This window comes from Tachyglossus aculeatus, chromosome 21 (assembly GCF_015852505.1).
Source record: "Tachyglossus aculeatus isolate mTacAcu1 chromosome 21, mTacAcu1.pri, whole genome shotgun sequence".
NCBI lineage: Eukaryota > Metazoa > Chordata > Mammalia > Monotremata > Tachyglossidae > Tachyglossus > Tachyglossus aculeatus.
Genome location: NC_052086.1, coordinates 74,236,965 through 74,358,533, shown reverse-complemented (window position 1 = coordinate 74,358,533; position 121,569 = coordinate 74,236,965). Strand labels below are relative to the sequence as shown.

The following is a 121,569-nucleotide window of genomic DNA, read 5'->3' as shown; positions in this document are numbered from 1 at the left end:
CATCCCCTGCCCTTCCCCCTGTCCCAGCCCCATCCCCTTCCCCTAGCCCAGCCCGACTCCCTCCCTGGGGTTCCAAGAGTGCGGGTGTCAGTGTCAGCACTGGCCGCTAGGCGGCAGGGTGGGCCGTCCTGGGACCAGTGCTCCGGGATACCAGGGCTAAGTGCTCCTGGAGGGCCAGGACAGTGCTCCCCGTGGAGACCGGGAACAAGTGCTCCTGGAGGGCCAATGAAGTGCTCCCCGGGACACTGGGGACAAGTGCTCCTGGAGGGCCAGGACAGTGCTCCCCGGGACACTGGGGACAAATGCTCCTGGAGGGCCAGGACAGTAGTCCCTGGGAGACCAGGGACAAGTGCTCCTGGACGGCCAAGACAGTGCTCCCCGGGAGACTGGGGAGAAGTGCTCCTGGAGGGCCAGGACAGTGTTCCCCAGGACACTGGGGACAAGTGCTACTGGAGGGCCAGAAACGTGCTTCCCTGGGGAGACTGGGGACAAGTGATCCTGGAGGGCCAGGACAGTGCTCCCCAGGAGACCGGGGACAAGTGCTCCTGGAGGGCCAGGACAGTGCTCCCCGGGAGACTGGGGACAAGTGCTCCTGGAGGGCCAGGAACGTGCTCCCCGGGGAGACTGGGGACAAGTGATCCTGGAGGGCCAGGACAGTGCTCCCTAGGGAGACTGGGGACAAGTGCTCCTGGAGGGCCAGGACAGTGCTCCCCGGGAGACCGGGGACAAGTGCTCCTGGAAAGCCAGGAAAGTGCTCCCTGGGGAGACCAGGGACAAGTGCTCCCTAGAGAGACTGGGGACAAGTGCTCCTGGAGGGCCAGGACAGTGCTCTCCAGAAGACCGGGGATAAGTGCTCCTGGAAGGCCAGGAAAGTGCTCCCCAGGAGACTGGGAACAAGTGCTCCTGGAGGGCCAGGGCAGTGCTCCCCCGGAGACCGGGGACAAGTGCTCCTGGAGAGCTAGGAAAGTGCTCCCTGGGGAGACCAGGGACAAGTGCTCATGGAGGGCCAGGAAAGTGCTCCCTGGGGAGACCGGGGACAAGTGCTCCTGGAGGGCCATGACAGTGCTACCGGGGAGACTAGGGACAAGTGCTCCTAGAGGGCCAGGACAGTGCTCCCCGGAAGACTAGGGACAAGTGCTCCTGGAAGGCCAGGACAGTGCTCCCTAGAGAGACTGGGGACAAGTGCTCCTGGAGGGCCAGGACAGTGCTCCCTGGGAGACCGGGGACAAGTGCTCCTGGAGAGCTAGGAAAGTGCTCCCTGGGGAGACCGGGGACAAGTGCTCCTGGAGGGCCAGGAAAGTGCTCCCCGGGGAGACTGGGGACAAGTGCTCCTGGACGGCCAGGACAGTGCTCCCCGGGAGACTGGGGACAAGTGCTCCTGGAGGGTCAGGAATGTGCTCCCTGGGACACTGGGGACAAGTGCTCCTGGAGGGCCAGGACAGTGTTCCCTGGGACACTAGGGACAAGTGCTCCTGGAGGGCCAGGAACGTGCTCCCCAGGAGACTTGGAACAAGTGCTCCTGGAGGGCCAAGACAGTGCTCCCCGGGAGACCGGGGACAAGTGCTCCTGGAGAGCTAGGAAAGTGCTCCCTGGGGAGATCAGGGACAAGTGCTCCTGGAGAGCCAGGACAGTGCTCCCCGGGGAGACCGGGAATAAGTGCTCCTGGAGGGCCAGCGAAGTGCTCCCCGGGAGACTGGGGACAAGTGCTCCTGGAGAGCCAGGAAAGTGCTCCCCAGGGAGACCGGGGACAAGTGCTCCTGGAGGGCCAGGAAAATGCTCCCCGGGGAGACCGAGGAGAAGTGCTCCTGGAAGGCCAGGACAGTGCTCCCGGGGAGACTGGGGACAAGTGCTCCTGGAGGGCCAGGACAGTGCTCCCGGGGAGACTGGGGACAAGTGCTCCTGGAGGGTCAGGTCAGTGCTCCCCGGGAGACCAGGGACAAGTGCTCCTGGAGGGCCAGGACAGTGCTCCCCAGGAAACTGGGGACAAGTGCTCCTGGAAGGCCAGGACAGTGCTCCCGGGGAGACTGGGGACAAGTGCTCCTGGAGGGCCAGGACAGTGCTCCCCAGGAGAATGGGGACAAGTGCTCCTGGAGGGCCACGCCAGTGCTCCTGAGGGACTGTGCTCTGGGGAGAAGTGCCAAGTGTTCCTGGGGGGAGGAAATGCTCAGGGGCGAGAGAGGAGCATGCTGGGAGCAGTACTAGGGTCCATGTTCTGGGGGGCAAGTGTTCTGGGAGGGGATAACTATTCCTGAGGGGTTGTGGTCTTGGGGGCTCAGTGCTGGGAGGGAAGGGGAGAGTGCCGGGGGGGGGGGGGGGGGGGGGGGGGAGTGCTCCGGAGAGTGAGGAGCAAGTGCTCCTGAGGGGCTGTGCTCTGGGGGAAGGGTGGAGGGAGAGGGGGAAAGAGTGGTGTCCTGGGTTGCGGGTGGGGGGGGTGGGCTGAGCTCCCAGGGGGTGGGTAGCCCAAGGTGCAGTTCTGCTTGGGGTCAGCCGGCTCTTGTACATGTTAGAGAAGCAGCGTGGCTCAGCAGAAAGGGCCCGTGCTTTGGAGTCAGGGGGTCATGGGTTCAAATCCCAGATCTGTCAATTGTCAGCTGTGTGACTTTGGGCAAGTCACTTAACTTCTCTGTGCCTCAGTTACCTCATCTGTAAAATGGGGATTAAGATTGTGAGCCCCACATGGGACAACCTGATCACCTTGTATCCCCCCAGTGCTTAGAACAGTGCTTTGCAGATAGTAAACGCTTAACAAATACCATTATTATTGGAAGCAGGTGGACACAAGGTCAGGCAGGTGAAATGCACCAAGACCCTTAGTAAGCACTTAACAAATACCACTATCATCATTATAATTATTATTATTCTCTTCCTACACCTTTGCTCTCTCTCCCATGCCACAACCAGACTCAAAGCCACCTCTCCAAACCCAGAACAGTTTATCCAGGCACGAGGCAGGGGAGAAGCTAAGTCACCTCTGCACCTATTAATAAGCAGAAACACTCATGCCCATGAAAGAAAATTCCGGGTGGCTCCTGTATCAGTCACCATAGGTGGTATTTAGTGAGTGCGTAAGGGGTGTGAAGCAGTGGTTTAAGTAGTTAAGAGAGTACCAGAGAAGGAAGGCAGCCTGTCATGTCCCCCTCCCCTACCTGCTTACATTGACACTGTCCTCTCCTGGTTCTCTCTCTGGCCTTTCACGGGCTCCTCCTCTTCCTCCCACCCCCTAACTGTGGGTGTCCTTTAAATTTTGGGTCCCCTTCTATTCTCCATCTATACCCATTCCCAAAAGCTGGGCCGAGTCCCCACCCTGTGCCCCATTTCAGCCAGTCAGGCAGCGAGAGATGGAAATCCCAGAGAGATCAGAGGGCAGAGCCAGTCAGCCAGGTGGCCTCAGGCAGGTGTGTGGGAGGCACAGAGACGAGGAAGAGCTGTCTGGCCGGTCCAGGTGGGGCCCTGGGGATGGGTGAGGTCCCGGCGGGTCGTGGACACCCGGCTTAGCTCCACTAGGGATTCACCAGCAGACCGGCCAGCTCTCTGTCCTGCTGTCGGCCAGTCCCATGTTACTCCAACGCCAGGGCGACAGCACTGGAAGGGGCAGTAAGGAGCAGGGGGCTCCTATCAAATCTGACAATTACTCTCCCCACTCCTCGAAGCCTTATCGAAGGCGCACACAACTCCTCCAGGAGGCCTTCCCTGACTGAACCCCCACCTTTCCTCTTCTCCCATTGTCTCCTGAGTCATCCTGACTTGCTCCCTTTTTTCTTCCCCCTTCCCAGCCCCACTGCATTTAGTACAGATCTGTAATTTATTAATATTAATGTCTTCCCTCCCCCCTTCTAGACTATAAGCAAGACTATTAGAGAAGCAGTGTGGCTCAGTGGAAAGAGTGCGGGCTTGGGAGTCAGAGGTCATGGGTTCAAATCCCAGCTCCACCACTTATTAGCTGTGTGACTGGGCAAGTCACTTAACTTCTCTGTGCCTCAGTTACCTCATCTGAAAAATGGGGATTTAGACTGTGAGCCCCCCGTGGGACAACCTGATTACCTTGTATCTACCCCAGAGCTTAGAACAGTCCTTGGCACATAGTAAGCACTTAAATACCAAAATTATATGTTGCCAATTTGTACTTCCCAAGCGCTTAGTACAGTGCTCTGCACATGGTAGGCGCTCAATAAATACGATTGATGATGATGATTATTATTATTACTATTATAAGCTTGTTGTGGGCAGAGAATGTGTTTATTATTGTACTGTATTCCTCCAAGTGCTTAGTAAAGTGTGCTGCACACAGTAAGCGCTCAAGTAATGCGACTGAATGAATGAATGAATGATCTCTAGAGGGAGCCTGTCCTTTCCAACCTGGCTAGGAAGAGTAACAGTTTTTTTTTTGGGGGGGGGGGGGGTTAATGGTATTTGTTAAGTACTTACTATGTGCCAGGCACTGTTCTGAGTGCTGGGTTAGATACAAGTTAATTTGGTTGGACACAGTTCCTGCTTCACATGGGGCTCACGGTTTTAATCCCCATTTTACAGATGAGGTAACTGAGGCCCAGAGAAGTGAAGCGACTTACCCATGGTCAAACAGTAGACAAGTAGCAGGGGCAGGATTAGAACCCATGTCCTTCTGACTCCCAGGCCGGTGTGCTATCCACTAGGTCATGCTTTGGCCATTAGCATCTACGGACAGAGCAAGCAGCGTGGCAGTGGCTAGGAATCTAACACGGAACCTAGGGCCACCCCTAAGAGGACTGTCCAAGAGCCCAAAAGAAAACCAGGCCACCCATGGCAGGGGAGGGGGCATAGGCTGCTAGGAATTGTAGTCCCAGCGTTCCCAAGATGCCGATGCTCCGTGTCAGAGAGGCCACTTCTGGTTCAGCTGGGCATATTGCGAGGTCGGGGCCAACCAGCTTCCTCTATTTTTTCCTCCCAGAAAAAACTCCACTGAGAAGACCTCCCAAAGTATCCCAGCTGAGTCAGTTCTGGGCAGCCCAGACTGACCAAGGCCACAGCCCCCAGGGCCCTCCCTCCACTTCTAGACTGTAAGCCCCTCCTCTAGACTATAAACTCATTGTGAGCAGGGAATGTGTCTGTTCATTGTTATAGTGTACTCTCCCAAGTGTTTAGTACAGTGCTCCGCACACAGTAAGGGCTCAATAAATCTCCTCCAAGAAGCCTTCCCTAAGCCTTCCTCTCCTCCAACTCCCTTCTGTGCCGCTCTTACTTGTTCCTTCATTCCTCCTCCCTCCCATCCCCATAGCACCTATGCGTAGATCTGTGTATATCTGTAATTTATTTATATTAACTTCTGTCTCCCCCTCTAGACTGTGAGCTTGTTATGGGCAGGAACGTTTCTGCTGTTATAGTGTACTCTCCCAAGCACATAGTACAGTGTTTTGCACACAGTAAGCCCTTACTAAATACAATTGAATGAATTAAATGAAAGCGGTGGAGACAGACCCCACGGCCCTGCGGTGGCAGGGGGTTAGGAGGAGGTCAGAGCCAGAAGCGAGACGGGGACACAGACCTCAGTCTTCACATCTCTGGGTTTTACTCTATTGAAAAATATACACATCTGTAGCTCACCCCACCCCAAACCCTCGCCCTGGGCCTCCTCGGGTCCAGGCCGCTCACATCCGCTTGTAGCGGTAAATCAGGTGCTGGCAGTTGGGGCAGAAGTGATCCACATCCTGGCAGCTGTCCACGCAGAAGGGAATGAGGCAGCAGCCCAGCCAGCATCTGAAAACGGACATCCATGGGTCAGCTGCACCCTACCCATCTCATTGACTGCTCCTCCACCCTCTCTCCCTTCCGATGGGCCACTTCGAGGATGCTGAGCCACCCTCTCCCTTCTGCCTGTCCTGAGGGGCTCCGGGGGCCAGAAGACCCAGGTCCGGGGGTCGGGACTCACTCTAGGTAGCAAGGGGACAGAGGAGCCATCTTCCTGCTAGGTGGGGCCCCTGGAGGATGGAGATCGGGCCTAGCACCTCGATCACAACCTCCCCAAGTGCTCAGTACAATGTTCCACACACAGTTCGTTCATTCAATCATATTTATTGAGCACTTACTGTGTGCAGTGCACTGGACTAAGCGCTTGGGAAGTACAAGTTGGCAACATGTGGAGACAGTCCCTACCCAACAACGGGCTCACAGTCTAGAAGGGGGAGACAGACAACAAAATAAACATGTGGACAGGTGTCAAAGTCGTCAGAACAAATAGAATTAAAGCTGTATGCACAGTTGTACTCGCTGAGCCCTGCTGGTTTAGGGGGCCAGGCTGGAGGGGCCCTGGGACAGGCCAGAGCCTGATGACACCTTATAAAGGCAACCCTGAGCAAGTCTCTCAGCTTCTCTGCCTAAACTTTTCCCTCGGTAAGAGGAGACTGAGGATTCCGGCTTTTCTGATGTAAGTTGGGTGGCCCGAGGTGGAGATGTGGTAGTAGAGGAATCAGGGTCTTTCCTGAGGCGAGCCGCATGGGAGTCTCCAACCTAGCTGGAGGTTCATGGCAAGAGGAGAGGATCTATCTCCTCCACTACAACTCCCACCCCTGGCCATGGGGCAGCAGCCCCTAATAGACCCATGAGGGTTCCAAGGTAGCTGACACGATGCTAGCCTCCACTGAGGCAGACTTGAGGCTTGAAAGCATCATCAAGGGACAGTGGTTCTCCCTCTAGGCTCAGGGCTCCCTGCTCTAGACGAGCCGGGCTCTGGCGTGTTGACCGTTCCCCCCTCCTGCCCCTCCTCCCCCTATTCTGGAGACCCCAGCACACCACCAGGGAGCTGGCTGGGATAGGACATCACTCTAGGTTGCATCACTCACCCGACCAGGCAGAGGCCTCCACTGATGAGCCACGCCATGAGGCCTACGTGATGGACGATTCGGGTCACCACGGACTGGTGGCAGGAAGGGCACGTGACCCGGGCCGGGACATCCGAGAAAACCTGCCCCACAATCACAGCCGGTGCGGGATCGACCATCACCACTGTGGGCACAGACACGGAAAGGCAGGAAAGCACAGGTAAGTAGAGTGTAAGGGTGCGGGATTCTGGATCAGGATCTCTGCCTCTGGCCCCTCCCCAAGCCGTGGCGGGTGGGGGGAAAAGAAGAAGCAGCCAGGGGTTACTCCAAGCAATCCATTAATCAATGGCATTTGAACACTTACTGTATACAGAGCACCATTCTAAGGACTTGGAAGAGTATATTATAACAGAGTTGGTAGGTAACATTTGCTGTGGGCAGGTAATGTGTCTGTTGATTGTTATAATGTACTCACCCATGCGTCTCGTACAGCGCTTTGCATACAGTAAGCACTCAATAAGTATGATTGAATGAGTAAATGAATGAATATGTTCTGTACCCACAAGGCGTTTACAGTCTGGAGGACTGTAAGCATATCACGTTCAAATAATGATGGTATTGGTTAAGTGTTTACTATGTCTCAAATAATGATGGTATTGGTTAAGTGTTTACTATGTCTCAAGCAGTGTTCAAAGTGCTGAGATAGAAACAAGATAATCAGTTGGACCCAGTCCCTATCCCACACCGGGGCTCATTCTGACAATGGGAGAACAGGCATTTCTGTACAGGTTCTAATCCCAGTTCTGTGGCCTTGGGCAAAGCAAGTCACTTCTCTGTGCCTCAATTCCTCATCTGTCAAATGGGGACTAAGATTGTAAACTTCATGTGGGACATGGACTGTGTCCAGACCTGATTATCTTGAATCTACCCCAGCGTTTAATACAGTGCTTGGCACATAGTAAGCACTTAAACACCATTAAAAATTATCCCTATCTTATTAATGAGGAAACTGAATCAGAGACATCAAGAGATTTGCCAAAGGTTACTGGAACAGGTGTTTCCTTACTCAAAGTCCTGTGCCCTTTCCACTAGGGAACACTGCCTCCCAAGAGCCATCAGTTGTCCTTATGCCCAAACTGGGGAGAGTCACAGAGAGGCAGAAGGCTGATCTTTTTGGAAACATCACTGCTGGTAGTCACAAGTGCTGTAGACTCACTTTCCTAAGGGTCAAGGTGTTAATCCGTGTCTGTTCTGAACCTCAAATACCAACTTTCTCACTGTTCCTCGATCTCATCTATCTCACCACCAACCTCTCGCCTACATCCTGCCTCTGGCCTGGAATGCCCTCCCTCCTATCTGACAGACAATTACTCTCCCCAACTTCAAAGCCTTACTGAAGGCACTTCTCCTCCAAGAGGCCTTCCCTGACTGAACCCTCTATTCCTCTTCTCCCTCTCCCTTCTGCATCACCGTGACTTGCTCACTTTGTTCTCCCCCCCTCCTAGCCCCACGGTACTTATATCCATATCTGTAATTTATTTATTTCTATTAATGTCTGTCTCCCACTCTAGACTGTAAGCTTGTTATGGGCAGGGAATATGTCTGTTCTATTGTTATATTTCCTCTCCCAAGAGCTTCGTACAGTGCTCTGCACACAGTAAGCGCTCAGTAATAGAGAAGCAGCTTAGTGGAAAGAGCATGGACTTGGGAGTCAGAGATCATGGGTTCTAATCCCAGCTCCCCGCTTGTCAGCTGTGTGACCTTGGGCAAGTCACTTAACTTCTCTGTGCCTCTGTTACCTCATCTGTAAAATGGGGATGAAGACTGTGAGCCCCACGTGGGACAACCTGATTACCTTGTATCTACCCCAGCGCTTAGAACAGTACATGGCACATCGTAGGTGCTTAACAAATACCAACATTATTATTATTAATAAATGTGATTGACTGACTGAGCCTGCCCTCTTCAGTGGGCAGCCTCCTCACCCTGGTGATGCATGATTGTTGGAGGGAACCAATCTGTGTTTGCCCCAGCCACCCACCCTGCATTTCACCCCCTTCATGATCTGGTCCATTTCAACCCACTCCTCTCTAGCTCAGTCCCCAACCCCCAGAAGGAGAAGTCTCAGTCTTCCCCATCTATCCAGAACTCACCTGTCTGGGCAGGATTGAAGGCTGGTGCAGGCTGGCCAGGGTTTGCTTGGTATGGTGGTGGAGGTGGGTAGACACCCGGGGGGGCACTGGGGCCCTGCATCTGACCATCTTGAGGGAGGAGACAAGGAGGAGACATAAAGCCCATGACGCTGGCCAGACATGGATCAAACCCTGCCAGGGCCTGGCCATGCTACCAAAAGTCAGGTTTGGCGAGGTTGGAGCGAAGCGTACCCTATCCCACTCCCCACATCCCCCCAGGCCGCTGACCTGAAGTTGCCCCCATTTCCCATTCAGAGAAGACAACTTGGGCATGACTTCCCCTCACAAGCGTGGAGCCCCGAGGACCAGGGCCAGTGGAAGCTGAGGGAAATCAGACTGGGGATTCCAGGTCCCACCCCTCACAGTTCCACCCCTCTGGTCATTTGATAGAGGCAGATCTCTAGATAGGAACCCTCCCCACCACAGCAGAAATGTCCTTAGTGTTTAGATATCCAGTCCCCTCAACCACAGGGCTCCCCCAACCACCCCAGGCCTTGGCCCCTGGGCATTTGGCTTGCAGGGATTGGAACGGTGGTGGCTGGAAGGGAGGAGAAAGTCGAGGGCTGGTTGGGAGAGACAGGATGTGCTACCTGAGGTCACTAAGGCTGGGGGCTGTTGCTTGTTCATAGTCTCGGGTCCTGTGAGAGAGAGAGAGAGAGAGAGAGAAAGACAGAGACAGAGAGCAGTGTCAGACATGGACATTCTGAAGGAGCAGAGCTCTGAGGCAGGCTGGGCCTCCTGAGGCAGAACTCCACCTCAATTAACAAGGTCCTTAGAGAGGCTGCTCCTTGAGGGCAAAGAGCGTACTTTTTGCCACTACTCTCCCAAACGTGCAGTACAGGGCTCTGCACACCGTAGGCATTCGATCAATACTGCCGATTGATTTGGAGGAAAGGGAGCTGAGACTGTGGGGAGAACCTGGGATGGTTTCTGTGAGGCCTCTTCTCTGGGGGTTCATTCATTCATTCAATCATACTTATTCAGCACTTACTGTGTGCAGAGCACTGTACTAAGTGCTTGGGAAGTACAAATCGGGGATCGAGTTCAGATGCCCGGTCCCTCAGTTGGGACAGAGATAAGATTCCTTGCAAAAATCCTTGGCCTGTCCCTCTCCTCCTCTTCCTCTGCTTCCCACCCTGGTGGTCGGGGGGTGGGGTTGGGGGGGGGGGGGTCCCCAATAGCAAAGCCACCACAGATCATCCCTCAGAGGGGGATGGGTACCAGTGCCCCAAACCAGGCTCCTGGGCAGCAAGGGGCCCCGGAGGCTCACCGCCTGTACCCGAGGGACCAGCCCACCAACTGGGAAAGACTCGCGACCCACCCTTCCTTTTCCCCCACCAATTTCAAATTTTTGCTAACCTGCCTATCAGCGAGGCCTGCATTTAAAGGGGTGCCCCTCCTCCCCCAACTCCTGGCAGTGAGGAGCACCTATGGTCGGCTGACATCTTGTTGTGGCATCCTAATGGCAGCGGCAGAAAGACATGGGCCATCCGGGTAACAAAACCGGACCATAAAATGTAGCTAAGTGTGTGCTGAGCCGCTTCCTCCCTTCCACTTCACCCTGCGGGGGGCCCAGGCTGGGGATGGGGGGGGGGTTGTTCGGGCTGTGCCAGCCTGTCCCACCCTCCAGAACTGGGGTCCACGGGGTGCGTGATGATGATGTTAATTTGTTATGCGCTATGTGCCTGGCACTGCACTAAGCTCTAGGGTGGATACAAGCAAATTGAGTTGGACACAGGCTCAACACCCATTTTACAGAGGAGGAAACTGAGGTCCAGAGAAGTGAAGCGACTTGACAAAGGTCACACAGCAGATAAGTGGCAGAGTGGGGTTAGAACCATGACCCTGTGGCTCCCAGGCCCTTATTCTGTCTGCTATGCCATGCTTGCCTAAGGGCCAGTCCCTCTACCTTAGCCTGCTTGTTTCCCCTTACTCCCTCCCCAGTGACAGAGATTCATAATAGGAGCCTGAGTCTCCCTTTCCTCTTCTCCTGAGTCAATCATATTTATTGAATGCTTACTGTGTGCAGAGCACTGTACTAATCGCTTGGGAGAGTACGTTATAACAATATAGCAGACACATTCCCTGCCCACAACAAGCTTACAGTCTAGAAGGCGACTCTTCTCCTCCCCTCCACCCCCTGGGATGGTCCCTGTCTTGAGGGTTAAGTCATCAATCAATGGCATTTATTGAGTGCCCACTAAGTGCAGAGCACACTGCACTTAGGTAGATACGATCCCTGCCCACAAGGAGCTTACAGTCTGGGGGGGGGGTGGGGGGGGAGACGGACATTAAAGTAAATTACAGGTGGATATGTACATAATCACTGAGGGAGTGGGGTGAAAATCAAAGTGCTTAAGGGGCTCAAACCCAAGTGCATAGGCAGTGCAGAAGGGAGAGTGGATAGGGGAAGAGATGTGATTTTAGGAGGGTTGAGAAAGTGATGGTCTCCCAGAGTAATAATAATAATGATGGTATTTGTTAAGCACCAACTGTATGCCAAGCATGGTTCATTCATTCAGTCATAGTTATTGAGTGCTTACTGTGTGCAGAGCACGGTACTAAGCGCTTGGGACATACAAGTTGGCAACATATAGAGATGGTCCCTACCCACTGGGAGCCCCCCGTGGGACAACCTGATCACCTTGTAACCTCCCCAGTGCTTAGAACAGTGTTTTGTACATAGTAAGCGCTTAATAAATGCTATCATTAATTAGTTAATTCTAGATACATGGTTAGCAGGTTGTCCCACATGGGGCTCACAATCTTAATCCCCATTTTACAAATGAGGGAACTGAGGCACAGAGAAGTGAAGTGGCTTGCCCAAAGTCACACAGCTGACAAGTAGCAGAACTAGGATTAGAACCCATGACCTCTAACTCCCAAGCCCAAGCTTTTTCCACTAAGTCATGGAGGGAGCCTCAGTCCCAGAAGGACAGAGGAGAAGGGTCTGTGATGAAAACAATGAGATCCCTCTATACTGTGAGCACATTGTGGGTAAGAAACATGTCTACCAACTCCATTGTATGACACTCTCCCAAGTGCTCAGTATAGTGTTCTAAGCAAAGTATGTGCTCAATTACTACCATTGTTTGATCGATCGATTGATGCACATTGAGTAGGGCAAGAGAACTGAGCCTAGAAGGTGTCGCAGTTTTCTTAACTGTAAAATGAGGATTAAATACCTGTTCTCCCTCCTACTTAGACTGTGAGATAGGGTCTGCATCTGACTGGATCAATTTTCATCTGCCCAAGTGCTTAGTACAGTGCTTGGCCCATTGTAAGCGCTTAACAAGCCATTCGCCTGCTGGGTAACCTTGGGTAAGTCTCTTAACTGAGGCACAGAGAAGCTACTTCATCTGTAAAATGGGAATTAAGACTCTGAGCTCCATGTGGGAGGTGGCCTAGACTCAACCTGATTAGCTCGTATCTACCCCAGGGCTTACAAAAATGCCTGGTGCATAGCAAACACTTAATACCACAGTTCAAAAAAGCACCACAGTTGTTTCTCACCTGACCCTCACCTCCTAACCTATTTAGTAAGCCAAAAAAACCACATTCCGACATGGATGCGGTGAAGAAAGCCCAGGAACAGAAATGCAGCCAGGGTGGGACTGGTTTACATATCTGTAAGCTGGAATGGTCTGAGCCCCTCAGAGCTGCAGAACCTACCCACGAGCATGGGGGAGCCCCCTCCTCAGTCTGGGGCTCTCAAGAGGGTTGCTATTTGAATGACTCAGAAATAGAGGCCAGTGTAAAGGGATGGTGATGCAGGGGAATAATAATAATGATGATGATGGCATTTGTTAAGCGCTTACTATGCACAAAGCACTGTTCTAAGTGCTGCGGGGGTGGGGGGGGGGTTACAAGGTGATCAGGTTGTCCCACGTGGGGCTCAGTCGTAATCCCCATTTTCCAGATGAGGTAACTGAGGCTCAGAGAAGTTAAGTGACTTGCCCAAGGTCACACAGCAGACAAGTGGCAGAGTCAGGATTAGAACCCATGACCTCTGACTCCCAAGCCCGTGCTCTTTCCACTGAGCCATGCTGCTTCTCTGGGGAAGCCAGACACAGGACTTCCATAGGGTTAGGGGTGGGAGAAGAAGAGGTGGGGCGAAGGGGGAGAAAGGAGGGAAGGAAAGTGGGGGAGGAGAGGGGAAAGGGGAGGGGGGAGAGGGGGGAAAGGGAGTAAAGAGGGGGGAAAGGGAGTAAAGAGGGGGGAAAGGGCAGAAAGAGGGGGAAAAGGCGGAAAGGGGAGAAAAGGGAGGAGGAAAGGTGAAGACACCTTCAAGAGCAGAGGACAATCCAGTCAAGCACCCCCTTCCCTCTGCTAAAACCCTCCCCTAGACCCCTGGGAACAGCTCTTTCCTTTCCTTCCCATCCTCCTCCTCCTCACAGCCCACCATGCTTAAAGACCCCTGGGCTGCCTCATTAGCAATCAAGGCAGCAATTCCTGGAAGCCCAAGACAGACCTGGCTCTGGGTTCTCCGGGAGAGAAGATAGTGAGGCAGGAGGTTCAGCCTCCCAGCTCAGAATCAGGCCCGCTGAGCTGCCCCTCACACTCACCACTCAGAGCAGACAGTAAAGATCCACCACGGCCCAGCTCCAGAAGTGGATCTCGAAATCTCCCCAGAGAGAACTCCCCAAGGGGCAGGGGGGTTGTCTAGGGAAGACGCTCCCTCTGAGAAGGCAGGAATGGAAGTACAGTGGGAGGAAGTATAGTAAAATTCCCTTTGGAAAGGGAATTTCAACTGGAAAGGACTGCCTGGGGTCCTGGAAGAGGTCCCTTCAGGCCCTACTGCTCCCACCCAAATGCAGCTGCAGGGCCAGTATCCATAGTACTGTCACCTTGGAGATCCATGGGTCACAGTCAGTGGTCATGAAAGGGGGTGTGGCCTCTATTTGCTAAGCACTTGCTCTGAGCCAGGCACTTTACTAAGCACCCAGGTGGATACAGTACAATCAGCTCAGACCCGATCCCTGTCCCACATGGGGCTCACAGCCCAGGCAGGAGAAAGAACAGGAATTGAATCCCCATTTTACAGGTGATGAGAGTCAGAGGACCTAGATTCTAATCCCTGCTCCTCCACTTGTCTGCACTGTGGCCATGGGAAAGTCACTTCACTTCTTTGTGCCTCAATTACCCCACCTGTAAAATGGGGATTAAGATTGTGAGCCCCACGTGGGACAGGAACTGTGTCCAACCTGATCAGCTCGTATCTGCCCTAATGCTTTAGAAGCCTGGCACATAAGTGCTTAACAAATATCATAAAAAAAGATTACTTGCAGGACTCCACAACTGTATTAGTTGAAGGCAGAGCTGCTCTGGAGTGGTGCCTTGATGATGATGATGGCATTTGTTAAGCGCTTACTATGTGTCAAGCACTGTTCTAAGCGCTGGCACAGAGTCCACTGGGTAGTTGAGCTCTCTCAGGCCCAGTCCTAATTAGTGTGAGCACAGCCTCTCTTTCCTCAATCAATGGTATTTATTGAGCATTTACTATGTGCAGAGTGCTGTACTAAGCACCCTTGGGAGAGTATAATACAACAGAATTAGCTAATTTTAGCACATGTTCCCTGCCCATAACGACCTTAGGGTCTAGAGGACAAGCTTACAGTCTTTTTTTTTGTCTTACGCAGTCAAGTCTAGAGGTACCATATTCTAGGTTCTTCTATATTTCAATCCCCTGGCTTCCGCTTTGCCTCCTCTCTGGAAGGTCAGATACGCAGGTGGGCAGTCCACGATGGGTAACTAGAGGGATGGAGTGGGGAGTTGGGAATGTTAGACAATTGTTCCTCTGCATCGGGATAAACATCAAAAGTTTAAAGTGTGGAGGGAGAGAGAGAGACAGACCACCATCCCACAGGGCTTCCCCAGGCCTCCTTTGGCTGCTATTGGAGCCAGAGGACAACAATAATAATAATTATGGTATTTGTTAAGTGCCTACTATATGCCAGAAACTGTACTACGTGCTGGGGAAGATACAAGCAAATTGGGTTGGACTCTGTCTCTCTCAGTCTTAAGCCCCATTTGATAGATGAGGTAACTGAGGCCCAGAGAGGGTAAGTGACTGCCCAAGAGCGCACACAATGGACAAACATCGGAGCAGGGATTAGAACCCAGGTTCTACTGATTCCCAGGCTCATGCTCTATCCTTTGTTTCATTCATTCGTTCACTTGTATTTATTGAGCGCTTACTGTGTGCAGAGCACTGTACTAAGCAATTGGGAGAGTACAGTAGAACAATAAACAGACACATTTCAAATCTCCCCAAACAGGCAAGGTTCCCCCAGACAAAGAAGGGCATCCTCACTGGTACCTATCCATCAACTGCACAAAATGCAGAGGAGAAAAGGGTCTACATGGAAACTGTCATTCGCTGCCACAGAACACCGCACCCCAGACCATTCCACGGATGCAGGTAGAACAGTGCTTGGCACATAGTAAGCACTTAATAAATGCCATTATTATTATTATTATTATCCAGAGCGGTACAGAGAAGCATCCTGGCCTAGAGGATAGAGCACAGGCCTGAGAGTCAGAAGGACCTGGGTTCTAATCCCAGCTCTGCCACTTGTCTGCTGTGTGACCTTGGGCAAGCCACTTCGCTTCTCTGTGCCTCAGTTACTTCATCTGTAAAGTGAGGATTAAGACTGTGAGACCCATGTGGGGCAGGAACTGTGTCCAACACGATTAGCTTGTATCTACCCCAGCACTTAGAACAGCACTTGGAACATTGCTTAAATACCACTAACAAACAAAACAAAACTCAGAGAAGCCAAGCAGTGTCAGCACCTCATTGAACCTCAGCCTCTTGCTGCCCTGGTTGGATCTGAAGAAAGAGAAAGAAACAAAGAGAGCAGTGGTGACAAATTAAGTGGCTAGGAGGGAGCAGCAGTGGATGTAAACAAGATGATTTTCGACACTGGTTTAGAGGAATTTGCTCAAGTCTGAGGGCCAATGTTCTCAGTGGGATTTCTGAAGTCTCTTGAGTGCCCTGGGATGGATTTCCCAGGATTAAGCTCGAAGTAGAGCCCAAGAATCCGGAGAGACTCTTGTCCCCATGGCCCCAGCCTAGCCTGCTCCTGTCCCTCAACAGCAGTAGGATCCGGAGTGACAGGATGACTGACTCCCTTGGCAGATAAACTCGTTCTAGGCAGGAAATATGTCTCCTAATTCGTCTGCAGTATTGTACTCCCCCAAGCGCTCCGTACAGTGCTCTATACATAGTAAGTGCTCAATAAAGACCATTGATGGATTAATTGATTAAGCTCCCCTTCTCAAGACCAAGCCATGCTGGAGTTTGGGGGCCCAATAGAGCAGGCCTGCTCTAAGATCCTTACAGAGTCCATTTCTCTCTCTTTCTCTGTGCCTCTGAGAACAAGGCCAGATCGGTAGCACATTCATTCATTCAATCATATTTATTGAGCACTTACTGTGTGCAGAGCACTGTACTAAGCACTTGGGAAGTACAAGTTGTCAACATACAGAGATGGTCCCTAGCCAACAACGGGCTCACAGTCTAGAAGATGTTCATGAGGGTGACGCCAAATACTAAGGGTTCTTTGGAACAGAAAATGAACTGTGATCATCCCTTAGCCCTGCTTTCACAGACCCCAGGAAGAAAAATCAAGATTGTTTCTACAGAAGAGGGAAGAGAAGCAGCATGGCCTAGTAGATAAAGCACGGTCCTGGGAGTCAGAAGGTCCTGTGTTCTAATCCCGGCTCCACCGCTTGTCTGCTGTGTGACCTAGGACAAGTCACTTCACTTCTCTGTGCCTAAGTTACCTCGTCTGTGAAATGGGGATTAAGACTGTAAGCCCCACATGGGACAGGGACTGTGTCCAATTCCATTTGCTTGTAACCATCCAAGAGCTTAGTACAGTTCCTGGCACATAGTAAGCACTTAACAAGTACTATTAACAAATAAAACAAAACATAGAGAAGCCATGCAGGTGTCAGCCCCTCAGTGAAGCTCAGCCCCTTGCTGCCTTGGAAGGAAGGAAGGAAGGAAGGAAGGAAGGAAGGAAGGAAGGAAGGAAGGAAGGAAGGAAGGAGAGGGAGAGAGAGAGAGAGAGAGAGAGAGAGAGAGAGAGAGAGAGAGAGAGAGAGAGAGAGAGAAAGAAAGAAAGAAAGAAAGAAAGAAAGAAAGAGAGCAGCAGGGGTAGTTATGACACAAGTCAAGTGGCTAGAAAGGAGAAGCACTTGATGAATACCATCATCTTTATTATTATTATCATCATCATCATCATCACATGCCCACTGCCACCAGCACCCAGGATGCTTGGCTGAAGCTGGTAGGAATAAACATTTTCTCAACTCTCTGAGAAGAGTAACTACAAAACAAAATACGCAACCACACTGTGGCCTCTCCCAACCCAACTCAGTACTGACCCACACCAGTCTGAGACCTCTTTAACTGGAATTATCATCATGATGGTATTTGCTAAGGGATTACTCTGTATCACGCGCTGTTCTAAGGGCTGGGGTAGATACAAGCCTAATCAGGTTGGACACATTCCCTATCCCAAAAAGGCCTCACGATCTTAATCCCCACTTTACCTGTGAGGTAACCCAGGCCCAGAGAAGTTAAGTGATTTGCCCAAGGACACAGACAAGTGGCGGAGGCAGGATTAGAACCCAGGTCCTTCTGAATCCCAGACCCATGCTCTATCCAAGAGGCCTTCCCTGACAGCCCTCCTTTCCTCTTCTCCCACTCCCTTTTGCTTCACCCTGACTAGCTCCCTCTATTCTTTGGGGCCATGCTGCTTCCCCAAAGAAAATGCAGCTCATTTCTGCTGACTCCCCTCAGATCATGGATGAGGTGGAACCACTCCCCTTAAGGTTCTCAACCCCATTGATCACCCCAGCTAGGAAGGACCCGATCCCAAAGGCTGTCTGCTTTCACCTCTCCCCACACTCCCCCTCCCCCATAGTTCTGGGCAGAGTCCCTGTGGCCCCCCGCAGTTCCAGCCCATCCCTTCTGCTTCCCCCCTCAGAAGGGACTGACCACTGATGGATCACTTCCCCTTCTCAATGATGCTCAGGCCTCCTCAGAGGCATTTGCCTAACAGAGTCCCTGAGCCTCCAGAGAGCTCAAATTTCTTCCTCCTCCACCAGCCTCGACACCCAACTTCCTCACACGCAGCCCTTTTAACTTCTCTGTGGCCCATCATATGTTTTTATTGAAGAAGCTCTATCCTTGACCTCTGGCTTTCATTTGTGTGGATCAAAAACTACCACGGAAATGGGTGATAGTCCCAAGCCCAGCCCAGCTGACCCAAACCCAAAACTCACAGTAATTCCAGTCAGTCAATTTACTGAGCACTAACTGTGTGCAGAGCACTGTTTTAAGAGCTTGGGAGAGTACAATATAAAATACAACAGATATTTCCTGACTACGACAAGCTTACAGACCAGAGGAGACAGACATCAATATAAATGACAGATAAGTACGTAAGTGCTGTGGGGCTGGGAGGGGGAATGAATAAAAGAAGCAAGTCAGGGTGACACGGAAGTAGGAGGAGAGGAAAGGAGGGCTCAATCAGGGAAGGCCTCTTGGAGGAAATGTGCCTTCAGTTGGATGTCGAAGCAGGGGTGGAGTGGGGAAGAGTAATTGTCTGTCAGATATGGGACGGGGTTGGACAGAGGGTGGGGAGCTTTCCAAGACAGAGGCAGGACATGGGCAAGAGGTTGGAGAAAGATAAGCTTGAGGTACAGTGAGAAGGTTGACATTAGAGGAGCACACGGTTGCCTCTGAAATATGGGTCAGTTTTTTAGCAACCACATGCCAATAGGCCCAGGTTTGTCTGTGTCTCCAAGGAGCTCAACAGCAGACATCCTGGAAGGACGGTAGAGTGGAGGACCTTGGGGGCTTCAGCATGGATAGGGCTCGGGCCTGGGAGTCATTAGATCACGGGTTCTAATCCCAGCTCCGCCACTGGTCTGTGTGGCCTTGGGAAAGTCACTTCACTGGGCCTCAGTCACCTCATCTGTCAAATGGGGATTAAGAGTCTGAGCCCAATGAAGAACAGGGATTGTGTCCAACCCAATTTGCTTGTATCAACCCCAGCGGTTAGTACAGTGCTTAGCTCATAGTAAGCACTTAACCAAGGCCACAGTTATTATTATTTTCCATGAGGAACATCGGGCAGATTAGGGTGGGGAAGCGGAATGGCCTTTGGTGAGTAGCTACCAGCCAGAGGGGGCAGGGTGGGAGGAACTTTAGCCCACCCAGTTACTGGCCTCCTCGGCCGGGGCCCCCTTTCGTCATCTGGATCGTTCTTTGAGTGTGGGAATACGCACTCAGATACCTGGGGTTCCCCTAAGTGCGGTAACCTCCAGACCCCTCAGTCGGGACTCGGGGTCCCCCACCGGTCAGAACCTGTGCTCCTGCAGAAGACTCCCGAGGCACAGCAGGAGTCACCCCCTCAGGTTTGAGGGGTCCCGGCCCTCCGAAGCCCTGGGCAGGCCCTGCTAGGGTTAAAGGAGAGCAGCGGTTGACCTTGGCACTGGTGTCCCATACCCGGATGAGCAGGGCCGGGGTGGGCGAGATCCTGAGCCTCCCTGGAGATGCTGCGTCGGTAGTGGGGAGCGGGGGGTACGGACCACTACAGATCCCTTGTCTCCTTCTCTGGCATCTGTTCCCAGCTTAGCCCTTCTTTGAACAGGGTGGACGGGTGGCAAAGGGATGGGGAGAGAAGAGAGGGAGCCCCACAGCACTTATATACATATCTGTAATTTATTTATATTAGTATCTGCCCCCACCCCCCCCAGACTGTTGGCACCTTGTGGGCAGGGAATGTATCTATTCATTGTTCTATTGTACTCCCCCAAGCGCTTAGTACAGTGGCTCAGTGGGAAGAGCACGGGCTTTGGAGTCAGAGGTCATGGGTTCGAATCCCGGCTCCGCCAGATGTCTGCTGTGTGACCTTGGGCAAGGCACTTCACTTCTCTGAGCCTCAGTGACCTCATCTGTAAAATGGGGATGAATACTGTGAGCCCCACGTGGGACAACCTGATTACCTTGTATCTCTCCCAGCGCTTAGAACATAAGCGCTTAACAAATACCACTATTATTATTATTACTCTAGGAGAAGCAGCGTGGCTCAATGGAAAGAGCCCGGGCTTGGGAGTCCGAGGTCATGGGTTCAAATCCCGCCTCCACCACTTGTCAGCTGTGTGACTGTGGGCAAGTCACTTAACTTCTCCGTGCCTCAGTTCCCTCATCTGTAAAATGGGGAGGGGGAAGAGAGGGAGGGGGGGGAAGAGAGGGAGGGGGGGAAGAGGGGGGAAGGGGGGGGAAGGGGGGGGAAGGGGGGGAAGAGGGGGGAAAGAGGGGGGGAAGAGGGGGGAGAGAAGGGGAGAGAGGGGGGGAAGAGAGGGAGAGGGGGGGAAGAGAGGGAGAGGGGGGGAAGAGAGGGAGAGGGGGGGAGAGGAAGAGAGGGAGAGGGGGGAAGAGAGGGAGAGGGGGAAGAGAGGGAGAGGGGGGGAAGAGAGGGAGAGGGGGGAAGAGAGGGAGAGGGGGGAAGAGAGAGGAGAGGGGGAAGGAGGGGAGGAGGGGGGAAGAGAGGGAGAGGGGGGAAGAGAGGGAGAGGGGGAAAAGGGGGAGGGGGAAGAGGGGGAGAGGGAGGGAAAAGGGGGAGGGGGAAGAGGGGGAGAGGGGGGGAAGAGGGGGAGAGGAAGGGAAGAGGGGAAGAGGGAGGGAAAAGGGGGAGGGAGGGGGGGAAGAGGGGGAGAGGGGGGAAGAGAGGGAGAGGGGGGGAAGAGAGGGAGAGGGGGGGGGAAGAGAGGGAGGGGGGGGAAGAGAGGGAGAGGGGGGGAAGAGAGGGAGAGGGGGGGAAGAGGGGGAGAGGGGGGGAAGAGAGGGAGAGGGGGGGGAAGAGAGGGAGAGGGGGGGAAGAGAGGGAGAGGGGGGGAAGAGAGGGAGAGGGGGGAGAGAGAGGGAGAGGGGGGGAAGGAGGGAGAGGGGGGGAAGAGAGGGAGAGGGGGGGAAGAGAGGGAGAGGGGGGGAAGAGAGGGAGAGGGGGGGAAGAGAGGAGAGGGGGGGAAGAGAGGGAGAGGGGGGGAAGAGAGGGAGAGGGGGGGAAGAGAGGGAGAGGGGGGGAAGAGGAAGGGAAGAGGGAGAGGGGGGGAAGAGAGGGAGAGGGGGGGAAGAGAGGGAGAGGGGGGGAAGAGAGGGAGAGGGGGGGAGAGAGAGGGAGAGGGGGGCAGAGAGGGAGAGGGGGGGCAGAGAGGGAGAGGGGGGCAGAGAGGGAGAGGGGGGGAAGAGAGGAGGAGGGGGGGAAGAGAGGGAGAGGGGGGAAGAGAGGGAGAGGGGGGAAGAGAGGGAGAGGGGGGGAAGAGAGGGAGAGGGGGGGAAGAGAGGGAGAGACGGGGGGGAGAGAAGGGAGAGAAGGGGGGAGGAGTCTGGGGAGGAGAAGACGAGGGTGGGGGCGGGAAGGAGGAGGAGAGCGGGAACTGGGGGGAGACTGGGGGGAAGTTGGGGAGAGCGGGAACTGGGGGGAGACTAGGGGGAAGTTGGGGAGGAGACAAAGCCGGGCGGGGTCTGCTCGGAACAACTTGTTCCCTTCCCGTCCCGTCCCTTCTGGGGGAGGGGGTCTGACGGCCCAAACCGAGCCCACCCCCTCCGTCCCTCCGCCCCGAGGGGGCTCGGCCCAAGACCCCCGGGATCCCCCCGACCCCCCCCCCCCCGATCCCCGGCCAGCCCGACCCGGGGGGCGCCCCAGGGGACTCACCCTCCCGGCCCCTTCCCCCGGACAGAGCTCGCCCTGCCGGCGCTCAGTCCAGTGCCCGGCACATAGTAAGCGCGAAACAAATGCCAACAGCGTTATTATAATAATGGCATTTAGTAAGCGCTTACTATGTGCAAAGCACTGCGGTGGGTCTGCTGGGGGGGGGGGGGACGGGAGATGCCCCCCCTGAGGCCGGGACCCTCCCCCTGGGCCGCCCCCCCGACGCCCCTCACCAGGCCCTGAGCGTCCGGAGCCTCCCGGGGGGTCCAGGAGAGGCGACGACCCAGGAGAGTTAAAAAGCCAAGCCAGCCCTTCAAACCCCACCCACCTCCTGAAGGACGGACTTCTCCTTTCGGCCCGCCCCCAAATCACTTTCTGCAGCCTGCTCATAATAATAATAATGATGGCATTTATTAAGCGCTTACTATGTGCAAAGCACTGTTCTAAGCGCCGGGGTAGACACACCGCTATCAAGTTGTCCCACGTGGGCCTTCCAGACTTAATCCCCATTTTACCGATGAGGTAACTGAGGCCCAGAGAAGTGAAGTGACTTGCCCCAAGTCACGCAGCTGACAAGTGGCGGAGCCGGGATTTGAACCCATGACCTCGGACTCCAAAGCCCGGGCTCTTTCCACTGAGCCATGCTGCTTCATTAAGCGCTTAGTAGTTGCCAGCCACTGTACTCAACACCGGGTCGGGACAAAAGCACAGCAGGTGACACGGTCCCTGTCCTCTTTGGAGCTCACAGCCTTAATCCCCAATATTGCCTCCTTAATAATAATAATAATAATGGTATTAAGCGCTTACTATGTACCATGCACTGTTCTAAGTGCTGGGATAGATACAAGGCGATCAGGTTGTCCCGCTTGGGGCTCACAGTCTTAATCCCCAATATTGCCTCAATAATAAGAAGAAGAATGGTATTAAGATCTTACTATGTGCCATGCACTATTCTAAGCACTGGGATAGACACAAGGCAATCAGGTTGCCCCACGTAGGGCTCACAGTCTTAATCCCCAATATTGCCTCAATAATAATAATAAGAATGGTATTAAGCGCTTACTATGTGCCATGCACTATTCTAAGCACTGGGATAGACACAAGGTAATCAGGTTGTCCCACGTGGGGCTCACAGTCTTAATCCCCAAGTAATGGTATTTTTTTAAGCACTTACCCTGTGTCAAGCACTCTTCTAAGCACTGGGGGAGATACAAGGTAATCTAATAATGGTATTAAGCGCTTACTATGTGTCAAGCAATGGGGGGGATACAAGGTAATCTGGGTGTCCCACGTGAGGCTCACAGTCTTAATCCCCATTTTACGGAGAAGGTAACTGAGGCACAGAGAAGTTAAGTGACCTGCCCAAGGTCACACAGCTGACAAGTGGCAGAGGCAGGATTAGAACCCACAACCTCTGACTCCCCTGCCCGCACTCTTACCACTGATCCATGCTGCTTCTCTGCAGTCTCCTTGGACTGAGAGCCCGTGGTGGGCAGGGATTGTCTCTATTGCTGTGTTGTCCTTTCCGAGCGCTTAGTACGGTGCTCTGCACACATTAAGCACTCAATAGATGCGAATGAATATTGCTTTGTCGGCTCAAGGATGGGAGGGGCAGGGGGTGGTTGGGAGAGGGCTCTGGGAGGGAAGGGTTAAGGAAAAGTTCAGAGAGGTCACTTGCTGCAGAAGTGGGCAGGAAAGGAGTTTGCAGTTAATAATAATAATGATGATAGTATTTGTTAAGTGTTTACTATGTGCCAAGCACTGTTCTAAACGCTGGGGGGGTTACGAGGTAATCAGGTTGTCCCACGTGGGGCTCACAGTCTTCATCCCCATTTTACAGATGAAGGAACCGGGGCCCAGAGAAGTTATGTGACTTGCCCAAAGTCACACAGCTGACAAGTGGCGGAGGTGGGATTAGAACCCGTGACCTCTGCCTCCCAAGCCCGGGCTCTAGGGTCAGCATGGCTCCGCCCAAATCTCCCAGGGCTGAACTCTCCCTTGCACTCTTTCCCTAGGGTAAAGTGATGACGTGGCCTTGCCGGGTTCTAGCAAGCAGTGACAGTGGAACCCTTACTTAGTGCTGAGCACTGTTTTAAACGCTGAGAGGACATGGTAGTGGGTGGACACCATCCCTGCCCTGCTGGAGCTTGTCTGACTTGGGACTTGGTCAAGTTACTTGACCTTTCTGGGGCTCAGGTTCCTCATCGGGAATAATGGGATTCCGTTTCTTGCCCTTTTTTTAAGGGTTTTTGTTAAGCGCTTACAGTGATGAATTGTACTTTCCAAGTGCTTAGTACAGTACTCTGTGCACAGTGAGTGCTCAATAAATAGGAGTGAGTGGAGAAGCAGCGTGGCTCAGTGGAAAGAACATGGGCTTTGGAGTCAGAGGTCATGGGTTCAAATCCCTGCTCTGCCAACTGTCAGCTGTGTGACTTTGGGCAAGTCACTTAATTTCTCTGTGCCTCAGTTACCTCATCTGTAAAATGGGGATTAAAATTGCAAGCCCCCACCCCACCCCCCGGACAACTTGATCACCTTGTAACTTCCCCAGCACTTAGAACAGTGCTTTGCACATAGTAAGCACTTAGCAAATACCATCATAATTATTATTTTCCCCACTCCTCAGTAACCTCCATTTGTTGCCCATCACTACCACTGATATCAAACTGAAGCACCTGACTAACAGTTTTAAAGCACTCAATCACCTTGCCCCTAACCTACCTCACCTCCCTACTCTCCTACTACAACCCAGCCTGCACACTGGGCTCCTTTAATCACTTACTCACTGTTCCTTGATCTTGTCTAACTCAATCAATCAATCAATCGTATTTATTGAGCACTTACTGTGTGCAGAGCACTGTACTAAGTGCTTGGGAAGTACAAGTCAGCAACACATAGAGACAGTCCCTACCCAACAGCGGGCTCACAGTCTAGAAGGGGGAGACAGAGAACAAAACCAAACATACTAACAAAATAAAATAAATAGAATAGATATGTACAAGTAAGATAAATAAATAAATAGAGTAATAAATATGTACAAACATATATACAGGTGCTGTGGGGAAGGGAATGAGGTAAGATGGGGGGGATGGAGAGGGGGACGAGGGGGAGAGGAAGGAAGGGGCTCAGTCTGGGAAGGCCTCCTGGAGGAGGTGAGCTCTCAGTAGGGCCACCGACCTCTCGCCCATGTCCTGCCCTGGGTCTGGAATGCCCTCCCTCTCCGTATCTGACAGACAGTTACTCTCCTCGCCTTCAAATCTTTAGCCAAGGCACACCTCCTCCAAGAGGACTTCCCTGATTAGGTCCTCATTTCTTCTTCTCTCTCTCCCTTTTGTGTCACCCTGACTTTCTCCTTTTATCCAAGTACCCCTTCCAGCCCCACAGCACTTACGTATGTGTCTGTAATTTACTTATCTATAATAATGTCTGTCTCCCCCTCTAGACTGTAAACTCACTGTGGGCAGGAAATATATCTGTTATTGTGCTTTTCCAAGCACTTAGTACAGTGCTCCGCATATAGTAAGTGCTGAATAAATATGATTGAGTAGGTACCAGACACCAAATTAGGCACTGAGGAAGATAAAAGCTAATCAGGTTGGACATAGTCTACATCCCACTTGGGGCTCACAGTTTTAATCCCCAATTTACAGATGTGGGAACTGAGGCACCGTAATGAGAAGTGACTTGCCCAAGTTCACACAGAAGACAAGTGGCAGAGTCTGGATTAGAACCCAGGTCATTTCGACTCCCATGCCTGTGCTCTATCCACTAGGCCATGCTGCTTTTCCTCCATCTTAGACTGAGAAACCCATGGAGGGTAAGGGCTATGCCCGATATGATTATTTTGGGTCTGGAACAGAACGAGTGCTTTAATAAGTACCATAGTTGTTATTAAGGCAGTGATGGAAAGGGCACGGAGATGGGACCAGGACACCTAGATTCTAGTCGCATTATTCCCACTAGGAGGCTTTGGGCAAGTCAGTTGCCATCTCTATGCCTGATTCTACCAGTATTAAAAGGTGAGAGTAGTCCCTGTCCTTTCTAACCTACAGAGGATGCAAGGACACAGATGAAGGTTCTGGAAAGCAAGCAGCTAATGCTCCGGGTGGTGATGATGGGGTCTCTGTGAAGGGGGCAGGGGGAGATACAATGGCCGATCCCCTCCGGGTCCTGAACATCAAGAAGGAAGAAGGAATTGAATGTAGTGCTGGTGGTTTTCACAGAGCCTCTAGCCCTCTCTGATCCTTGCCAACAGTGCTGCCACTGGGGCATGGAGTGGACTGAGTGACTAGGTGGTGGGCAGTGTTGCAGCCCAATACAGTCTGTCAGTCAACCTTATTTATTAAGCACTTATTGTGTGCAAAGCACTGTACTAAGATCTTCGGAACGTACAATATAACAGACACATTCCCTGACCACAAAGAGCTTACAGTCTAGAGGGGGATACAGACACTAATATAAATAAATAAATGAATTACAGTTATGTGCATAAGTGCTGTGGGGCTGGGAGGGGGAATGAATAAAGAGAGCAAGTCAGGGTGACGCAGGAGGAAGTGGGAGAGAAGGAAAGGAGGGCTAAGTCAGGTAAGGCCTCTTGAGGAGATTGCTTTCAATAAGACTTTGAATGGGGGAGAGTAATTGTCAGTTATGAGGGGGGAGGGCATTACAGGCCAGAGGCAGGACATGGGCAAGAGGTCTGCGGTGAGATAAATTAGATCGATGTACAGTGAGGTTAGCATTAGAGGAGTGAAATGAGCAGGGTGGGTTGTAGTCGGAGAGTAGAGAGGTGAGGGAAGGGGGGCAAGGTGATTGAGTGCTTTAAAGCCAATGGTGAGGAGTTTTTGTTTGATGCAGAGATGGATGGGCAACTGCTGGAGGTTCTTGAGGAATGGAGAAAAATGGATTAAATGTTTTTGTAGAAAAATGATCTGGGCAGCAGAGTGAAGCATGAACTGGAGTGGGGAGAGACAGGAGGCTGGGAGGTCAGCAAGGAGGCTGATAAAGTAATCTGGGAGGGATAAGCTAAGTGATAGGATTAATGTGGTAGATGTTGGGATGGAGTGGAAAAGGTAGATTTTAACAATGTTGTGAAGGTGGAACAGGCGAGATTTAGTGATGTATTGAATATGTGGGTTGAATGAGAGAGAGGAGTCAAGGATAATGCCAAGGTTACAGGCTTGTGAGACAGGAAGGATGGTGGTGCCATCTACAGTGATGGGAAAGTCAGGAGGAGGACAGGGTTTGGGTGGAAAGATAAGAAGCTCTGTTCAGATATGGAAAGGTTGAGGTGATGGGACGACATCCAAGTTAAATATCTTGAAGGCAGGAGAAAATACAAGACCTCAGACAGGGAGAGAGATCAGGGCTAGGTAGATTTGGGTATCTTAACAATAATGGTAACTGTGGTATTTGTTTAGTGCTTGCTATGTGCCAGACACTGTACTAAGTGCTGGGATAGTTACAAAATAGTAGAGCTGGACACGGTCCCTGTCCCACATAGGGCTCTCAGTCGTAATCCCCATTTTACATCTGAGGCAACTGAGGCACAGAGAAGTTAAGTGACTTGCCCAAGGTCACAAAGCAGACAACTGGCAGAGAAGGGATTAGAACCCAGGTCTGTCTTCTTACTCCTTATGACACCCGCCACAGTTAGGGGGAGGCAGAGGAGGAGCCCACAAAAGAGCCTGAGAATGAGCAGCCAGAGAGATGAGGAGAATCAGGAGAGGATAGTGTCAGTGAAGCCGAGGTTGGATAACGTTTCCAGGAGAAGGGGGTGGTCGACGATGTCAAAGGCAGCTGAGAAGTCATGAAGGATTAGTTAGGGTGGAATAGAGGTAGTAGGATTTGGCAAGAAGGAGGTCATTGGTGACATTTGAGAGGGCAGTTTCTATGGAGTGAAGGGGATAGAAGCCAGATTGGAGGGGGTAAAGGACAGAATTGGAGGAGAGACATTTGAGACAGCGGGTGTAGGCAACTCCCTCAAGGACTTTAGAGAAGAATGATAGGAGGGAAGTGGGAGGTAACTGGAGGAAGCCGTGGGGTCAAGGGAGGGTTTTTTTAGGTTAGGAGAAACATGGGCATGTTTGAAAGCAGTGGGGACGAAGCCAGGAAGATTGGACGTCTCCCTGGAGGAACAGCATAGATTTGTGGGGAGGAGGTGTGTGGGAGAGAAGGTGGGTGAGGAGGTTGTGGTCAGGGAGAGGGATTGGTGAGGGTAGAGATTGTTCAGGGACTAGAGATGATGAGATCGAGTGTGCATTCACCTCATCATCCTGGGATAGGGCTTCTCTAAACTCTCTCCTCTCTCTTCTTTCCCCATAATCCCCCTGAGGCAGTCAGAGAGAAGGACAAGGCCTCTCCCCAGAAGGAGGTTCTTGTTCAGGACGAGGAAACTGCAGAGCCCTGAAGTGGCCCTGCTCCCCACCCCCCTTCACGCGTGGTCAAAACAGGCTCTATCTATGGGGGAGGAGAGAAGAAACAAGACGAGGGGCCCATTGGCCAGTGGCTTTATGGGCTCCAGCATCGGATGCTAGGCCACAAAATGATACTCTGTGACCATGTTGCTGCTTCTGCTTCCTCTTCTCAGAAGAGTTCCCACGTCTATCATCTGAACGGTGTCCTTGCAGCATTCCTGGGAAGGCAGTGGGGCAGAGATTACTAGTCCCATTTTAAAGATTTAGAAACAATGGGACAGAGATTACTAGTCCCATTTTAAAGATTTAGAAACCAAGGCCAGAGGGGTGAATCACTATGTCTCGCAGGAGGACTTCTCCAGTGTATTTTTCTTCCCCTAAATCACACACTCCCAAACTCAGCACTTTTGCACGACCTCCTATTGTGGCAACACTTCTGTCTTAGTTCTATTGTGCTCTCCCAAACACTGTGTACAGTGTTCTGCATGCATTTGGAGCCCCCAACATACTTCTGATTGACTGAGTGATTGATTGATCACTGTCACCCTGTAAATCTGGATCAAAACCAGCAGGGAAACATAAGGAGAGAAGGATTGTGGTGGTTTTTTTACAGTATTTATTAAGTACTTACCATGTGCCAGGCACTGTACTAAGCGCTGGGGTAGATGCAAGCTAATCCCACATGGGGCTCACAGTCCCAATCCCCATTCTACAGATGAGGTAACTGAAGCACAGAGAGGTTAAGTGACTTGCCCAAGGTCACTTGGCCTACAAGTGGCAGATCTTAGATTAGAACCCAGGTCTTTCTGATTCCCAGGCCCGTATTCAACCCATCAGGCCATGCTGCCTTAAGGAAAGGAGGCAGGATTGGAGACAATGGATTTCACATTAATTGAAGCCCAAATTAGCAAGCTTTACAGTGTCTCCTCTCCACACCCTTCCTAATGGTCAGTAGACCTTCATTTGGAGGGCACAGTTGCATATTTTCTCTGCCAGTTTTTCTTCCTGTCCACCTCATTAGCCTCTATTAAATCAGGGTCTGCTCTGGAGAAAAGCACATCTTTCTTTCTCTAGTTGTTGTAGATGACAAATCATCTCTGTTTCTCTTTGGGAGGGGAGGATGCTGTTGAGAGAGAGAGGATGACAGATTCTCTGGTTCCCCCATGCCAGCCGCAGCCCCCTGACTCCACTATGAGGGTCCCTGCTGGAAAAGAAAGAAAGCCAACCAGCTTCCTCTGCCCACTTTCTAGAAAAAGAAGAGTAGAGCTTAAAGGGGATGGTGGGGGTGTCCCCTCCCTCTCAGTCCTCTTTCCCTTTTTCTCCTTCCTTCCCTCCCCCAGCCCTCCCCTGGCCTGCTGGGTTAGCGGAGGATTTGTGTGGGAAAGTTGCATTCATTCATTCAGTCGTATTTACTGAGTGATTATTGTGTGCAGAACACTGCACTAAGCGCTTGGGTGAGTACAGCTGCATGACGTAGTGGAGAGAGCATCGGGGCTGGGAATCAGAAGGTCGTGGGTCCGAATCCCGGCTCTGCCCCTTTTCTGTTGTGTGAACTTGGGCAAGTCACTTCACTTTTCTGTACCTCAGTTACCTCATCTGTAAAATGGGGATAGAGACTGTGAACCCGATGTGGGACAGGGACTGTGTTCAACCCGATTTGCCTGTATGCACTCCTGAGCTTACTACAGTGCCTGGCACACAGTAAGTGCTTAACAAAGACCACAATTATTATTATTATTATTTTTATTCTCTTGGCCTCGGTTACCTCATCTGCAAACTGTGGATTGAGATTGTGAGCCCCATATGGAATAGGGACTGTGTCCAACCCGATTTGCTTGTATCCACCCCAGCGCTTAGTAGACTGCCTAGCACATAGAAAGCACTTCACCAAGACCAAGACCACATTTCTTATTACAATATGAGTAAACAGACATGTTCCCTGTCCACACTGGACTTACAGCCTACAGGAGGAGACAGACATTAGTAGAAATAAAGAAATCACACCACCCACACTCCCTTCTGTTCCTACAGCCACTCTTGACATGGAAGGTCCTTCTCCAACCCTGCCAACCTCAGCCCCAGCCACCCACAAACTTTGCCCCAGCACAGGCAGAGGGGCCAGAGAGGCCAATGCTGGGTTTGTGGCCCCCAGGTGCCCCCCATCCTTGGGCACTTCCCTCACCACTGCTCACGTACCTCCCAACAAACAGCGTCCTGCTCCAGGGGAGAAGGTCCAGAGAGCCACCTGGGCTATCCCTTCTTCAAGTTCCAGATGAGAAACAGGGCTAGTAATTGCCTCTGTGTCTTCCTCCACAACAGGCGATGTTGCCAGCCACACGCATCTCTCTCGGATGGGCGCTGGACCCATGCATTTCCCTGGACGACCCCCTGACTTGAACTTCAGCGTGGCTTGGTGGATAGAGCATGGGCTTGGGAGTCAGAAGGACCTGGATTCTAATCCCAGCTATGCCACATGTCTGCTGCATAACCTTGGGCAAGACACTTCACTTCTCTGGGCCTCAGTTACCTCATCTGGAAAATGGCAATTAAAGTCTGAGCCCGGCGTGGAACAGGGACGGTGTCCAACCTCATTAACTGGTATCTACTCCAGGGCATAGAACAGTGGTTGACATATAGTAAGCATTTAACAAGTACTGCAGTCATCATCATCCTCAACTTTACTGTGTGGGACTGGAAGAGGGCAAAGTTCCTGGTTCACTTGGGCTCTTTCCTCTCTTCCCTATGACCGGGACATGAAAGCGTCAGCTAGCCTCAAGACCTGTAGTCTCCTGGCCTGACACCTTTCTCCACCAGGAAAAGGGTAAAGCCCCTTCCCAGGTCCTGCCATCCCACCTCCATAATAATAACAATAATAATTAGTGGTATTTGATAAGCACTTAACGTGGCTCACTGGAAAGAGTACGGGCTTTGGAGTTAGCGTTCATGGGTTCAAATCCCGGCTCTGCCAATTGTCAGCTATGTGCCTTTGGGCAAGTCACTTAACTTCTCTGTGCCTCAATTACCTCCTCTGTAAAATGGGGGTTAAGACTGTGAGCCCCACGTGGGACAACCTGATCACCTTGTAACCTCCCCAGCGCTTAGAACAGTGCTTTTGCACATAGTGCTTAATAAATGCCATCATTATTATTACTATGGGCTAGGCACTGTACTAAGCGCTGGGGTGGATACAAGCAAATCGGCTTGGACATGGCCCCATCCCACCGACTCATAGTCTTAATTTCCATTTTACAGATGAGAGAACTGAGGCACAGAGAAGCTTTGGTCACACAGCAGACAAGTGGCGGAGCCAGGATAAGAACCCAGGTCTTTCTGATTCCCAGGCCTGTGCTCTGTCCACTAGGCCATGCAGCATCTGGTCTAGGCTTGGAAAGGAAAGGAGGAGGATGTTTTAATGTTTAACGGAGGTCTGGGATGTTTAGGGGCATTTCAGGAGCGGGGCTCATCCTGCCTTCATTTTCCCTGTGGGTAAGGAATTTTCACCACTGACTCCGTTTTGGATCCCCACAGTTCAGTTCCTGGAAGAATGAGTCAGGAAGTTGAACCTGCCTGTCTTCGCTGGGCTATTCTTACTGAGTTCAGGCCTGAGCACGGGGTGATCCTGGGACTGGAACCAGATTTTGGCTGCGTCTCCCTGGGGGAGGAGGAGGAGGAGGTGGGTGCGTTCCAGGAAATGAGATTCAGCTTCCTTGTGGCTCATCTCCTGGAGACGGTGGGGCTAATCAGATTTCTCCCAGGCCAGAACTGGCTGCGTCAGAGACGGGGACTGTGGGTCCAGACAAACCTGCAGACCCCAGAGAGGGGTTTGCTGACTCCTCCCTCTCTCTCTCCCTCCCAGCCGTGGCAGACCCGATCCGATCCACATCTTTTTTGTTTGTTTGTTTTTTAAGGTATTTGTTCATTTATTCATTCATTCACTCATATTTATTGCTCGCTTACTATGTGCAGAGCACTGTACTAAGCACTTGGGAGAGTACAAGAGAACAATAAACAGACATTACCTGCCCACTACAAATTTACAGTCTAGAGGGGGAGACAGGCATTAATATAAATAAATTACAGATCTTCATTCAGTCGTATTTATTGAGTGCTTACTGTGTGCAGAGCCCTATACTAAGTATTTAGGAGAGTACAATACAACAATAAACAGACACATATGGACGTAAGTGCTGTGGGTCTGGGAGGAGGGATGAATAAAGGGAGCAAGTCAGGGCGATGCAGAAGGGCATGGGAGAAGAGGAAAAGGGGGCTTAATCAGGGAAGACCTCTTGGAGGAGATGTGCCTTCATTAAGGCTTTGAAGTGGGGGAGAGTTATCGTCTGTTGGATTTAAGGAGGAAGGGCGTTCAGACCAGAGGGAGGACATGGACAAGGAGTCGGCAGCGAGACAGGCGAGATCAAAGTAAAGTGAGAAGGTTAGCATTAGAGAGGTGTGCGGGCTGGGTTGTAGTAGGAGAGTAGCAAGGTGAGGTAAGAGGGGCAAGGTGATTGCCTGCTTTAAAGTCAATGGTGGGGAGCTTCTGTTTGATGTGGAGGTGGATGGGCAACCAGTGGAGGTTCTTGAGGAATGGGGAAATGTGGCCTGAATGCTTTCGTAGAAAAACGATTTGTCAAGCATTTACTATGGGTCAGGCACAATTCCAAGTGCTGGCGTAGATACAGGTAATCAGATTGGACATGGTCCCTGTTCCATGTGGGGCTCACAGTCTTAATCCCCATTTTACAGCTAACTGAGGCACAGAGGTGTGAAGTGACTTGCCCAAAGTCATACAGCAGACAAGTGACAGAGCTGGGCCTAAAACCCAAGTCCTTCTAACTCCCAGGCCTGTGCTCTATCCACTAGGCCACACCGCACCTCTCCATCTGGCAGGACGCTCCACCCTTGAGCCAAACCTGAATCTCCCGCTCCCGTAAGGGACCTGGCGGCCTCTCCGTTTTCCGCTCAATGTGACTTCACATGAGTGCGAGCAGGAACAGAGAGAGTCCTGGTGCAGAGGAGAAGGCTAAAGCCTACAACCAGCAGCAGCTTCGGCAAGCAGAGGATGGAGTAGCCTGATCCTCCTCAGCTGTAGAAGCAGTGTGGCCTACTGGATTGAGGATGGGTCTGGGAGACAGAAAGAGCTGGGTTCTAATCCCACTTCCACCACTTGCATGCTGCGTGATCTCAGCCAAGTCACTTCTCTGTGCCTCGGTTACCTCATCTGTGCAATGGTGATTAAGACTGGGAACCCCTTGTGGAACATTGACTCTATCCAATATAATAATAATAATAATGATGATGATGGTATTTGTTAAGTGCTTACTATGTGCCAAGCACTGTTCTAAGCGCTGGGGGGATACATGGTAAACAGGTTGTCCCACATGGGGCTCCCAGTCTTAATCCCCGTTTTCCAGATGAGGGAACTGAGGCACAGAGAAGTTAAGTGACTCGCCCAAAGTCACACAGCTGACAAGTGGCAGAGCTGGGATTGGAACCCATGACCTCTGACTCCCAAGCCCGGGCTCTTTCCTCTGAGCCACACTGCTTCTCTTATGATTATCTTGTCTACCCCAGTGCTTAGTACAGTACTTGACACATAGAAAGTACTTAAATGCCACAGTTAATATTATCTCAGTTATATTGTACTCTCCCAAGAGCTTAGTACCGGGCTCTGCACACAGTAAGCTCTCAGTAAATATGCTTGATCAAGGAACTGACCAGAGGACCAGCTGATGTTAGTGGACCAGTGAACCAATCCAAGGGCCAGCTGAAGCCAAAGGACCAATAAACTGACCCATGGACCAGCTGGGGAGGTTTCTGTGCTACTGCTTTGGGACCAAATTAGCCCCCACCCAGTAAGGGTGATGGATTAGGGTAGAAGGAGTTGACCTTTCCCAAGCTGAGAACAAAGCAAGGAGTATCTCTCCATAATAATAATTATGGTATTTGTTAAGTGCTTACTATGTGTCAAACACTGTTCTAAGCACTGGAGTAGATACAAGCTTGAACACAGTCCCTGTCCCACATGGGGCTCACAGTCCTAATCTCCGTTTTCCAGCTGAGGTAACTGAGGCACCGAGAAGTGAAGTGACTTGCCCAAGTTCACACAGCAGACAACTGGCCTGTGACTGACTGCTCTCTGCCTCCAATTTCAGTGGGGTTCAGCTATGAGTCAGTCAATCATGTTTATTGAGTTCTTACTGTGTGCGGAGCACTGTACTAAGCACTAGGGAGAGTAAAATATAACAATAAACGGACACATTCCCTGCCCATAATGATCTTACAATCTACAGGGAGTCCCTCAGGAAATCTGAATCTTGCAGTCTCTCAGAGAAGTTCCAGCCCTGAGCAACCTGCTGAGCACATATTACCAGCTGCCCTCTTATTAATCAATCAATCAATCATTTATTGAGTGCTTACTGTGTGAAGAACACTCTACTAAGTGTTTGGGAGAGTACAGTATAACAGAGTTGGTAGACATGTTCCCTGCCCACAGTGAGCTTACAATCTAGAGTGGGGGAGACAGACATTAATATAATGTCTATTAGTACAGAGAAGTAGCATGGCCTTGTGGTCGTGGGTCATGGGTTCTAATCCCGTCTCTGCCACTTGTCAGCAGTGTGACGTTGGACAAGTCACTTAACTTCTCTGTGCCTCAGTTACCTCATCTGTAAAATGGGGATTGAGACTGTGAGCCCCACTTGGGTCATCCTGATCACTTTGTATCCACCCCAGTGCTTGGCGCATAGTAAGCACTTAACAAATACCATCATCATCATTATTATTATTATAAATAAATAATAATGGATTTGAAGGTGGAGAGAGTGGTAGTCTGTTGGACATGAAGGAGAAGAGAATCCTTCAGGCCAGAGGAGTTACGGGAGACAGATTAAATCACTAAGGACATTGAGGGTCCATACACTGCTGAAGCTTCCCAATGATGGCTAACCTGCAGCCTGCTGCTTCTGTCCACCTCCCCCAAGATGCCAACTGGAGGTAGCAGGGGCTCCTTTTGGTCTTGCCCAGCAGTGTGGTGAGTAGTGAGGCCAAAGGAAATATTGCTACAGCTTAGAGGAACAGCATGGCCTAGTGGAAAGAGTACGGGCCTCGGCATTAGAGAAGCTGGGTTCTCATCCTGGCTCTGCCACTTTATCTGCTGTGCGACCTTGGGTAAGTCACTTCACTTCTCTGGGCCTCGGTCCCTCATCTGCACAATGGGGATTCAATACTTCTTTTGTTTTGTTTTTTAAATGGTATTTGTTAAGTGCTTACTATGTGCTAATCAGGTTGGACACAGCCACTGACCCACATGGGATTCAGAGTCTTCATCCTCATTTTACAAGAGGTAACAGAGGCCCAGAGGAATTGACTTGCCCAAGGTCATTCAGAACACGAGTGACAGAGCAGGGATTAGAACACAGTTCCTCCTGATTCCCAGGCCCATGTTCTACCCACTAAACCACGTTATTCTCCCTCCTACTTAGACTGTAAGCCCCATGTGAGATCAGATTATTTTGACTCTAGCCCAGCGCTTTGCACAGTGCTTGACACACGGTAAGTGGTCAACAAATAAGTGAATCAGCATGGCTTAGTGGATCAAGCAGCACAAGCTTGGTAACCAGAGGACCTAGATTCGAATCCTAGCTCCATCCCTTGCCTAATGTTTGACCTTGATCAAGTCACTTCACTTCTCTGTGCCTCAGTTTCCTCAACTGCAAAATGGGGAATTCAATACCTGGTCCCCCTCCTACTTAGTCTGTGAGCCCCATGTCTGACTTAACTTGCATCTACCCCATCGCTTAGAACAGTGCTTGGTGCATCATAAGCATTTAAAAAATACCATTAAAAAACAAATACCACTATTTTAATTTTTATTATTTTAGTATGATTCTTGTATGATCATCATCATTCTGTTATGATGATAATAATAATGATGGTATTTGTTAAGCACTTACTATGTGCCAAGCACTACTTCTAAGCGCTGGGGGAGATACAAGGTAATCAGGTTGTCCCACATGGGGCTCACAGTCTTAATCCCCATTTTACAGATGAGGTAATGAGGTGCAGAGAAGTCAAGTGACTTGCCCAAAGTCACACAGCTGACAGGTGGCGTAGCCGGGATTAGAACCCATGACCTCTGACTCTCAAGCCCAGGCTCTTTCCACTGAGCCACGCTGCTTCTCATTATTATTAATAATCATAATAAATCCCCTGCAGCTCCACCGACGGACGGCAGACTGGAGTAAGGACCCTTGGTTTAAGGGTTGTCAGTAACCCCACCCTTACTCCCGACCCCAATCCCAGAGGACTTTCTTTGCCTGAGTAGATGTTGCCTAACTAGACTGAACGGCAAATGTCCCAAGAGCGAGAGCAACTTGCCCGTGAGTTTCTTTCCAGAGGTCTCCCAAACCCCACTCAGAGACTTCCTGGCCCTTCTAGAAGGGCTAGAGAAGGCATCTGAGCCCCGGCTCTCTGTCACTTGCCTGCTGTGTGACCTTGGACAAGTCATTTCACTCCTCTGGGCCTCTATTTGCCTCATCTGTACAATGGGGATTTAATACCTCTTCTCCCTCCCTGTTAGACTGTGAGCCCCATTTGGGACAGGGACAGAGCATGTGCCTGGGAGTTGGAAGGACCTAGGTTCTAATCCCAGCTTCACCACTTGGTTGTTGGGTGACCCTGGGCAAGTGACTTCACTTCTCTGTGCCTGTTATCTGTAAAATGGGGATATGGACATGTCCAACCTAATTAGCTTGTAACCTATCCCAGCGCTTAGTAGTGCCTGACATATAGTAATAATAATAATGGCATTTATTAAGCGCTTACTATGTGCAAGGCACTGTTCTAAGCACTGGGGAGGTTAGAAGGTGATCAGGTTGTCCCACAGGGGGCTCACAGTCTTAATCCCCATTTTACAGATGAGGGAACTGAGGCACAGAGAAGTGAAGTGACTTGCCCAAAGTCACACAGCTGACAAGTGGCATAGCTGGGATTAGAACCCATGACCTCTGACTCCAAAGCCCGGGCTCTTTCCACTGAGCCATGCTGGCACTTAATACACACCATTAAAAAAATGGGAGGGGGGGGGTTGTGTCTAACCTGATTATGTTGCATCTACCCCAGTGCTTAGCACATAGTAAGTGCCTAACAAAACTGTACTTCAAAAAATTCATTTATATTATCCCCAATTGCCCCATTTCCGGTAGAGCTGAGGAGATGGATCCCACTAAAAACAGCAAGGCTTTCATAGGCCACACTTTCCAGCTCCAGCAACAAACATGAAGTTTTTTAGTGCTTTTGCCTTGGGTTCATGACCACCAAGCAGGAAATGAATCATACTCGCTCTAAAATCTCTTTTGTTTTTACTTTAGAAAAGATCTAAATCTGCCTAAGATGTTTATTAATGAGAAATGGCAAGGGGACAGAGTGACCTCAAGGTCCTGAAACTTCCCAGAAGAAAAGTTGCAAAACTGGCCCAGGCCGGGGGCAGTGGACAGTGACCACACTAAATACGAAACCTGCTTTATCCCTCCTGAAAGCAACAGACCTTCCTAATATAGGCTATGTAATGGATGCCACTGCGTCATGATGATAATAATGACATTTGTTAAGTGCTTACTCTGTGCCAGGCACTATACTAAGCGCTGGGGTAGATACAAGGTAATTCATTCAATCATATTTATTAAGCGCTTACTTTGTGCAATAAAGAGTGACAATCCCTGCCCCCAACAAGCTCACATTCTACATGGGGGAATACAGACATCAGTACAAATAAATCAAATTACAGATGTATACATAAGTGCTGTGGGGCTGGGGGAGAAGGGAAGAGCAAAGGGAGCAAGTACCTTCTGGGTCACCCTGACTTGCTCCCACTCTTTATTGTAATTGTTGCATTGTACTTTACCAAGTGCTTAGTACAGTGCTCTGCACAAAGTAAGCGCTTAATAAATATGATTGAATGAATTACGTTGTATCTACCCCAGCGCTTAGTATAGTGTCTGGCACAGAGTAAGCACTTAAATACCATTATTATTATCATGACACAGTGACATCCATAAAGAAGGGAGGTGAGGAAAAGTGGGGCTTAGTCCGGGAAGGCCTCTTAGAGGAAATGTGTCTTCGGTAAGGCTTTGAAGTGGGGGAGAGTAATTGGTGTGTTTGAGAAGGGAGGGTGTCCCAGTCCAGAGGCAGGATGTGGGCCAGGGGTTGGTGGCGAGATGGAGGAACAGTGAGAAGATTAGCAGCACTAGAGGAGTGAAATATGTGGGCTGGGTTGTAGCAGAGAAGCAAGGTGAGGTAGGAGGGGGCAAGGTGATGGAGTGCTTTAAAACCAATGGTGAGGAGTTTTTGTTTGATATGGTGGTCAACAGGAAACCACTGGAGATTTTTGAGGAAGGGGGTGATGCTGAACGTTTCTGTGGAAAGATGACCCAGACAGCAGAGTGAAGTATGGACTGGAGAGAGGCCTTCCCTGATTAAGCACTTATGTCCCCAACTGTGCTTAGAACAGTGCTTGGCTCATAGTAAGCGCTTAACAAATACCATCAAAAAAAATAAAAAAAACTATATACCCTTTTCTCTGCATCACCTATGCTGTTGAATCATTTTCCCTTAAGCACTGGGATACTCAACCCACCCACAGCCCCACAGCACTTACGTATATATCCTTATACTCTGCTATTTCCCCTATCTGTTGTTATTGTTGTTATTATTATTATTTTATGGCATCCTATTACTCTATTTTACTTGCACATATTTACTATTCTATTTATTTTGTTAATGATGTGCATTTAGCTTTAATTCTATTTGTTCTGACGACTTGACACCTGTCCATGTGTTTTGTTGTCTGTCTCCCCCTTGTAGACTGGGTAGGGACCATCTCTATGTTGCCAACTTGTACTTCCCAAGCGCTTAGTACAGTACTCTGCACATAGCGCTCAATATATACAATTGAATGAATGAATGAATCCCGTTCAGTGTTTACTATATATCAAGCACTGTTCTAAGCCCTGGGGTAGAACCAATTAATCAGGTTGGACACAGGCCCTGTACCACATGGGGCTTGCAGTTCTAAGTGGGTTGGAGAACAGGTATTGAATTCCCATTTTATAGCTGGGGAAATTGAGGCCCAGAGAAGTTAGGTGACTTCCCCAATGTCACGCAGCATATAAGTGGCAAAACTGAGATTAGAACCCAGATCCTCAGACTCCCAGGCTCTTTCCATTAGGCATGCTACTTCCCTGTATTTTAATATCTGTCTCCTCTATTAGATTGTAAAATCTCCATGAGGCCAGGAATCTGTCCTACCAACTCTATTGTACTGTACATTCCCAAGCGCTCAGTACAGTGTTCTGCACGGAATAAGTGCTCAATCAGTGCAAGCTGAGGCCCCATTAATCCGAGACGAGTTGGACTGAGTTCTGTTTTTATATTGTTTTATATTTATTTATATTATTTCATCTTTCCTATTGAATTTGTCACCAAGCTCTTCCCCATCTTATTTTTAGATTGTGAATACCTGCATCTTATCTAACTCTTACCTGTGTATTTTTCCTCCCAGGGTTTAGTACAGTACTCTGCACACAAAAAGTGCTAAATAAATACCAAAAAAAAAATGCCAGTCACCTCTTTGCCAACCTGAAAGCAACAGACCTACGTTATGTTACAGAAGTTACCGGTGTTATGTAATTCAGAGGTGTTGTGTATTGGCATTGCACAAAGACACTTGAAAAAGTTCTTGACTGAAATCCACAAGGCCTGTAGTGCATTGGTGGGGAGACCCCTTTATCACCCCTTCTTTCTCCAGAATCATTGTGTCCCCTCTCAGATCGTGGTAAAAGGGGGGACCATTTCTGAGCCACAGAATTCATTGGCAGGAGCTGGGGGAGATGTTTTAAAATAAAAATGCCTACCGAAAGATGACCAGTGTAATAGCCCTATGAAGCAGAAGCCACATGGCTCAGTGGAAGGAGCACGGGATTTGGAGTCCGAGGTCATGGGTTCAAATCCTGGCTCCGCCAACTGTCAGCTGTATGACTTTGGGCAAGTCACTTAACTTCTCTGGACCTCAGTTACCTCATCTGTAAAATGGGGATTAAGACCGTGAGCCCCCCCGTGGGACAACCTGATCACCCTGTAACCTCCCCAGGACTTAGAACAGTGCTTTGCACATAGTAAGTGCTTAATAAATGCCATTTAAAAAAAAGCAATGAACAGACCAACTGAGAAATCAGACTGTGTGGTGTAAAACTGGATAGGAAGCCAACCGAGGCAGAGGGCCGTACAAACTTATTTTGAAACAGGAGAAGAGCGGAGATTTTGCAAGGAAACACTCTGAAATCGGAGGCTCCATCCTCTAGCACTGAAGCTTTGCTCACAACTCCCTCGAGCAGCAAAAAGAAAAACATTTCAGCCACAGTCAATCGAACTCAACGCTTTCTCCGGAAATGATTTCTGGTCAAATGAACATTTTTGATGCTGGAAAGAAATATCCTGCTGCCTTTGGACCTTAGATGTCCTAATAAAAATCTGGTCTCCCAGAGTTAATGTTTTCTGGAGAATGCAGGCTGTTGTCTCAGGGGCCCAGGCCCTGGAGGCGGTGACCTAGTGGATAGAGTACTGGATTGGGCGTCAGTAGTGTCTGGATTCTAATCCCGGCTCTGCTACGCGTCTGCTGTGTGACCTTGGCCAAGACACTTAACTTCTCAGTGTCTCACTTACCTCATCTGAAAATGGGAACTGACACTGCGAACCTTATGTGGGACACGGACTGTGTCTGACCAGATTAGCTTGTATCTACCCCAGCACTTAGTACAGTGCCCGGAACATAGTAAGTGCTTACCGTAAACTTGCTATGGGCAGGGAATATGTTGGATTGTTATATTGTCCTCTCCCATGTGCTTAATAGAGTGCTCTGCACAAAGTAAGTGCTCAATAAATATGATTGATTGATTGAAATACCAAAAAAAGAAATCCAGTTTTGTTTGTTTTAATGGTATTTGTTATTATTAATAATAATAATTGTGGCATTTGTTATGCACTTATTATGTGTCAGGCACTGTACTAAGCGCTGGGGTGAATACAAGCTAATCATATTGGACACAGTCCCTGTAGCATGTGGGGCTCACAGTCTCAATCCCCATTTTTCAGATGAGTTAACTGAGGCCCAGAGAAGTGAAGTGATTTACTCCAGGTAACAGACAAGTGGCAGAGCCGGGATTAGAGACGCAGCATGGCTTAGTGGAAAGAGCACGGGTTTGGGAGTCAGAGGTCGTAGGTTCTAATCCCGGATCTGCCACTTACTTGTCAGCTGTGTGACTTTGGGCAAGTCACTTAACTTCTCTGTGCCGCAGTTACCTCTTCTGTAAAATGGGGATTAAGACTGTAAGCCCCACGTGGGACAACCTGATTACCTTGTATCTACCCCAGCGCTTAGAACAGTGCTTGGTACATAGTAAGCGATTAACAAATACCATCATCATTATTATTATTATTAGGTCCCATGACCTTCTGACTCCTAGGCCTGTGCTCTAACCGTTAAGCTATTGAGAAGCAGCGTGGCTCAGTGGAAAGAGCCCGGGCTTGGGAGTCAGGGGTCGTGGGTTCTAATCCCGACTCTGCCACTTGCCTGCTGTGTGACTTTAGGCAAGTCACTTCACTTCTCTGGGTCTCAGTTACCTCATCTGTAAAATGGAGATTAAGACCGTGGGCCCCATGTGGGACAACCTGATTACCTTCTATCCCCCCTCCCAGTGCTTAGAAGGGTGCTTGGCACATAGTAAGCGTTTAATAAATGCCTTCATAATTATTATAATTATATGTGTCGGGCACTGTTCTAAGCTCTGGGGTAGAGACAAGCTAATTAGGTGGGACGCAGTCCATGTCCCACGTGGAGCTCGCAGTTTTAATCTCCATTTTGTGTTTCCGCTTGACCCCTGAGGCTGCGACAGGTAGAAATCTTGTTTATAGTTTGCAGTTGTCTGGTTATTTTATTTCGTTAGTATGTTTGGTTTTGTTCTCTGTCTCCCCCTTCTAGACTGTGAGCCCACTGTTGGGTAGGGACTGTCTCTATGTGTTGCCAGCTTGTACTTCCTAAGCGCTTAGTACAGTGCTCTGCACACAGTAAGCGCTCAATAAATATGACTGATTGATTGATTGATTGATTGATTGGTGAACATCAATCACGTCCCCTCTCTCACGGTTGCGGTTGGCTGGGTCTGTTGACAGGATCCGCTGTCCTCCACCGTCCTACTCAGATGTGAGCCCGTTGTTGGGTGGGGACCGTCTCTATATGTTGCCGACTTGTACTTCCCAAGTGCATAGTACAGTGCTTTGCACACAGTAAGCGCTCAATAAATACGATTGAATGAATGTGGACTGGACTGAACTGGATTTGGCTGGGCTGACCTGTTCCTAAACCAGGAGAGGGAGCCAGAGGAGAAGAGGAGCCCCAGAGCCCAGAGACCTCATGGCTCTGCCAGAAAACCGCCCAGCCACACTGACCACAGTCTTTTAGACTGTGAGCCCACTGTTGGGTAGGGACTGTCTCTATATGTTGCCAACTTGTACTTCCCAAGCGCTTAGTACAGTGCTCTGCACACAGTAAGCGCTCAATAAATACGACTGCTTGATTGATTGATTGACCATGGCCTTTCTGAGACAGGGGAGGAGCCCGCGTCCCTGGGCGCAGGTGGAGATGCTGAAACGACAGAAGCCTACGGGACCAGGCCCATGTTTGCTCTTCTTTTTATTTTATTTGTTAAGCGTTTATGATGTGCTCGGCTTACATTCTCATTTCCTCTTCTCCCACTCACTTCCGCGTCACCCTGGCACTTGGATTTTCACCCTTTCTTCACCTCAGCCCCGGAAGACAACGTGGCTTAGTGAATAGAACACAAGGCTTGGGAGTCAGAAGGTCATGGGTTCTAATCTTGCCTCTGCCACCTGTCCGCTGTGTGACCTTGGGTAAGTCACTTCATTTCTCTGGGCCTCAGTCAACTCAACTGTAAAATGGGGATTGAGACTGTGAGCCCCATGTGGGACAGGGACTGTGACCAGTTCAATTACTTTATATCCACTCCAGTGCTTAGTACAGTGCCTGGCACATAGTAAGTGCTTAACAAATGCCACAATTATTATTATATTAATGACTGTCCCCCCTCTAGCTCATTATGGGTGGGGATCATGTCTCCCAACTCTGTTCCAGTGTACTCTCCCAAGTGCTTAGTACAGTGCTGTCTGCACAGAAAGTGCTCAGTAGATAGGATTGATTGATTGATTGGTCTAATGTCATTCTTGCTCAGCATCCAGACATAGCCCTGGGCTTGTGGGCATAAGTGCTTAGTACAGTGCTCTGCATACAGTAAGCACTCAGTAAATACGATTGAATGAACAGCCCATGCTCAAATCTGGAACGGGTCGGGGGAGGAGAGGGAGGCTCGCACGCGTGCAGCTGGGGCAGGTGTCTGGGTGTCACTGGCCCCCTCTCCCCCCTCCACAGCACTTATGCATATGCCTGTAAATTCATTTATTTATTTATTTATTTATTTATTTATTTATTTTATTTATTTAATTTATTTAGAAACAGCTTGGCTTAGTGGCAGGAACACGGGCTTGGGAGTCAGAGGTCATGGATTCTAACCCACCCACTTAGATCTAATCTAAGTGGCTTTGCCACTTGTCAGAAGTGTGACTGGGCAAGTCACTTAACTTCTCTTTGCCTCAGTTCCCTCATCTGTAAAATGGGGATTAAGACTGTGAGCCCCACGTGGGACAACCTGATAACCTCGTATCTACTGTAGCGCTCAGAACAGTGTTTGGCATATAGTAAGTGCTTAACAAATACCATCATTATTATTATTATTTATTTATATTGATGTCTATCCCCCCCTCGCCCCAAATTATGAGCTTGTTGTGGGCAAGGATTGTCTCTCTTTACTGTGTATTCTATTTGCCCAAGCGCTTAGTACAGTGCTTCGTACACAGTAAGTGCTCAATAAATGCGATTGAATGAATGAATGAATGGAGAGTTTATTGTTCCTCAAGCACTGAGCTTCATTCCTGCTCTCTGGGAATTGACTTACCAATGACCAAGCCCTTATTCATTCGCTTACATTTACTGAACGCTTACTGCGTGCAGCGCACTGTACTAAGCTCTTGGGAGAGTGCAATATAACAATAAATAGACACAATCCTTGCCCAGAACGAGCTTACAGTCTAGAGGGAGAAGCTCACCACCTAGAGGGGGAGACATTCATTCGTTCATTCAATCGTATTTATTGAGCGATTACTGTGTGCAGAGCACTGTACTAAGCGCTTGGGAAGTACAAGTTGGCAACATATAGAGACGGTCCCTACCCAACAGCAGGCTCACAGTCTAGAAGGGGGAGACAGACAACAAAACAAAACATATTAACAAAATAAAATAAATATGTACAAATAAAATAGAGGAATAAATATGTACAAACATATATACATATATATAGGTGCTGTGGGGAGGGGAAGGAGGTAAGGCAGGAGGGATGCGGAGGGGGAGGAGGGGGAGAGGAAGGGGGGCTCAGTCTGGGAAGGCCTCCTGGAGGAGGTGAGCTCTCAGTAGGGACAGGCATTAAAATCAATTCTAGATGTGTACATAAGGGACATGGGGCTGAGGATGAGGAGAATAAAGGGTAATAATAATAATGATGATGGTATTTGTTGAGTGCTTATTATGTGCAAAGCACTGTTCTAAGTACTGGGGGGGATAAAAGGTGATCAGGTTGTCCCATGTAGGGCTCACAGTCTTCATCCCCATTTTACAGTTGAGGGAACTGAGGCACAGAGAAGTTAAGTGGCTGAGCTGGGCTTCGATACAGATCCAAGGACTGATATGGAGACTCCACCGGGCCGGGGAGAGGCCGAGTCCTCAAGGGCAGTCCCCAGCCCCTAACCCACGCTGGGAACTGCGTGGAAAGCTGTTGCTGTGATGGTGAGAACGAGGCCCATCATGGGAAACAGGATGCAGCTAGATGTCAGAGAGATTCTTAGAAGAAAAACATGAAAGGGAAATTCAGTTTAAGAGCTAGAGGTTTATGTTGAAACTGCCGGGCGGACTGACACTTGAGAAACCAAGGGACTAAGCTGAGAACTGGGGGAAAGGCTTTTTGGAGAGGTTATTCCATCCAGCCCCCTGTCTCCGGGCTCGGGTAGTGGGGCACAGGAAAGTGTCCTTGGGGCCCCTAGCAGGGCTTGTCTCAGGAAGTCCTGACCCTACCGGTCAATGACTACCGCTGGTATTAGGGGAAATCGAGGAAAGAAACAAACCAGGAGAGAACTTCTTGGCTATTGAATTGAGAAGCAGCATGACCTAGTGGGAAGAGCACAGGCCTGGGAGTCAGAAGAGCTGGGTTCTAATCTCATCTCTGCCAATTCCTTGCTGGGTGATGTGGGGCAAGTTACTTCACTTCTCGGTGCCTCAGTTTCCAAACTGTAAAAGGGGATTAAATACCTGTTCTACTTGATTGTGAGCCCCATGTAGGACAGGAGACTGTGTCCAACCTGATAAACTCGAATGTACCCCAGTGTTTACAGCAGCGCTTGACATATAGTAACTGCTTAACAAATACCATTTTTAAAAAAAGTGGGGAGGGGAGTATTGGGGCTTTTGGGGAGGGCAGAGGGAAATTATTTGCACCTTCTCTGAGATGGAGGAGTGTTTCTTCTGAACTTCAGCCAGCTCTTCTTCAGCCCGATCTCTTTCAGGCCTGCAAGGTGATCTGTCTACATTGGTGGGGACTGTGTAGACATTTTTTCCCCCAAAAATTTGTCTTGTGGAGGCCTGGCTGCAAGTGGAAGGCAGAGTAGCCTAGTGGGAAGAACATGAGACTGGCCATCGGGATACCCGGATTCCAATCCTGACTCAGTCACTGACCTCATTCTCCCTCCTGTTGGACTACCATGAGGGGCTGATTATTTGATGATATATCCACCCCAGGATTAAACCCAGTTCCTGGCCCATAGTAAACACTTAATACACACCATTATTACTATTTTTATGGTACTTGCTAATCAATCAATGGTATTTATTGAGCACTTACTATATGCAGAGCACCTTCCTAAGCACTGGGGTGGATATGAGCTAATTAGGTTGGACACAGTCCATATCCCACATACGGCTCCATGGTCTTAATCCCCATTTTACAGATGAGATAATTGAGGCCCAGAGAAGTTAAGTGACTTGCCCCGTCACACAGCAGACAACGGCAGAGCTGGGATTAGAACCCACATCCTCCGACTCTCAGGCCTATGCTCCTTCCGCTAGACCATGCTGCTTCCCAATATTATTAATCATTAATATCATTAATAAATTAATACCATTAAGTGGGGGGGTTATCAGCCAATTGTTTTAATCAACAGCTGGTTGGAGGACATGTTTTTAAAAATTGCTGAGATTGTTTCAATGGCTCCCAAATCAGCATTTTCTTGGGAACAATTGAAACCTTTACTCTTTAGAAACGCTGGCAGTGGAGACCAGCCCTTTTAAAACATTAACAAACTGAGCTGCTCTGACCCACCCAAACAGAACACTAGCCAGCTGAAATTTGTTGCTGAATCGTACTGCCCAAGCACTTAGTACAGTGCTCTGCACACAGTAAGCACTCAATAAATATGACTGAGTGAATGAAATACATTTTATTTGGGGCGTATTCTGACCCTCCTATTCAAGCCCAAACAGCTGTCAGAGAAGCCCCCTCTCCTGACATCTGGCTCTTGGAGAAATTCATAATTGTAGTGTAACTGTTGAAACAGGGAAGAGAGAGAGAGAGAGCACACTCAGGGGGCTTTACCTCAGTGAGGTGCAACCAAGTAATTTTCTTCATTTGCCACTGGAATTTTCCTCTCTGTATTTCCCTTTTTTTTCCTCACTGACTTACCTGCCTTCTGCCCTGTCCCTCTTGGGTCCAGATAGTTTTATGGAGACTCTTCTCTTTCCCACATTACAGTTCCACCCCCACTTCTATCTCAGCATTTCTGTGCCATCCTCTAGGTCTGTAATCTCATTGTGGGCAGGAACTGTGTCTGTTGTTATACTGTACCCTCCCAAGTGCTTAATACAGTACACAGTAAGTGCTCAATAAATGTGATTGATCCATTCACAGACTACTTCTACTAATAATAATAATGCTTGTGGTATTTAAGTGCATATTATTTGATCATCCAATCATATTTATTGAGCACTTACTGTGTCCAAAGCAGTGTACTAAGTGCTTGGGAGAGTACAATAGAACAAAAAACAGACACATTCCCTGTCCACAATGAGCTCACACTAGGTACCAAGCACTGTACTAAGCACTGGGTTAGATACAAGATAATCAAGTCCCACATGGGGCTCACAGTCTTAAGTAGGAGGGAGCACAGGCATGGAGTCCCCATTTTGCTGATGAGGGAATTGAGGTCCAGATAAGTGCCTTGCCCAAGGTCACACCGCAGGCAAGTGGAGGAGCCAGGATTAGAACCCAGGTCCTCTGACCTCCAGGCCCTTGCTCTTTCCACTGAGCCACACTGCTCCTCTTCCCATTATCTTCTGTACCCTAGTACTTGAGCATTCATTCATGTACATGTCCCCTTTTCTTTTTGATCCTATTGGTAAATGATTTCAATATCTCCCCCACTAGATTGTAAGTTCCTTGAAAATGGTGAGAATGGTATTTGTTAAGCACTTACTACAGCCAGGCACTGGATTTGAGGAAATGGATCAGATCCATTAACTGTACTGCACTCCCCCACGCACTTAGTTGTGTGCTCTGTACATGGTAGACCTTCCAGAAATACGATTGATTAGTAGAGAAGCAGTGTGGCTTAGTGGATAGAGCACAGGCTTGGGAGTCAGAAGGACCTGGGTTCTAATTCCGACTCTGCCACATGCCTGCTGTGTGACCTTGGGCAAGTCACTTCACAGTGCCTCAGTTTAAAATGGGGATTAAGAGTGTGAGCCCCATGTGGGACAGGGTCTGAGTCCAACCTGATTAACCTGTATCTCCCAACTCACCCATGCAGGGCAGCAGCAGCATGGTAGACAGTCGGAGACTCAAATTTACTCCGCGGAAGGAGGCAAAGGTAAAACACTTCCATATTTTTACCAAGAAAACTCTATGGATCCAGTACCAGAATGATTGCAGATGGAGAGTGGGACATTCTGGGAGAGATGTGCCCGTGTTGTCGCTATGGGTCGGAAACGACTCGACGGCATAAGACAAGACCCCCAGCTCTTAAAGCAGTGCTTGGTATATAATAAGTGCTTAATAAATACCATTAATAGTATTATTAATAACTGACTGCTTGCTTATTTGGGCGTTAATTAGAACAGGAAGGAAGAGGAGAGTCAGATGCGGTCAGATGTGAAGGGTGGGGCTGTCTGGTCCTCTGTGTCCCCATGACCACGGTGCTTTTTCTGGGCTGCCCGGTCAGTGAGTGAGGGTTGAGACCCTGACGATGAGATGCAAATGGGATGGAACACTCTGCTGGGAAGATTTTGGAGCGAGGAGGGCTGTGGGAGAAAGGGCTTCGTTCCCCAGGATCCAGACTGGTTTTCAGGTAGGGCTTGGGTGCCTGAGCGGAGCAGACAGGCTGGCTTTCCTGTTTATTTTGTTCTTTCATCACTGCGGATTTGGGGAGGAAGTGGTGATGCTTCCACCCCTTCCTGCTGACCAGTAAGAGAGAGTGTGTGTGCGTGTGTGTACTTGTGTCAGTGTGTGCAAGGGGGTGAGTGTTGAAAGTCTATTTGCACGTAAGTGCATGGCCTAGTGGATAGAGCACGAACCTGGGAGTCAGGAGGACCGGGGTTCTAATCCTGACTCTGTCATTTGCCTGCTGTGTGACCTTAGGCAAGTCACTTCACTTCTCTGAGACTGTTACCTCATCTGTAAAATGGGGATTAAGACTGTGAGGCCCATGTAAGACATGGACTGTATCCAACCTGATTTACTTGGTTCTACCCTAGTTTGTACCAAGAGTTTACTACGGTGCCTGGCATATAGTAGGCATTTATAGTAAGCATCTCCTGTCTACATGTGTTGTTTTGTTGTCTGTCTCCCCCTTCTAGACTATGAGCCCGTTATTGGGCAGGGACCATCTCTATATGTTGCTGACTTGTACTTCCCAAGTGCTTAGTACAGTGCTCTGCACACAGTCAGCGCTCAATAAATATGATTGAATGAATGAATGAATTAAACAAATACCATAAAAAAAGTGTGGAGATGGTTTCTTTTAGCCAAGAGAAATCAATCAATCAATCCTATTTATTGAGTACTTACTAGATGCAGAACACTGTACTAAGTGCTTTGGAGCATACAACAGAATTATTCATTCATTCATTCAGTTGTATTTATTGAATGCTTACTGTGTGCAGAGCACTGTACTAAGTGCTTGGAAAGTACCTTGCACAAGGATGACACACAAATTCATGAAGTGTTCCATATTTTTCCACCAAGCTAGCTCTCTTCCTCCCTTCAAAGCCCTACTGAGAGCTCACCTCCTCCAGGAGGCCTTCCCAGACTGAGCCCCCTCCTTACTCTCCCCCTCCCCACCCACCCGCCCTACCTCCTTCCCCTCCCCACAGCACCTGTATATATGTTTGTACAGATTTATTACTCTATTTTACTTGTATATATTTACTATTCTATTTATTTTATTTTGTTAACATGTTTTGTTTTGTTGTCTGTCTCCCTATTCCAGACTGTGAGCCATTGTTGGGTAGGGACCGTCTCTATATGTTGCCAACTTGTACTTCCCAAGCGCTTAGTGCAGTGCTCTGCACACAGTAAGCACTCAATAAATACGATTGCATGAATGAGTGAATACAAGTTGGCAACATATAGAGACGGTCCCTACCCAACAACTGGCTCACAGTCTAGAAGGGGAGCACGTTCCCCATTTTATCATTATATTGTGCTCTCCCAAGAGCTAAATACTGTGGATGAGTGACCCTAACGATCTTAAAGACCCCACCGATTCCCAGAATTAGAAGGATCAAAAGAGGAGTTTAAAGATGGCCAGGTTTCTTGGATTGGCTAGGAAGCAGCAGGGCGTAATGGTTAGAGCATGGGCCTGGAGGTCAGAAGGTCGTGGGTTCTAATCCTGCCCCTGCCCCCGCCTGGAGCCTCGTGCTCCACGCCCTGCCCCTCTCCAGAGAAGCAGCGTGGCTCAGTGGAAAGAGCCCGGGCTTTGGAGTCAGAGGTCATGGGTTCAAATCCCAGCTCCGCCGCTTGTCAGCTGTGTGACTTTGGGCAAGTCACTTCACTTCTCTGTGCCTCAGTTCCCTCATCTGTAAAATGGGGATGAAGATTGGGAGCCCCACGTGGGACAGAGACTGTGTCATTCATTCGTTCACTCAATCGTATGTATTGAGCGCTTACTGTGTGCAGAGCACTGTACTAAGCGCTTGGGAAGTACACGTCGGCAACACATAGAGACGGTCCCTACCCAACAGCGGGCTCACAGTCTGATTAGCTCGTATCTACCCCAGCGCTTAGCACAGTGCCTGGCACAAGTGCTTGAAAAAATCTTTTAAAAAAAGGAAAACTCAGCCGAGGGGTTCCAGCCTCCAAAATGGGGATGAAGACTGTGAGAAGCAGCGTGGCTCAGTGGAAAGAGCGCGGGCTTTGGAGTCAGAGGTCATGAGTTCGAATCCCGACTCCGCCACATGTCTGCTGTGTGATCTTGGGCAAGTCACTTCACTTCTCTGGGCCTCAGTTCCCTCATCTGTAAAATGGGGATTAAGGCTGTGAGCCCCACGTGGGACAACCTGATCACCCTGTATCCTCCCCAGCGCTTAGAACAGTGCTTTGCACATAGTAAGCGCTTAACAAATGCCAATTATTATTATTATTAACCTGATCACCTTGTAAGCTCCCCAGCGCTTAGAACAGCGCTTTGCGCGTTGTAAGCGCTTAATAAGTAGGGCCCGTCTCTATATGTCGCCGACTTGTCCTTCCCAAGCGCTCAGTCCGGTGGTCTGCGCACAGAGTAAGCGCTCAATAAATAGGGTTGAGTGACTGATGAGTAAACGGCGTGCTTCTGATTGTTGTTCTTCCCTCCCCCGGGTGTCCCCGCCCGTTTCCCCGGCTGTCCCCGCCCCCTGGCCCGGGCTGGCCGAGTCGGAGCGGCTGTTGAGCGGAGAGTGGAGCCGAGTGGAGCGGTTGTTCGGAGCGGAGCGGTTGGCGGAGGATCCCCGGGCGCAGGTGAGCGGGTCCGCCCAGCCGGCAGCGCCTCCTTCCCCGGTCCTCGGAGGTCCGGGGACTCGGGGGTCGCGGTGGCTCCTGCAGGGGCTTCGGGTCCGGGCCGCCATGTGTCCGCCCCACTTCCCCCCACAGCCCTGCGCGTCCCAGCCGGGACCCCCCGCCCCCGCTGTCCCCATCCTCCACGCTCCAGGACCTGCCCCCATCTTCCTCCCCCCCTCTAGGACCCTCCCCCGTCCTCTCCGACCGAGAACCCCCCCCCCCACACCCGGAACCCCCCCCCCGTCCTCCCCCTTCCGGGACCCTCCCCATCTCCCCATCTCCCCCCCCCCCCATCTTCCCCCCACCTCACCTTCTCCTACCCGTATATATATGTACTTCCTACCTGGATATATGTAGATATGTTTGTACATATTTATTACTCTATTTTACTTGTACCTATCTATTCTATTTATTTTATTTTGTTAGTATGTTTGGTTTTGTCTCCCCCTTTTAGACTGTGAGCCCACTGTTGGGTAGGGACTCTGCCCCCATCTTCCTCCCCCCCTCTAGGACCCTCCCCCATCCTCTCCGACCGAGGACCCCCTCCCCACCCGGGACCCTCCCCTGTCCTTCCCCCTCCGGGACCCTCCCCATCTCCCCCCTCCCCCATCTTCCCCCCATCTTCCCTCCCCATCTCCCCCCACCACCTTCTCCTACCCGTATATATATGTACCTCCTACCTGTATATATGTATATATGTTTGTACATATTTATTACTCTATTTATTTACTTATTTTACTTGTACCTATCTATTCTATTTATTTTATTTTGTTAGTATGTTCGGTTCTGTCCTCTGTCTCCCCCTTTCTAGACTGTGAGCCCACCGTTGGGCAGGGACCGTCTCTAGATGTTGCCAGCTTGGACTTCCCAAGCGCTGAGTACAGTGCTCTGCACACAGTAAGCGCTCAATAAATACAATTGATTGATTGATTGATGGGGCACGGGCCTGGGAGTCACAAGGTTTGCTGCCATTTGTCTGCTGCATGGGGCTGTGTATATATATATATATGTTTGTACATATTTATTACTCTATTTTACTTGTACCTATCTATTCTATTTATTTTATTTTGTTAGTATGTTTGGTTTTGTTCTCTGTCTCCCCCTTCTAGACTGTGAGCCCACCGTTGTGCAGGGACTGTCTCTATATGTTGCCAGCTTGGACTTCCCAAGCGCTTAGTACAGTGCTCTGCACATAGTAAGCGCTCAATAAATACGATTGATGATGATGATGATGACTGTCTCTATATGTTGCCAGCTTGGACTTCCCAAGCGCTTAGTACAGTGCTCTGCACACAGTAAGCGCTCAATAAATACAATTGATTGATTGATTGATGGGGCATGGGCCTGGGAGTCACAAGGTTTGCTGCCATTTGTCTGCTGCATGGGGCTGTGTATATATATATATATATACACATATGTATATATGTTTGTACATATTTATTACTCTATTTATTTTACTTGTACCTATCTATTCTATTTATTTTATTTTGTTAGTATGTTTGGTTCTGTTCTCTGTCTCCCCCTTATAGACTGTGAGCCCACTGTTGGGCAGGGACCGTATCTATATGTTGCCAGCTTGGACTTCCCAAGCGCTTAGTACAGTGCTCTGCACACAGTAAGCGCTCAATACAATTGATTGATTGATTGATGGGGCACGGGCCTGGGAGTCACAAGGTTTGCTGCCATTTGTCTGCTGCATGGGAATGTGTATATATATACACATATATACATATGTATATATGTTTGTACATATTTATTACTCTATTTTACTTGTACCTATCTATTCTATTTATTTTATTTTGTTAGTATGTTTGGTTTTGTCTCCCCCTTTTAGACTGTGAGCCCACTGTTGGGTAGGGACTGACTCTATATGTTGCCAATTTGTACTTCCCAAGCGCTTAGTACAGTGCTCTGCACACAGTAAGCGCTCAATAAATACAATTGATTGATTGATGGGGCACGGGCCTGGGAGTCACAAGGTTTGCTGCCATTTGCTGCATGGGGCTGTGTATATATATATATATATATATGTTTGTACATATTTATTACTCTATTTTACTTGTACCTATCTATTCTATTTATTTTATTTTGTTAGTATGTTTGGTTTTGTTCTCTGTCTCCCCCTTCTAGACTGTGAGCCCACCATTGGGCAGGGACTGTCTCTATATGTTGCCAGCTTGGACTTCCCAAGCGCTTAGTACAGTGCTCTGCACATAGTAAGCGCTCAATAAATACGATTGATGATGATGATGATGACTGTCTCTATATGTTGCCAGCTTGGACTTCCCAAGCGCTTAGTACAGTGCTCTGCACACAGTAAGCGCTCAATAAATACAATTGATTGATTGATTGATGGGGCACGGGCCTGGGAGTCACAAGGTTTGCTGCCATTTGTCTGCTGCATGGGGCTGTGTATATATATATATACACATATATATGTATATATGTTTGTACATATTTATTACTCTATTTATTTTACTTGTACCTATCTATTCTATTTATTTTATTTTGTTAGTATGTTTGGTTCTGTTCTCTGTCTCCCCCTTATAGACTGTGAGCCCACTGTTGGGCAGGGACCGTATCTATATGTTGCCAGCTTGGACTTCCCAAGCGCTTAGTACAGTGCTCTGCACACAGTAAGCGCTCAATACAATTGATTGATTGATTGATGGGGCACGGGCCTGGGAGTCACAAGGTTTGCTGCCATTTGTCTGCTGCGTGGGGATGTATGTGTGTGTGTATATATATATATATACATATATATATACACATATATATGTATATATATATATATACACATACACATATATATGTATATATGTTTGTACATATTTATTACTCTATTTATTTTACTTGTACCTATCTATTCTATTTATTTTATTTTGTTAGTATGCTTGGTTTTGTCTCCCCCTTTTAGACTGTGAGCCCACTGTTGGGTAGGGACTGACTCTATATGTTGCCAATTTGTACTTCCCAAGCGCTTAGTACAGTGCTCTGCACACAGTAAGCGCTCAATAAATACGATTGATGATGATGATGATACCCGGGACCCTCCCCCCATCTTCCCCCCCCATCCTCTCCGACCCGGGACCCTCCCCCCATCTTCCCCCACCCGGGACCCTCCCCCCATCCTCCCCACCCGGGACCCTCCCCCATCTTCCCCCTCTTCCCATGCTTTCCCACCCGGGACCCTCCCCCATCTTCTTCCACCCGGGACCCTCCCCCATCTTCCCCCCTTCCCCATCCTTTCCCACCCGGGACCCTACCACATCCTCTCCCACCCGGGACCCTCCCCCAGCCCCCCATTCTCGCCGGCCCCGCGGTGGGGTCCCGGGGGGCTTCATCTACCTCTCCCGGCTGTGAGTGTCAGCTCGCTGTGGACAGGGAATGTCACTGTCTATTGTATTGGACGTTCCCAAGCGCTTAGTCCAGTGTTCTGCAGACAGCAAGCGCTCAATAAATACGATTGAACGAATGAATGAAATCCGGGACCCTCCAGGGCTTAGGAAGACCCCACACAAATAAATAGCAGCCTCACTTGAGACTTAACCCCTCCTCCAGGCCAAACCTGGCTGTGCTAGGGGGAGAATAATAATAATTACGGTATTTAAGCGCTTACTGTGTGCCAGACACTCTACTAAGTGCCTGGGGGGAATACAAGCAAATCGGGTTGGACACAGTCCCTGTCCCACATGGGGCTCACAGTCTTAATCCCCATTTTACAGATGAGGGAACTGAGGCCTAGAGAAGTTAACTGACTTGCCCAAGGCCACGCAGCAGACATGTGGTTGACCTGGGATTAGAACCCAGGTCCTTCTGACTCCCAGCCCATGCTCTATCCACTAGGCCATGCTGATTCTCTTGAATCCAAGTGGATTATTCAGAGAAGGAAGAGGCAGGGGAGCTGGCTGGGAAAAACCCCAGAAAACAGGCTGACATGGTAGTCATAATAATACTAATTATAATGGTATTTACTTGCTGTGTGCCAGGTACTGTACTAACTGTTGGGGTGGGTACAAAATAATCAGGTCAGACACAGTCTCTGTCCCACCTGGGGTTCATGGTCTAGAGGGGAGTTGGGGTTAAGGGAGTTAGAGAAGCAGCATGGCTCAGTGGAAGGAGCCCAGGTTTTGGAGTCAGGGGTCATGGGTTCGAATGCCGGCTCTGCCAATTGTCAACTGTGTGACTTTGGGCAAGTCACTTAACTTCTCTGTGCCTCAGTTCCTTCATCTGTAAAATGGGGATTGAGATTGTGAGCCCCCCGTGGGACAAACTGATCTCCTTATAACCTCCCCAGCGCTTAGAACAGTGCTTTGCACATATTAAGCACTTAATAAATGCCATTATTATTATTATTATTATTTGCACATAGTAAGTGCTTAATAAATGCCATTATTATCATTATTATTATTTGCACATAGTAAGTGCTCAATGAATGCCATTATTATTATTATTAAGGGAGAACTTCCTGTAGGTCAGGAGAATGAGACATTGGAATTCATCACCAAGGGGTGACACACAGCTCCTCCATGGGAGATTAGAGAAGCAGCATGGCTCAGTGGAAAGAGCACGGGCTTGGGAATCAGAGGTCATGGGTTCGAATGCCGGCTTCGCCACTTGTCAGCTGTGTGACCTTGGGCAAGCCACTTAACTTCTCTGTGCCTCAGTTACCTCATCTGGAAAATGGGGATGAAGACTGTGAGCCCCACGTGGGACAACCTGATCACCTTATATCCCCCAAGCGCTTAGAACAGTGCTTTGCACATAGTAAGCGCTTAACAAATACCATTGTTATTATTATTAGAAGCCCAGAGTTGGGTTCTAGTAGTCTGGGCTGGGTTAGGAGCGGCCTTGCCCAGAAGACGAAGGGGGAAATGGCAGGGTCACTCTGGGGTTTGTTAAGCGCTCACCATGTGCTAAGCATTGAGGTAGACGTAATACCATCAGATCAGAAAGACACTGAGAACTCCTGGATACCAGGCAGTGAGGCCATGCTTGCTGAGAAGCAGCTTGACCTAGTGGATAGAGCACAGGCCTGGGGGTCCAAAGGACCTGAGTTCTAATCCTGGCTCTGCCACGTGTCAGCTGTGTGACCTTGGGCAAGTCACTTCACTTTCCTGGGCCTTGGTTACCTCATTTCTAAACTGGGGACTAAGATTGTGAGCCCTTATGGGAACTGTGTCCAACCTGATTATCCTGTATCTACCCCAGTTAATAATAATAATGGCATTTATTAAGTGCTTACTATGTGCAAAGCACTGTTCTAAGCGCTGGAGAGCTTACAAGGTGACCAGGTTGTCCCACAGGGGGCTCATAGTCTTAATCCCCATTTTACAGATGAGGGAGCTGAGGCACAGAGAAGTTAAGTGACTTGCCCAAAGTCACACAGCTGACAATTGGCGGAGCTGGGATTTGAACCCGTGACCTCTGACTCCAAAGCCCGGGCTCTTTCCATTGAGCCACGCTGCTTCTCTAGTTCTTAGTAGTCAGGCAGTCAATCAATCATATTGCGGCTCAACAGAAAGAGCACGGGCTTGGGAGTCAGAGATCATGCCAGTGGACCCTCAGTCCAGGGGAGTAGCTGAGCAGCCCGAGATACTTTAGGCAAACAAGGCCGGCCTGGGCACGGGCGGGCAACGGTTGTCCCAAAAATGAGAGTTTGGGGGCCACACCAAGTCTTGGAGCTGTGCCGATGAAGGGGGCAGGGCGACCAGAGAATCCTGGACATGCCAAGAAGGGAACTTGGTGGTTTTTCAGTGATTACCCGGGAAACCCTGTTGACTTCATTTCCTCTGGCTGTGAGGTCGTGTCTGTTGGGTTTTTCTCTCTCTTGTCCCATTCGAGGGCGGTTGGGAACTGAGGTGGAGGATAGGGTGGGGAGAGAGAAGATGTTGCTCTCTCGGTTGTGTATTCCAGCCCTTGGGGCCCTCTGCCTCCCGGTTCGGGAGCCCTTACCGTCTTTCCTGTTTGTTTCCTCCATGGACAGGGCTGCTGGGGAGGTGTCGCTTGTCTGAGCAGACCCTGCTACATCCTCCCCAAGGGGGGCTCCCGCTCCCGGGCTCCACATCCGGCATCCTGCCTGGCTCAGCCCAGCCTGGGGAATGCAGGGCCCAGGACCCGGCCACCCCTGCCCTGTGGCGGGGGGATTTAGCCTTAACCCAGGGTGGATCAGGCACATTTGGCTGGGCTGGAAGGAACCCATTAGGCCCTCCTCCCTCCCACCCCCATCCCTCATGGCTTCTTTCTGGCCCCTCTCTCTGCAGGGTCGCTTTCCAGAGGCTCCCTGGATGCCCCTTCCCCCGACGACCCCAGGCAGACCAGGAGGGGTGGTCGAGGTGGTTCTCCTGCAATCTGCTCCCTTGTTTTCTGAGGGCTTGTTTTCTTTGCCTTTCCCCCACTGCCCTTCGGCCCTTGAGCTAGGAGACCTGTTTTCCCACTTCGGAACCACGTTCTTCCAAGTCCTCTGAGAATTGCTGTTTAGCCTAACACAGGCCTGGCACGTGAACACACAAATGCACAATGTGCACGCGGCCAACCATTCAGGCAGGCTGACCTCAGGCCCCAGGGGCAAGAGCCCACTCCCCTCCCCTCACTACCTCCTACCCTGGCTCTGCCGGGCCTTTCTTCTCTCTGTTTCACCAGGACAATTGGGCCGGGGCAGAGGTAGGAATGGCCTAAACTTGGCTGTGTTTTCCAGGATGGCACAGACTATAAACCACTGGTTCCTCCCGTCCTAGCAGAGAGGGCTGGTCAGCCAGGGAGGTGGGGGCTGGGAGGTGCTAGTGCCTCAGAGAGCCTGAGAATGGGGCGGGGGGCCACCCAGGTGCAGCTTTCCCTGTGCAGTGAGCCTGCCCACGCCTAATCCTCCCCCTTCTCTCCCCTTTTGTTTCTTCCCCCCTCCTCCACTTCTTCCTCCCCACCTTCCTTCGCCTCCTCATCCTGCCAGTCCCCAGTCGCAGCCCCGAGTGGGTAGCGATTTCCCGATTTCTCTGATCTCAGCAGGGTCTCCTCCCTGCCCAGCCAGGGCTTCCCTCGGCAAACCAGCTGGATGAGATTTGCTCTCTGGCTCTGCCCTGGCAGTTTTTGGCAGCCTCCCGTGGCGGCCCTGAAAGGCGGCTGCGGGGAGGGGCTGCTGGGAATGGGGAGCAGAGCAGAAGACTTACTGTTCAAAACCGAGGGGACCCCCAGGGCCACTGGGCAGACCTAAGCTATGGGAGGACCGCCCTCTTGCCTACTGTCCCCATCTCTGGTCACAGAAGGCCCCTGGAGGCAGCACTGATCTCAGGTCCTACTGGCCAGCTGCCCTGCCTTTGTAGGTAAGCACGAGGAAGAGCGCCTGAGAGATTTGGGGGTTTGAATCATCATCATCATCAATCGTATTGACTGGTATTTGGTTGGTATTGGTTGGTATTTGTGAAACACCTGTGCTAGGTGCTGGAGTCAACTAAGATAGTGGGGTTGGCCGCTGTCCCTGTCGCAAATGGGGCTCTCGGGCTGAGGGAAAATGGGTATTTTGGCAGATGAGGAAACCGAGGCCCAGAGAGGTGAAGTGATTTATGCCAGGTCATCCCGCAGGCAAGTGACGGAGTGGAGACTAGAACCGGGATATCTTGATTGCCGGTTCCGAGGCCACACTGCTTCCCTTTGGCTCCGTTGGGGCAGGTCAGGTTCTGCAGTACCGGGCGGCCACTTCTCTACATTCAGTAAGTGTTCAGTAAATACTACCGAGTAACAGTTTAAACTCTCTGTGGGTAGAGAATATAACTCGTGCTTAGTATGTGCATTGCACTCAGGGGTGCTCAGTGACTCCCATTACTGCTGCCTGATCCATGGAGGCTCTGAGGGGCCAAGAGGAAACAGAAATCCCTCAGGGATATGATTGATTGATTGACATTGCCTCTGAGGTCCAGCTCTGGTCACAGAGGTCCAGGCTGAAAGTGCACACAATCAGTGACATTTTTTGAGCACTAACTTCTCTGTCTTTCTGTCTCTATATATACCTACAGTCCTTTGCATGTGAAAAAGACCCCACTGTTGGTGAGCACATGTATAGCTGTAAAGACCAGTGTGGGAACCACAGTCTAGGACACATTGAGTGCACAAAAAGGCTATACATTGGTGTGTTTTCATGTTTAATGTTTGCAGTGCCTGGTGTGGTTTTCTTTTTTGCCTCCTTGTTTGTCTTTCGTTAGGAAACTTTCACTTGAAATGAATGGTTCCGTTTTTAGTAAGAGTACCCCAAGCTGGCCTATCTCACCAACTTGACTTAATTTTCAGCTGGGACTTTTTTTTTTTTTTAATGGGTCCCTAAAAAGTTTCTTCTACTCTACTGACTGGTAGGCCCTGTACTAAGTGCTTTGGAGAGTGCAACAGTAACATAACATAAATTCCCTGCCCACAATCTCATGGGAGAGATGGACCAAAATGTATTTACCGGTAGTGAAAGCTAGGAGAACAAATATAAAGCAAGAAGCAATACAAACCCATTAGGACAGAACAACTGAACAAATAATTGGCTGTACATATAAATACAGTTAATGAAAAATACTTTATTCCACCATTACTGAGAAGGGGTTTTAGGAAGGCTTTAAAGAGGGGAAGAACTGTGGTCTGGAGGTTTTGGAGTGTGGGAAATTTCCAGATTGGAAGAACAGTAGAAATGAGGGGACAGAGGTGGAAGATTTGAGAGCGAGCTGCAGCTAGAAGGTGAATTTCGGAGGAGCAAAGAGGGTGTTAACTGAGGAGGCTTAACCTGGTTAAGTCTTCTTTTCCCCTTGCTCTCTCTCTCCTTTCTGTTTACCTATGCACTTAGATCTGTACCATGTAAGCACTTGATTTTCACCCCTTCAGCCATGCAGCACTTGTGTTCTAATCTGCAACTTGTATATTTATAGTAATGTCTGTCTCACCCTCCAGACTGTCTCTGTGAACTCTGTTAAAGTCTCCCAAGTGCTTAGGAGACTGCTCTGCACACAAAAGGTGTTCAATAAATACCTCTGAATGATGAAGGATTGGGTGGAGATGGCTCTCGAGCATGGTGGAGAGATTTGAAAGTAGTGGTGAGAAGGAAGTCTCAGAGCAGTTGAGCAGTTTGCTCAAATTGACTCAAAGGGAACCCAGCTGGAGTTGGAGTTCCATCACCTCCCTGCAGAATGTCACAGGATTCCTGGGCTGTAGGAGCCCATTTGGCAGGGGATCATCCTGTCCAAAAGGAGGGAGAGGACCTCTGGAGTCGGCCCTCGAGTCAGGGATCGGGGTGGGAGGATCCTGGATTCAGGAATGTCAGGATTCTTAGTCTTGGAGTCAGGGTTGGGAGGATTTTGGGTCCTGGAGTCAGGAATAGGGGCAAACTGGACCCTGGAGTTAGAGATGGAGAATTCTGGGTTCTGGAGTCAAGGTTGGGGGATCCCAGGCCCTGGATTCAGGGATGGGGGGATTTCAGGTCCTGGAGTCAAGGATATGGGGGGATCGCATACCCCGGAGTCAGCCAAGTGGGGCGGGGACCCTGGGGCAGAGTGGACCTGATCTGGGAGATGTTTCCCCTTGGCTTATCTCAGTGAAGAGAACTGAGGGGGTGGGAGTGGTGGTGGTGGGGGGGGGGGGGACAAGGGAGGGCCCTGAGCTTTGGGAGAGGCTGCTGAGAGGGCACAGAAGAAGGGTATGGTTGTGAGGTTTGTCCTGGAGAAGAGGATTTCAGTAAGCACTTACTAGGTTTCAAGCACTGAGCTAGGTGCAAGATAATTTTATCAGATAAGTAAGTCCTTTGTCCCACATAAGCCTTACAGTTTAACAGGGAGGGAGCACAGGGGTTTAATCCCCATTTTACAGATGAGGGCTCTGAAGCACAAAGAAGTTATGGGATTTTCTCCAGGCCACACAGCAGGCAGGTAGCAGAGCCCCAGTCTCCTATTCCAGGTTCTGGGTTCTTTCCCCCAGACCCTGCAACCTCCACACTGCTAAATCAGGAGCCCCTGGCGGGAGAGGAGCCAGGCCTGGAGAGAAAAGTGTTGATGTCCAGGGAAGTGGTGGCTTCCAGCATGTCCAAGAGGTCAGAGGTGGCCCCTGATAAATTCCCCGGGAGGGTGGACTGTTTCGACTCTCCTCTGATCCCAGTTCCAGGAATTTTCTCTAAGAGTCCACCCTCCCCAGGGGAGCAAAGGTGGGCGTGGAGGGTGAAGTGGGGTGCTCCTTTCCAGAGCCTCAGGAAGGAGACCCTACCCCCACCCCCCATCCTGCCCCTCCCCTTTGCCCTGTGTCACCCCTCTTCCTTCCCCTGCTCAGGGATGTCATGTCAGCACTGGAGAGTGGAGCCAGCCATAGTACTTTGGTGCTAACTGGAGCATTGGTAATCCCACAGCGGTGCATTGTGAGTGGGGACAATGAGGCTTTAAGGCAGATTAGCATGGGCCCAAAAGAAATCAGGCACCGGGGAAAGGAAGAATTGAATTTGACGGGAGCATGGCACATCAGGCCTGCAACTGACCCACCCCCTTACTCTGGAGAGACCCTGAGGCCAAAGGAGCGGCCTGTGGAGGGGTGGGCAAGGGTATTGGTTCAAGGGCAAGGTGGACGTTCTGATGCCCAGGTTACCAAGAGGGTGCTGTGTCCCTGGCGCCTAATTGGCCTGGCTTAGGGCCTGCCCTGGACCCATGCGGGACAAAAGTGGAACCAGTGGCCCCGAGTTCCCTGATGCGCCTTGGGAAAGCAGTGAAGCCAGGGGACTCGCCAAACTGGAAGCTCCTTGAGGGCAGGACTAACTCTTTACTAACTCTCCTGTGCTCCGCCAAGCGCTAAGTACAGCACTCAGTAAATACTGCCGACTGATCGATTCCTCGGGAAAGGGAAGCAGGGGATGAGGGGGTGTGAGCTGGAAGACTGGAGTGGTAAAGGACGAAGCCTCCCCTGGAGGAGGGGGGTGGGCAGCGAGACCCAGGGACAGGGAGTTCGGCCTCACCCTGACATCCCTGACCTGGCTTTGCCCTGTTGGATTGGGCCCACAGAAATGCCCCCTTACTGCCCCAGGCCCAGGCTTTCAGGCTCTGATTTGCCGGATGGGGGTGAGCTGCCTCTCGGGGGGCCTGGAGGGGTTGACAGCATCTGCTGGAGGTGGAGGAGGATGAGAAGGGGGCAGGTAGCTCCGGGGAGGGGGAGCAGCTCACCTAGGGGCTCTGGACCGGCGCTGCTCGGGCAGGGGAGCTCCCCTCTTTTTGCAGCAGGAGAGTGGCCTGGCAGTCAGTGAGTCATGTGTTCTAACCCCAGCTCCGCCACATATCTGCTGTGTGACCTTGGGCAAGTCACTTCACTTCCCTGTGCCTCAGCTACCTCGTCTGTAAAATGGGGAGTGAGACTGAGCCCCATGTGGTGCGGGGACTGTGTCCAACCTGATTTGCGTATATCCACCCCAGCGCTCAGGACAGTGCTTGGCACATAGTAGGCGCTTAACAAATACCATTATTATTTGCACTCCTTTGGCCCAAGTACAGTTCTGCTCTCCCCCCCTGCTGGCAAGGCACCATCTCTGTTCCGGGGTCTGTGGTTGTTAGAGGGGTAGAATCCTGCTTCCTCCTTCTTCCCTTCCCCCTTGCTTTCTGGGCCCTCCCTTCTGGGTCAGGTGAGGTGTGGGGGGAGCAGAAGCCTGCTGCGGGCCAGGCCCGGGAGGCCTCATGGCTACTGGGAGTGTAAATGTGGCTGTGCCCACCGTCCCTGGAGAGCTGGAAGGTCCACCCTTGCCAGGCTAATAATAACGATGGCATTTGTTAAGCACTTACTGTGTGCCAAACACTGTTCTAAGAGCTGAGGAGGATACAGGGTAATCAGGTTGTCCCACATGGGGCTCACCGTCTTCACCCCCATTTTACAGATGAGGAAACTGAGGCACAGAGAAGTGAGCCCCCTCCTTCCTCTCCCCCTCGTCCCCCTCTCCATCCCCCCCATCTTACCTCCTTCCCTTCCCCACACCACCTGTTTATATGTATATATGTTTGTACATATTTATTACTCTATTTATTTTACTTGTACATATCTATTCTATTTATTTTATTTTGTTAGTATGTTTGGTTTTGTTCTCTGTCTCCCCCTTTTAGACTGTTAGCCCACTGTTGGGTAGGGACTATATATGTTGCCAACTTGTACTTCCCAAGCACTTAGTACAGTGCTCTGCACACAGTAAGCGCTCAATAAATAAGATTGATTGATTGATTGAAGTGACTTACCCAAAGTCACACAGCTGAGAAGTGGCGGAGGTGGGATTAGAACCCATGACCTCTGACTCCCAAACCCGCGCTCTTTCCACTGAGCCACGATATGCGGTGCTCAGTCTCAATCCCCATTTTACAGATGAGGTACCTGAGGCCCAGTGAAGTGACTTCCCCAAGGACACACAGCAGACAAGTGGCGGAGCCAGGATTAGAACCCATGACCTTCTGACTCCCAGGCCTGTTCTTTATCCACTAGGCCATGCTGCTTCAACACTCCCATTACACTCCCATTCAATGCTCACTACACTCCCACTACATCCCCATCGCCCTGCACAGGGCTCTATGAGGGACGGATGGTGGGTATCTTGTTCCCATTTTACAGATGAGGAAGCTGACACCCAGAGAGGTTGTGACCCACCCAAGGTCACCAAGTAGCCAGGAGCAGAGCTGGGAAGAGAACCTGGGTCTCCTGACTCCTAGCAAAACCTCTTTTCACTAAGAAGGAGGTGCCCCCCGTGGGGATTTGTTAAGTGCTTTCACCGTTTCCCAAGTGCTTTCTTGTTGATGGGTGCATTAGGCCCTCAACGCGTGAAGCAGTGCGGTCTAGTGGAAAGAGCACGGATCTGAGAGAGGAGGTGGGTTCTAATCCCAGCTCTGCCACCTGTCTGCTGTGTGCCCTTGGGCAAGTCGCTTCACTTCTGTGCCCCAGTTACCTCATCTGTAAAATGGGGATCAAGAATGTGAGCCCCGTGTGGGACAGGGATTGTGTCCAACCTGATGACCTTTGTATCTACCCCAGTGCTTACAACAGTGCTTGGCACATAGTAAGCACTTAATAAATACCATCATTATTATGGTACCAACAGTTGTGGACTGGTGGGCGGGGCTGGGCAAAGGCCGGCTATTCATTCATTCATGGTCGCATTTATTGAGCGCTTATTTTGTGCAGAGCATTGTATTAAGCGTTTGGGAGAGTACAAGAGAACAATAAACAGACGCATTCCCTGCCCATAATGAGCTTCCAATTTAAGAGGGTCTTCCTGAGTGGGGGGCTCCTTGAGCCTGTGACCCCCATGTTTTAGGAAAATCAAGCATACGTACTCCCTCCTCCTACTTTCCAGAGATCCTCATCATAATAGTAATGATAATAATAATAACTGTGGTACTTGTTAAGTGCTTAGCATATAAAGAGAAGCAGTGTGGCTCAGTGGAAAGAGCACGGGCTCTGGAGTCAGAGGCCATGGGTTCGGATCCCAGATCCGCCACATGTCTGCTGTATGACATTGGGCAAGTCACTTCTCTGAGCCTCAGTTACCTCATCTGTAAAATGGGGATTAAGACTAATTGTGGCATTGGTTAAGTGCTTACTATGTGTTAAGCACTGTTCTAAGCGCTGGGGTAGATACAAGGTCATCAGGTTGGACCCTGTCCCACACGGGGCTCACATTCTTGATCCCCATTTTACAGATGAGGTAACTGAGGCACAGAAGTGAAGTGACTTGCCCAAGGGCACACAGCAGACAGGTGGCAGAGCTGGGCAGGTTGGACCCAGTCCAAGTCCCACATGGGGCTCACAGTCTTAATCCCCATTTTACAGATGAGGTAACTGAGGCACGAGAAGTGAAGTGACTCACCCAAGGAGACAAGTGGCCGAGCCAGGATTGGCACCCGTGATCTTCTGACTCTTAGGCCCGTGATCTATCCACTTGGCCGCACTGTGTCACATTGTTTTCCTTTTGGATAGGGGTGGTATATGGAGTGGGGCCTGTGATGTGTAATTTAATTTCCCTGGGTGGACAGGCTGTGAGGACCTGGTCAAAGAAACCTCTTCAGAATAATTCCTTCCGATAACCACCTTTTCCCCCACCGGACCATCCGTTGCACAGTGCTGTTCAGTACATGGGAGTTACTTGGAGGGAGGGTTTATAACAGCTCTTCCCTTGCCTGTCCCCGTCCCCCTTCCTCCCCCTGCGTTGGTCCCTCAGTTTCATTTCATCATCATCATCAATCGTATTTATTGAGCGCTTACTATGTGCAGAGCACTGTACTAAGCGCTTGGGAAGTACAAATTGGCAACATAATTTCTGATGGAATTTACCGGCCTCTGTCTGAGGGTGGCTTAGCTCAGGCACCGTCTCAGTGCCCGGTGGGCTGAAGCCGCCCGGAGCCACCCGGACGGCAGTAGGGGAAGGGGGTGAAGGTGGGGACCAGATTTTAAAGTGCCTTTTGAGGTCATAGGCGTCGTATCGACTGGTTTCGTCGGTCAATTTGTAAATCCCCGCTGGAAGGCAAAACGGAAGGTGGTTTTTGTTTGAAGGCAACCGTGAGGAATGGCTGTGGAAGCCGGGCTGGTGCCTGATATCCCCCATCCCCTCTGTCAGGGGGGCCTGGGTTGAGGCGGGAGAGGGATGACAGGGCTTGAGCAGCCGGAGCAGGCCTTGGGGCCTGGGATTTGACTTAGTAGTAATAATAATTACGGTATTTAAGCACTTACTACGTGGCAGGCACTGTACTAAGTGCTGGCATGGGTACAAGCAAATCAGGTTGGACACAGTCCCTGTCCCGCACAGGGCTCCAAGTCTTCATCCCCATTTTGCAGATGAGGTAACTGAGACACAGAGAAGTGAAGTGGTTTGCCCAAGGCCACCCAACAGACAAGTGGGGGAGTGTGGATTAGAGCCCATGACCTTCTGACTCTGACTTCCAGAGAGCTGGCTCCAAGGGGTGCTGGGGCTTGGGTTGTGGCCACTCGTGGGTTCAGCCTCTTGGCCCTCCTCTTCCTCCTCCCACTGAAGCCTCAGGGCGCTTGACCCCTTCTCCTGTCCCCACAGGTCTGCCAAGCCATGTCGTCGTCATCGTCTGAGGCCGCTGCGATGCCCTCTGAGGCCCCCACGACACCTCCGCCCCCCACCTGCCTGGCCTCCCTCCGCCTGCCGGATGCCCATCGTAGCAGGGAGCGGTCCCCGTCCCCGTCCTCGTTGCGAGGCTACCTCATCCCGAGCCCCCTGCCAACCAGGCGCACCAGGACCTTCTCAGCGTGAGCCGGGTTTCTGGGGGGTAGTGGGGGGCTGGGATGGCCGTGTGACCTTGCGGCAAGCCACTTCATTTCTCTGTGCCTCAGTGATCTCACCTGTATAATGGCGATTGAGACTGAACCCTACACGAGACAGGGACTGTGTCCAACTCGATTTGCTTTTATCCATCCCAGCGCTCAGCGCAGCACCGGGCACACAGTAAGCACTTAACAAATACCATCATTATTCATTCAATCGTTCATTCAAATCATATTTATTGAGCGTTTACTGCATGCACAGCACCGTGAGAGTGTTATTACAGTCGGCCCCCTCCCGAAGTGTTAAAGTGCTTATTACCCCTCCATTAGAGAAGCAGCGTGGCTCAGTGGAAAGAGCACAGGCTTTGGAGTCAGAGTTCATGGGTTCAGATCCCGGCTCTGCCAATTGTCAGCTGTGTGATTTTGGGCAAGTCACTTAACTTCTCTGTGCCTCAGTTACCTCATCTGTAAAATGGGGATTAAGACTGTGAGCCCCCCGTGGGACAACCTGATCACCTTGTAACCTCCCCAGCACTTAGAACAGTGATTTATACATAGTAAGCGCTTAATAAATGCCATCATTATTATTATTATCATTAGCACTGCACTCCAGGCAGGTGGAGGAAATTGGGGGTGTCCGGATCTCGTGGCCCATAGCTAGTAGACCCATTTCCTATTTGAAGAATGCGGGACGGTGAGATGGCCCCATTCCCTTGTCCAGGCCACATGCCAAGGCTGCTCCTAATCTGCCTGACCGAGAACAATTTGTCACGTGTTGGAGCTTTTGGGGAATGCTGGCTGGGACAAAATCCGGCTTCTGTCCGTGTCCTGGGAGCGGAAGCAGCCTGGCAGGCGGCTGCAGTATGTGGGGGTGGGAGGGGCCCCGTAGGAAAGAATGTGGACTCCTTGACTAAGGCCACTGCCCTTGGGCTGGGCCCCGGATAATCCACAACCCCCTTTACACCAAAACTCCTGTCTTCTCCCAGCTCCCGAGCAGGGAAGGGGAGTCTGCTGGGCCTGAGCTGCCCAGCATTCTCTGTCAGCCGCCCTCTGCCTTATTGAACCCTAGGACCCTTATTACTCTATTTAACTTGTACATATCTATTCTATTTATTTTATTTTGTTAGTATGTTTGGTTTTGTTCTCTGTCTCCCCCTTTTAGAGTGTGAGCCCACTGTTGGGTAGGAAATGTCTCTATATGTTGCCAACTTGTACTTCCCAAGCGCTTAGTACAGTGCTCTGCACACAGTAAGCACTCAATAAATACGATTGATTGATAGGAGCCCAAGGTCACAGAGGGTGAGCAGGTGGGGAAGGGAGGGGCCTCAAACTGGGTAATGGAGCTTGGGTAAGCAGGGATGCTGCCCTTCACTGTGGGCACAGAGCAGTTTTCTCTATCCCTCACCCCACAGGTGGGCAGAACCAAGTTGGTGGGGCTCAGAGGAGAGAGATTCCTTGGCTCTGTGGCAGGGCTGGTTGAGCTTCCACCTCCCGGTTGTTGCCTTCCTCTGGCCCTGGCCTTATCCTGGTGGGGAGGAAGCCGCTGGCCCTCTTTGATGATGACTGATGATTGTGGCATTTTTTAAGCACGTACTATGTGCCAGGCAGTGGGGTAGATAGAAGCGAATCAGGTCGGACACAACCCCGGCCCATATGGGGCTCACAGTCTTAATCTCCGTTTTACAGATGAGGTAACTGAGGCCCAGTGAAGTGACTGGCCCAAAGTCACACGGCAGACACATGGCACAGCTGGGATTAGAACCCACGTCCTTCTGAATCCCAGGCCCGGACTCTATCCATTAGGCCACTCTGCTTCTCTTGCCCGGGGCCTTCAGCTCACCGTGGGTCTGAGTGTGCCCGGCCTCTGCCCTTCGCTCCGGCCGCACTCGGGGGCTGCACTGGCTGGGCTAATGCTGAGCTGAAAAGCCAGGCGACATCCCCCTGACACCTCTCCGGTCTGCTGCTTCCCCTGTGTCTAACATCCCGTAATGCCAAGTGGCCAACCCAATAGGGCCCTCATTCCCAGCCCCTTTCCCTGCTTCACTCTGGAGAAAGCCGGTTCCTTCACTGCAGCTGTATGCCCTGCAGTTCCCGCCCTCAACTCCTGTCCCAATCTCTGCGCTTCTCTGACCCAAGAATGGGTCTCTCCTGTCAGAGTTAGTGACCCTAGCCATTCTCTCCATTTCCCAGCCTCCGGGTCCCCCCTATTGCAGCTCCACCTACTAGGCTTTTCTGAGCAAGCAGGAAGGGTGAGCTCCAGCCAAGGCCCCAGACTGAGATAATAGGCTGTTTTAGGCCAGCCAGGCCAAGTGGCTTGGTGGTAGAATTCCCACCCGCTGTAACCTTAGGACCCCTCCTCGCCTGTCCCCACACGGGGTTGGACTTGCTTGAGCCTCAGAGCCGCCAGAGCCCACTGCCCAACTCAGCCGATTGTGACATGGTTGTCGTGGCCCAGGGAGGTCATAATCTACTCCGGCCAGTGGCTGGGATCAGTGTCTGGGGCCGCTCCAGTGGCACCGTGGGGGCTGAGACCGACCCAGATTCTGGCCCGCCAGGGCCGGAAGTCCACCTAGGGGACCTGCCCACACGGTTTGGGCTTTCCATGGCTACAGAAAGGAAAAGAAAGAGGTAAAGGCGGAAGGCCTGGAAGTGGACAACCCCCGCTCCCCAACGCCCACACCCCACCCCTCCCTTAAGCCAGGGATAATTCCCCGGGACAGTTCCATTCCAGGTCCTGGGGGACAAGCGTGGCCTCAGTTGGGCCTGTAGGAACTCCGGGTCCCAGCTGCCCTGCATCCGGTAGCCCACTTTATTTCCTCCTCCTCCAGCACCGTGCGAGCGTCCCAGGGTCCTGTCTACAAAGGGGTCTGTAAGTGCTTCTGCCGCTCCAAGGGCCATGGCTTCATCACACCTGCCGACGGAGGCCCAGACATCTTCCTCCACATCTCCGAGTAAGTGCCACCCCTGCTACCACCGTGGGGCCATCCAGACCGTGGACCCCCAGGGTCCTGGGCACAGGGTAGAGTGAGCCCTTGGTGTAAGGCAGCATGGCCCTTGTCTCTCACTGGGCACGGTGCACCCAGGATGCACAGAAGGCTCCCCCATACCTGCAACCCGGACTTGATGCCACTGATTCCGCAAGGGTGGATATGGGGGTGAGGCCGGCTGTAATCAGTCAGAGCACTGTGTGCAGAGCACTGTACTAACACCTCGGGAGAGGCCACCAGAATGGGCACGATCTCTTCCCTTGAGGAGCTTCTAATTTAGTGGAAGTCCGCCACTGGTGAGCACTGTGAGAACGGCAGGGCCGACAATGCTCTTGCACCACTTCCCTCTGTGTTGAGCAGAGGCTCTTGACCTCTGCCCTGGGGTCATGTGAGCCCACTGTGAGCCCACTGTTGGGTAGGGACTGTCTCTATATGTTGCCAATTTGTACTTCCCAAGCGCTTAGTACAGTGCTCTGCACACAGTAAGCGCTCAATAAATACGATTGATGATGATGATGATGTGGCCTGGTCACCTCCAATAGGAGCTGGTCACACGTGGCCCCCTTGTCCAATGCTGGCTGGTGTGAGTGACTGCAGTGCCCCTGAGGACAGACCCTTCCCTCTGACCCCTGCACTGGTAACAGGCCCCCTCCCACAGCCATTGCTGTTGTGCTGGTGTGATAATCCTCTCCCTTCCCAACTGGGCCCAGCCCCCAGGCTAAAGTGTCCTTGGCCACTCGGCCCTGTTGGTAACAATTTGGAGATATAGTGTTGCCCCAGTGGCTCCCATCAGTAACGGTGCATGCACCTACTTCAAAAGCCCCAAACTCCCCGGCTCCACCAGGCCTTCTGCCCAGCCCAGGCCAGGGGGCCACCGGCTGGGAGCCGACGTTGAGCGACCGCCGTCTCTGTCCCCACAGCGTGGAAGGGGAGTACGTCCCGGTGGAGGGAGACGAAGTGACCTACAAGATGTGCTCGATTCCCCCGAAAAACGAGAAGCTGCAGGCGGTGGAGGTAGTCATCACCCACCTGGCACCCGGGACCAAGCACGAGACCTGGTCTGGCCGGGTCATCAGCTCCTAGGAGCCCTGGCCCCGGGCCCGGCACCCTGGAGGACATGGCGGGGGAGGGAAAATGGGGGAAAGGGAGGGTGGGGAGGGGGGAGGGGGCCCTCGGCATGGTGCCTAACACATGCTGAGCGTCCTGCGGCGGAGGCAGCAGGGAAGGGAAAATCCAGGCCCCACGTCAGGGTGAGGAGCCCTGTCTTTGGGCCAAGAGAACTGACTCCCACCGCCCAACTCTGGAACTCGGCGGGCAGCCTCCCAGATGACAGCGCCTACGGGCTCAATGAGATGAAGGATTTCCCTCGCTCTCATGTTCCTGGGTCAGCGCGTGACACTTTGCCGTCTGACTCCTCGAACTGTTTCTTGGCCTCTGGAACTCCTAGGCTCCCCACCCATCCTCTGCCTGCCCTTTACCGGTTGCTGAAATGGCGACTACTAGCCAGAGACTGGTGGGCCTGAGCCAGGCAGGCAAGCAAGCCAAGTGAAGGCCGGGAAATAAACATCTGTGAAATTCTACATTTACTGTTGGTGCCTTTCTCTGGGGGAAGGGGTTACTCTGCAAGACCCCTGGGGATAGGGGAGGGAGAGGGAGGGAGGGAGGGAGAGAGAGAGAGAGAGATCTGCAGAAGGTGAGTAGGCTCTGTCCTACCTTTCAAGAGAGGCCTGAGCACTAATTGCAGCCTTGTGACCCGTGTGGCGGGGACAGTCGCCCCAATCCGTCCCTCCGCGGTTCCAAATGTTCAGACAGATCCGGGTTTGGCATTCACTACAACCAACTTCCTCCTGCTGTCTTCACTTCTGTACCCAGAGTAACTTTTGGACAACTCAAGCAAAAGTTTTATGCTTTTCAACTTCACTTAAATATTCCCAGAGCAGAACTCCCCAACCTTAGTCTTGAATAAGCTGCTTGACTTAGGTTAGGCTGATTTCTGTTTTTCCTCTCTCCTTCTCAACAACCCTGGTATGAAAAGTGTTTAAGAGAGTGTTTGAATTTTACTAGGTAGCTTTGCAGTGGAGATGGTAGTTGGCTTTGACAAAGTAAAAGACTTAAATCCCTGTTTATTTGAGCTTTTAAAGTGTTAGCCTTAAATCAGCTGTTAACTGCAGGTGAGCTTGATCTACAGTAAAAATGGACCTTTTCATTAAAATAATCAGTCTATTATTATCCTAAAATAAACAGGATACATGCACAAAGTTTTGAAAAATTTAAGAGTATCTCTGGATGGGGTGTAAAGACGATGAAAAAAAGTCTTACCTGCTGATAATTTTTGGCTCAATTTTTTTATATTCACCAAATGCTTGTAAAATTGAGAGAAATTCCAGGTGTTTCGGGAACTGCCTATTAGAGGGGGCTGAAGTCTACGGAAGAGTAAAGTCTAGGGAAGAGTAAAGTCTAGGGAAGAGTAAAACTAATGTATTAAAATGCATACTGCATGTAGACGTGTGGCTGATTTCAAAACTAATGGAGCCTGCGTGTGTACAATTGCATGCTTTTAAAAAGCTGGTTTCTGGTATGTGCTGAATCACCCTCAAATAAACTCAGACGGGCTCCAGAGAAGCTGTGACACTGCCCAGAGGTGAAGCAGCAACAGCTAGCAGGGCAAGAACTCCCATCACGTGGCAGGTTTCCTAATCTGAGTAACACATTCTGACTGTGTTTTGCTAATAGTGTGACTGTCCTTTATTTTCCTTACATTGACTGGTCTCTCCTAGACGAGTTTGGCGGGTGAAGTGTGGCATAATAATCTGGTAGTAGAATGCTGTGGACTTGGGTCAATTTTGAATAAGCCCTGTGTTCTGACATCAAGAAACTGGATTTTATTTTTGGTTTGAAGAACTTTTGAGGAATCTGAATTCTCATTTCCCTGTGCTTTCGTGAGAAGCTGCATTTCTGTTTCCATTCAAGATGGACGGAGCCAGCCTCACCCCACAGTGAAGCTGGCTGGCCAATCCTAGGGCCAAAAGCATTTTTGGCTAATTCAAGGCTCCAGGTAAAGAGGGAGTCGTGATTTTTTCAAAGTTGGCAGTAAGTCAGGGAGGGCTGAGCGAGTGTCTTAACACACTGCATCCCCACCCCTACCATGGACAACTGTCCACTGTCCTAAGCGCTGGGGTAGATACAACATAACCTGGTCAGTCACAGCCCCTCTTCCACATGGAGTTCACAGGCTAAGGCGGAGGAAGAAGAGGAACTGAAGCACAAAGAAGTTAAGTGATTTGCCCAAAGCTACGCAGCAGGCAAGCGGTAGAGCCTAGAACCCATGTCTCCTGACATGAAGCCTGTGCTGTTTTCAATAGGCCACACCGGAACCATTTTATTCCTTTCTGAAGAACCATAGGTGAAAGGCTCAAAACCCTTAGGATCAAGGCTCTTGGACTTTTTCTACAGCTGTAGGACAAAATGATGGTTGGAAAATCTGATGTGCTTGTCTGGTTCCCATTCAGTGTGAGCAGGGAACTTATCTACCGACTGCGTTGAAATCTCCAGAGTGCTTAGTACAGTGCTTTGCACAGAGTAAGTGCTCGATCAACACCACTGATGACGATGAAAGGATCACGCTAGCATGTCATTACCAAAAAAGAACTGAAAAACAGAAAAAGACAACTGTTTTATCCAAGGTATGAATTGTTAATGGCTCGCCCCAATTAAAACAAGCCTTCAGCAGTCTCCTACAGGGAGCAGGTACCAAACACACCGTTCAGTTAGTAACTCAGCCTCTGCTGGGATGAACGAGAATGGCTGAGGTAAAATGTGTTAGTATTTTTGCTGGTGTCAAGGCATTTTGAATTAGTACGTCATTTTGGAAAGTGTGCTGTGCATCAGTCAAAGACTAAAGAAACACAGCGGCTGGCTTGCAACCTAAGAGAACACTAGGTGAGCTGCTAAACACTGGCCCCAGATGGCTGATTAGTGGGAGGGGAGATGAGGAAGGGGGCAGTGGTTCAGGTGAACCACTTAGGAGTTCACTTAGGAAACACACCACCCTCCCCCTAGTTCCTCCCAGAGAGGGGACTCGGCCTCATTCAGAGGCAGGGTAAAGATACCATGCTAGCAGGGTGGACGGTCCAGTTGAAATGTTGGCCAACAAAGTCAGAAAGCAGTTGCTTCTATTGCAGTAGCAGCCTCCTTGGGTTACACAAAGTGTATTGCTGGTAGGGGCTTTGACAGAGTTGATTTTTTGGGGGTTTCTTTTTAAAATAATGACAACTTGCAGCTTTCATCCCTTCAAGTAGACAAGCTGTTAACTCTGTGGGAGTTATCAGCCCTGTCACCTATCAAAAGTAAAAAAAAAACGGTGCAAGGGGGAAACAGTACCTTCTAAGTGCCATTAATTGCTCCAGTATTCAGGTAGCAATCTTGAAACAGTTTGAGCCTCAGGCTGGCATCCAGGGACACACAGAGGATGCAGTCTGGGCTAGCTTGCTTTCCCCGAGACCTAAGAAGGTCTATCTTTCATTTAAGCCACTGTTTACTTCAGGGTCATTTTGTTAACAGCCCTTAAACAAAACAAAACAAAAAAACCCACCACAAAACAATTTCCCCAGAGGTCAATGTTCACTTCAGATCAGCCTAGTCAGTGGCCACGTTTGAAGATGTTTATTTACAATTTCCATAGTAAGCCTGAAGTGCAAAGCACTTTAGCAACCTGAGAAGCAGTGGGGGTCTACTGGATAAAGGACCTGGAAGTCAGATGGAACCTGGGTTCTAATCCCATGGCTCTGCCACTTGTCTGCTGTGTGACCTTGGGCAAGTCACTTAACATCTCTGTTACCTCATCTGTAAAATGGGGATTAAGACTGCGAGCCCTATGTAGGAGATGGACTGTGTCCAACCTGAGTAATCTGCACCTACCCCAGAGGTTAGTACAGTACCTGGCATAGAGTAAGCGCTTAACAAATACCAAAAAACCCCACAAACCCGGGGCGACTAACAGGCTCTGACTCAGAACTCTAGTGTGGTTGAGATAAGGAAGCGGATGCACTTGATCTTATGCAAACTTGAATGATCAAAATTAATTCAGTCCCTAACGGAGTTCTGACAATGACTCTAATCACAGTCTTTCATTAACCCTAAAATCAGAATTAGCAGCTTTGATTCAGGAAGGGAGTGGGATCAGTAGCCATTAATATTGCATTGCTTCACAAACATGTTCCTCAAACTTTCCAAGCCAAAGTTATAATCCACACTTCACACTACTTAAATTGGGAGACAATACATCTGCATAAGCATCACATTTTAAGTACTATACTCATTCTTCAAAGGATCGCCAAAGCCTCCGTTCTTTTGTTCCCCATCCCCCAGGATGAAAAATGTCCACTGGTAAAGATCGACTCTCCAACTTGACTTGGTAGAAAAGCAAGCAAAAATAAAATCTAGCCCTGAGTGGGGGTTTGAGCTAAAATACGAGCCAGAGAGTTATGCAACACAGCTGTACTGTGCCCCAAGTCACTGTACCAACAAGGTAGGGGCATGGGAGACTTGGACAGCTTGACAGCCCTCTGCTTTTTAAGGGTCTCCCCTGCAATCCCACAGACACAGTTCCCTACAAAGTGGCTTAAAAGACAACTTGATGTAAGACCTTTTTAGGACTAGGAGATGGGGGGTAGCTCTTACGTTCATATGGTGATTTTCTTCCCCCCTCGTCTGTTTTTAACATCTCAGTTTTGCGCATGAAGATGGACTTTGGATTTGGTTTCCTTCGCCTATAAGTGAGGAACTATATTCCACGGTTTACAAGAAGAGCTTCTCGCAGATTCTTTGGGTGTCCTCTGGTCTAGTTACTGTGTAGCCTACTGTTCGGGCATCCGTATAGATTTCATAGTCGTTTCCACCCTGTGAACAGAGGAGAGGCAGAAAGAGATGATCAGTTCCTTTACCTTGTGGCACAGTCACTACTTTCCAAAGACTGGGCTGGAGAAAGAAAGGACTGCAGTATTACTGGAGTTGGGATAACGCTTCAGCACGAAGTCGGCTAGAACCTCAGAAAGGGCCTGCACTTATCCCTCTCCCTGATCATTTACTAACGCAGTAAGAGCTTAAAGCATTCCCTAATATTTCCCCTTAAAAAGTAACTTTAGCTCCAGACTCACCCAGCTTTTAATCGCTTTCGCCTTTAAAGGAAAATCGACATGAAAGAGAAGCAGCGTGGCCTAGTGGATAGAGCAAGGGTCTTGGAGTCAGGAGGACCTGGGCTGATCACTTCTTTGAGCCTCAGTTACCTCATCTGTAAAATGGGAATTGAGACTGGGACTGTGTCCAACCCGATTTGCTTGTATTCACCCCAGTGCTTAATACAGTACTTGGCACATAGTAAGCGCTTAACAAATACCATCATTATTACTATTAAATACCCTAGTCTAAATCCAGGAGCCTATTTACTATCCCAAGGTGCACCCTGCTTTCCTATCCATATTGAAAATCTTTTTGGTCTTTGAGAACATTCTTTTCTCCTAGGAAATATCTGCCATTGATTCATGAGAGCTTTGATTTCTCATAAACTATGAGGCAAGTCTCAAGACTTTGGGAAAAGGCCAATTGATAACTCATAAAGAGATGTTTTCAGCAACGGAGTCGTGTGACAGTCAGGGACTGAAAGATGATGTAGTCAAATGAATCTGGAAAAACACCAATCTTGGGGAAATGGCACCTCTGAAACAGTTCTCCAGCTCTGACACTGGGGTTCCCAACCAAACACAAACTTTTTTTTCCCCTAAAGCAGCTATTCAGCAAGGATGTTGCTTTACCGGAAAGGTCTACACCTGTTTGGCAGGGGATTCTGATGAACTGACATCCACAGGTCTGCTGGCCCAGGGGAGGTGGGGAGAGGGACAATCGTGAAAAACTAAGGGGAGGCTGGCTCTCCCACCAGCATACCTGACGTTCTCCACCCCACCCTGGAAGCTCCTTGAGGGAAGGGATTGTGTCTATTACCTGTCCCCTACTCCTCCAAGCGCTTAGTGCAGAGCTCTGCACAGAGTAGGTGCTCGCTAAACACCACTGATTGACAGAGCTCTTCCACCTTCCTGCTTTTAAAATGGCACAAGGACAAACTGTACTTGAAATAAAAGTACTTAGTACAGTGCTCTGCACATAACAAGAGCTCAATAAATACGACTGAATGAAAGAATTTGCAACAGGAGCTCAGGATGAAATTCAGTGTTCTTACACTGACTGAAAACAACCCTATCCTCCAGAATACTTGAGGTCGACTCACTCAGAGCTTCAGGCTGTCGCCCTTACCATATTTCAAGTACGGGGCTCTTTCTAGTGAGCGGGTTGGGGGGCCGGGATGGACCCGTGCCTCAATTTAGGGAACTCTGTTACCTTTCACTCCTCTAGCTTTTCCCCTCCTTCCTGTGCAATACCTGGGAGTTGATGGTCTCAGACTGCCGGCCAAAGCACTTACAGTTAATTGTTAATTAATAATTCATAACACACGCAGGAAGCCTGCAACTTTAGAGCCATCTGTAAAACCAAGACATAGCACAGCAAGCCTGTTTTTGTTGGGCGACAGTGTACCACACCGATACCTGGGCCTCAGGAGGGGAGGTGGTTTGAGGTGGGGCTGCCCTCACCCACAGACTATGCCCAATCTTGGAAACGGAAGATTCCAAGATCTTGTGGGTATTTCTGGGCTTCTACAGAAGCGGGGAGAAATCACTGGATACTAAACAGTTGCTACAGAACAAAGTTTTGAGTCCCTGATATGAGGCTGCATGTCGGTAAATGCTAGACGATACAAATCAGTGATGACAACGGTGACAATGTGAAAAGGTTGCCAAAGACTTAATACTATGCATTATTCCCTCCACATCATCAGTTGGCAAAGGGTAGCTACCACACTTGAACAGGATTTAACTTGTTCTCCGGAGTACAGACACAGAAAGCGGCCTCTGCGTTACCACCACCACGACCTAAATAATTCCATCCTTTCACTCTCAAGACATAGAATCTGGTCTTTCTCCTGTGCCCTCTCAAAAGCTATTCTGGTGTCCTTGTCTGGGGCTGAAGCATCCCAGCTAGGGAGGTGGCTGAGTTCAGAGACGGACGGTCTCTGGCCAAATGAAGCCGGTGACTGAAGAAAACAGCAAGTTTCCACTTTGGATTTAGCAGGTGCTCATTTTAACTTTTGCTCTTCAGGGCAGATGCTCACTGGGAGCAAAGAATTAGTACAAGGCTCTCAGACAGGGCTCATGGCACTCACCTCAACCCATTTGTTTTCTATACTAGGAAGGAGGGGAGGACAGAGGTGTAACTCCAAGTTGATGAGAGCAGAGATCCCTGGGCTGCGGAGGGGAAATGTCAGTCAGTCATACTTACTGAATGCTGTCTGCAGAGCACTGTACTAAGTGCTTGGGAGAGGACAATGTACCAATATAAGACACACACTCCCTGCTCATAATGAGCTTACAAGCTGGAGGGGGAGACAGATATTAATATAAATAAATAAAATTACAGACATGTACATAAGTGCTGTGGGGCTGGGAGGGGATGAATAAAGGGAGCAAGTCAGGGTGGGGCAGAAGGGATAGGGAGAAGAGGAAAAGAGGGCTGAGGGAAAGTCTTGTGAAAGAGATGTGCCTTCAATAAGGCTTTGAAGGTGGGGTGAGTAACTGTCTGTTGGTCCTGGCTACTAGCTTCCCAGATGAAATCTAGGGTCTCATACATGACCTTTTGGAGCTCACTGAAGCAATCTGGGGAGTTTCTGGAGGTGACTGGCTTTTCTCTTTTTTTAAAAAATTCTCCAAGTCCAAATGAAAGTTTTCTTAGCCTCCCAGGGCCAGGACTAATAAAAGGATATCTCTGTGCCTTGTAGAGCAAATGGGGACTTGCCAAGAAACTTTCAGAGAACCCCACCCCGCAGTGCGAGCTTTCCAACTCACTATCTGTACATCAATCAATCAATCAGTGGTATCTATTGAGAGCTTACCACGGGCAGAACACTGAACTAGGAGCTCTTTCAGGCCAGGAACAGGCTTTGAAGGCAATGCAACCCATTGACTTGCTTTAGGTAGGGGCTAAGCCAGAGGACAATGAAAACAGCCCTCTGGCTAGTGGAGCTAGTCATTAAAGAGACTGGTAGGGGGAAGGAGTGTGTCTGTTTGTTATATTGTTTTCTCCCAAGTGCTTAGGACAGTGCTCTGCACACAGTAAGCACTCAATAAATTCGACTGAATGAATGAATGGGACAAAAAGCAGCTCCTCACTAATGCTTTCATTCTTGTACTTGGTGGTTTCCCTTTCAAGCCCTTGATATTCACCCCACCCTCAGCCCCACAGCACTTTTGTACATACCCATAATTAATTTAAATCAGGAATGTGTCTCCCCCTTTGGAAGGTAAGTTCTTGGTGGGCAGAGAGGATGGCTGCCAACTCTGTTGTACCAAACTCTTCCAAGTGCTTAGAACAGTGCTGGCATAGTGAGCGCTCAATAAATACCAGTGATTGGTTGATACGCCAGTAAACAGAGGCAGAGAGGCACCGTCCCCGGACGGTGCGTTAACCCAGAGTTACCCTGCAGCAGACGAGGACCCCCAATTCCAAGCCCAGCTCTTGGAATGAGCCACCCAACCGGCATGGATGAACCCCCGACCTTCTCTCTGGACGGGTGGAGAGGCTTAAATAACCAATGTGCAGAGAGCACAGGACAATCCCTAAGTGTTCTGGTCAAACACATCCACAACACTCTTGATGGTAGGGGTAAATGACGAAGGCTAATCGAATTTCTATTTTAATGAGACTCATTTCTTTAACTCCTCTCTTTCAATAGTACTTTAGAGCTTTTAAGTCCAGTAACTGGAAAAAATATTTCAAATCAACTTCTGGCTTTTACAAAATCCCGGGAACAACGGAGACATTTCCATACACTCATCTGAAGGTTGTAAAATGTCACTCTCAAGCCACGAAAATTTGTTTTCCGTTTTAAGTCACTGCTTCAATAAGAAAAAAAATGCCACCTCGTAGGTTAGCATGAGTAAGTTTCTTGGAATTTGCATCTGAATGGAATACAATTACATCTAATTGTTATTGAAAGAAAAATGCATGAAAAACAGCATGAAATGGGATAATGACAGTTTACGACAGCTTTTAGAAGTATCCTCGATAGGAATGCTAGCTTCAGAAAGACATCAGGAGTCAGATGTAGCCACTCTTTTGAATTCCATCAGATTCAGAGTTGAAGATTTAAATTACGGTTTATGTTGGAGAATCAGAACAAAATGTTCCCGGATGACCTCACTGGAAAGCACTTCTGAACTTGTAAGCTATCTCTGATGTTTCTTTACTGTGGTATCAGATGTTACTCCGTGAATTACAAAGACTCCATCACTGATGATGACCCTGGGCTAATCAGTTAATAATGATTAATAACTGTATTTGTTGAGCATTTGCTATATGCCAAGCACTGTACCTATGCACTGGGATAGATACAGATGATTAGGTTGGACACAGTCCCTGTCCCAAGTGGGGCTCACGATTTAAGAGGGAAAACAGGTACTGAATCCTCACTATGCAGATGAGGAAACTGAGGCACCAAGAAGTGAAGTGACTTGCCCCAGCGAAGTTGGGATTAGAAGCTGTGCACTCCAACTCCTTGGGCCATGCTCTTTATTGACAGTTCCTCTGCTAGTCCTGTATGAAAATGTCCTGTCTTACTGGCTCCAGCTGAAAATGAACCGGAGACCAAGGCCAGGCTCTCTCCTATCACTCCTCTCCTCCAACTCTCTCCTTGATCCCACCGCAATCTGGCTTCCACCCCCTTCACTCCACAGAAATCGCCCTCTCTAAGGTCACCAATGACTTTCTTGTCATATCCAACAGCCTCTGCTTCACCCTAATCCTCCTTCACCTTTCTTTTTCTTTTTATGGTATTTGTTAAGTGCTTATTATGTGCCAGGCACGATACTAAGGGTTGGAGTAGCACAAGCTAATCAGGTTGGACACAGTCCATGTCCCTCATGGGGCTCACAATCTTGACTGGCATTTTACAGATGAGGTAATAGGTACAGAGACGTTAAGTGACTTGTCCAAGGGCACATGTCAGACCAGTGGGGGACAAGTGTCTGCTGCCTTGGACACTGCTGACCACCCCCATCTCCTGGAAACATTCCACTACCTCGGCTTCACTGACCCTGTCCTCTCCTGTTTCTCCTCCTATCTCTGGCCGCTCCTCCTCAGTCTCTTCTGTTGGCTCCTCCTCTGCCACCCATCCCACCCATTGGCAGTCCCTCAAGGCTCAATTCTGGGTCCCGTTTCAGTTTCCATCTACACCCACTCCCTTGGAGAACTTATTCGCTCCCACAGCTTCAACCAGAGAAGCAGCGTGGCTCAATGGAAAGAGCATGGGCTTGGGAATCAGAGGACGTGGGTTCTAATCCCCGCTCCGCCACTTGTCTATGTCACCTTGGGCAAGCTGCTTAACTTCCTTGACTCATCTCTCTCATTCAACCTGCACAATCAATCAATGGTATCTATTAAGTGTTTACTGTGTGCAGAGCACTGTACTAAGCACTTCAATCAGTCAAGAATACTGTTAGTTCTACTGTCACGACATCTCTAGAATCCGTAATTTCCGGTCCATCTAAACTGCTTCTAAGCTGATCCAAGCACTTGTTTTCCATCTTGCTGACCTCCTTGCCTCTTCCCACTCCAGTCCATACTTCATTCTGCTGCCCGGATCGTTTTTCTAAAAAAACTGCTCGGTCCAATATCTCCTCATTACTCAAAGACCTCCAATGGTCACCCACCCATCTCAGCATCAAACAGAAACTCCTTACTGTCGGCTTTAAGGCAATTAGCCCTCTCCCTTCTATCTCACCTCGCTAATCTACTACTACCTCCCAATCTGCACACCTTGCTCCTTTGATCCCAAATTACTCTCTGTACCTCAATTTCATCTATGCTGTCACTGACCCCTTGGCGAAGTCACCTCTTCAGCCTGGAACCTCCCCCTGCCCCACAATATCCAATATTCCATCACTCTCCCCACCTTTAAAACCCTCCCTAAAAAATCACATCTCCAAAATGTCTTCCCTGACTAAACCCTCATTTCCCCTAGCTGCCCTCTCCTCACTTTTGCACTTGGCTGTGATTCCCTTAAGGACTCTGACACTCACCCCAGCCCCACAACACGTACATATCCTTCAACTCTACTCTGTCCCCTATCTATAATTTATTTAATGTCTACCTCTCCCTATAGAGTGTAAGCACCTTGTGGGTAGGAATCATATAATAATAACGATAATATTTGTTAAAGCACTTATTATGTGTCAAGCTCTGTTCTAAGCGCTGTGGTAGATAGAAGGTAATCAGGTTGGGCACAATCCCTCACTTCGGATTGCTCACAGTCTTAATCCCCATTTTACAGATGAGGTAACTGAGGCACAGAGAAGTTAACTGACTTGCCCAACATCACACAGCAGACATGTGGGGGAGCCGGTATTAGAACGCACATCCTCTGACTTCTAGGCTCAGGCTCTTTCTGCTAGGCCACGCTATTTCTCATATTTCCCAACCCTACTGTACTGTGCATTCGTAAGTGCTTAGTATGGTGCTCTGCAAATAGTAAACACTCAATAAATACCATTGATTAAGATGGTGCTCATTCCGGAGTCTGAACTGGTGCCAGCCCTTATTTGGAGAAACTTCTCAGCTTTATTTCTGTTATAGGAGCCAAACGAGGTCCTCTGTTTCACTAAGTTTACTACACAGAAGACGATCTGGTCTTATCAGTGGCTCTCTTCTAATGGTATCCACTTTCCAAAACACTCTGGATCCTCAGGCTTACAAAACATTTTTATTCAATTACTAACACTACAGGCTGTATATTCCTTATACCGACAAGCACAATAAGGTTGTATTTCACAGGAGTCAAGGCCAGCCACCTTTCAATTAAGTTTTACTGTCTCTAAAACATGTTGTTGGAAGATGGGCTACCTAGGCTGCACCAAACACCCGCTATATTTTCCTTCAAGCTCGTCACGGGCAGGGAAAGTGACTGCTAATTCTGTTGTTCTGTCCCAAGCGCTTAGTACAGTGCTGTGTACATAGTAAGCACTCAATAAATACCATTGATTGACTGAATGAATATAGCTCGGTGTGGGGCAGACCTGACAATACCATGTATCTACCCCGATGCTTGGCAGAGAGAAAAGTACTTAATCCTATATTTGATAACTTTCAGAACCGACAGCACCACCAAATAGCATTCTTTGCTTGAGAGAGAAATTCCACAGTTTTATTCATATCCTTCTTGTTAAAATGCCGGCTCGTTCCTTCGGTTTCCAAATTTGGAAATTGTTGAATAATGTTCTCAATTCTCAAACTCTTAGCAGTGAAAACTGGGATCGACTTTAATGATCACTATCAGTATCATCATGGAACCTGATTCTCCTGGCACTCAACTCCCAGATGATGGCAAGCTACTGAATAGGACCAGTGGTCTAAAAGACCAGGACAGTCTTTTAGACTGTGAGCCCGCAGTTGGGTAGGGACTGTCTCTATATGTTGCCAACTTGTACTTCCCAAGCGCTTAATACAGTGCTCTGCACACAGTAAACACTCAATAAATACAATTGATGATGATGATGACCAGGATCTCGATTCAGAAGGGTGCCAGGGTACTTACTGGTTACAGCACTCTGCTGCCCAAAATGTATCCTGAGTACACTAAGTGGACCCCCCAATGCTCCTCCCACAGTGAAAAGCAAAAGCAGCGTGACCTAGAGGAAAGAACTTGGGAATCAGAAGGACCTGGGTTTTAATTCCAGCTCTGCCACTTGTCTGCTCTGTCACCTTGGGCAAGTCACTTTACTTCTCTCCGTAAAATGGAGATTAAGACTGGGAACCCTATATGGGATAGGGACTGTGTCCAATCTGATTAACTTGTATCTCCCCCAGCACTTAGTAGAGTGCCTGGAACACTTACCAAAGACCATTAAAAAAAGCGCATCACTTTACTACAAGGGAGTGACTCTCATCAATAGGAGACTTCACTCACTGTAGTTAGTTCTACTCTAAAAAGGTTGTGTTTTTCTAATGGCATTTAAGCACTTAATATATAATAATAATGGCATTGATTAAGCACTTACTATGTGCAAAGCACTAAGCGCTGGGGAGGTTACGAGGTGATCAGGTTGTCCCACGGGGGCTCACAGTCTTAATCCCCATTTTACAGATGAGGGAACTGAGGCACAGAAGTGACTTGCCCAAAGTCACACAACTGACAATTGGCGGAGCTGGGGTTTGAACCCATGACCTCTGACTCCAAAGCCCGTGCTCTTTCCACCGAGCCACGCTGCACTGTTCTAAGTGCTGGGATTGATCCAAGGTAATCAGGTCGGACACAGTCCATATCCCTCATTGGGCTCACGGTCTTAATCCCCATTTTACAGATGAGGCAACTGAGGCACAGAGAAGTGAAGTGACTTGCCCACGGTCACGCCGCAGACAAGTGGCGGGACCGGGAACCGTAATAAGAACCCATGTCCTTCTTACTCCCATGCCTGTACTCTATCCACTAGGCCATGGTGCTTCTCAAAAGGGGTTCCTCGCTATATGTTCTGTAGAGAGTGCAACTGTTTACTGTGGATTTCTACTCTCCCAAGCGCTTAGTTCAGTGCTCTGCACACAGTAAGCACTGAATAAATACGACTGAATGAATGAAGGGGAGAGAGGACGGTGTACCAGCAGCAGAGTGCTAACTGGCTCAGCCCCCAAACTGCAGTGCCTGGACGTCCCCTGTCTCCCCATGGCAAATATGTCATGAAGCAGTGGGTGAGACACATAGACAGCCCTCTGTCCCCCACTTAAATCCGTGCTCGATTCCCACTACAAACTGAAAACAGGCAAGGGGGAAGAGGCGGGCTCCTCGCGTCCGTGACTTAGGGGCCAGTTTGGGAAATTGCGGGGCTGCCCATGAGAATCCTGGCTCTTGCTCACGGATGTCAATCAAGACTCCATTTTGGAACTCCAAGCCGAGAGACCAGTGGAAACCACGTAGCGTTAATCCTGAGTTCTTTTCAAACTTTCCAGTGACGGTTGGCCAGGAGAAAAAAATAGAGCAAATAAGTTCGGGTCTCAAACAAGGCCAGTCTGTGCTGAGGAGCAGCACCCTTGTGATCTCAGCTACCCAGACAACGCGGCAGGGCAGCTGTGCATACCACAAAAAGGAGGGTTCCAAAACAGTTCACCAGACCAGAGGTTTAGTTGGTATCTACCCTAGCACTCAATACAGAGTTTAGCACACAGGAAGTGCTTAACAAAAACCATCACCATCATCATCCTTAGGGGAAGAGGATGATGTTTCCAGCAAATGAGACTTCATCTCTCCAACCAAGCAATTCTCTACTCTTAACTCGTGTCCAGTGAACCAGATACAGACTTTACAAATCAAGTGCCACAAAAGAAACTAATCCACTCATGGAATTCCTTTCACAAAGGGCAAAGTTAACAGTCTGACTTCTGGACCAGGGTAGATGACCAATATTTGGTCAGAAACAGAATATTTAAGGTAGAAAACTGAAGGGGATTTCCTCAATATAATGTCTTATATTTAAAAATTTGTAAACCTTCTGGTTGGTAATGAGGTTCTGGATTCATTCATTCTGCTAAAACATATGTTTACATTATTTGATTTGGCAATTTATAACCTATGAGGCTATATCCTTTCTCTAAGTCTCAGAGTCAATGTAACAATTTATTAACATTATACAGGGAAGAATGGTTTGTAAACTCTCTCCGCTAGTCCCTCGCTTACCACAAAACAATTGTTTTTTTAATGGGATTTGTTAAGTGCTTACTATGTGCCTGGCACCATATTAAGAGCTGGGGCACACACAAGGTAATGTCCCACTTGGAGCTCACAATCTTAATCCCCATTTTACAGATGAGGTAACTGACGCACAGAGAAGTGAAGTGACTTTTTCAAGGTCACCCAGTATGGTTACGGTTGACCCGTAACTCTTTTATGGAGCATTCTGGGGTTTCACAAATTTTGCCGTCAGGTTGCAGTTAGTATGTATGGCTTTACAGAGAAGATGCAAAGATATTTTCCTACTTACAGGCATCGTTTTATCTCCGAAGAAATAAATGGTCTTGTAGCCGTCGTTTTCCACTTGTCCCAAACAGAATCGCTTATCCCACCCATCGGGAAATATATCAACACTTATTTGGCCTCCTGGAAAAAAACACCGAAGCCAGGACAAACATAGGTATTAGGCATAATATTTAACCAGAGGTGAAAGGCTGCCAATTTAATTTTTACTCTCCATTTCAAAGGCATTGCACAAGACTGGAGCTTCCTTTCGGCTACATGAGGCACAGTCTCCATTTAGGGCTTGAAACTTATTGGCGCCGAAATGCTCGGCCATATTTACGCAGAGTAAATCAAGCGCACGGACGGACCATTTTAATAGGAGCGACGTTGAACTGCACAGCACAGATTTTCATCTTTATACCGTTCCTTTTCATTTTTGAGGGGAGTGCTGAAGAGAGGTGCCTGCCCGGGAAGTTTTCACCAGCTCCCACAAAAAGGCCTTTGGATATACACCAGAAGCTCGCAGACACTGAGCTTGTGAGCGCTCTCGGAATTCTACTTTTGGTGAAACTGGGAGGAAAAACCAGCGAGTTTGACTTTGGGGCTTGAGTCAAACAAATAGCTGGAATTTATTGAGGACCTCCTAGGTGCAGGGCACTGTACTAAGCTCACTGAGGGTACCAAAGATGCCGCAGAGGAGCAATGTGGCTGTCCCTTGCTCTCTCCACTTGAAGACCAACCTCTGACTGGCGGAGAACCATGGTTGCCACTGCTGCTATTGCTGCCATCCCCTCTCCTCCGCCATCGGGTGTGGCAGCTCTCTCAGTGGCTCTGAGGACATATCCCAGGCGTCAGAAATCCGCTGATGGCGGAAGGATCAGCACTGGCTCCCTAAGCCTACCCTAAACAAAGGAGCGCAGGAACCAGGCCGTTGTAAGGCCCATGCACTCAGTTCCTTTATGCCCTGAAGACAACACAGGGAAAAGCAGTATGGCCTAGCGGAAAGAGCCTGGGCGTCAGAGGACCTGAGTTCTAATCCCAGCTCTGCTACTTGTCTGCAGTGTGACCTTGGGCAAACCACTTATCTGTGTCTCAGTTACCTCACCTGTAAAATGGGGATTATGATTGTAAGTCCTATGTGGGACAGGGACTTTGTCCAACCTGATTAGCTTGTATCTCTCCCAGCGCTTAGTACAGTGCCTGGTACATAGTAAGCGCTTAACCAATATGATTTAAAAAACATCTCTTTACACAGGGGAGAGAAAAAAACGATTCAATAAGGTTAAAGAACCTAGCGCTTAATTTTTTTTTTAAAGCAATCATCTAGGCAAGCTGCCATCTTTCCCACAACTTTCAGTGGACACACGGGATTCTGACCAGTGCCAAATGAACAGACCATTACTCATTCCACTGACTTCATGATTTTATAAGCACTCCAAGAAGATAAACCAAAAGTGGGGGATTCTTTCCGTTAGAGGGTAAGCAGCTTGGGGGCAGGGACCACATCTTGTCCCCTAGACTGGAAGCTCACTGTAGGCAGGGAATGTGTCTACCAGCTCTGTAGTGTTGAACTCTCTCAAGTGCTTAATATACAGCTCTCCACCTCAGTTTCCTCACCTATAACTTGGGGATTAAGTCTGTGAGCCTCATGGACCATGTCCAACCACATTAGCCTGTATCTACCCCAGCACTTAGTACAGTGCCTGGCACTTAGCAAATACCATTAAAAAAAAAAAAAAGCAGCATTCAATAAATACCGATTGATTGTGCTTCTGTGGTACTTCCCAGGAGGTGAGCACAGCGCATGGGTCTCAGGACACATTCAATAAATACCCATACTACAAATGCTACTTTCCAATATGGCATCAGGACCCAATCCAAAATCCAAAATTTATTTCATCCACCATAGAAGATAAAGGACCAGGGGATCAACTCTTCACAAGGGGAGAAGTGCTTCTGCTCTCAGGGGTGGGGGGGTGCTAGCCAACCAAACCCGGGCTCGATTCCAACAGCGTCCCACCCCAACGGGACCATCCAATCGGTCGCCTAACACAGACTGTATAGAAATGCCAGAAATCTTCTATACCTATAGAAAACGTCAGCCCCTTTCCTACAAATTGTTTTTGGAGATCGGCTACAAATTTTCCCCTTATATTTTCTTTCTGTTGAGAAAAAACAAACAAAAAGAGACAAGTGAGAAATTTTGTTTAAGCAAGCCAAAGAAATCAAGGATACACCCGCTTCTCTTCTGTGTTCCTGCTGGCACTGGAGAACTCTGTATTAAGCCCTTTCAACCACGGTAGGTAGCAGCTAGCCCAGGACCGTTAATATTAAGACTCACTTTATCTAGTTCATAGAACTCCAATCTCTCTTCCTGTGAACAACTTCTTCCAATAGGAGACACGTTTAACATCCCACTTCGGAATTCAATGAAAGTACCCCTGGGGAGAAAAATAAACCAGGAGAAAGGGTCACCAGAAGACATCAGTGGTTTACCACTTTGCCTATTTTCTGGACGGGTTAACTGAGGCTGAAAGGTCATCGGTTTGAGAGAAGACGTCAATGTTAGGAACTGGAGTTAAAATCTGGGATTCGAAAGGCAGGCCTTGCTCTGCTACTGATGTAATCAAGCAAGTAATCAATGGTATTTATTGAGCGCTGCTGTGGGCAGAGCACTGAACTGAGCGCTTGGGAGACTACGATTCAACGGAGTTGGTAGGCATGCTACCTGCCCACAAGGAGCTTACAGTCTAGATGGGGAGAGAGACATTAAAAAAATTATGGATATGCATATAAGTGCTATGGGGCTGAAAGTGGGGTGAATACCAAGTGCTCAAAAGGTTCAAATACAAGTGCAATGCAGAGGAAGAGGAGTAGGGGAAATGAGGACTTAGTTGGTGAAGGCCTTTTGGAGGAGATGTGATTTTAATAAGGCTCTGAAGGTTGGGAGCGTGGTGGATATGAAAAGGGAGGGAGTTTCAGGCCAGAAGGAGGATGTGGGCAGGGGCTTGTGGCAAGATCAAGGTGCAGTGAGCAGGTTGGCATTAGAAGAACCAAGCAAGTGGGCTGTTACAGTAGGAAATCAGGAAGGTAAACGAGGAGGGGGCAAGTTGGTTGAGTGCTTTAGAGCTAATGGCGTGAGGCTTTTCTGGTTGATGGGGAGGTGGGTGAGCAACCACTAAGGGTTCTTGAGGAGGGCTGAATTTTTTTTAATTTTTTTTAAGAAAAGTGATCTGGGCAGCCGAGTGAAGTATGGACTGGAGTGGGGAGAGGAAGAGTCAGGGAGGTCAGCAAGGGGACTGGTGCAGTAGTCAAGGCAGGATACTAGAAGGGCTTGGATCAGCAAAGTAACAGTTTGGATGGAGAGGAAAGAGATGTAAGATGACCTATTTGAGCATTTCTAAAAAATGCACCTCAATCTGAAGAACCTGATGAATGATGAAAACTTAATGCTAGCTACTGGAGGTGTCCCCCACCTCTTGAGGGTGGGGCATTTTCATGGGGAGAGTGGAAACTGTGTAGGGGAGGGATTTAAAGGCAAACAGGCCAGAAAGCTACCATTTGGGGACTTATCGGCCCAAACTGGAAATTCAGGATGAGTGAGGCTGGGAGTACAGTGTACAGGATAAAGGGTTCTGAAGATTGTCCTGCAGTCAGGTAGGCTTATTCCCAATATTACACTTCCTTGAAAAATCTTTAAAAAGTGTCTTGTACATCCAGTAAACTCTATGTAACACCACACTGAATTCCCTAGGGAACCACTTCTTGCCCAACACTGAAAGGAAATGTGAAATAATCCTTCCTCTGTCTTCGCTTGGAGGGAGGAAAAGAAAAAATCTGTCCAGCACTCTCAAACCTCATCTTCCTACACCAAATTAGCTGCCCACGTTGCCAGATTAATTTTAAGCGGGCTCTGATGAACCATGGCAACTCAGTTTTACAATTCACAGTTCCATCTCTAGCTCTTTCTAACTTTATCTCTGGTTACCAAGAACGCATTTAGTCCCTTGTAAATACTTAGGAGGCTCAATTAACCACTGATTGTTAGAAATGAAAAAAAAGAATTAAGATCAATCAATGGTATTTATTGAGTGCTTATTATATGCAGAGCACCATACTAGCGCTTCAGAGGGTACAATCCAATAGAGGTGGCAGATACGATCCCTGTCGTCAAGGAGCTTACAATCTAGTGGGAGAGTCAGACGTTAAAAAGCGTTATAGAAAGAGGAAGCAACAGTGGATGAGGCTATTTAAGAGCCAGCAAGGGTATATAGTGCTATCTGCTGGAACCAGCAGAGCTCTGTTGTGTATGGCTTCTGGATATTCATTCATTCATTCATTCAATCGTATTTATTGAGAGCTTACTGTATGCAAAGCACTGTACTAAGCGCTTGGATAGAACACCTACTGCAAGCCCCTTGCTCAGTGACCAGACAGGCCCATGGCAGGACACATTTCTTGAGACAAGAGTTAGAACCCACAAAGGCTAAGAAGAAAGTACTTGGTTTTTGTTTGAAGCCAAAATAAAGACTATATTCTCCATTGGGCAGAGTATTTGAATTCTGCCTGTGTGTATGCACCTTATATTCATGGATACTTACCTCTTCTTTGGCAGTTTAATCTTTGCAATGTAACTCAGACAGTAGTTGATTAAATCTTGGATTAAGTCTTCTCCCAGATGATTCTGTATACTCTAAACAAAGAAAATTACTACATTCAGAGCGATCCATTTTTGAGATGCCTTTACAGTCCAATATAACAAGATTTTCTGATGGAAGCTGCGTGGCCTGGTGGACGGAGCACAGGTCTGAAAGCCAGAAGACCTGGGCTCTTATGCCGGCTCTGTCAAATGCTTGGTGTGTGACCTTGGGCAAGTTATTTAACTTCTCGGTGCCTTAATCTCCTCAACTGTAAAAACGGACTGTGAACCCTATGTGGGTCAGGGACGGTGTCCAACCTGATTTATCTCAAACCCAGCGCTTAGAACAGTGCTTAACAAATACTATAATTATTAACAACACAGGTGATCACCTAGAGAACATTGCTGGAATACCGGTGCACATCATTACCTACTTTACTGTTCTCTTTTGCTTGAAAAAAATGCTTTTACATCGAACAGTTCACTACGCCACACGACAAGACTATGCATGACTTTTCAAAGGCTTTGGGTAGAATCCAAGAGGTTGATCATGCTGCATTTTACTACAGGAAAATTCCCCCTGAAGTCACCGAGAGACCTGGTGGAGTTGGCCCCAGGATCCAAATCCCCAGGGCCCCATCCTACTCCAATAAACAAAAACCTACATCATGACCTGGATGGTCATTTCTGTTAACAAGCATACAAACAGCGAGTGGGAATTTCCCGCCATCTAAAAGAGTGGCGCACAAAACGGTCATTCGACGTCAAGGATGGTTCTCTCCCGCCAATAGGAATAACCGCTTCTCGACCAAATGACATTTTAGAGGCCGATTCATCAAGAAGGCAGAAAAACACATCCTTCAAACCTCTCCGACCTACTTGCCTACACAGGAACTTGCCGTCCTTGTACGCGACCAGACCGTTTTCGGGGAAGACGTAGTCGAATTTCCCAACCACTAGAAAGCAAACACAAGGTATATCAGAATGGCGCCGGCTGAAAATAGACCAGCTCTCTTTAGAAGTATAAGACTTTCTAAACTACTTAAAGAGACTCGTAATATTTCATTGTGAGACAACAGCTGATATCAAGATGATATTTTAACACGATTTTCCTTGCCACACAAGGCAAGACTTCAGAGCACAGCAGTTTACACAATGGCAGGGGCAGTGTAAATTGCAGGGACCCTTTCCTTCTTGTCACTCTGGTTCTCCTCCTATAAGACTATAAGCTTGCTGTGGGCAGGGAATGTGCCTGTTATACTGTACTCTCCCCAGGGCTTAATACGGTGCGCTGCACACAGTAAGCGCTCAATAAATAGTAACAATAATTATTGTGGTATTTGTTAAGTGCTTAATAATAATATTAGTATTTGTTAAGCGCTTACTATGTGCCAAGCACTGTTCTAAGCACTGGGGTAGATACAAGGTAATAAAAGGTAATCAGGTTGTCCCACGTGGCGCTCACAGTTGTAATCCCCATTTTACAGATGAGGTGACTGAGGCACAGAGAAGTTAAGTGACTTGCCCAAAGTCACACAGCTGGCAAGTGGCGGAGCTAGGATTAGCGCTTAGTACAGTGCTCTGCACACAGTAAGCGCTCAATAAATACGATTGATTGATTGAATGACCTCTGACTTCCAAGCCCGGGCTTTTTCCAGTAAGCCACGGTGCTTACTATGTGCTAGGCATTGTACTAAGTACTAAGGGTGGACACAAGCAAATGGGTTGGATGTACTACTTGTCCCATGTGGAGCTCACAGTCTCAATCCCCATTTTACAAATGAGGGAACTGAGGCCCAGAAAAGTGAAGCGACTTGCCCAAGGTCACACAGCAGACAAATGGTGGAGCCGGGATTAAGTATGACTGACTGACTGACCCTTTAGCCACGCCTGGAGGAGCTCTGCCACTACAGTACAGCTTGGCTTCCCACAGCCCCCTATCAATTACTCAGTGGTATTTATCTAGCCTGTAAGCTCACTGTGGGCAGGAAATGTGTCTGTTACATTGCTATGTTGTACTCTCCCAAGCGCTTAGCAGAGTCCCCTGCACACAGTAAGTGCTCAATAAGTATAACTGATTGACTGATCGATCGAATGCTTACTAACTCCTGAATAACACCAACTGCAGTTTCCACTTCTAGCTTTTTAACTGTCAAGGCACACACGGGCTGCTTTTACTGAGCTGAAAAAAGGGTTCTCTTTCCTCCTTAGATTTGGTATTTTACAGCGTTTCTAAGCAGTCCCAGTCCATTTGGTAGGAGAAACCTTGCACAAAGAAGAGATTAAGCAGGGGGTGTGTGAGGTTCACTGTTCTCCTAACCCTGGGAGCCAGGAAGCAGACTGCAAACTAGTGCCCAGCCACCAAGCGAGACGACAAGGCCCATTGCAAAAGATTCGAAGCCTCTCTCAAACTGGGTTGTGAGGGAGTTGGGGATTCACAAAGGGCGCAACATGACCCCATCTCCAGAGGTTTCTTCACCACGGGGAGCTCGTTCCCGACAATGGCTCAAGAGATTTGTTTCTGAGATGACTCTCAAAGAAGGAAACAGGAATTCTGCCTCATGAGTTTGGGGCTTGGAGCCGCCCAAAGTCGTTAGTGGCTACCAGGTTCATCCTCATCACAAATTAATATTTCATCGGGGCTGCAATAATCCCAGCTCACCGTCATCTCCCAGCTGCTCCTGTACTTTAGCGAAGTCGGACCCTCCCACGACGCCAATCTTTATCTTCCGCCTCAGGTTCTGTAGGAAGTCATCCATTTCTTGGGTGATTTTCTAGATTTCACCAAGGAAAATGCAGCGGTTATACACTACAACCCAGTCAGAAAAATATCCAAAGTACAGTACACTCAGGACTTTCAGGCCTAGTAATTCAGGCACCTGAACCAAGTTATCTTGATGGCATCTCTATGGCTAAAATTTTCAAAACTATGGATTATGGCACTACATGCCATGTGCTAAGCACTGGGGTAGACATTAGATAATCAAATCAGGCACAATCCCTGTCTCATTTGGGCCTCCCAGGCTGAAAGGGAGGGAAAGCAGCAGGCTTTATATTCTGAACTCCCTGATCACAGGGAATGTGTCTACCTACCCTACTGTACTGTTGTCTCCCAGACTGAGATAGAGACATCCCAAAGGCAGAAGGAAATAAGAGTTTGCAGAGGAGAAGGGGATGGAGAGTCTTTTAAAATAAAAAAAATAACAATACAAAAAGGCATGTGTTCACAGCTGGGGTAGATACAAGATAATTAGGTTGGACACAGTCCCTGAGCAACATGGGGACTCATAGTCTAGGTAGGAAGGCACAGGATTTAATCCCCACTTGACAGATGAGGAAACTGAAGCCCGAAGAAGTGAAGTGTCTTGCCAAGGTCTGGTAGCAGAGAAGTGGTGGACCCAGGATTAGAACCCAGGTCCTTCTGACTCTCAGGCCCGTGCTATATCTACTAAACCATGCTGCTTCTGTTGATACTGATATGATTTAAAAAAAAAACGCAGAAAAAACCCAAATAATTTGATAGAGATATTCATGTGACCAGGGTCACTACTGTTTGCAAAGCAGGCGTGTGCCTGCGTATCTTTTTATTTCTGTCCATACAGATGTTTGCTTTAGTTTATGTGCTCTTGGGTCTGGTTTCATTAACTCTGAACAATACTCTGGATGGGTAGGGACTTAATAAATGCTTTTAAGTCATAATGTCAGAATACCTTATTATTTACATCATTTCTTTAAAGAACAGAGACACCTGTTCATTACTGTTAAATACACTGTCCAAGCAAACAAGGATGGTCAGTCCTGAAGGCAAGACTAGGTCTCTGAACAGCTGAAGTGGGCTGCTGGGTAAATGCGCAAATGTTTCTTTCGCTGTCTGGGTATTTATTTATTTCCTGTTTCCTCCATTAAAATGTTTGCATGCACCTTGAAGGCAAGGACTATCGTTTTTTTCTCTCTAGTCTCTTGAATGTATCCCAATTCTTAACGCTGTTTCCCCTCCTCAAGCTATGAGTGTCATGTGGGACTGGGGCTGTGCCCAATCTGGTTGCTTTGTATCTAGGAAGTGAGTGGCCCTTAGTAAGCGCTTAATAAATAGCATCATTATAGAAGCAGTTGCTGACACCTTGCTGAGCAGATGCGTGAGCAATCGAACAATCAATAACTAGTGTTTGCTAAGCGCATCCTATGTGTCCAGCACTGTACTAAGTGCTAGGAAGAGTACACTTCAATAGGGTAGGTAGATATGATCCCTGCCCACAAAGAGCTTGCAGAGCAGAGCGGGGGAACAGACATTAAAATCAACTATGTTCAAAAGTACTGTGGGGGTGACGTGAAAATCAAAGGGTTTTAAGGTGCCAGATCCGAGTCCGTAGTTGATGTAGAAAGCGGTGGGCAAATAAGGAAATGAGGGCTTAGTCGGGGAAGGCCTCTTGGAGGAGATGGGATCTGAGTAGGGCTTTGAAGACGGGGGAAGTGGGTGGTCTGTCAGGTGTGAAAAGGGAGGGAGTTCAAGGCCAGACGGGAGGATGTTGGCCAAGAAAGATGACACTGAAGTTCAGTGAACACGGCTGGCATTATTTATTTATTTTATTTGTATGTATTTATTCTATTTATTTTATTTTGTTAATTTGTTTTGTTCTCTGTCTCCCCTTTCTAGACTGTGAGCCCACTGTTGGGTAGGGACCGTCTCCATGTGTTGCCAACTTGTACTTCCCAAGCGCTTAGTACAGTGCTCTGCACACAGTAAGCGCTCAACAAATACGATTGAATGAATGAATGAATTAGAGGAACAAAGTGTGTGGATTGGGAGATCGGTGAAGTCAGGGAGGAGGGGGCTAGCTGACTGAGTGCTAGCTGACGGTAAGGAGTTTCTGTTGGACATGGAAATGGATGGGCATTGGAGATTTTTGAGGAAAGGTGGAGATATGGACTGGGTGAGTTTTTGTTTTTTTTAATCAGAATGATCCAGCGGTTAGAACAGTGCTTTGCACATAGTAAGCGCTTAATAAATGCCATTATTATTATTATTATTATTATCCAGGCAGCAGTGAAGTATGGACTGGAGAGGAAAGAGACAGAAGGCAGGGAGGTCAGCAAGGAAGCTGATGCTGTACGCAAGGTCGGATATAAGAGCTTGGATCAACGAGTTAGTAGTTAGAGAGGAAAGGGCAACTCAAATGATGTGAAGGCGGAATTGATAGGAATTGGCAACAGCCTGGATATGTGAGTGGACTGAGGGATCATCATCATCAATCATATTTACTGAGCGCTTACTATGTGCAGAGCCCTGTACTAAGTGCTTGGGAAGTACAAATTGGCTGAGTCAAGGATGATGCTAAGGTTACGAGCTTGGGAGATGGAGAAGGTGATGTTGTCAACAGCGATGAAGAGGTCAGGGAAAGGACAGGGTTTGGGTGGGAAGATGAGTTGGACATGTTACGTCTGAGGTGTCGGCGGGACATCCAGGTAGGGATGTCCTGAAGGCAGGAGGAAATGTGAGACTACAGAGTGAGGTTGGAGCTGGGGAGGTAGATTTGGGAATTATCAGCATGGAGATGGTGGTTGAAGCCGTGGGAGCAAACGAGTGTAGATGAATAGAAGGGGAGCCAGAACTGAGCCCTGAGAGACTCAGAGAGTCGGAGAAGGAGCGGCCAGAGAGATAGGAGGAGAACCAAGAGAGAACATTGTCAGGGAAGCCAAAGTTAGAGATTAATGCGTGTTATCAGAGGGGCCAGCTGCGATGCACCGGAAAGCCTGCCAAGAGAACCGGTGTGGCCTAAGGGAAAGAGCACAGGCCTGGGAGTCAAAGGACCTGGGTTCTAATCCTCGCTCCGCCCCGTGTCTGTGGAGTGGACGACCCACTTAATTTTTCTCTGCCTCAGTTGCCTCGTCTGTAAAAAGAGGATTCAATACTACGGGAAGCAGCATTCATGCATTCAATCACATTTATTGAGCGCTTACTGCGTGCAGAGCACTGTACTAAGTGCTTGGGAAGTACAAATCGGCAACATATCAAGACGGTCCCTGCCCAACCGCGGGCTCACGGTCTAGAAGATTAAGACTGTGAGGCCCCCCCCCCCCCGCCGTGGGATGGTATTTGCTATGCGCTTACTATGTGCCAAGTACTGTTCTAAGCGCCGGGGGAGATACAAGTTATCAGGTTGTCCCAGGTGGGGCTCACAGTCTTACTCCCCATTTTACAGATGAGGGAGCTGAGGACCAGAGAATAATAATAATAATAATAATAATAGCATTTGTTAAGCGCTTACTATGTGCCAAGCACTGTTCTAAGCGCTGGGGAGGATACAGGGCGATCAGGTTGTCCCACGTGGAGCTCAAAATCTTAATCCCCATTTTACAGACGAGGTTAACTGAGGCACCGAGAAGTTAAGTGACTTGCCCAAAGTCACGCAGCTGACGATTGGCAGAGCCGGAATTTGAACCCATGACCTCTGACTCCCAAGCCCGTGCTCTTTCCATTGAGCCATGCTGCTTCACAGCGTTTAACTTCAGAGAAGTTAAATGACTTACCCAAAATCACACAGCTGACAAGTGGCGGAGCCAGGATTCGAACCCACAGCCTCTGACTCCCAAGCCCGGGCTCTTCCCACTATGCCACACCTGATTACCTTGTATCCCCCCCAGAGCTTAAAACAGTGATGGGCACATAGTAAGCGTTTAACAAATACCATGATTAATAATGCTACACGCACTTATTTATAATAAAAAGATGTTTAATACAATTATTTAATATATATATCTTATTTTGAGAAGCATCGTGGCTCTGTGGAAAGAGCAGGAGCTGGGAAGCCAGAGGTCATGAGTTCTAATCCCGCTCTGCCACTTGTCAGCTATGTGACCTTGGGCAAGTCACTTCTCTGGGCCTCAGTTCCCTCCTCTATAAAATGGGGGTGAAGACTGTGAGCCCCATGTGGGACAACCTACTGAGAGCTCACCTCCTCCAGGACGCCTTCCCAGACTGAGCCCCCTTTTTCCTCTCCTCCTCCCCACACCCCCACCCTACCTCCTTCCCCTCCCCACAGCACTTGAATATATTTGTACAGATTTATTACTCTACTTTCCTTGTACATATTTATTTATTTTGTTAATGATATGGCTCAGTGGAAAGAGTGTGGGCTTTGGAGTCAGAGGTCATGGGTTCAAATCCCGGCTCCTGGCTTTGTGCAAGTGACTTAACTTCTCTGTGCCTCAGTTACCTCATCTGTAAAATGGAGATTAAGACTGTGAGCCCCCCGTGGGACAACCTGATCACCTTGTAACCTCCCCAGTGCTTGGAACAGTGCTTTGCACATAGTAAGCACTTAATAAATGCCATTATTATTATTATATAGCTATAACTCTATTTGTTCTAACAACTTGTCACCTGTCTACGTGTTTTGTTTTGTTGTCTGTCTCCCCCTTCTAGACTGGGAGCCCATTGTGGGGTAGGGACCGTCTCTATCTGTTGCCGACTTGTACTTCCGAAGCGCTTAGTCCAGTGCTCTGCACACAGTAAGCGCTCAATCAATCAATCGTATTTATTAAGCGCTTACTGTGTGCAGAGCTCTGTACTAAGCACTTGGGAAGTACAAGTTGGCAACATACAGACAGTCCCTACCCAACAGTGGGCTCACAGTCTAGAAGGGGGAGACAGAGAACAAAACCAAACATATTAACAAAATAAAATAAATAGAATAAATACGTACAAGTAAAATAAACAGAGTAATAAATATGTACAAACATATATACATATATACAGGTGCTGTGGGGAAGGGAAGGAGGTAAGACGGGGGGATGGAGAGGATGGATTGATGGATGGATGGACTGAATGAATGAATGTCAGCTGTGTGACCTTGGGCAAGCCACTTCACTTCTCTGGGCCTCAGTGACCTCATCTGTAAAACGGGGATGAAGACTCTGAGCCCCACGTAGGACAACCTGATCACCTTGTATCCTCCCCGGCGCTTAGAACAGTACTTTGCACATAGTAAGTGCTTAACAAATGCCATCATTATTATTACTACCAGTAAAATGGGGATGAAGACTGGTGAGCCTCATGTATGACAACCTGATCACCTTGTATCTCCCCCAGCGCTTAGAACAGTGCTTGGCACACGGTAAGCGCTTAACAAACACCATTATTATTATTATTACTTGACTGCTGTGTGACTTTGGGCAAGTCACTTAACTCTCTGTGCCTCAGTTACCTCATCTGTACAATGGGGATGAAGACTGGTGAGCCCCATGTGGGACAACCTGATCACCTTGGATCTCCCCCAGCGTTTAGAACAGTGCTTGGCACATAGTACGTGCTTAACAAATACCACCATTATTATGAAGCAGCGTGGCTCAGTGGCAAGAGCTCAGGCTTTGGAATCAGAGGTCACGGGCTGAAATCCCGACTCCGCCAATAGTCAGCTGTGTGACTTTGGGTAAGTCACTTGACTTCTCTGGGCCTCAGTTCCCTCATCTATAAAATGGGGATGAAGCCTGTGAGCCCCATGTGGGACAACCGGATCATCTTGTATGTCCTCCAGCGCTTAGAGAAGTGCTTGGCGCATAGTAAGTGCTTAACAAATGCCATCATTATTATTATTATTACTTGACTGCTGTGTGACTTTGGGCAAGTCACTTCCCTTCTCTGAGCCTCAGTTCCCTCACCTGTAACGTGGGGATGGAGACTGTGAGCCCCACCTGGGACAACTTGATTACCCTGCATCTACCCCAGCGCTCAGAACAGTGCTTTGCACATAGTAAGCGCTTAACATGCCATCATTATTATTATTACTTGACTGCTGTGTGACTTTGGGCAAGTCACTTCCCTTCTCTGCGCCTCAGTTCCCTCATCTGTAACGTGGGGATGGAGACTGTGAGCCCCACCTGGGACAATCTGATCACCTTGCATATCTTCTAGTGCTTAGAACAGTGCTTGGCACATGGTAAGCGCCTAACAAATGCCATCATCATTATTATTACTTGACTGCCGTGTGACTTTGGGCAAGTCCTTCCCTTCTCTGAGCCTCAGCTCCCTCACCTGTAACGTGGGGATGGAGACTGTGAGCCCCACGTGGGTCAACTTGATTACCTTGTATCTACCCCAGTGCTTGGCACATAGTAAGCGCTTAACATACCATCATTATTATTATTACTTGTCAGCTGTGTGACTTTGGGCAAGTCACTTCCCTTCTCTGGGCCTCAGTTCCCCCCTCTGTAAAATGGGGATGGAGACTGTAAGCCCCATGTGGGACAATCTAATCACCTTGCATGTCTTCTAGTGCTTAGAACAGTGCTTGGCACATAGTAAGCGCTTAGCATACCATTATTATTATTATTACTTGTCAGCTGTGTGACTTTGGGCAAGTCACTTCCCTTCTCTGGGCCTCAGTTCCCTCACCTGTAACGTGGGGATGGAGACTGTGAGCCCCACCTGGGACAACTTGATTACCTTGTATCTCCCCCAGCGCTTAGAACAGTGCTTGGCACACAGTAAGCGCTTAACAAATACCAACATTATTATTATTATTATAGTAAGCGCTTAACATGCCATCATTATTATAATTAATTGACTGCCGTGTGACTTTGGGCAAGTCACTTCCCTTCTCTGGGCCTCAGTTCCCTCACCTGTAAAGTGGGGATGGGGCCTGTGAGCCCCACCTGGGACCCCCTGATCACCCTGTGTCTTCTAGCGCTTAGAACAGTGCTTTGCACATAGTAAGCGCTTCACATGCCATCATTATTATTATTACTTGACTGCTGTGTGACAAACTTGCTGTTTGGGCAAGTCACTTCCCCTCTCTGAGCCTCAGTTCCCTCATCTGTAACGTGGGGATGGAGCCTGTGAGCCCCACCTGGGACAATCTGATCACTTTGCACGTCCTCTAGTGCTTAGAACAGTGCTTGGCACATAGTAAGCGCTTAACACGCCATCATTATTATTATTACTTGTCAGCTGTGTGACTTTGGGCAAGTCACTTCCCTTCTCTGGGCCTCAGTTCCCTCACCTGTAAAGTGGGGATGGGGCCTGTGAGCCCCACCTGGGACACCCTGTTCACCCTGTGTCTTCTAGCGCTTAGAACAGTCCTTGGCATTATTATTGATAACATTATTATTAATAACATTATTAATAATAATAATATGGGCGTCATTCTGATGATGATGACGCTACCACAGGGCCGTCCCCGCTTACCTGTCGCGGGGCCGTCAAGGTCCCGTCCACGTCGAAGAGGCAGAGCGCAGGCCCCGCGGCCGCCATGACTGGGCCACGCGGCCACTTCCGGTCCGCGCGGGGCATGCCGGGACGGGGAGGGCCGCGCCCCGCCCGCCAAACTACAACTCCCACAGTGCCCCGCGAACTGGGGGGCGGGGCTCGCGCCCAGCGCTTCCGGTGGCCGCGTGCGCCGCGCCCCACAGCCCTGCCATGGTAAGAGGCCTCAGGCCTGGAGGGAGGGAGGGAGAAGAACAGGCCTCGGTTTACCTCAGTTCCCTCATCTGTAAAATGTAAAACGTACAAACATATATACAGCATCTGTATATATGTTTGTACGTATTTATTACTCTTTATTCTATTTGTACATATCCTATTTATTTTATTTTGTTAATATGCTTTGTTTCGTTGTCTGTCTCCCCCTTCTAGACTGTGAGCCCACTGTTGGGTAGGGACCGTCTCTATATGTTGCCAACTTGTACTTCCCAAGCGCTTAGTACAGTGCTCTGCACACAGTAAGTGCTCGATAAATGCGACTGATTGACTGATTGATTAATCCCAATTTTACAAAGGAGGGAACTGAGGCCCAGAGAGTTAAGTGACTTGTCCAAAGTCACACAGCAGTCAAGTAATAATAATAATAATAATAATAATAATGGCATTTGTTAAGCGCTTACTATGTGCCAAGCACTGTTCTAAGCGCTGGGGGACTTACGAGGTGATCAGGTTGTCCCAAGTGGGGCTCACAGTCTCCATCCCCACTTTACAGATGAGGGAACTGAGGCTCAGAGAAGTTAAGTGACTTCCCAAAGTCACACAGCAGTCAAGTAATAATAATAATAATAATAATGGCATTTGTTAAGTGCTTACTATGTGCCAAGCACTGTTCTAAGCGCTGGGGGACATACAAAGTTATCAGGTTGTCCCACGTGGGGCTCACAGTCTTCATCCCCATTTTACAGAGGAGGAAACTGAGGCCCAGAGAGTTAAGTGACTTGTCCAAAGTCACACAGCAGTCAGTAATAATAATAATAGCATTTGTTAATTTGTTAAGTGCTTACTATGTGCCAAGCACTGTTCTAAACAGTGGGGGGATACAAGGTGATCAGGTTGTCCCATGTGGGGCTCAGTCTTCATCCCCATTTTACAGATGAGGGAACTGAGGAGTCAGAAAGACCTGGGTTTTAATCCTGGCTCAGCCACTTGTCTGCTGTGTGACCTTCGGCAAGTCACTTGACTTCTCTTTGCATCTATTACCTCAGCTGTAAAATAATAATAATGATGGAATTAATTAAGTGCTTACTATATGCAGAGCACTGTTTTAAGCGCTGGGGAGGTTCCAAGGTGGTCAGGTTGTCCCACGGGGGGCTCACAGTCTTCGTCCCCATTTGACAGATGAGGTAAATGAGGCACAGACAAGGGAAGGGACTTGCCCAAAGTCACATAGCAGTCAAGTAATAATAATAATAATGGCATTTTTAAGTACTTACTATGTGCCAAGCACTGTTCTAAGCACTGGGGGAGATACAGGGGAATCAGGAGCAAGTAAGAGCTGCACAGAAGGGAGTGGGAGAAGAGGGCTTAGTCACGGAAGGCTTCTTGGAGAAGATGTGCCTTCATTAAGGTTTTGAAGTGGGGGAGAGCAGTTCTCTGTGTGCAGAGTACTGTACTAAGCGCTTGGGCGAGCAAAATAGAACAATAAGCAGACCCACTCCCGGCCCACAGTGAGCTTACAGTGTAGAGGCGGAGACGGATGTTAATGGAGCAGCGTGGCTCAGTGGAAAAGAGCCCGGGCTTTGGAGTCCGAGGTCATGGGTTCCAATTCCGGCCCCGCCAATTGTCAGCCGTGTGACTTCGGGCAAGTCACCTCACTTCTCTGGGCCTCGGTTCCCTCATCTGTAAAGTGGGGATGAAGACTGTAAGCCCCCCGTGGGACAACCTGATCACCTTGTAACCTCCCCAGCACTTCGACATAGTAAGCGCTTAATAAATGCCGTTATCATTGTAAAGAAAGAAGTGATGGATACGTCCTTAAGCGTCACCGCTTCTTTCCAGGCCGGCATCCTTCGAGCCTTGTCTCGGGCCCCCGAGCTGGGGCTGAGAAGCCCTCTCCCGCCGGGGCTCCGTTGGCACAGGAAGCACATCTCCTCCAGGCGGGTGGGCAGCCTGGGTCCCGGCGCCCAGAAGGAGCTGGCCACCCCCGCCACCCAGGGCCCACCCACGGGCGACAAGTTCCTCCTGATTTACCGGTTCCCGGGCATCAAGCTGTGCGGGTCCCTGTCCCGGCTGAAGGTGCTGCAGACGGCCGTGACGGTCCTGCTGCTGCCACCCGGCATCTACCTGTACTCCCGGGGCCTGCTGCCGCCGCAGGCCCTGGCCCTGCTGGGCGGGGGCACCAGCTTCGCCCTGGCCATGCTCTGCTGGATCAGCTTCTTCCTGCGCCGCCTCGTGGGGCTCATGTACGTGAACGAGGCGGGCACCGTGCTGCGGGTGGCACACCTCACCTTCTGGGGCCGGCGGCGCGACACCCTCTGCCCCGTGGCCAGCGTGGTGCCCCTGTCCGAAGGCCGGGACCGGCCCCGCGACCTGTTTGTGCGGCTCCAGCGCTACGACGGCGGGCAGACCTTCTACTTCACCCTGCGCTTCGGCCGCGTCTTGGACCGCCGGCGCTTCGGCCGGGTCTTCGGCCCGTTGGACCGGGGCCCGCAGTGACGCGCCGGCCCCGCGGCGGGAGCCGGAGACTTTGGCCTCCTAGCGCGTCTCACCCCTAGACGGTCTGACTGTAGACCGGGATCCAGCTGTCGACCCGATGGCCTCTCACCGGACCTTGGAGAAAGACTGTAATACTAGTAATAATCGTGACTGGATCTGTTTAGCACCCACTGTGGGTCAAGCACCATTCTGAGCACTGGGGAAGATACAAATTAATCAGGGTGGACACAATCCATATCTCCCAATGGGCTCACAGCATTAATCCCCATTGTACAGATGAGGTAACTGAGACCCAGAGAAGGGAAGTGACTTGCCGAAGGTCACGCGCTGACCGGTGGCGGGGCCGGGATTAAAACCCCGGTCCGTGACTCCGCAACGGGGGAGAGAGGAGGTTTAACCGACAGACTGGCGGAGGTGGGGTGGCGGTTTCCCGGGGCAGCCAAAGTCGGTTCGGACGCCTAGCCTGAGGTGCCTGAGGTTTCTTTCGGAAGGCAGCTGACGCACACGCCGAGGAGAAGTTGCCAGTGCGGAGAATGGGTCTCAAGCCTCGGGCCGGGGGGTCGGCCGAGGCCCCCCAACGGGCTTCAATCCAATCTCATCCAAGAGGACTTGATCCAGGGAGGTATGGGCGGCTCAAATGTAAAACTTGTCACATTCCCGTTTCCGGGATCTTGTGAGATGCTTAGCTTCTGGAGTAGCTTGGCACCGTTCATATTGCACCCCAAACTATTAACGTTCTCTACAATGAGTTGGCCGGCGTTTCGGAAAAAAAGCAGAGTGACTCTATTGCTTCCTGAACTACGGCAATAAGGCCAAAGCGTTCCTCATCGTGTTTTCATTGTGGTCCATCTAGTATTGAGCACCCACTGTATGCAGAGGACTACTAAGCGCTTGGTGAAATGATAACAAGTCTCCCATCGCAGACAGTGCTGCATCTCGGACCTGAAGTCTCAGAATGGGCAGAGAAGGATTGATTAAAGTGCGCCTGTTCTTGTGCAGAAATACTTTGTTGGGTTTTTTTTTTTAAATGGTATTTTTTAAACGCTTACTACGTGCTAAGCATGTACTAAGCGCTAAGGTAGATACAGCTAATCAGGTTGGACGCAGTCCCTGTCCCACATCGGGCTCACGGGGTTAATCACCATTTTACAGATGAGGTGACTGAGGCCCAGAGAAGTGAAGTGACTTCCCCAAGGTCACACAGCAGACAAGTGGCAGAGCTGGGATTAGAACCCAGGTCTTTCTGACTCCCAGGCCACACTGCTTCTCAGTCTGGTCTCTGCCAGGGCCAGGAGAACAAGAGGCAAAGTGCATGCGAAGGGTTACTTGCCGTGGGCAGAACCTATTGGAGGCAGGTGATGTGACCGCAGCCCGGTGCCCACACTGTGCCATGGTGACCCTGCCTGGCTCGTGGTTGCCATGGTAACTGCTGAGGTCCTCCACCACTCACACTCGCCAGCCACTTATCAGGATTTCTGGTGGGCCGGTCCACCTCCCACGGTTGGGTTGGTTCTCCAATTCGTTCATTCATTCAGTCGTATTTACTGAGCACTTACTGTGTGCAGAGCACTGTACTAAGCACTGGGGAAAGTACGGTGCAAAAATAAACAGTCACATTCCTTGCCCACAATGAGCTCACAGTCCAAGGGGGGAGACAGACAGCAATATAAATAAATTACAGATGTGTACATAATAATAATAATGGTAGTATTTGTTAAGTGCTTACTATGTGCCAAGCACTGTTCTAAGCACTGAAAGTTCTTCAGGGCTGGGAAGTAGTGGGGAAGGGCAAAGGGATAAACAAAATTACAGATTCGGACGTGAGTGCTGTGGGGCTTGGGGTGGGGGGGAAGAGTAAAGAGAGCAAGTCAGGGTGATGCAGAAGGGAATGAGATAGCGGGGCTTAGTCTGGGAAGGCCTCCTGGAGGAAGTGTGCCTTCAATAAGGCTTTGAAGCGGTAGGGAGTGGTGGTCCGTTGGATTAGAGGAGGGAGGGTGTTCCAATCAGAAACCTTCCCACTAATCGAGTAGTAGTAGGAGCTGTAGTTGTACTAGTAGTAATAGCAGTAGTAGTAGTTCCCTACTGAGTGCAGTGCATTGTTCTAAGCACTCAGGAAAGTATAAAGCTTACGTGATCCGGTACCTGCCCTCTAGGAGCTTCCACAAAAATACATTAGAATATATAATTGACCATACAATTCAATATGGTTGTCTTTCATATTCAAAGAAGACACTGCTGTTCATAGTCAAAGAATACATATTCAAAATATTATATTCAGAATACATATTCAAAGAAGACACCGTTCATCTCTGAGCAAAGCACCTGGCTGAAAAGGCCAATATGGGACCCACAGTTCTGGCCACAGTGGGCACGCAAAAAGACTGTCTATGTATTGTTGGGTTTGAAGCTCGCAACACCCGATGCTGCTTTCTCTTTTGCCTCCTGGTTTGTCCTTCCTTACAAAGATTTTCCTCGAAAGGAGCCGCTGCTTTATTAGTCACAGCAGTCCACCCTGGTCACTCCTTGGAGGTTTTAACAAATAGCATCAACCCCCCCCACCGCCTCCCTCAAAAACAACTGCTATGTTAATGCAACTTTTTTTAACCAAGCCTCTTGCTCTGTAGGGAGGGTATAAGTAGCATATTTTCTTAAACAAAAAACCAGCAGAGGGTGCACACATTCCATGGTTTTTAGATCAGCGGGCCTGAGCTGAAACAGGAAAGACTAACATTAGCCCAGGATGGCTATATCGGAGTTAGGCCAGACAAAATACAGAAGAGAATCTTCCCACCTCAATTTTGAATCAGTTCATTAGATCAACTCAACGTACACGGAATTGTCCTTCGTCTCTGAAAAAGAAATGGCCAGGACGATGAAGCTTCACCTGTGAGTGTATCTTTTTATTTTATATTACTGTCTGTCTCTAGACTGTGAGCTGGTTGTGGGTAGGAATGTGTCTGTTATACTCTCCTAAGAGTTTAGTACAGTGCTTTGCACCCAGTAAGCACTCAATAAATACAATTGAATGAATGAATGAGTTAGTTCGCTTTAGGGTGTAAACAAGTTAATGGGGAAGAGAAAAAGAGGAAGCTGTTGGAATGTTCTATTTGCCTTTCAAGGAGGGATAAGAATTCTTAAAGCATATTTTATATTTTCCTTGAGGCTCAGAGATGTACTGAAAATAAATGACAAAAGAGAAACTTCTGAACTTGGTGATTATTTCTTATTTAAGGTAAAATGCCAAGACTATATTATATTATATTATAATATATATTATATATATATATAAATATTCTATTTATGTATTTATTTTAGTTGTACATATCTATTCTATTTATTTTATTTTGTTAGTAAGTTTTGGTTTTGTTCTCTGTCTCCCCCTTTTAGACTGTGAGCCCACTGTTGGGTAGGGTCTGTCTCTATATGTTGCCAACTTGTACTTCCCAAGCAGTTAGTACAGTGCATTATATATTATATATATATATATATATATATATATATATAAAAATATTCTATTTATTTATTTATTTATTTTACTTGTACATATCTATTCTATTTATTTTGTTAGTATGTTTTGGTTTTGTTCTCTGTCTCCCCCTTTTAGACTGTGAGCCCACTGTTGGATAGGGACCGTCTCTATATGTTGCCAACTTGTACTTCCCAAGCACTTAGTACAGTGCTCTGCACACAGTAAGCGCTCAATAAATACGATTGATTGATTATTTAAGGTAAAATGCCAAGACTTTGTTTTTCTGCGAACAATGTCTTGGGGCTGACTGTTGCATTAGTCTTCAGGTTGATCTTGAAGGCGAAAGTCTTGATGCTTTCTTCTCTGACTCGCCTAAGTTATTAATAGTCACATTTGACGCATTTATACTATTTCCAGCTGCAAAATGGTGTGAATAAAGACGAAGTTACAAAAAAAAGAAATATTTTACAATTCCTTAGGGATGAGGATAGCCAAATACGTTTTCTCTGGAACTTAAACCAGGAAGTTCAGATAAGTTCATTTCTTCAGTACTGTTAAATTGACATGTCAAAATACCGCACATTTGTGTTCGATGCCGGTATTATAGTAATGAATTTAAGGTTGGGATAGCAATTATGTGTCTGAAGTATTTCAGATCTCCAGATATTTTATTTTGTTAGTATGTTTTGTTTTGTTGTCTGTCTCCCCCTTCTAGACTTCGAGCCCGCTGTTGGGTAGGGACCGTCTCTATATGTTGCCAGCTTGTACTTCTCCAGCGCTTAGTACAGTGCTCTGCACACAGTAAGCGCTCAATAAATACAATTGAATGAATGAATGAATGAATGAATGAATATGTTTTTCTATGGAACTTTGAATCTAAGAAGGGCAAAGTACACCACTACACTGTATTATCAATTTAGCTAACCTTTTCAAAGCTGAGGAAAATGATGAGAGATTAAAGATGAAAAAAAAATCTGTGCTAGAACCAGTGCAGTTTGAGTTCATTGAAAGCAGTCTGATTGCTGTGTATTCCTTCCTGTCTTTGAAATGAGATGTAGAGAAACGGTACAATTTTTGAAGTTGGACAAATTCTAGATGATAAAGGGTCCCATTGTTCATCCAGAAAGACCACCAGAGCAGCCTAGCACACTTATATTCATTGAGTAGGCCCGTTTTAAAACCAGTTTTTCTCCAACTGTATTTCATGTACTGTATTTTTCACTGACAGCTCTGATGTTTTGTAAATTATTCCTCCTGGTAAAGTATCTGTGCCTTTGCTTTATTTAACATGCATAGCTGTCCTCCTCCTCCTCAGCCCATGCAAAAAAAAAACCCCAAAAAAGCCTGGAAAAAGATTTGTAATTTTCCTATCGTGCAAAGCTGCTCCTTTTCAAGCTCTCTCTCGTTTTGCTAATTGCTCTGCTCTGCCTCCCTTATTCTCCAATAAATTCCTTGGTCTCATCACAAGCACCTCAAACCAGGTCAAACTATGCTGTGAATTTGTTCCTGCAATTTGCGTTCTTCTTACATAACTTCCTGAACTCTCAACTCTCCCCAGCCGGATTTTATGCTGTAAAAAGAATCTTTGGGGAAGAATAATATGGATTAGTGGTGACACCTCATGGCCAGTTCTCCAAAGTAGCTGTTTCTGTTGTTGCCCAAACCTGGGAGCTCGCTCTCATTTTGTAGCTTCTGCAGATGACCGAAGGCCTGATTGCAGTGGTTCTCCAGAACTAAATTCAGGAACAATCTGAAAATTGTATCTCAGTTTTATGATGGGGCATAATGTCTCCCAGTGCTTTCCAAAACAACTGATTTAACTGAAAAAATATGGAGGTGACTAGTAGTCAAATATTATATTAGTTCATTAAATAAAGTGTCTGTGGTTTGGTATTTATATAGGCATTTGATACTTTTGGGTAGTTTCCGCCTGCCCCAGAATAAACAGTTTTACAGCACTTATTCTGTTAGTAATGTTGGTATTTGTTAAGTTCTTACTATGTGCCAAACACTGTTCTAACCGCTGGGATAGATACAAGGTAATCAGTTTGTCCCACGTGGGGCTCACAGTCTTCACCCCCATCTTACAGATGGAGGTAACTGAGGCACAGAGAAGTTAAGTGACTTGCCCAAGGTCACACAGCTGACAAGCGGCAGAGCTGGGATTAGAACCCGTGACCTCTCACTCCCAAGCCCAGGCTCTTTCCTCTAAGCCACGCTAACCTCTTGGAGAAATATTTTTGTAAACATGGGTCGACATGCTATTATTTTGGGTTTTAACACTGCACCCAGCCCAGAAATCTGCTCACCCAAAGTAGAGAACTAAAATAGATTGATTGCACAAAATCGTAGAGTCCATGGTGGCTAGAAGATCTTCTACTGCCTGACCAAAGGAAATTCCTCATCCACCCTCAATCTAAGCAGTTTTTCTCATTCTTTAATACTTCAGTTAATAGTATTTGTTTGTTTTGCACTTATTGTGTGCAGAGCACTGTACAAAATAGTTGGGAGGGTACATTAGAATTGCCAGACATGAATCCTGGCATCAAGGAGCTAATTTGTGGCTACCATTAGGCCTCTTAATTTCTTGTTCTTTTGAGGAGAAGATGTTTAGCTCCATGACTTGCCTCTTTTGTAGAAGGTGATTAGGTAGCCTTCCCTTTTTGCTATCTCGTACCTAAATAGACCACAAATAAATAGCAAGGGCTGTTTTCTTAACTAGTATTCCTACCCTGAATTTTTATAGCACCTAACTATAAAAAGGACAGTATAAAAATCTCTCCTGAGGTGGATGGGGGAGGGAGGAGCTAAGTCATTTTTGGTGTTTTTCTAGTTTGAAAATGAGAAAATTGAGACAGTGAGTACTAAAAGTATTTGCCAGTCTGGTAGACCGGTATAAAATCTGCAGCTCTATCCTCTGGGTTCTACTGCCTGTCTGTACCCAAGCAGGAGGTCATCAGAGCAAAGCCTCAGGCAGGTTCCCATTGTGAAGGGAACTGAATGGAAATGAAATGAGAAGCAGTGTGGCCCAATGAATAGACCATGGGCCTGGGAATCAGAAGGACTTGGGTTCTAATCCCGGCTCCTCTGCTTGTCTGCTGAGTGACCCTGGGCAAGTCATTGAAATTATCTGTGCCTCAGTTCCCTCACCTGTAAAATGGGGGTTAAGACTGTGAGCCCCTTGTGGGACATGGACTGTGTCCAACCCGATTACTTTGTATCTATCCCAGTGCTTAGTGCAGTGCCTGGCACATAGGAAGCGCTTCCAGCGCTCAGAACAGTGCTTTGCACATAGTAAGCACTTAACAAATGCCATTATTATTAACGAATACCATAAAAAATCAGGGGGGCAGAGATCAGATCAGAGTTGTATACTTTTGGACATGGTAGCTTGTGGTATATTGAGATTATTGGCACTATTTGGTTTTTCAAGTTCATTCTAAAGGGTTGAAATTTGGTATTCACGGGGACATTAGCAACCATGCTGAGTAACATTGACATTGATGCCCAAACATTTGCAGAGTGGGGAGTTGACATGTTGAAGTTTGATGGCTGCTATTCCAATTTGTCTCTGAAAGTAATAGGTTGGGTTTCTGATCGCTGCTTCTTGGGTCAGAGACAGGATGTGCACGATGGGGATTGAAACTGTGAGCCCCACTTGGGATAGGGACTGTGTCCAACCCAGTTTGCTTGTATCCAGTGCCTAGCACATAGTAAGTACTTAACAAATACCGCAATTATTATTGTGATGCAGAAAAGTTCTTAATAGGCAGAGTGAATGTGCTGTGAGTCTGCTGGAAGTAAGTGTCAGTGTTTAAGGGGTACAGACCAAGCAGTCGGGGGGTGCAGGAGGGAGGGAGAATAGGGTGGGAAAATGAGAGATTAGCCAGTGTGTCTGGGAGAATGCAAGGTTCTTGTGGCCGGGAATCCTATATTTTAACTCTTTTGTACTCTATAGTAATTATTATTATGGTATTTATTAAGTGCTTCTATGTGTCAGGCACTGTACTAAGTGCTGGGGTGGAAACAAGCAAATCAGGTTGAACACGGTCCCTGTCCCATATGGGGTTTACAGTCTCAATCCCCATTTTACAGATGAGGTAACTGAGGCACAGAAAAGTGAAGTGACTTGCCCAAGGTCACCCAGCAGGCAACTGGTGGAGTCAGAATTAGAACCCATGACCTCATGACTCCCAGGACCACACTCTATCTACTAGGCCATGCTGCTTCTCATTCTAGACTGTGGGCCGTCTGTTGGGTAGGGACCGTCTCCATATGATGCCAACTTGTATTTGCCAAGCGCTTAGTACAGTGCTCTGCACACCGTAAGCGCTCAATAAATACGATTGAATGAATAAATGAAGAGGATTGTGGGGATTGTTTCTTTGAATATGAAAGAGAACAGTATAACAATGTCAATCAATTATATTTATTAAACATTTACTGTGTGCAGATCACTATATTATGCTCTTGAGAGAGTATAGTACAATTGAGTTGTCACACATGATCCCTGCCCACAAGGAGCTCACAGTCTAGTCGACATGAATAAATTACATAAAGGGGAATAGGCAGGGTAAATGTGCTATGAGGCTGTGGGAAGTAAATATCATAGTTTTTAATGGAAATAGACCAAGAGGTTAGGGAGTGCAGGAGGGAAGGAGAATAGGATGGGAAAATGAGAGGTTAGTCAGGGAAAGCCTCTTGGAGGAGATGTGATTTTAACAGGCTTGAAGATGGAGAACATGGTGGAATGTTGGATATGAAGGGGGAGGAGTTCCAAATCAGAGGGAAGATGTGGATAAGAGATAGGCAATTTGTACTTCCCAAGCGCTTAGTACAGTGCTCTGCACATAGTAAGCGCTCAATAAATATGATGATGATTGATGATGATGTGCACGAGAGGTCAGTGGCGAGATAGACGAGATCGAGGAACAGCGAATAGGTTGGAATTAGAGGAGCGAAGTGTGCGGGCTGGATTGTATTAGGAGAGTAGCAAGGTGAGGTGGGTGGGAGAAAGATGATTGAGTGCTTCAAAGTGCTTCAAGGACTTTCTGTTTGATACAGAGGTGGATGGGAAATCACCGGGGGTTCTTAAGGAGTGGGGATACATAAACTGAACGTTTTTGTAGGAAAATGATCTGGGCGGCAGAGTGAAGTATGGACTGGAGTGGGGAGAGGCAGGAAGCAGAGAGGTCAGCAGGGAGGCTGGTACAGTAATCAAAGTGGGACAGGATAAATGCTTGGATTAATGTGGTAGCAGTTTGGGTGGAAAGGAAAGGGCGGATTTTAGTAATGTCGTGAAGGTTGAACCAACAAGATTTAGTGATAGATTGAATATGTGGGTTGAATCAGAGCATTAATCTTCTAAACACTCCTATAATTAGTACTACTATTAATTATAGCAGCATTTATTCTAAATTTTCCCTAATTAGGTCTCTGTTTTTAAATTAGGGCTTTTAAATAATTTTTCTATCCCAGATTAGAAAGCAAATTTTTACCCTACTGTCCACAGTACCTCCTAGTACTGACTTTCCATAACCCTTCCTCTTTTGGAAAATGTAAACGTAGTAGCGATAGCTTTTGTATAAAATGAGAGCACAGTCTTCTAAATCATCATGGATGTGGCAAAACAGCTTTGTAGCCAAAGAGATCAACTAATTTCTCCAAATCTTAGCACCGGTAATTGATCGTTGCCTTGATGACGCTTTTAACTTGAACAATTGAACCCCGTCGCTGTCTCAGAATCATTCTCGTTATCATCAGTGTCGTCAACCACCCATTTTGAGTGTCATTCAGTCAGTCGTATTTATTGAGCACTTACTCCATGCCGGGCACTGTCCTAAGCACTTGGAGCATACAACACAAAAATATAAAAGTCCCATTCCATTCCCACAACAAGATTCTACCCAGTTGACTATCTTCCCCAAACCTATTTCCTTTTCAGTAATGGACTACAGTGATGTGGTAACATTGTGCAAACCAGATGTCAGTTTAGAATAAAATCCCAGCTGTTTTTTAACAGGGTTAACACTGCCAGCCTTGTCTTCAACTAAATGAAAGGGGACATGGTAATTACTACTTTTTACTCCAATTCAGCTTGGTAGGGCAAGAAAACACTAGGTTGGAATCCTGCAGGAAAGATACATGTCTTTCTACTGTATCACTTCCTCATCAGTTTCTCATGTAGATCTCTTGATTCCCCCTTGGGTTTTAGATATCTAAAGTTTGCCACTTCGGGGTACACCTTTCTCTGTACTTCCTCTCTACCCCATTGCCAGCCAGCCTGGACCTTGGAGATTTAAAATGATCCAGGCCACCAGCTGAGAGGGATACATAGGGATGAAGAACTCGAAAAGCCAGGGATGTGCTCTGCTGTCCTGGGGGACTTTGGGGTATAACGCTTCCCAGGGTGGGCTCGGAAATGGGATAGGTGAGGTCCCTAGCATTGGTTTGGTCTATATTAATCAATTGTAATTATTATTATTATGGCATTTGTTAAGCACTTACTATGTGCCAGGCACTGTTCTAAGCGCTGGGGTGGATACAAGCAAATCAGGTTGGACACAGTCTCTGTCCCACATGGGGCTCACACTCTTAACCCCTATTTTACAGAGGAGGTAACCGAGGCCCAGATATGTTAAGTGACTTGCCCAAGGTCAAACAGCGGACAAGTGGCAGAGCCGGGATTAGAACCAATGACCTTCTGACTCCCAAAACCGTGCTCTATCCACTATGCCATGCTGTTTATTGTATTAATCAATCAATCAATCAATTGTATTTATTGAGCGCTTACTGTGTGCAGAGCACTGTACTAAGCACTTGGGAAGTACAGGTCGGCAACACATAGGGACAGTCCCTACCCTAATAAATAATACATTGTAATAAATTATATTTATTGAGCACTTTACTGTGTGCCGACCACAGTACTAAGCAGTTGGGAGGGTACGGTATAACAGAGTCGGTAGACACATTCCCAACCCACAATAAGCTTACAGTCTACATAACTCAAATACCACTGCTTTTGTTAAACTTGCAACAGTAAATTTTCCATAGGCATTTTCTACTGAGAAATTATCTCTCCAAAACACACCCAATGATTCTTTGGAGCTGGAAAATCCTGCTTTGGAGCTGACCCAGTTGGCTCTGAATTTTTGAACTGTGGCATCATCCCGGTCCTCACCTCGCTACTCTCTGCTACAACCCAGCCCGCACACTTCACTTTTCTAATGCTGAGACCGCTGTTGGGTAGGGACCGTCTCTATATGTTGCCAATTTGTACTTCCCAAGCGCTTAGTACAGTGCTCTGCACACAGTAAATGCTCAATAAATATGATTGAATAATGAATGAACCTTCTCACTGTACCTAAATCTCGACTATCTCGCCGTCGACCTCTCCCCCACATCCTGCCTCTGGCCTGGAACGCCCTCCCTCTTCATATCCAACAGACAATCACTCTCACCCCTTTCAAAGCCTTATTGAAGGCACATCTCCTCCAAGAAGCCTTCCCTGACTAAGCCCTCCTTTCCTTTTCTCCCCCTCCCTTCTGCTTCACCCTGACTTGCCCCATTTATTCATCCCCTCTCCAGCCCCACAACACTTAAATACATATCAGTAATTTTATTCATTTAGATTAATGTCTGTCTCCCCCTCTAGACTGTAAGCTCAGTGTGGGCAGGGAATGTGTCTGTTATACAGTTGTGTTTTATTCTCTCAAGCGCTTTGTACAGTGCTCTGCATACATTAAGCACTTAATAGAAACGATTGACTGATGGATTTAATGACTACTGTACTTGTTTGCAGGGGAAATGTAGGTACTGCCAAAGCACAACCAAAAACGAAAACATGTTTCTATCAATAGTCAAGGAAATAGTGTGGGTAGGCATGACCAAACACTATAATTTTCTAAGAAAAGACTTAATCACTGTCACTTTGAATACATGTTCCACATATAATTACCCAAGATAGGATCGTCATTCTTACTTTTATAAAATGCTGATTTTTTTTTTAAATTGCTACATTGTCCTGTTGGATATGAATCAGTCCAGGACTCATTCTTCGGCAGTAAGATGAGCGCTGCTTTGAATGTCATTGGAAAACCTTTTGCATTCTCATGTAGCTGGCTAGTCTATGAAGGAGGACGACCTCCTAAAGTACATTTTATGTCCCTTGGCAATTTCAAAAAATGCTAACTTACTATGTTAATAGCTCAGTGAAGCTCTATGAGCTGACATTTACATCGCAAAAACACCTTATTTTGGATTTCTACCAATAGGTGCAAAATGTACTACAATACAAATGTACAGAAAAAACATTTTCTATTCATCAAAGGGTATTTTAACTAGTTTAATTGCATGGCTCAGTGGAAAGAGCACGGGCTTGGGAGTCAGAGGATGAGGGTTCTAATCCCGGCTTCGCCACTTGTCTGCTGTTTGACCTTGGGCAAGCCACTTAACTTCTTTGTGCCTCAGTTACCTCATCTGTAAAATGGGGATTAAGACTGAGACCCACATGGGACAACCTGATTACCTTGAATCTACCCCAGTGCTTAGAACAATGCCTGGCACATAGTAAGTGCTTAACAAATACCATAATAATAATTATTATTATCAATCAGGACATTATAAGTGCCTATCAGTGTTCAATATTTGACTTTCTTCAGCTAACATTAATGTTCATTATTAGCATTTCACCACTAAGGACACTGTTAAATGATAAATATTAAGCAATGTAGTGTTGAGCTACCTCTGGCAACATAAAATGAAGTACAGATCGATGTTTCTTGGGAAAATTATTTCCTGGAAGGAAGTGCATATTTCCCAGGCTGGTGGCTTATGCCTGGTAAATTAAAGGTGAACACACATCACTTTTCTGTGACCCCTTTTCAACACACATAAAATTGTAGAAACACTGGCCTACCTCAGAGGGGCATCATAAAGGATAATTAATAACAACTAGTGAACATTCCTTAAAATATAGCTAGAGTATAATAAATTGCCACAATTGTGGCATCATTTTGAAAGTCAGTATGTCAGTCAATCTTATTTACTGAGCGCTTACTGTGTTCATTTTGAAAGTCAGTATGTCAGTCAATCTTATTTACTGAGCGCTTACTGTGTGCAGAGCACCGTACTAAGCACTTGGGAGAGCACAATGTAAGAATTAACAGACACATTCCCTGCCTACAAGGAGCTTACAGTGAAAGTCACATGTGATTCTTGCCTTGTGTCATGGGCAGAACTCCTTGCCCTTGCATTCTGAATCAGAGAGGGTAATTGAGTCCAGTAAACATTAACCCAGTAAATGATGTTGTTGCCAGTAAGTTCCAGACAAACATCGCTATTAAAATTCAAGGGTACTAGAATTTTGACAAGCTTTATGAAGCATATTAAATATTGACAGGAAAAATATCAGCACGTGGTAGGTTGGGCACTGGCCACTGTTTCCCACCCTTATTTACCGAAATGATTCATTTATAATCTCTTCTCTAGAGTATGCTGTATGCTAACAATACATCATTATACAGGAGGTATTACCTAGTCAGTAACTTGAATTTCCCCCTCAGGATCGCACCTGGAAAGTTTCCAATACTCACCCAGTCTCGACTATGGAAAGGAGAGGCATTCCTAGCTTGGGCAGTGGCTAGCGAGTAGAAGGCAATCTGCTACTAGTCAAAACTCCCCTGCGCTGGGCAGTAGCGGCATGGGAGAGAGTCAAGGGAGGAGACTCAAGTTGACTGCACGGAAGGAGGCAATGTAAAACCATTTCTGTATTTTTACCAAGAAAACTCTACGGATACACTACCAGAATGATTGCAGATGGAGGTGGGGCATTCTAGGAGAGATGTGTCCATGGCGAGGCTATGGGTCGGACTCGACAGCATGACGAGGAAAGGACCGGGATTATTATTCCATTTTACAGATGTAGAAAATTTGCTCCGGAGGCACTGTAAATTCCTCAAGGTCACAGAGTTGCAACCAACACAATCCCCGAACGCCTGCTTCCCTTGTGGATTTTTCAGTTCAAGACTCCTACATAATCTTGTTAGCCCCAGGTTCTTACCATTTCCCACAGAGACCTTGTCCCACATTCTCAGTCCTGAAGAAACTCCGGACCCTTCATGGCTCAGTGGAAAGAGCACGGGCTTGCGAATCAGAGTTCATGGGTTCTAATTCTGGCTCTGCCACTTAGCTATGTGACTTTGGGCAAGGCATGTAACTTCTCTGTGCCTCAGTTCCCTCATCTGTAAAATGGGGATTAAGACTGTGAGCCCCACGTGGGACAACCTGATTACCTTGTATCTCCCCAGCACTTAGAACAGTGCTTGGCACTAGTAAGCACCTAACAAATACCATCATCATCATTATTATTATTACAGTACATACATGGACATAAATCCTTCCCTTAGGTACTGGTTTAACCTTTTCAACTTAGTAAAGGACAGCTTTGAAGTTAAAGTAATAAAATTACCAACTTGCAGACTGTTGGGGGCACAGTGGAGTTGAGGTAAATACCCAAGGCCTGAACATGCTAAAGGCAGGAATTTCTGGTCTTTTCTTCTGTTCACATGCACCAGTGACAATGGAAGTTTCTGGGTGCTTGGATACATAAAATTGAAAATCTTTTTCATCCACCTATTCGAAAGGTCTTTATTTTACCTGGGGATATTTTATAGCTACTCGTTTTAATTGTTTACCCGATACTTGAGCACTTCTGGACACTTCTGAGTTGTGTAAAATCTACAAGCCTGACTCAGTCACTAGAATGATCCTATACTATATTTCTGTGACAGCACACCTGTCTAAATTTGTTTAGTCCACAATTACGCATAGATTGAAACAACCTATATAGACTTTTCAACCTATCTGTGGTATACTTATAAATGGTGGTATGTAAACAAAGTACTTTCTGAGCCTTTTTTTAGATGTCATATAAAAGTAGGCAGGGTGTTTTTTTAAATGATGTCTCCATGTAAGTGCAGTTTCACCTTCAAGTTAATTTAAACACACATTCCTAGCATCTTATATGTAGATCAACTGGCATAAATGGATACTATTAATATTATTTATTGCATGTACTAGGTGCTTATTTTGTGTACCTACTACATTAAGCATGCAGGAAAGATACAGATTCATTGATTCAGACCTGTTTCATGGCCTGGAGGAAGCTCACAGTCTAAAAGTGGGGAAATCAATCAATCATATTTATCAGGTGCTTACTTTGTGCAGAGCACTGTACTAAGGCTTGGAAGAGTATTCATTCATTCATTCAATTGTATTTATTGAGCGCTTACCATATGCAGAGCACTGTACTAAGCACTTGGGAGCATACCGTACAACAATATACAGACACATTTCCTGCCCACAACGAGCTTACAGTCTGTGGGTGGGGGGAAGACAGACATTAATATAAATAAATAAATTACAGATATGTGCATAAGTGCTGTGGGGGTGGGAGGGGGGAAGAGCAAAGGGAGCAAGTCAGAAGGGAGAGGAAGATGAGGAAAAGGGGGGCTTAGCCTGGGAAGGCCTCTTGGAGAAGATGTGCCTTCAATAAGACTTTGAAGGATGGGAGAGCAATTTTCTGTCAGATTTGAGGAGGGAGGGAGTTCCAGGCCAGAGGCAGAATGTGGGTGAGGGGTCGGGGGTAAGATAGGCAAAATTGAGGCTCAGTGAGAAGGTTAGCATTAGAGGAGCAAATTGTGCCGGCTGGGTTGTAGAAGGAGAGAAGCGAGGTGAGGTAGGAGATAGGCAAGGTGATGGAGTGCTTTAAAGCTAATAGTGAGGAGTTTTAGTTTGATACAGAGGTGGATGGGCAACCACTGGAGTTTTTTGAGGAGTGGGGTGACATGTCCTGAAAGTTTTTGTAGAAAAATGATCGAGGCAGCGGAGTGAAGTATGGACTGGAGTGGAGAGAGACAGGTGGCTGGGAGGTCAGCATGGAGGCTGATGCAGTAATCCAGGGGGGATAGGATAAGTGATTGCATTAATGTGGGAGCTGTTTGGATGGAGAGGAAAGGGTGGATTTTAGTGATGTTGTGAAGGTGGAACCATCAGGATTTGGTGACGGATTGAATATGTGGGTTGAATGACAGAGGAAAATCAAGGATAATGCCAAGGTTACGGGCTTGTGAGACAGGAAGGATGGTGGTTCTGTCTAATGTGATGAGAAAGTCAGTGGGAGGACTGGGTTTGGTTGGGAAGATAAGGAGTTCAGTTTTAGACATGCCAAGCTTGAGGTGAAGAGAGAACATCCAAGTAGAGATGTCTTGAAGGCAGGAGGAGATGCGAGACTGGAGAGAGAGTGAGAGCTCAGGGCTGGAAATATAGATTTGGCCATGGGAGCGAATGAGTCCTCCAAGGGAGTGAGTGTAGATGGAGACTAGAAGGGGACCCAGAACTGAAACTTGAGAGACTCCCACAGTTAGAGAGCGGGTGGCAGAGGAGGAGCCCATGAAGGAGACTGAGAATGAACGGCCAGAGAGATAAGAGAAGAACCAGGAGAAGACAGAGTCAATGAAGCCAAGATTTCAGTCAAGCCAAGCTTATTATCTTACTTTACTGTGCTAGTGGAATCCAGGGGTTTTGGGGGAATTCCAAAGTGTAATTCAATCAATCAATCAATCAATCACATTTATTGAGCGCTTACTGTGTGCAGAGCACTGTACTAAGCACTTGGGTAGTACAAGTTGGCAACATATACAGTCCCTACCCAACAGTGGGCTCATAGTCTAAAAGACTGTATAAGCTCTCCCAGTTATCTCGTCTTATGTCATCGAGTCATTTCCGACCCATAGCGACACCATGGACACACCTCTCCCAGAACACCCACACAACCTCATTAAAGCCCAGACAGTAATAGAAAACCAGATGCTCTAGAGTCACTATATCATTCAAAGGAAATTCTGCAGAAGTTAATGGATTTCTGAAAATTCCTTGCAGTTCATGTTGAATATTCTGCTTCTCTAGCTTTTTTCAAGTGTGTGCGTGTGTGCATGTGAATCAGAGAAGTGAAAAAACTTTTCTTCTCCTTTTTTACCACCACTGAGTCACTGGCTAGATGCCCTGACCCTGAAAGTCCCATTCACTCAAAATCCTATTCCCTAGAGAGTTAGGAAACTGTCTTAGGATGTGGAAAATCTGGTCACTTTAGGTGAAGTTTTGATTAGGAGTTCTTCCATGCTTCATTAGCTGATGTTAAGATAGACAACTCAACTAGCTAGAGATGTGTCTGGGATTGATTTTGAGTTGGGGAATGAAGCCAAACTGGAATCTTCTTGCTTAGTCAGGAGTCAGCTCATGGCAAAATTTCCGCATTGCTGCCACAGTTGTTAGCTTTTTAGAAACTTAAAGCAGCAGCGACCTAGAAAGCTAGTAGGTATCTCATCTCACAAAGGGAATGGGAGGGGAAAATGGCTCAATCTTTGGCTTAGACCTGTAAGGAGGAAGTCAGTTGAAAAAAAAATCACCTCATTCTTAAAGCCTTCAAATTGCCTTTTTGATACCCTTCATGACTGAAGTTAATGTGTGAATGGAAAGATGGCCTGGTGCTTGCAACTGATTGTAAATAGTTTTATATTTGTCTCCTCATTCAAGTATAAGGTCCTTTTAGGCAGGGAACAGGTCACTGTTATTCTGCACTTCCCAGGCATCTAGTAGACTGTGCTGCACTAAGTAGGTGATCAATAAATACTGCTACTCCTATACAACTACTACTCTCTGCTGTGAACAGAGTGGAACACCTAGATTTCCCCCTCAGTAACTCTCTGATAGCTTCATTGCTTAATGGATAGAGCATGGGCCCGGGAGCCAGAAGGTCATGGGCTCTAATCCCGGCTCTGCCACTTTCTGCTTTGTGACCGTGGGCAATCACTTCACTTCTCTGTGTCTCAGTTACCTCATCAATGAAATGGGGATTGAGATTGTGAGCCCCATGAGGTACACGGACTGTGTCCAACCCGATTTGCTTGTATCCACCCCAGCACTTAGTAAAGTGTCTGGCACATAGTAAGTGGTTAACAAATGCCACAATCATTATCATTATTATTATTATTATTCCCATTTTTTCTCTCATAAAACCACAACTCCTTTCCACTGGTTTCAAGGCTCTTCATTTTTCTTACCTACTCCTCTCTTTTCCTGTAACACCTGGCTCTCTGCTTCTTCCAAGCTGATCTCTTAACTGCCCTCTCAAATCTCTCATTTCTAAGTCATTCCCCATGTAGTGGATAGGGGCTGGAAATCAAACAGACTCGACCTGGAGTCAAAGACTATTGAGGGTTCACAGAGAGCTCCGGGGTTTGGTGGGGGTTTGAGAAGCCCCTGATGTATGTCAGTTCTCAAGAGAGATAAGAGAAGCCCTTAGGCTCCAGTGCCCAGCCTCTGGCTCCATCCCAGTACCTGGACATTACGAGATGGTCCCCCAGATCTTCCCCAAAGCTTCTTCTGAGCTCCAGAGAAGAACAACCAATATGGCCAAGAACTTGGCCAGAGCCAAGAGGCAGCTGCTCACTCGTACAACTCCCTTCAGGCTCCCTGACCAGGCCAGGATTGAAGAGTCCCCAAAACACACCACTGATTTCCAGAGTCAGGACAGCAGGGTTTCACCCCCACAGTGCTTATTCTGGGAGCACGATGATTTCCTCCCCACACCTTTTCCCGACTGAGTTGATGCCCCTGCCTACATTTATCATTTATATGTACTCCCGTGCTCTTTCAGCTATCATTGTTTGCCCAGTTTTTTTGTTGTTTTGTTCTTTATGGTATTTGTTAAGCCCTTACTATGTGACAGGCACCGTACTAAGTGCTGGAGTATATACATGTTAATCAGA

At 48.4% G+C, this 121,569-nt stretch overlaps 4 protein-coding genes across 5 annotated transcripts; 2 read left to right on the top strand and 2 right to left on the bottom strand.

Moving 5' to 3' along the window:
* Positions 1-5,522: 5,522 nt before the first annotated feature.
* On the bottom strand, positions 5,523-19,589 carry LITAFD (LITAF domain containing). The gene is made up of 5 exons (XM_038763579.1): positions 19,512-19,589; positions 9,577-9,624; positions 8,948-9,055; positions 6,816-6,978; positions 5,523-5,733 (listed from the first exon to the last, which is right to left on the bottom strand). Exons 2-5 carry the CDS (start codon positions 9,611-9,613, stop codon positions 5,625-5,627), a joined length of 417 nt encoding a protein of 138 aa, XP_038619507.1. The 5' UTR covers positions 9,614-9,624; positions 19,512-19,589; the 3' UTR covers positions 5,523-5,624.
* A 31,672-nt stretch (positions 19,590-51,261) lies between these two features.
* On the top strand, positions 51,262-70,756 carry CARHSP1 (calcium regulated heat stable protein 1). Of its 2 annotated transcripts, XM_038762353.1 has the most exons (4): positions 51,262-51,346; positions 66,414-66,619; positions 69,463-69,585; positions 70,542-70,756. In XM_038762353.1, the coding sequence occupies exons 2-4, from the start codon at positions 66,426-66,428 to the stop codon at positions 70,702-70,704; spliced, it is 480 nt and encodes a 159-aa protein (XP_038618281.1). In that variant the 5' UTR covers positions 51,262-51,346; positions 66,414-66,425; the 3' UTR covers positions 70,705-70,756. The 2 variants fall into 2 exon arrangements, with proteins under 2 accessions (XP_038618281.1, XP_038618282.1); XM_038762354.1 differs by lacking the exons at positions 51,262-51,346; positions 66,414-66,619 and adding an exon at positions 68,438-69,262.
* Positions 70,757-74,268: 3,512 nt separating this feature from the next.
* On the bottom strand, positions 74,269-100,623 carry PMM2 (phosphomannomutase 2). Its single transcript, XM_038762352.1, has 8 exons — positions 100,543-100,623; positions 93,022-93,133; positions 91,239-91,315; positions 90,322-90,413; positions 88,062-88,161; positions 87,807-87,882; positions 85,746-85,861; positions 74,269-75,519 (listed from the first exon to the last, which is right to left on the bottom strand). Exons 1-8 carry the CDS (start codon positions 100,606-100,608, stop codon positions 75,418-75,420), a joined length of 741 nt encoding a protein of 246 aa, XP_038618280.1. The 5' UTR covers positions 100,609-100,623; the 3' UTR covers positions 74,269-75,417.
* A 1,950-nt stretch (positions 100,624-102,573) lies between these two features.
* TMEM186 (transmembrane protein 186) lies at positions 102,574-103,523 on the top strand. The gene has a single exon (XM_038763552.1). The coding sequence runs from the start codon at positions 102,580-102,582 to the stop codon at positions 103,270-103,272; it is 693 nt and encodes a 230-aa protein (XP_038619480.1). The 5' UTR covers positions 102,574-102,579; the 3' UTR covers positions 103,273-103,523.
* Positions 103,524-121,569: the final 18,046 nt, after the last annotated feature.

What these genes read in the sequence shown, in the direction of transcription:
- PMM2 (XM_038762352.1), bottom strand. Translation starts at nt 100,608, where the DNA reads ATGGCGGCCGCGGGGCCTGCGCTCTGCCTCTTCGACGTGGACGGGACC. An exon ending in GGGGCTGACGTTTTCTATAG is followed by an intron (nt 85,862 to 87,806) that starts GTATAGAAGATT and finishes GTTTTTTTCCAG; the next exon opens with GAGGCCAAATAAGTGTTGAT. An exon ending in TCGGAGATAAAACGATGCCT is followed by an intron (nt 75,520 to 85,745) that starts GTAAGTAGGAAA and finishes CTCTGTTCACAG; the next exon opens with GGTGGAAACGACTATGAAAT.
- CARHSP1 (XM_038762353.1), top strand. Translation starts at nt 66,426, where the DNA reads ATGTCGTCGTCATCGTCTGAGGCCGCTGCGATGCCCTCTGAGGCCCCC. An exon ending in CGCACCAGGACCTTCTCAGC is followed by an intron (nt 66,620 to 69,462) that starts GTGAGCCGGGTT and finishes CTCCTCCTCCAG; the next exon opens with CACCGTGCGAGCGTCCCAGG. An exon ending in ATCTTCCTCCACATCTCCGA is followed by an intron (nt 69,586 to 70,541) that starts GTAAGTGCCACC and finishes CTGTCCCCACAG; the next exon opens with CGTGGAAGGGGAGTACGTCC.
- LITAFD (XM_038763579.1), bottom strand. Translation starts at nt 9,613, where the DNA reads ATGAACAAGCAACAGCCCCCAGCCTTAGTGACCTCAG. An exon ending in CTTCAATCCTGCCCAGACAG is followed by an intron (nt 6,979 to 8,947) that starts GTGAGTTCTGGA and finishes CTGTGCCCACAG; the next exon opens with TGGTGATGGTCGATCCCGCA. An exon ending in GGAGGCCTCTGCCTGGTCGG is followed by an intron (nt 5,734 to 6,815) that starts GTGAGTGATGCA and finishes GTCCGTTTTCAG; the next exon opens with ATGCTGGCTGGGCTGCTGCC.
- TMEM186 (XM_038763552.1), top strand. Translation starts at nt 102,580, where the DNA reads ATGGATACGTCCTTAAGCGTCACCGCTTCTTTCCAGGCCGGCATCCTT.